This window comes from Acomys russatus, chromosome 13 (genome assembly GCF_903995435.1).
Source record: "Acomys russatus chromosome 13, mAcoRus1.1, whole genome shotgun sequence".
Lineage (NCBI taxonomy): Eukaryota > Metazoa > Chordata > Mammalia > Rodentia > Muridae > Acomys > Acomys russatus.
Genome location: NC_067149.1, coordinates 16,098,322 through 16,237,688, shown reverse-complemented (window position 1 = coordinate 16,237,688; position 139,367 = coordinate 16,098,322). Strand labels below are relative to the sequence as shown.

The 139,367-nt window shown below is 47.8% G+C and overlaps 2 protein-coding genes across 2 annotated transcripts; one reads left to right on the top strand and one right to left on the bottom strand.

The window, feature by feature from the left end:
- The first annotated feature begins 18,945 nt into the window (after positions 1-18,945).
- Positions 18,946-95,381, top strand: Arhgap25 (Rho GTPase activating protein 25). Its single transcript, XM_051154669.1, is given in 12 exon segments — positions 18,946-19,381; positions 49,688-49,887; positions 58,249-58,336; positions 61,606-61,722; positions 78,387-78,594; positions 83,966-84,098; positions 86,216-86,289; positions 87,658-87,779; positions 88,768-88,964; positions 92,091-92,629; positions 95,166-95,280; positions 95,283-95,381. Coding segments are annotated over 12 exon segments (2,220 nt in total). The 5' UTR covers positions 18,946-19,053.
- Positions 95,382-120,088: 24,707 nt separating this feature from the next.
- Positions 120,089-126,187, bottom strand: Bmp10 (bone morphogenetic protein 10). Its single transcript, XM_051154581.1, has 2 exons — positions 125,785-126,187; positions 120,089-121,397 (listed from the first exon to the last, which is right to left on the bottom strand). Exons 1-2 carry the CDS (start codon positions 126,116-126,118, stop codon positions 120,466-120,468), a joined length of 1,266 nt encoding a protein of 421 aa, XP_051010538.1. The 5' UTR covers positions 126,119-126,187; the 3' UTR covers positions 120,089-120,465.
- Between the last annotated feature and the right edge of the window lie 13,180 nt (positions 126,188-139,367).

Below are 139,367 nucleotides of genomic sequence, written 5' to 3'. Positions count from 1 at the left end.
AAATTCAGACAGGAAACGAGGTCACCGTCCATGGCTCACCCGTTCCTCTCCGCATGGCTCTTCCCGAGGTCTTTCCTTGAACACTCCTTCCACTCCGAGTGCTGTAGCCGGCCTTCATGTAAACATGGCGATCTTTCATCATGAAGAATCCATTCCAGCCAGATGAGAACGAAACCTGTGTTACTTTGTGTGTGTGTGTGTGTGGTTTTTTTTTTTCCTGAATCTCCAGTTCCAGCCTGGAACTCCAGTCTCAGTACTGAGTCAGGCGAATGCTGACTGAGCTACATGTGGAATACTGTGCTAAGTGTGTGACACAAGCAAGGCTTGTTGGCTAGCTCCCAGGACTGTGACACCATTCTTAGGAAGCAAAATATAACACACCCACTGTGAAAACATCACACACACACACACACACACACACACACACACACACACACACACACACACTTCTGTTTCTTTCCACAACATCGGTGGCTAACAATAAATCCACAAGCTACATTGGCTTTGTTGGTTGCAATTTTCTAAGTAGTCATGACTTCCCTTGATGCGTGGCTGTCGGCAAATACAGGTCTGTCATTCCATTCTTAAATACTAATATTAACTCTGAGGTGAAGTATTACACTCCACACAGTAGTTATAGCTCTCTCTGTGTGTGTATGTGTGTGTAGGTCACAGAATGGCTACAAAAGGGTTAAACAGGTGGAGATGATTCACTGGGAGCTGAGGATGGGAGAGACATTGTTCCCAGAAAATAATTTCCAACTACATGGAAGATACTGAGGGGATGCGTTAGGTATTTCGTGGTGGGTTAAGGGGGAAGATCCTTAAAAGATGAACCTTGTATTGCCTTGAACTGCTTCTAGCGAATTATGCGGCATTGTCTAGGGTGTGGGGGGTGGGGTAGAAGCAGTTACTTCTTCCTGTGTCCCCTTAGCTGTGGAAGCCTGGCCTTCCAGGCCTTGCAACAGAAGCAATACTTCCTCCAGCCACCTGTAGTCTCTGCGGCAGAGCGCTGACCTGACCTGTCTCAGTAGGAACACCTGTCTACTTTGTTTATACATTGTTTTTTATTTTATGTGTGTGGGTGTTTGGGGTGGATGTATGTCTGTGCCCATAAAAGCAGTGCGCGTGGAGGTCAGAAGAGGGTGTTAGACCCCCTGGAACAGGATGTACAGGTTGTTGTGAGCTGCTATGTGGGTGCTGGGAATTAAACCTGGGTCCTCTAGAACAGCAGTCAGCACTTGTAGCTCCTGAGCCATCTCTCCAGGCCTGAATGGATAATTTTCTCACTTCTCTCTGCTGCAAAAACTTCATCCTTAATTGCTTCCGGAGCACTTGGCTGAGTGTGTAGAGAAGGCCATCCCTCTTGGTTGTGTTCCAACAGCCACACAAACTCCTACTCAGAGAGAGGGGGGAAGTGGGAGGGCGCGCGGGAGGGGGCGGAGCTGCTGTGGAATGAACCGCCACACAGATCTTAACTAAACTCAGGAAACAGTGCCGAGTCTGAACTCACATCGATACAGGCACCTGCGCACGCCAAGAGAACGGTAGAGATCACAGAAATCATACGGAGGTGATTTGGATTTTGCCTGTATCCTGCCCCCACCCTCACTGGGTTGGGTTTCCATTTAAAGGAAGCTTTTTAATACGCAGTCGGACATAGAATTCAAGCAACCGGAAGGAGATGACTCAAGTGCGCAGGTGTACACCGAGGGAGAAGGAACTGATGCCATCAGAAAGGTTTGTCTTGAGGACCCATGGAGTGCGGGAGGAATCTGAAGCAGGCAAGGAGAGGATGGTGTGCCAGGCTAAAAGTGTGGCAGCCCTGGCACATCGAACACAAGTAGGCGATGACCTCTCCATAGCTATGAAGTCACAGATTAGAAAAAAATGAGTCTCAGACTCCATTCCCAAATCCCAGTGACATGAATAAATATGCACACTCCTTTAAAAAAAAAAAAAAAAGCTGAAAAAGACTGGAGAACTGGCTTGGCAGTTGAGAGCACTGACTGTTTTCCCAAAGGACAGGTTCAGTTCCCAGAGCCCACCTGGTGGCTCACACCTGTCTGGGACTCCATTTCTGGGGGGGGGGGGGATCCAATGCCATCTTCTGGCTCCCACAGGCACCAGGCATATATACATGTTGGGCAGACACACCAGTGGGCAGAACACTCATACGCATAAAATAAAATGAATACAAATATATTTAAAACCTAGAAATGAGAAATTAAGATTTTGTGATTGATTACAATACGCACATCCTAAGTTAATTCTTACTTTCACTTTCTTATTTTTAACTTTATCATCCCTTAAAAATGAAAATATTGTTCTTGTAAAATTTTCAATTGTTTCCCCTAAATTACTTCTAAAGACAATTTCCTGGCTAAATCATTTGGTCTTCCCTGTTCTTGATATTGGACACGTGTGCCTCTAGCGTCTCATAACTCTCATGAGGGCGCCCTATAAAACTAATTTAAATGTAGTGATTTCAATTGCACTTTAAGTATCTGAAGCTGCCTGACATTTTCTAAGATCCTTTGAGGAACCGCATTGCGAGGAAGCGGACCTTTATCAGAATGGGGAGGGCAGAGGGAGGTGCTGAGCAGCCCCGACAGAAGTGAGGAAAGGGGTCTTCCTATTGGTGCTGGGTGTCACTGCGGTGGGGGGCGGGGCGGGTTGAAGGTGGGGTGTTCAAAGAGAGGAGCTTGATGTGGAAAGTGGTGCCTGAGGGAAGGAGTCGCTGGAGGACTCCGCCTGCAAAGCAGACTGTTTCCCCAGGAAAACTGAAAGGGCTCAACAGCTGTTCAGGAGTTCGCGCATAGCTTGGATGCCCACGTGAGTGCTAAAGAGCAGAGCTGAAGGAACCATTCCTCTTCTCGGTTCTCTAGAACACTGGCAGGCTCCCTTGTGCGTTGGAAGACCCAGCATGTGATCCACACTCACCTTTGGGAAACACATCGCCTCCCCCTCTCCTCGCCCCATTTCATCACCTGGCACGCTGGGATCCCTCAGAAATGAAGGCGGTTTGCTGTGGGCCTGATTCCTGGAACCTCGCAGAGAGGAAAAAAAAAAGTCAAGTAGTTGAACGTCCAGCAGAGGGAGCTAAGGAACAAGCGTCCTCCTTAGGCCAAATAATCTCAGCAGTTGTGGATACAAAACAACAGAGAACTTTTCTCTGCCTGTTTATAATCTGAAACAGATTTAAGTCGTCTCAGAAGTCCCGTCACTTGGTCAGTGTTCCCATTGCACTCCCGTCCTGCCTTTTCCAGGTCCTCTTCCCTGAGGGTCAGGAAGACAAATGCAACATGGGCTAGCAGATGTGGACGTGGGCCTCACCTCATGAGCCTCCCTGGAGACGAAGAAAATAGAATTCAATTGAGCTTTGGGTTATGAGACTAAATGGCCAATGCATTTCGGTCGTGCTCTCCCCCTGGTAAGCTAAACAATGGCTTTCTTAAAGGTAACAGTATTATGCTTTCTGAGAGATGCTTCACTGGAAGTCTTGTGACAAGGCCAGCCATCAGAGCTGTAAAGGAGGCAGCTGCTTACCCAGAATGCACTCTGTGAGCTTGCTTTTATGTTCGGTCGCAAACAGTCCAACCAGTAATTGAGAAATGAAAAAGGAGAATCGGCCACAGAAAAGATGGAAATATAACAATGTAACCAAGCATTATGGCCGTAAAGAGAAAGGGAAGTACTCTTAAAAAAAAAAAAAAAAAAAAAGACAGGGGTTTGAATTATAAAGGAGTGCCACAAGACATTGAACAGAATACATTAAAATCCTGAGCAAATGGAATAAAAATGATAGTTGTGTACTAATAGAGGGTCTGCAGACTCATTCCTGGATATATATTTTTTTTCATTCCTGGATATTAAGAGGATGATAACCAGAGCCTAATGGACCCTAAATAGCATCTGAGTCGGTCTCTGTTCCTCTGATTGTAAGAAAAGAACGGCTCTGGCGCAAATATGCCTCAAAGCAACTATAGTTTTTACTTACTTATTGAGAACTCACCCGATAGGTCACGCTTAGCTTTTCTGGCTAGTTCTACGGGTGAATGTCAGCCCAGGAGCTCTCAGAGTTGTTTCCTCTGAGTACACAGTGAACTGTTGGCCATCAGGGACTTCTAGCCGGGGTGGTTTTGGACACAGTGGATGCCCCTGTGTCCTTGCAGACCTCCAGCCAAGTGTCTCTGCAGCAAGTAGATGACAGAGCCTGTCAGGTCAAACTCCTCGGGTCAACCTGTGACCTCACCGGGTTGCAGCATGTTCTCCCCAATACAGACTTGTTATATAAGTGAGAGCCAGCTGGCAAAGAACTGCCTCAAGGTGCAGGTGGGAATGTCTTCAAGTCTCTACTAACTGGCATTTGGTGGATAAAAACGCAGACCATGGCTGTGTGCCCCCACAGCACAGGGCCAGCCAAGTGTGGTAAGTCAGGGTCCCCTCCGCCATAGTCAGGGTCTCCACCACCTCCTTGGTCTTCTGTTTCCTCTTGAGCTCACCTCATGTCACACTTGACACTTGGCTTCTTACTTTCCACCAGGACAGAACGACCTACACAGACTCTCAAAGACACCCATGTCTCTCTCCATCCCTTTCCTGCTCTTGGTGTCATGGGGAGTCCAATGCTGCTCCCCGCTGGCAGGTTCTCCAGCTCCTTCCCAAGGCTTGGTACTGGCCTATCACGGTGACTGGGGTCCCTTCGGGAGGGGGTAGAGGTGAACTTTCCCCCTAGACTTTCTCAAAATATTTTTCTACCGTGGATACATGCCTCCCTAAGATAAATTTTGGTGCAAGTCTTAAGTCATATTTTCTTGATTTCATTCTGACGGAGTTTAACTATTACTGGTGTCTTTGTAAGAATACTTGCTCTGGCCTATAAAAGCTCCACTCATATCTTTGGTCTTGATATAAAGAAAAAACAAACAAACAAACAAAGAAAAGAAGAAAGTAGAGCAAATTCCTTAATAGGAAAACATGCACTACAAAAGCATTTCTAACCAAACAGATTAAAACAACCCCCCCCAAAACAAAACAAACAGACAGACAGACAAACAAAAAACCCTCATCTGCTCTGTTGGACATAAAATGGTAGCACAGTGTCTTTCTGCTTTCCTCTCTTTCCCACAGAGAGCCATTTGCGAGGACTTCAGCATTCAGCTGTTGTGATGGTTAAACAGTTTCCCTGACCAAGAGCGATGACTAAGCTCTGGGCACGAGAGCCGGAAGTGTGCACACAGAGCACAACCTAAGGCTCCTGGCAGGAAATCCGTACTTTGAAATCTAGGGAAGAGGGTGGGGCCCTTTTGGGGCTGGTCCCCTCCTCAGAGAGTTCTCAAACCGGCACCCTCAGTGCAGCCTAAACTCTCTGGGGGCTTGCCGACCCACAGGCTGGCTCCAGACTTAACAGAACTGCTGGCATGACAGCCTCAACCCAAGCTTTTCGTTTGGAGTCTAAGGATTAAGCCAAGGGCCTCAGGTGTGCTAGATGGGAGTAGAGCAACAGTCCCGTAATCCTGAAGGCTTCTCCTGTTTGGGAAGTGCTGCTGAAAGGCAGTTCCCTGCATCCTGCCAACAGCTCAGTTCTCCTGCCCACAGTTGGGTTCTAGGTGGGCATGTGACCTTAGTCTGTCTCTGAGGCCCTGTAGAAGGATTGCTATGGGGGGCTTCTGGGCTCTTGTTCCTGCTTTTGGAAGGGCTGGCTGGGGGAATGAAGCAAGGACTGCTCTGCCCCAATCTAGCTGGTTTCCTGTCTGGGTGAGGAAAGACGTCTTGCCGTCCTGCATCATGGGGAGAGAGCAAGCATACTGAACTAGTTGAGCTAAAAACGGTACCTGGGAGCTCCTAAAATTGGTGATGCCGTAGCCACCCCCACTGGGGTTGTTTCCTCTTGGATCCAGCTAAACCTCTATGATAAAGTTCTGTTGCCTCTGGGTATATGAGTATAAACTTACTCATCTTACTGTTTCTACACCCCAGGGCTCCCACAGAGAAGGACTGCGCCCCCTAAAGCCACGCCATGTATCTCTACACAGACTGTGGCCGATTTAGGTGTGTAGCATGGCTTTTGAGGTGGGGCAGACATCCTTGCCCCAGTCTAGATCGGTTTCACAGTAAATATATGTACATACGCATATGAATGAGTCGGGAGAGGCAGCTAGGAGAAAGAACACCTTCAGGCGCATTCATTCAGACCTCCCGTTCCTGAGGTCAGAGCCACTTGTGACTTGTGTCCACGTTACAGCCTTCCCTGAGCCACACTCTGAGCCGTTCGCTTTCTACTGGGATTTATCCCGCAGTGCAATCCCATCCCCGCACCACATACCTCGTTCTTTAAAGTCCTTGTTTTTCTTTGTTCTCGTTTGGGTGGGAATTGGGGAAGTTAGATAGAGGAGAACGGTTTGCTAGCCAACTTGGCCCAGTTTGCTGTTTGCTTGTGTTGAGATACGGCATTGGCCGTCCCTGGTAACTCGTTTCAGAGGAAGGAAAGATGACATCATGAAGGAAAAACAGAGCCTCCAGTGAGCATGCACGTGTGGTGTACTGATGCTACAATAATCATTCTTACCTTTTACATACCATAAAGGCACTTCAAGGTGCCAGAACACTGCAGCACGTCACCTGGATGGGGGTGGCGCCTGGACTCCCCTGTCCGTATCCAGTGGAGCATTCAGGGACAACTCTTTACTTTCACAATTCCATCTTAAATGTGAAATTTCAGTTGTCTGGCACAGGTTGAGGAGGAACATGTATGCAAGACACGTGAGTGGAGCATGGTACACTCCCTCACCACGGGACAGCATCTTTAAGTGGCACTTGCACTGATGAAATTGCCACGGCCTCTAGGGCCGTGTCAGATAAGCACACACATACTGTTTTAGAGTCTTGTACCCAGACTTCCTTCGACCCGGTAAGACTTTGCTCCAGCCTGCTTTCTTCTTTTCTCTTTGATCATAGCTAAACAGCACACGCATGTCCCGCCCCCTCCCAATCTATGGCAGTCTGTGTGTCCAGCAGTGTTTCTTTGTGTATATCTCTCAGTGTTTCTCTTACAGTTCCCATGCTGTGTGTAACCAAGGCCACCCATGTCAAGGACAGGGACTTATGATCCGGCCCAGGGCCGAGGCTCGGAGGCTTTTGTTACTTCTACAACTGAGCTGTTCCATCGCTTTCTTTTTCGTGCCTCAGTCTCTTGCCCTGCAGAGGGCCAGAGATGAATCACAGCCTGACAGATTTTGCATGAGCACAGCTCACATCACTGCCCTAGGCCGACGACAGCAATCACTCAGCCTTTCACAGCTTAACTTGCAAAGCGGAAACGCTTTTTAAGCGTCTTACCATTTCCCACGTACAGACTGCATCCAGCAGGAAAGTTTGGGTTTCTTTAAAGTGCGAGTGAAAATTGAGATGCCTTTTTAAGGACTTGTATGTGTGGAGGTTTTCTTTTCTTACCTGTGTGTGGACTAACCTACTTTTATAGTGATCTGCATTTCTTCTCCCTGTCTAAAATAATTTCATTAGACTTCGTTGGAAGAGCCCCATTTTCTTCTTTGCACTCTTGCTCACTGACTTGAATGACTAATTCAATCATAGAGTTAGAATGGCGAGCAGTTTATTTTACCCAGGGAGGCATTAGCTGGACATCAGATACAACCAAGTTCAGTCAGGCAATCCATCCATGCACTGGCTCGTTTGCTGGGAATGGAAGCAAATGGCGAGTCCCCTGATGTGAGTACTACTTGACATCTTTGTAAAAGCTTTACCAAGGAGAGTTGGGGACTCTCGGGGAAGATTCCATAGATGGAATCTCTTCAGTGCAGTTGGGAGTGTTCCTCTGGAGCCTGGTTAGTAACGCGTGATCTGGGCACCAGTGGCACCATGTCACTTGGGACATAATGAATCAAGGCCTGTATTCAGCCTTCTTGAAACAGAATCTTTTTTTTTTTTTTTTTTTTTTTTTAAATAAGAAGAAGCCCAGTGGTTCAAATGCACAGAGAAGCATGGGTGTAGATCTGGGTAGCTCTTACTTTCCTGACGCTGTGATAAAATGCCATGACCAAACACAACTTAAGGAGGAAGGCTTAGAGTGCACAATAGCAGGCAGGCATGGCAGCAAGAAGGAGTGGGAGACTACTTACAGTTCGCCTCTACACAGGAAACAGAGAACAAACTAGAAATGGGCGGGGTGGAGCTATAAATTCTCAAAGCACCCCCAGTGATGGACTTCCTCTAGCAAAACATGAAGTCCTAATAATTCCACAGCCACAGAAAACAGCACCAAGAACTGGGGCCCAGTGAACGGCTGCGGGGACCGTTTCTCATTCATGGATTGCCTTAGACCCTCAGTTCTCTCTCACTCTCTGCGTCTTCCTCCTTAACAGACTCACAAGCTTTTGAATTCGGCACAGAGTAAATATATCACAACCATAGCATAGTCTTAATCTGGAAAGAATTGGAAAAGGTTTTGTTGGAGGCTGCCATTGGGACCCTCAAAGCAAGTCAGTTTTATAATATTGTATGAGCTTCTTTCTGCTGCTGAAACAAAAACCACAGACTGGGCTTCTTGAGCCACAGATTTTTTTCTCTGGTAGGTCTGTAAGTTGGATGTTTGAAGCTGGTCTTGTGGGCTAACGTGAGCTGTCGCTGGGGCTGATCGCTTCTGGAGAACATACAGGGAGAATGACTTCCTTGCGTTTTCAGCATCTAGAGTCTGCCACGTTCCTTGCCTTGGGTCTCCTTTCTGGCGTCCCTGGGACCTCTGTTCCGTCTCACACTTCCTACTTCCGTAGTCAGATATCCTGTTCCCCTTCATAAGGACCCTTTACTGTTACAGGGCCTGGAGGACATTCCAGAGGCGTGCTGCTGTCACAGGAACCCTGGTTCACTCATTTCTGCAAGCCTCTCACCATGCTGTGAAATCATCATGTGTGTTTGTGTGTGTGTGTGTGTGTGTGTGTGCTCGTGTGCATATGTGTACGTCTTTTCTTGGTTCCTGGGAAACTCCTAAAATCCTCTGTGAAGGCTGTGGAGGGACTATCTTGGTTAGGTTATGTGAGATGGAATTGACCTCCCCTTTGTGGACCTCACTGTTTCCTGGGCTGGGAACCTGAACTATGTAAAAACTAAGAGGACATCTCTGTGTGTGTGTGTTGTTCCTTCGGAGCTGTTGTCTTGGATCTTGAGCTAGTGTCTTTCACTAGGTTGCATCTCTCCAGGCTAGGCTGGCCAGCCACTGAGCCCCGGGGAGCTCCCTGCCTCTGCCTCCCAGCGCTGGGACCGTGAGTGCACGTGGTTTCTCCCAGCTTCTGCACATGGCTTTGGGGATTGCACTCATGTGCGCATGCCTGGGTAGCAAGCCCTTTATCAAATGACCTATTCCTGCAGTGCCTTCAGATGCTTTTGCGGATAAACAGACTATTTCCCCCTTTTCCTCACGCATATCTTTCTAGACCCACTCATGAAACTTCCTGGGGAGCAATTTTAGCTGATACAACGTAGGGATCACAGGGGAAATAGTGATGTTTCAAATGAAGAAAAATGCGAGTTTCAATTTTAGGGCCACTTCAAACTTCATAAACAAAGCCTCTTTTGCAGAATGAGATTCCTTTATCAGAATGACCAAAGAGCACTTGCTCTTTCTACCATCAGAACGAACAATCACAAATTAATTCCGCTCAGAGTATATTGCACAGTGGATGTTTTAGGGATCATATTGACTATTTTTAAGGCCCCAACAATTTTTCCAACAAAATGCATATTTCTGACCTGACCTATAAATGAGTCGCTCCTCTGGCCCCTCCCTGCATCCACAGGCTGTGATGAGAGGGGAAAGGTGTTGAGTGTCTGTGAAGCCAATGCACTGTCCCAGGAAGCATGTGAATTCCCGGCTCCCGCTCTCCCATCCCACCCCCCTCCTGTCAGCATGTCTGTCCTGTGTGCAGTTACTTAACTGGAACCTCAGTGTTTCATATCAGCTCTGGAATCAGCTGTTGTTGCTTCCTGTTCTGGCAGAGCTCGGCTGTGACTCTCATGACCTCAGGACAGTGAGGTTCGTGCTGAGCCGTCCAGATTTGACTTTATAATGTAATTCCTGGGGTTGGAGACATGGCTGAGAGCACCTGCTGTTCTTGCAGAGGACTTGGGTGCAGGTCCCAGAACCCACATGGTGATACTCTCTTCTGGCCTCCAAAGACACCAGGCATGCATGTGACAATGTGATGTCTGTCTGTCTGTCTGTCTGTCTGTCTGTCTGTCTATCTATCTATCTATCTATCTTCTATCTTCTATCTATGTGTGTGTATCCAGAAAAAACACTCATCTACTTTTTTTGTTTTGTCTTGTTTTGTTTTTGGAGACAGGGTTTCTCTGAGTATCCTTGGCCATCCTGGACTCACTTTGTAGACCAGGGCTGGCCTTGAACTCACAGAGATCCACCTGCCTCTGCCTCCCAGAGTGCTGGGATTACATGTGTGCGCCACTGCACCTGGCCCACTCTTATACATTAACAAAATCTCAAACCAAAACCAAAACCCACAAACATAGCTCTCTGGAGACTGGGGATGCAGCTCAGTTGGCACAGTGCTCACTTAGCATCACGAGGCTCTGGGTTCAAGACTCAGACCCACCCAAACTGAATCGGGCGCTGCACACCTGCAGTCCCAGCACTTGGGAGGACGAGGCAGGAGGATCGGAATTTCAAGATCATCCTCAACTACGTAGGAAGTTCAAAGCCAACCTAGGCTATAGGAGACTCTTTGTCAAAACAGACGTCTCACTGGATTTCCTCACTGAGGGAGACAGGCTCCCCAGCTTGCATTTCTGCTGCTCTCTGACACGGTTTGACTCTCTCCCTCTTGACATCCCACATCCTCTCACCCAATATGACCAAGTAAATCAAGGTGGGTGTGTCATTGTCGGCACATGTGCTAGGCCACTGGGTAGGCAAGGAGGGGCGCCTTTAACCACACCAGTGGTTTGTGGTCTAGAAGTAGCCACCACCTCAACGCTTCAGCACTTGACAGTGCTTTGTGAACAGAAAGCGCCCTTCCTCTTTCCCATATATGGCCTTCTGCAGCTGCCTCAGAGCGGCTTTGGTGGGAAAAAGGAAGGGCAGACTGTATTCCTCCAGTTAGCGCAGAGATGGCACACTGTAGCTTGCTAAAGAGGAAGTCACACACAACGGAGCTCAAAGGGATTTTATTGATTCATAATTTTACCAGTAAGTGTTATTTTCTTCTCTAATGAGCATTAAGAGCCTGCTAATATGCCGCATACTGTACTTAATGCATTTTTAAAAAGATTTATTTATTTATTTATTATGCATATAGTGTTCTGCCTGCATGTACACCTGTAAGCCAGAAGAGGGCATCAGATCACATGACATGTGGTTGCTGGGACTTGAACTCAGGACTTTTGGAAGAGCAGGCGGCGCTCTTAACTGCTGAGCCATCTCTCCAGCCCTACTTAGTGCATTTTATGGACTATTTCACAGTCCTAGTAGCTCTATGACAGTGGTTCTAAACCTTCCTAATGCTGTGACCCTTTAATACAGTTCCTTATGTCGTGGTGACCCCCAACCATAAAATTATTTTTGTTGCTACTTCATAACTGTAATTTTGCTACTGTTATGAACCGTAGTGTAGCTATCTGAGTTTTCCGATGGTCTTAGGCGACCCCTATGAAAGGGTCATTAGATCCTCAAAGGGTTGGGACCCACAGGTTGAGAACCACTTCTCTAAGCGTTAACCAACCCACTGGAGCACAAAGCGACAGCCAAGCTTAGAAAGGTTAATCCACATCTCTGTGTTACGCAGGGGATAAGCTGAGGAAATGAGGTTTGAGTCCCAGAAGTCTGCTCTCAGGCTCCCGGTCTCTGATTTCTCATCCTACCTCAGGTTTCTGACCTCCCAGCCTTTCCAGATCACCCAAGGGCTCAGTGGTGCTCAAGCACAAGTTCGCAAAGCACCTTGTAAGCATACGCAAGGGCAAGTGTAACTTGGTGCAGACACTCACAAGAAGGCTAGCCGACCCAGACTCCTTACTCTGCAATGCATTCTTAGTCTGGGCTTCTCCAGAACGACTCTTGAATCACCGTCTCTCTCTCTCTCTCTGCTACGTTCAAAGGCGATGGCAGTTGTGCTTTCCTCTTTGGGCTGGCAATTCCAATGCTTATTACACACATCTTTGATGGCCCAGAAGCAATGACGAATAAGTAGAAGACCCCTTGTGGAACTGATCACAAACTACTCCCGGCTAGCAAGCAGTACATCTCCATCAGTTAGAGTCCTTGGGGGACTCCCAGCCATCAGAGTGCGGTGGTCTCTGGAGGATTCTGCAGGTCTCTGCAGTCTGTGACTGGGCATATTTGATGCCCGATGCATCCGAAGCCTCCTTAGGCTTCTGTTATTCCAAATGCTTTTCTAATCCCTCGCCCCCCCCTCCCGTGGAGCATAGACCCACAATCATAGCTGAGAGGCTAGAGTCCACGGATGTGTAAGGATCGGTGCTGCTCATTGTCCCAAGGTGTGCCAATGTGGAATGGATGTCGCCCAAACAAGCACACAGAGGGCGATGGTAGACCCACCAGAAATAACGATGGCTAGTAACAGGTGTTCCCCTTTCTCCATTCCAGAAACATGGCTAGCTTCCCCATTGCCCCTGGAATACTCCAGCTGGTACCCGCCCCTTCAGAATGCCCATCCTTGCTCTGCCAGAAGGCTCCACCATCCGTATTTACCTCATTCTCGCTTTCTTCAGGTCGTCTCTCAAATGCCATGTAGTCACTGAAGACTTCGCCAGCCAGCTACTTAAAAGTGCCATCTCGGTCCCTCTCCCGTCAACCTGACAAGCCTCCCTCTTCAGACAGCGCTTCTTTTTCCTTGCAGCAGTCCTCGCTGGCTAAGACATTATACTCAGTTATATGACTTATTTCCTGTCTCCTCTCACTCCAACAAGCATCCCGGAAGCGGGAAACTTTGCCGTCTTCTGTTGGCTGCATTCTCGGCACCTGGGCAGCGCCTCTGGCACCACAAGGGAGAGATGCATTTAGTAGGTGTTGTAGGAGTGAATCACAGCAGCCCAATCCAATCGAACCATTGCAAATTTTGGGGAAAAAAAATTGCAGGTCAAAAACACTGGGGGCTTTGTGTGGCTCAACCTAATATAATTGCAACCCATAAAAGGTGGTTCAAGAGGGCCATGCAGCAGGGGCATTTTCATTATTTCAAAACATTAAGATCTTGTTTTTTTTTTAGTTAATTAATTATTTATTATTTATTTATATTTTTAAGATCCGTTTTTAACTGACAAATTATTCACTTAGGAACGTGATTCACAGTATTCTTCCAGAAGGCTGTCATATCAGTGGAAGAAACGCCAGTCTTGCCTTTCAGACTCCATATACAGTTTTTCTTGGGCATGGATTAGCTAGACAAACTAGAGTTTAACTGGCCATAAAACCGACCTGCCATTCGGTGCAAGGTTAGGGGAATAGTGGAGGTCAGTGGTGTGCTCCACGGGCAGGGGGCACTGCTGGACATTGGTCTGATGTATTTTGATGCTAATTACTGCTTGCTGTCTCTGACCCACCTTGCCTAAGAGCCTGTATGGCCAATAAAAGGCCACCATACCTGGGCAGGGAAAATGGGATAGGCCTGGCTAGGGTTCCAGGGCTTGGGGAGACAGAGAGAATCTTGGGAAGAGGCGAGACCAGAGGAGAAGGGAGAAGAAGGAGAGTTATGTGGAGGAGAGGCACATGGCTGGCATGGATGGAGGATTTGGCCCGGATGAAGAATATTAGCAATTATTTGGGATTATGGATGGGAGGTAACTTGATAGAAATTATTAGAAACAGATGGCATAGGATTGCAGCAGGTATCCCATACTTGCCCCACTTTGGGAAGTAGTTTAGGGGATTAATATCTGTCCTGCCCCAGGTTAACTAAGGCTAGTTTATAATATAGCAAGGATCTGTGTCTTGATTGATTGCTAGTGGGTTAGAAAATACTGCCATAATAATAATAATTACAGGCCTGATAATAAACATTATTAGGCAATACTGGTAAATTAACCACAACAGGACACGGCTCTGTGGCAGAGTAGAGGACGCTATTTCCTGTGGCCACACGGTGTGCAGAGGGCAAAACTCTTCATCGACGTCAATGTGGGTTTTATTCTTGTTTCCTGTTTTTTCCATATAGCCAGAACTTCCTACCTTAGAATCCCACCCTTCTCAAAGCTAATCTGCTAAAATCCAAGTGGAAAAAGGCTTTTTGTCTGTGGTGTCAGCAACACAGTTCAGAAGACAAACGCTGGGCAGGCTGTAATTCAAGGTGACCAGATGCAGCTGTTAGCCCCTAACACAGAGCATCAGCTCTGAAGCTGTGTCCTCCACTGTTCCAAGGTCCCCATGACACAGGGCCACATTTAATGCCTGCAGGAGATAGGAGTGAAATGTAAACAAGCTGGGGCGAAGGGTTGACTCACATCCACGAAGACCCGTGTTTGGTCCTACTAAGTTCCACACCAGGCTGCATTTACTCACTTTGGAGTGAGGTGTGGGCACAGAGCTTTCACCTTCCTCACATATACCTCAAAGAAAACGACAACACAGCATGATGTCCCCAGGGACCCTTGGCCCCACCTACCAGGAGTGTGAGGGTTTGGCCAAGTTAGCTGTGGCGCTCCGAGCTGTGTCCAAGTAGCTGTCAATCATGAGTAATGCTCCTGCACGTAGGAGTGGTGACGCTTTTGTCACCATTGTCCCATCCTATTGCTAGGGATGATTGGTAACTCTCTTTGTGCCTCATTCATAAGCTGGACCTTATGGTAAGCATGCGCATAGAAAGTGAAAACACACTGTAGGAGTGGTTAGCCCTGCCTGGCGTGGCAGGGACGCTGAAGGGTATTGTGTTATATCAAGAGGGCTACTATACACGTGAAGTGGAAACCGTTATTTTTGTTTATATTTCTTTAAACTGCCCGCAAACATCACTCATGGGATTCTGCCATCACAGATTTGAAAATCACAGTGAAAGGCATGTTTAAGAGTTTTGTCACCCTGTTGGGCGTGGGTAGCACAATGCCTTTAATCCTGTCACTTGGGAGGCAGAGGCAGGTGGATCTCTGTGCATCGGAGGCCAGCCTGGTCTACATAGTGAGTGCCAGGCTAGCCAGGGCTACACAGTGAGACATTGTAACCTTCCCTTTCTTCTCCCTAAAAAGGCCAGTTCCTCAGCAGGTGCCTGAGGTCTCGCTGTGAGCTCTGGTCACCTCCTATCTTTCATCATTCTCGATGCTTCCCTGATTGTGCACTGTGTGTGTGTGTGTGTGTGTGTGAGACGTTTTAATGGCTACCACTCTTTCTTTTCTGGATAGTGTCTTCCTCCCTGCCTTCCCTCATGCTTCCAGCCCACCGGTCTCATTTCCAGGGTTGCTGCTCTGGCCTCCAAGCGGATCTGGCCACCCCTGTCCCCACCATACCCTCTGAGAGTTTCATGTCTATGTCATGCACCAAGTCCACAGCTCCTAACCCTCAAGCCTGAGTCAAGCTTCAGTCTTCTTATTCTCATTCCCACTCCGTGGAGGGACCTGGGGTTAGGCTCATGGCCCCTCTGTATCTTGCATAGGAAACCCTGTGGCTCTCATTTCCACCATAGACTCCCCTGCGCTTTCCCTTCCTCCCTTGTGCGGCCCTCTCTCCCTCACTCTCCCTCGCTTGAGATGTTAGCAGCAGCCTCCTCACTCTGCCAAGCTGAAGACTCCTTGGTGATCCCCGTTTCCCTGGGAGGAGTCAGAATGCCATCAGTGCTCCCCTGAGAATGGCACCATCTGGTCCAGCGTGTCTTTTCTCTACCTCGCTTTTTTCTCCAGCCCAGAGCATTTGCTGTTCTAGATGCCATTTCATAACCCTCCCTAACCCTTTCCCCACACCTCTCGCCCTCTTCTTCTTCCTACTCCCTGCCCCTTCTTTCTCCACCCCACCCCCACCCCCGCCATGGGTTCTGCAGGCTGCTCTTAAACTCCAGGGGCCATCTGCCTACCCCAGCCGCAGTGCTCAGATTACAGGTGTGAACCCCACCACAGCTGGTCCTTCACAGAAACCTTCTCATCTCCCCAACACATCTGTCAGGTCAGAGCGTGGAAGAGGGTGCTTCAGGAAGCCTTCCCTCTTTCTGCCAGTCCCACTTCGGCCCCTCCCACATGAACTTTCACAGCCCACTGTACTTCTCCATCGACCTCTTCTTGTATTATATTTAGCTGTTCACTTAATTAGGCTTCTCCTATTAGTTGCATCTGGGAGGTGAACGGTGGGAGGTGGGAGGAGAGAGATGAAAGAGAGGCGGGAACCAAGTTGCTTGCTCATGGGCTTTTCACCAGCAAAAATGTTTAAGTTCTTGATAAGTGGTTAAGAGCGATGGCAAATACATGAATGTTTGCTTTCGTTGTTGCTGATGTTAACTCAGACTTTACTATTAGACAAGACATCTGCGCCTTCATCTCCTACAGGGCAGCAAGGTGCTGCAGAAACCACCCCGACTTTCTCCTCCCACTCAGGAATTCTGACGCCCAGTGCGGCTGGCCTCTTTGGGCTGCTGTGAACAGCCTTTCTGCCGCTGCTGCTCTTGCTGACTGACTTTCTGAGTGTGCACGGCAACTTCCCCATGGGTCATATGTTTTTCCAAGACTCACAGGAACTCACCCCAGAGAGGCCAGGAAGTTCCTCATGTGTCTCTAAAGGCTTCCTTCAGAGTGTTGTCAGACTCCCTAAGTTAAAGGTTGGGGACTGAAACGTTGGATGGCAAGTTCCGGTGGAGCGGTACAAGTTTGCTGCTCAGGAGGCTTGTCAGATAAGGAACCTGGGTCAGGCAGGAAGTAGTGTAGAGCACAGATTCCAGGGTCCCCAAGAGCCAGGGGCAAGGCTAAGGCACCCAGCACTCCTGTGGTACCATGTGGCAGCCAGGTAAGCTGTAGAGTCCCTTTCCTCCTGGGCTGGGTGTACTTCCTGTCTCAGTGCTTGCTCATGTGACTCCCGTTGGCCAATGGAAACGTCGACAGACCAGATGTGCATAGAGGTTTGAAATGCATTGACTGCAATACATTTACTGGTTCCTACCATCCTTTAGTTCCCAGTGAGAAGGGCATGCCCTGGTCACCAAGTTCGGTCCTTGGATACTCACTTTGCATTAGTCTGCAATGCTTCTTGGAGATGTAATCAAAGATGTACATGGCTTGGAATTCAAAAGCGGTCTATGCTGGAAACACCGATGGGTGGGTAACAGAAGTCATAGGGCAGCCAAGCCCGTCCAGGGGATGAGAAGGAGTTCGCTGGTGGAATTGTGACTTGCAGAGAACTGAGAAAGAGAGGGACCAGAGCAGAGCCCCGGGACAAGAGGCAAAACACCAGGCCAGGCTAGACCCTGAAGCCCAGCTGGAGAGAATGCTCAGGGTTGTGCACAGAGGCAGTGGCCACTTATGTACAGCACTGTTGCTGGGCCAGCCAGGTGAGGGTGGAGACCTGGTCGGCCGGCTTAGTGACAGAAAAGCAATTGGTGCTCGTGAGAAGCCATTCTATAGAGTCCTCGGGGCAAGAACTTCAACAGGAGAAATTTAGAAAAAAAGAGGAGAGATAACAGCAAGCTCAACAGTTCTTATTTAAAAAAAAAAAAAACAAAAATCTCAGAATCAGCCTATAGCGAAAGGAGGAAGTACATCAAGAGTTTTTTTGTTTTGTTTTGTTTTTTTAAGATGTGAAAAAAAAAAAAAAAACCCAGCACTATAATGCTAATATTGTTGGGAAAGATCCAAGAGAAAGAAGAGGTAATGATGTTGAGCTGAGCTGCAGGAGAGAGGACAGGGGCGGGCAGCTCATACAACAGGGAGCAGGGAGCTGGGTCATCTACAGACAGCATGTGGGAGCTGAGGGAAAGCACGCAGTTATCCAGGGGAACTGACGTGAATGGGGGTGATGGGGGGGCAGATGTGTGGCCTGTATGTGGTGATTATGGGGAGCCCTTGGAGCCTGCTGTTTGCAGAAACCTCACAGCAGCCCTGTGGAGTTGCCCTGTTCATCGCTGCATTTACAGGGAAGTGAAACAGAAAGCACTCAAGGGACGTATCCAAAGTCACACAACAAGAAAGTGGTAAAGCTGGGATTTGAACCCAGGCAGTCTGGTTTGGGGGCCTAGAAGCTTAACTGCTGGCTTAAGCTGACCTAATTAAAGACGTAAAAGCCCAACACAAACTGAACTAGATAAGAGTGAAGGTCAAATTAGTGTTTGTGGGGTAACCACTGTCTGCCCAAGCCTGCACCATAGGCCTCTGCAGCAACTCTTTGCCCCACGGATGTTAAGGATCCCGTTTCTCTGAAAATATGAAGGCCCAGGAAGAGTCCATTAAAAGGGAAGGAAAACTGAGTGAGCTTTTTTTTTTTTTTTTTTTTTTAACACATGTTGGGTAACACACCGGGTACACAAAATGGCAGAAGCACTGACCTTTGAGCGGTTCTACCTAGCCAGAATCAACTTATCTGCTGAATGCATCCAAACCCAGCTTGCATCAGGCTGGGGGCCACTTGGACCCTCTCACCCAGGCAGGCCTGGGCGCTGTGGTCCTTATACGGCAGGAAATTTAAAGAAGGTAACTTAGGCAGAAAGTTCGCTGCCTGTCTGACCACTTTTGAACACCAAAAAGCTTGAGGCGAGGAGGAGGAGGAGGAGGAAAGCACAGAAGGCAAGGCACCCGGAGAAAGCTGTGCGGATTCTCTTTTTATTTAATTAAAACCACAGCCTTATATCACAGACCCGTGCTAGCTTCACAAAAAATTTCTTAACAAACGCCTTCTGAAGAAAGTGTGATCATAACGCCACAACGTGAACAGCCACCCACTTCCTCAAAATGCAAGGAAGCAGACAGTTAAAAAAAAAAAAAAAAAAAAAAAAAAAAGCAGAGGCTGTTGTTTATCACAACTTCGCTTCAGTAAGGCCTGAGATTCTTCCGAGCTCTGCTTCCCATGAGGCAACGTGTCAACTGAGATATTTCTGGTAAAAGTGAATGCGAAGCAGGGTGCCAGCCCCTGTGGGACTGTGGGTGGGATTAGGGGAGCTCGGGTGCCAACCCCAAGTGACAGATGGATGGACCTTTCATCTGAGAGAAAGAAGGAGACACGTGGGCAGATCATTCTGGAACGTAAGAGTGCCCGCGAAGCAATCACCAGGCAGAGAAGACAGACAAACCAAAGGGAAGATCAGAAAAGCAAAAAGGGCACAGACTGTGACACACTGGCCACTTGACCGGCTACTCACCCAAATCGGAAGCAAAATGTCCCTGAAGCTGCCAAGGAACTGGGATTTCAACTTGAAAGCGGAGGCCGCGAAAATAGGTACCGTCAGGGTCCAGGTCTTTCCCTGGGGGCTCGTCCGTGTGAGCACCCGCTTTGCATGCTGGGCGGTGGGAGCTCTGTCAAAGCAAACCTTGAGGCTACACGGAGTTTGTCGGAAATTTGCATCCAGGTCGATGTGTTGTCTGAAGTTCTAACATGCTGAGAGGGGGTTCTCTTCTGTCCGGGGGTGGGGTGCGTGGGTCAAGGGGTCTTTGGATGGTCTCAGGCTGTGCATCGTACACAGAGCTGAGCTTTTTGTTCATGGCGCCAGAGAGCCGGTTCTGTGAAGCTTGGAAAGCCGGCTATCTGTTTGAACGGCTTTCAGTAAGAGCACAGAGAAGGAGGTATTTTGAAGGGATTCACTTGTGGACGGAGTGAAGCCAGTGTTACATTTCTGTGAGGCCAGCCCAGCAGCCAGTGAGGGGCTACCTACAGTAAAACAGCAGACAAGGGCAAGGAGGTGTCAGCATAGAGACTTTTGAAGTATAGGACAGTGTTCAAGAGGAACAGAATGTGAGCGAACCAGGAAGAGTTGAAAAAGATAGACCTTAGTTGTCCAGGATAATTCTGAGGTGTTCTGGCCCTCAGTTCATACCCTTTCCCTCTAACGACCACAGTGATACACTGCTTCAAAGCTATTGTTTGTTATTATATAGATGTCTTTCTTTTTCTGTCTTTTTTTGGTTTTGTTTTGTTTTGAGACAGGGTCTTGCTGTGTAGTTCTAGTTGGCCTGAAACTTGCTATGGAAGCTCAGATTCACAGAGACACCTCCCCTCCTCCCTCCCCTCCCTTCCCCTCCCCTCCCCTCCCCCTCCCACCTCAGCCCTGCTTTACTTTAGTGCTGGGATTATTGGCATGGCCTGAATACCTGATATTTCTTCTACTATAAATTGTATTTTTAAATTGATCACAGTCAGATGAAGCAGTTGGGCTGAAAGCAGTCAAGTATGTTACACATGCGCGTGCGCACACACACACACACACACACACGGACATACACACACACACAGACATATATATACACAAACAGATGTACACATGCACATGGACACACACAACATGCACACACAGACATACACATGTACACGGACATACACATGTACAACGGGCACACACACGGACATACATCTGCACGCACAGATATACAAAAACACACACTTGGACATACACACACACACACACATGGACATACACATGCACAATGGACATCTCTCTCTCTCTCTCTCACACACACACACACACACACACACACACACACACACACACACACGGACATACCTCTCTGCCTCCTCTCCACAGTGAGGTAACTTCTTGATTTTAGACATTGGCGTTGAAGTGCTTGCAACAGGTTGGAAGGATTTTGCTTGGAAGAGGGTTTAGGCCGGATGTGGTGGTTGGTGTAGCCCAGTGAAAACGCACAGTGAGAAGGAAGCAGGGCAGAAAGGGGGGCTTTGACCGTCAACTGAAAGTAACCACCTTCCCAAACAAAGCTGGAGCTGTGTGTTTGTGTGCTGAGGTTAGTTCAGAGATGAGAAGCCGGCCAAAGCTTTCTCTCCTGCCCATACGAACACGTACACTCTGACGCCACCCTAGTTCAATTGTAAACTAAAGTGTCTGTGACTCTGTTTGTTGGTAAATTCCCTGCCTCTCTGGCATAAAGGCAACCTGCTCTCTCACCATCTGTGTTTCAGCTAAAAATCGGGAACTTGAGAAAATAAACGTTAGACTTTTTTTTTTCTCCCAGAGATATAGAAAATCGCCACATTAGTCTGAAGCCTCGGTTAGACTGAGCAGGTTTTATGCTTTCTACGAGCGGTTCTTACAGGTGGTCCCCTGGATTGCTTACTGTTGAGCAACCTCTACTGCAGGCTAAAAACACAGACTCTCAGGGTCCACACGGACTGTCTCAGGAGGGGACCCCCGGATCCTGTATTTTAATGAGCATCCTTCTTTGAGCTGTCAGTTTCCTGAGCTAAGGGCAGCAGCCTCAGAGTCACTGTGCACAGTGCTGAGCGCCTGAACCAGCGGAGCGAACGACCAGTGTTGACCGAGTGAAGTCTCGCTGAATGACATATAATAACAAGTACATAATGTTGAGAAGAGTCTTTGTCGTTATCCATGCCATCCATCTACATGTTAGTCACCATGTGGCAGAGTGTCACGTGGGCTGGGATCCTGATCAGAAGCACAGCCCTCTGAGGAGAAAGTGCCTGATTCAGTCACAAGATCTTCAGCCCCTTCTCCCACACCCCATGCCCAGACACAGCTGTAGGATGCTGTTTATCAGGGTGTCAGAGAAGCCGCCTCCAGAGGAAGGGCCGTGTAGTCGGGAGCCCCCACAGGGAAGCCACGGGCTGGTTTTCTAAGCCTGGGTGGTAGGCGTAGAAGGATCACACTACTGTGCCTGGTCACCGCTGACATTTGTGGCTGGGTGACTCTTGATTTCAGGGGCTTTCCTGCACATTGTAAGGCACTTAGCATCCCTGGCCTCTACCCCCTATAGGATGGTGACACCCAGTCTACCACCACCCACTGTAGCATCTGCAGACATTGCCAAGTGTCCCCTGGGGAGAGGTGACAGTAATATTTTTCATAGACCCACTGTACAAAGGTATTTCAGTTATAAGGTCATGGGAGGATAGTTCACCTTTTAGGAGGCTTTTTTTTTTTTTTTTTTTTAAATCAAGATGTGACTTGTAGGGGATGGGAGGGATGTTTAAGCTCTCCAAGAAAGGCTCTTGAGTGGGGAAATACAGAGACCTGACCACTGTAGAGCACAGCAGGGGGACCTGCCTCTCTTTTCAGTTCCTCTCATCTTGAGTGCTAACCAGGGCTGGAGGGAAAGCCAACACCCCTGAGACTTGGGAGAGCACTGCAGCTATGCTGTTTTGTAGAGCATGGCAGGTACCCTCGGAGTAGCAGAACTGCCAGGAGACCACCTGCATGGCCTGGGTGCTCCTGGTGCCAGGGTGAGAGAAGATGAGGCCACCTAGCTTCTGACCTATCCGTCCTCATGGGGAACAGGAGCTAGAGATAGAAGGTAAAGGCTCCAATCTGGCCTTGAGGTGGGACCAGGAACATATCTTTCTTCCTTGGATGTGTAGCATCACCTCCTAATTTAGTTCAGCAGTTTGAATTACAACAGCCTGTTACTGTGTTCATGGTCACACTCCCCCAACCTCCCACCTAATATTTACACTACTTCCTTTCTCTCTCCCTGTGCATGTGTGCACACGGGTGTACACATGTGTGTATGTGCATGTAGAGGTAAGAGGACAGCCTCAGTCATCGTTCCTGACATAGGAGCACTCTCCGGCCTGGGGTTAGATGGCTAGGCTAACCGGTTAATGAACCCGGAGATGAGCCTGCCTCTGCCTCTCTAGTGCTGGGATTACAAGCCCCAGGCACAGATGGAGACACAGACACACAGAAGTGGAAGGGAACGTATAAAGACACCCACGAGTGAGTGGAAAGTAGGTAGAAACCACAAATAGTAATACTTGACCGAGAACCACATGAAAATACATAGTTTTATTAGTTAACGAGTGCAGGTGAGAAGCATCGTGGTGCATTTGTTCTCATTCAAACAATCAAACGAACCGAGGAAATCTGGTCACTGCCAGCGGGTCCATGATGTGGTCCAGGGAGGTCTCTCGAGCCGAGCATCCTGTGATTGTGGAGAGCAGCCTGATTTAGCTGTCCTGAGCGGATGGCCCACATCCCAGAGAAGCGCGGTGCTTGCCAGTCGGCTAAATGTGCAGGAGAGATGTGCACTAATCAGCCAGGGAATGTGATTTGGTGCTCGGTAGCATCTTCACGCGGTGGAACACTGCACAAGAGCACGGTTATAGTTAATTGCAGTAATACCCAAGTGAAGCTGAACAGCAACACTTTCATATTGGAATTCTCAGAGGGATAGAGTGAAATTCATTCACTTTGTGTTTTAAAAGAGTACATATGTTTGTATATAGCAAAACTATAAAGGAAAACAAAGAGTTGACTCATATAAAAGTCAGGGTTATAGCTCTTTTGGAAGAGAAAGGAGGCAAAATGCATTTGTGTGGCATTCAGGGTCCTATGTCAGTAATCTCTGTGCCTACCAAAGGGACAACAAGAAGTCTAGATACACAGTAACGCATCAAACACAGGCAAACTTTGCTAGCATGCTTAACTGTGGGGAAAAGGCTTTGTCACTTTGTCACACGAACGCGTTATTATTCTAATCGCTCTGAATTAGGAGCAAGTGTTCTTACTGCGTTGTTAATAATGCCCAGCGCTAGCCCCCACTCCCAAGTGCTTGATCAAGCGAATTGGCCAAGGTCTTCCCACAATGTGCGCTCCTTTAGCAACTCAGCAGCTGGCTCCAGCAGCCCGCGTTAGCTCAAGAGGCTCCTCCAAGGCAGGAGCTGCACTTGTCCCAGGTTGTGCAGATGCCTGGCCACACACCCCTCAGATGCCCAAGGTCATGCAGATGCCTGGCCACACACCCCTCAGATGTCCCAGATCATGCAGATGCTTGGCCACACACCCCACAGATGCCCAAGGTCATGCAGATGCCTGGCCACACACCCACACATGTCCCAGGTCCTGCAGATGCCTGGCCACACACCCCACACATGTCCCAGGTCCTGCAGATGCCTGGCCACACACCCCACACCTGTCCCAGGTCCTGCAGATGCCTGGCCACACACCCACAGATGTCCCAGGTCATTCAGATGCCTGGCCACACACCCCACACCTGTCCCAGGTCCTGCAGATGCCTGGCCACACACCCCACACATGTCCCAGGGTAGAGGGACTTCTTAAACAAGCTCTATCATTTCACAGCTGCCATAGCAAGAAGAGATAATGCCTTTCCCTCCTTTGCTCATCACCGCTTTTCTTTGAAAGAGAACTTCATAGGCTTCGCAGCCTGATATTAAGGCAGCTGGTCTATGCCTCTAGAACCCATGCATAAGTAGAGACAGGCGGGGTAACAACTACAAGGCTGTGCTGAGACTTGCTACAGAGGTCTCAGGGACACCACTGAGCCAGAAGTCGGCGGGCACCCTCTTCCCATCCAACCACATTCCTCCATAAGGACGCTGACTACTGTTTCTTAAACTTTCTTTAATTAAGACCTTATTTAGCCCAGGGACATTTTACACAACTCCAAGTATTTAGGTATTTTAAGTTGGTATACAAACCAGTATTTATTGGTAATAATTCATAAGAAAAATTTAAAAATAACGCCATGGCATGCGTATCATTTTAATACTTGTTAAACATGAGAGCAGATTTACACACCAGTGAGGAAGATGCACTTGCTTGGTTTTTTGCACAGAGGATTCAATCTTGGCTGAATAGTTGGTGCTGCAGAGCACAGGATCTTTAAGGATTTTCAGAACTGATTAATATTTTGATTTTATAACTGCCAGTGCTGAGAACACTACTTTGCATAAATATATAATATAAAATGGCGTGTGACAGGGAAGGTGGTTAAGTGGTTAACCAAACTGTCTGTTCTTGCAGAGGAGCCAGGTTCTGCTCCCAGCACCTCAGTGGCAATTCCCAGCCACCTGTAACTTTAGTTCCAGGGGACCAAGCACCCTCTTCTGGCCTCTGTAGGCACCGCCCTCGTAAGTGGTACACACGCATTCATGTAGGCAAACACTGATCCACACAAAATAAAAACGAACGAATCCTTATAAAAATAAAAGCGGATGGCAAAAGTATGTTGAGGGCCATTTTAGAAATCGCTAGAAATTCTGCCCTGACTGTAAGCCAAAATTCATGAGATGGTTTCTTTTTAGATGAAACTCAAGCCAGCAACTCAAACAAAAATATAAAACCAAAGATTCTAATGCAAGTCGGCCCCGAGAAATATACTAATTTGATATTTACATGCCAAGAGTGACAGTAGGAAAAATATTTTTTAATCCAACCATTTTGCACTACAGAGGTGGATATTTTTGTACGTAAAACCCCTGCAGCTGGGACCTGAGATAGTCCCCTCTATGAGCTGGTGTATCCGAGGCGCATATTGGTGCCGCGTGATGGCAGGCACAGGTGCCAAGTGCGCACGTTATACGCGTGGAGCCAAAACTGCAGTAAAATCCCGTGACACAACGTGGGCGAGTGACGTCACATGCGCCCCCCACCCATTTGCCACGCATTTGAGTTTGAGTTAACCTTTGGTCACTGCGGGTTCAGAAACCGTTCACTCTTGCCGTATCTTCCACAGCGCCCACCTCAGTCACGTGAAGCTCCGTGGGGCTGTAGGCCACAGTTTAAGACGCTCCGGCTGAGGAGTATGTAGTCTTCAGCAAGTCTCAGACTTCCCCTCCGTCCTGTGTTATTTTTACTGTGTGGCGTCCCGTGCCTGTTTTATATCGTTCCTCTTCAAGAAAGGAACCAGGCTAGAAGGGCTTGCGATGGAACCCCAGCAGCCGCTGCCCCTTCCTCTTGCATTTCCCAAGTCAGTCACGCTCACTGTGGACTTCAGCTGACTTCTCTGGCTCTCTCCCCACCTGGGCTTCATCACCATCCTGCTATGGTCACAGCAGGCACCGGGTTCACCGGGAGTCAGCTAATCTCCGGAAAGATGGTGTAAGCGGTCCTTTATGACTCCTCTGAGGTGATGCCTGTGGATGCTTCTGAACTTGTGTGATGTGACTCAGCCCTGACAACTCTCGGGTCACCTTTATCAAAACAGTTCGTTCTTCCCTCTGTGGACCTATGAGTGAGGGTGACCCCCAGTCGTCTGGAAGGATTGGCATGGCATGGGATTTTGGCATAGGCCTGGGCCGTCTGTTGGTGACTGACAGGCCTGGAGGAGGCCAGCCAGATGTTAGGTGTGGAAAGAACATGGCCTGGGGTGATGCTGACAGCTGATGGCACACCTAGGGCACATAGCTGAAGTTCTGCAAATACGATTCGTAACAGCTATGTGCCGTGAGGGAGGAATACAGTCTTCGCTACACATCATGTATGTGAGGTGCTCAGCAAACATCTGTGTCCTTTGTCTACAGACAATCTCATCTTTAGCTCAGATCAGAGCAGCAACTGTGCTTGGGTTCCCCACAGAAGAAAGGCCACCGAGCATGCCTCTTAGTGGTGTACCTTTGGGCTTTATTTTTACTACTTGATGAAAGTTTCCTGGTTTGGAAGCAAGGACTGGCATGTGACAGCAGACGCGCGCACGCGCGCACACACACACACACACACACACACACACACACACACACACACACACACACACGAAAACTTTCTGAGATTCCAAAGCTCAGATATTGCCCTACGCACTTGGTCCTGATAAGGCAGCGGGGCCTACTGTGTTTCCCCCATCGACCTGGCTTCCGGGAAGCCAAGACTCAACACCAACTTCTTCTACCATGGATCAGCAAACTTGCCTTGTTGCTGCTTAGTAAGAATTTATGTGCTCTTTGAAGACACCATATAAAAACATGCAACGCATCAGTACCCCTTGCTCGTATATCCTGTGGGCAGATTTCATATTTCTCAGAAGCAGCTGATCACTTAGGCTCTGCCTAAGAAGGGTTTTGAGGGCAGGATAGTGTTGAGGAGCGTTTCTTCCGGTTTTGAGTGAAAAGGCAGCCGCACACATGCCCTTTCTATCTCTGGACTTCCATGGAGCTGCGCCCTCCTTGGCACACTTGTTTCTTCATTCGCTCACACCTGTCCGCTCTCTCCTAGTTGACAGGTGCTTTTCAAAGAGTGTCCCTGGCTCTCTGCCATGTCTCTCATGTGAAAAGCACTCCCCACCTTTCTGAAGAACATCTTCCTTATCCAGCACAGTCTCCATAGGCAGAGCCGATTGTGTCCCCAGCACTGCCTGGCTTTGACGAACCCTGCCCTCCTCAGTCGTCCCAAATGCGCCATGGCAGATCTCATTTCTAAGTGCCTTTTAGTGTTGTATTTTCAGGCCTTATTTTTACTACAAAACCAGGCTCCTCACGGCTGGATGCTGGCCTCTGGCAGCCAGTCACTTCCGCCTGTCCTTACACCGCTAACGCAAGTCACTGAGATAACAGACATTCACCTGTCACCTCCGGTCTGTCTCAGCCTGAGTGCCCTGGGCCCCTCCTGAAATTCACATTTCATCTTTATTTTGGTGCTGAACCCACTCTGAGCATTTCAAATTCTCTCTGCCATCAGCTGGACTGGGGGAGGTGGGGTGCTTCAAGGTGTTTTGTGTGTTTATTGAATTGAATTTTTCACAGCATTTGGGGGAGAAAACGGAGCTGGGGGAAACCTTCGTTAAGCCAGGAATCTTTACTTTTCCCAGGAGCTGTTCTTAGCCTATTTGAAACTGGTACTGTAGCTTCGTCCAACGACTTTAAGGAATCTTTCCTTCTGCTCACACGCTGGAGGCCACATCTGTCGCTGTGTTGCAAGGCTCTTCCCAGAATCACACAAAACCCCACCTTTATGTATCTATCCAACATCTGGCTTCCAGCTCTGCCCTCTTCATCCATGCCATGGCCACCACCCTTTCCCTGGAGGGACGTCTAATCGAACTGCCCAGGAAGTTGTTTTGTTTTGATCATTTTTCTTTATTCTGGCTGATATGTGTTACTGGGTGCTTATCGTGTACTGGGAACTCCACTCAGCTCAGGGCTCTTAAAGATAAAGAGATTAAAATTCTGACAGTTTCTGGAGGACAGATAATGTGAGCGGTTTTGGGTCACGACAGGGATACAGGACACATGAGCTTACAGCAGGCATGGCAAGGTCAGCTCAGGCACAGTGTCAGCCTGGATCTGGGAAGGACTCATCAAGACCCACCCTTACCAAAGGAGCTGTCGACGGCTGATGGCTGCTGAGGGAAAGAGAGCCAGTTCACTTCATACGCCCACGTGCCTGTAGACGGTCGGACCCCTGTGCATGTTCTGGCAACACTAAGTGGACTCAGTGGGTTTAGAAAAGAAAACATGGATTTGGGAAATCAAAGTGGTTGCACGGTGTATGGGAGGGGACAGGGGTGGACTTGATCAAAACGTGCGGAATTTCTCAAAGAATACATTTTGTTTAAAATATCACAACAACAACAACAAAAATATCACAACAGTGACTTTTATTTGATGAATAAGTCTTAACACTCCCCCCCCACTAAAAAAAAAAAAAAAAAAAGAAGAAGAAGAAGAAGAAGAAGAAGAAATAGAAGTGTGATTGTCATTACAAGGTTTAAAGAACCAGCAGAGGGTTTGTTCCTTAGGTAAGGCCTAAGAAACCTTCCACTCTCGGGCTGCATTCTCACTGATAGCCAGCAGAGGGCGCCCACAGACCATGCTCTGTGGTTCCACACTCCAGAGAAACTTTGTTTTCCATGTACTTCTCCAGAAAGCCTTGGGTTTAACCAGTTCTCCCAACAGCATAACGCTCTCCCAAGGTTCATCCTTCTGTGGCCTGAAATGGGCGGCATTGTGTGATTACTGTAAAATGTAACTGCCTGTTTGTCTTTTCAAGTAAAAAGTAAGCTTCCAGGCTAAAACGTTTTTTGAATGAAAAGAAAAAGAGCTTGACTTGGGAAGCCATTCCTAGCATAAAGATGGAGTCGGGACGAGATTTGAGAATAGAGCCCTTAAAGACCTACACACATGGGTTGGATTACAAGCTCAGCCCTTTGCCACCCGTGATTTGGGCATTACACATCAGCCTCCCCTAGCCAGCACAGGCCACCCACTGCACACTGTGCCATCTCTGACCTCCTCCCATGACCTCCACATCCTGTGTGCTCAGTTACCTCTTCTATCCATATCCTGGAGAAAATCTAACCACTGGGCTGTCTGGTTCTACTTCAGGCTTACGCCCATAACCCTAGGTGGTCACTCCCTCACAGGGGTGCTGAGACCCTGACTGAATTTTCTATGCTACAGTTGCCAAGTGCCTGTGACTAGTAAAGGTAAAGAGTAGAGATTCCCATCTCCCAGTGCTGGAGGCCAGGAAATCCAATGTCAAGGTTTTAACATTGTTGGGAGTGGTGAAAACCTAGTGCATATACATAGCACTCCTGCGGGCATGATGGGTAAAGAGAGGGCACACACTGTGACTTCAGAGGGTGGAGGCGTGGAAGAGGGCAAATCCACTTCCTCATAACACTGTATAAGAGGCCTGGGTCAGTCAGCTGTTTACTGCAGAGACAAAATACCCAATAAGGTACTTGAAGGAAAAAAAAAATAACCTTATACTTATTTTGAACATTTCAGTCCAATGTCATTTAGTTCTCTCTCTCTCTCTCTCTCTCTCTCTCTCTCTCTCTCTCTCTCTCTCTCTCTCTCTCTCTGTCTTTCATTTGTTTGGCTCTTTGTTTTAAAGGATTCCTCTGTGTAACAGACCCAGCTGTCCTAGAACTTGCTCTGTAGACCAGGTTGGCCTCGAACTCACAGAGATTCATTCTGCGGCTGGAGTGCTGGGATTAAAGGTGTGCACCACCATGCCTGGCTAGTGTTATCTCTTTTGGTATGAAGTGAGACCAAATATCAAGGAAGACAGCTTGTAGCTGAGCAAAGATGGTCACGTCTTGGTGGGCAGGAGGCAGCAGAGAGGGGGAGTGGAGTAGAGACCAGAGACAAAAATGTGTCCCCCGCAGAAGCACACTCTACATCCTCCACTGGGACCCAGCTTTCCAGAGTCCCCCCTACCACCCACCCCAGCTGTGAGGTCAGGATCCTTAAGACCCAGAACCTCTCGATAGCACCAGGCGCTAGAGACCAAGCCTTCAACACGGTGACCTCAGTGCATACCATGAGCGTGTTGCCCTGCTGCTCCGTGTCCCTTCCCATGGTGGATTAGAACCCTGAAACTGAGAGCCCCAGCAAGTCCTCCGGGTGTCTTTCTACGAATGTACCATGTTTTTCCTCCTCAAGGCCTTAACCATTGCTCGTGCTCTTGCTCAGACTTTCATGTTTCTTTTTCTTTTCGAGACAGGGTTTCTCTGTGTAGCCTTGACTGTCCTGGACTCACTTTGTAGACCAGGCTGGCCTCGAACTCACAGCGATCCGCCTGCCTCTGCCTCCCGAGTGCTGAGATTAAAGGTGCGTGCCACCACTCCCAGTGTCAGACTTTCATATTTCAAAACGAAAACTATGGCAGTGCAATGAGAATTGCTCATGGGGAGATTCCATCCACTCCCCCATTCCCCTCTCGTTCCATCTTCAGGCATGAACAACAGGCGAGGGGGGTTGCCCATCTGGAGACCTGCACAGTAGGGGGCCTTCTGTAGTCTCCTCAGGTTGAGGTATGAAGGCAAGAAAGCTCCGTGTCCCGCCCACCTCTGGGCCTTGGGGGGGGGGTGAAGGAGGGGGGAGACTGCGTTCACCACATGTTGGCCAGGAACAAGGGAATGGTTTCCTGGCTCTTGCAGGGGCTGCTCTGTGTTTGTCAGGTGGTGGGGAACTCACATCCAGGAAAGTCCGCGCCAAAGAATCCATGCAGGAGTGTGATCTCACTGTGAGAAATGGAGCTGCGGTCAGAAGGGGGGGGCACAGGCTTTGACACAGGAACCCCCATTTGCATTCTTGTACCCATGGGCTCTTGAATGTCAGTCACGGGAATGTTCACTTCTCAAGAATTCTAATTAAACGTCGGCCCCGCCCCGCCCCGCCCTCAGAAGCGTCTCACTCGGCCTCTCTCAAGCCACAACTTGGCTAGCCAAGTCCTCCATCCTCATCTTACCCCACTGATGCCACCCGACATCTTCGCCTTGACACAGGCTTCTCGAGGCCCGCTTGACCCCACACCTTCTGGCTTTCCGTTATCTCAAAGGCCACGCGTTCTGAGACCCTTCTCTGTCACACTTCACAACACTCAGGCGTTTCTGGCAGCACTGGCCGTGCCATTCATGGGGACACCGCAGGGCTCTTGTTCAGAAAGGTTTGTTCAGAATGACGGTGGCAGCCGAGCATCAAGCTAGGTGATGTGACTTCGTCAGGGCGGGACCGCGTGTGACCACGTGGGCTGCGTGTCTATGAAGCTGGCCTTGATAGGGCTCAGTGTATCAGTCTGCTATTGGCCAGGTGGTCTCAGGCCTTCCTGTGGCTTGAACCTGCAGCTGCCACCCTGCTGATATCTGTGGTCATTCTTGAGGACTCTGTGCAGCTCAGACAGTCGTGCTTGGTTCTCCTCAGCGGCCTCTTCCCCCCTGCTGTGGATAACACCGGGTTCTGAATTCTCTTCCCAGTCACTTTACTTGGCTTATTCAGCGACTCCACTCTTCACAGGGGTGTTGCAGTAGACACCTAGAGTCCGCTGAATTCTCCCTTTTCTCTCTCATCTCACATGGAACGCATCCGACGAAGCTCTGGGCTCACCAGCCCGTGTCTCTGGTCTGACTCTTTCTACCATCCCTGACACTGGAACCCTCAGAACTCCTCAGCCCTTCAGCCTCAGCAGTTCCCCCATCTTCTCCCCGCGCCAACCCTGTTCCACACAACACGTTCTCCACATCAGGCCTGACTCAGCCGCTCTTCAAGAGAATCAAATCATGCCATTTGTCCCTCCAAGCTATGGCAATGTACTTAGAATTAAATAAAAAATCAGGTTTTCCGTCTGTAGGGTAGGCATACCCCTTCCAACCCAGCAGGGAAGGCCCCGCCACTGGTGTCTGTGTCCAGGCACACTGACTTCTGGCTCTGGAAGTGCTCAGCTTGGAGTTTCTCAAGGCTAGGCCTCTGTTCTCCTTAAATGTCCTTTCTTTTGTCTTTCTTTTAAAAAACATTTTATTTAATTTTGATTTATGTGTGTTGGTGCAAGAGTGTCAGATCTTGGAGTTACAGACAGTTGTGAGCTGCGATATGGGTGCTTAGAATTGAACCCGGGTCCTTTGGAAGAGCAGGCAGTGCTCTTAACCACTGAGCCATCTCTCCAGCCCCTAAACGCCCTTTCTGAGATGTTACCACTCCCTACCTGCCACCTGTTTGGCTTTAGCATAAACATGATCTCTCCAAAGAGCTTTTGCTTGGGCACAGCGTCTGATACGCTCCAGTGTCTTTGCGTCCCACTACCTTAGTCTCTTCCTGACAGTGTGATTTAGAATCTGAAATTATCTCATTTGTTTGTACCATTGTACTGTAGGCTCCCTAAAGTCAAGGCTTTGCCCAGAGAAACCAGAGGCTTTGCTCACACACTGGGTGGTCAGGGCTGTTGGCTTTTATCTAAATTCATTTGGTTTCCTCACTCCCAACACAAACTTCACGGCTAAAGACTTTGGATGAAAACTGGGAGCGGGTGGGAGAGCCTCGCAAACTCCAGTGTGAAAAGCTGGAAACTGGTGCTAAGAGCCAAACTGGAGTGCTTCATCGTAGGCCATTAAGGCAAGTTCTGCCCCAATGGGCAACAGCTTTCCCCTTCCTTTTCATATGCATGACCTACTAGCCCCCTTTCTGCTCCAAATGAAGTCTGGCCCCTAGATAGCACTGTTATCAGGCCTACACTGAGGATTTTCCCTTTGTGGTCATGGGCTGGTTTCAGTGAGTACACGCCCTCTAGAGGATGTATGAAGAAGTGCATATAAACACTGATTCCCGCTGAGGTCTGTAACCTCCCGAAGTATGTTTCTTAGTGCTAGGAAAGCCCTTCCCTTTTAAGAAATCTAGTGATGGCTGGTCTGGACATTATGAGATGGATGAGCGGCCCCCACCTCTCTGATCTAGGTTGTTTCCTGGATATTATATGTAAAGGCACGCAGAAGAAAAGACCGTGCTGGTGGAAAAGCATGGCATGGATTTTCTAGTTTGGTCTTGTTTTCCTAGCCCAAGCTCCATGGGCTGGACCAATGCAAGTGACAGCTGATGGAGGTTCCTAGGAGTGCTTTTAGCTGCTTGAGTATGGGTTCCAGATGCCACTGCTGTCAGCCTTAATGAACTGATGCAGACAGGAGCCACTAGGTGGCGGCAAGTCCAGCCAGAGTGTGCAGGTGGCCGCTCCTTAGTTAGAGGTCGCTGTGGCGGTGTAGGCTGAATTCTGAGATTCATTTGTTGTTGTTTTTCTCTTCCTTACTGTTGAGGGGAGGGCGTGTACTGCCCTTGCGGTCACATACTTGGTCCCTATGAAGAGCTGGCAGAAAAATCACCCTCCGAGAGAAAGATCCCGGGGTTGTTTCTAACTGATAGAGATGCTCATGACCATTGGCTATAAATATCGACCTAGAGATTTTTCTGTGACTATACTGCATCACCCCTCACAGGTAAACACTGAGGAGTGGCACTACTGATGACTCTGAGTCTGCCTCCAGAAGATACCTGTCAGCTGTTTGCCAAGTGGCTGTGCCATTGGCTGCTTCCCGTGAAAGCGCCCACTTCTTCTTGCCCTCCAGGCTTTGCTGTCAGTTTGCCTTTACATTTTACCGTATTCATTCTAATATGTTTGTGTGAGCATTCTGCTGTGGTTTTACTTTACATTTCCCTAGTGACTAATGGCAAATAACATCTTTTCATCTGTCAAAATGTCAGTGCAAATATTTGGGCCATTTAAAAAATTGCCCTGTTTTCTCAGTGGTGAGTCTGAGAACTCCTCCTCTTCCTCCTCCTCTTCTTCTCTCTGTGTCTCTGTCTCTGTCTCTCTCTCTCAAAGAACATTTTATTGAGTATGTTGTAAGAAGGCAGCAGGCTGGGAAGTAAGTGGATCGCCACCTCCAGTCAAGACTGAAGTATATTCTGAAATCAGGTCTTCAGCCGGCTGTGTGAGTGGAGGTGCTTTCTCTGACTCTGTGACTGTCTTTCGATCTCTTACGTAGATCAAAGAGTGAAAAGGGTTCAGCCTGGTGAAATCTAGTATCAGGTTTGTTTTTTTTTTTCTGTGTGGATTATGGTTTTAGTGTCGGAAGTTCATCTTGATTATCTTAGCCCAGGATACTCTTCGAATAACAAATACTCTCCATAAACGTTAGGGACTCTGAGTCCTCCCCTCCCCTCCTTCCTTCAGTGGCTTATGAACACTTTCTTTCACTTTTCCCTCCCTAATACCACCCACAGTTAGGTGTGGCAAACACGGATTTCCCACCTGAGCTCTTAGCTCTCCTTCCCCAGGCAGCCCAAAGACCACAAAAGGAGCATTTCCTAAAGTATCTTTTATCGCTCAGACAAAGTTCTGGAAGCCTGGGGAGCTGGTGCACATTTTATGGCAGAACTCTCCGGAACATCACTTTGCATGCTTGGGAAGCTGCTGCCCCAAACCCTTCTACACACCAAGTAACGAAACCCAGTCACTGATCAGCCATGGAACATCTTCCCACACACCGAAGGAGCAGACGCTCTCGGAGGCTTGTCTTGCCTCTCAGTGCCGCTCTCTTCTACTTCTCTGGGATCTGAGTTTAAGGCAGCCCTTCTCACAGCTGGTGTGAGAAGGAAATGCCTGGGAACAGAAGATAGAAGGGGGCGTGTGACGGGGGGGGGGGGGGGGGGAGACAATGTCCGAGCTAAGAATGTCAAAGGAGGAAAAGAGTGACTCACCCGGAAGCACACGAAATGGTTGCTTTTAGTCATAGTAAGATACTTAACTCTTGAGCTGGGTGTGGTGGTGCACGCCTTTAATCCCAGCACTTGGGAGGCAGAGGCAGGCGGATCGCTGTGAGTTCGAGGCCAGCCTGGTCTACAAAGTGAGTCTAGGACAGCCAAGGCTACACAGAGAAACCCTGTCTCGAAAAACCAAAGCCAAAACAAACAAACAAAAAAGATACTTAACTCTTGCAGTCAAGTTGTCCTCTGACCTCCACTTATATACATATACACTGTGAAATGTGCGCAGATGCTCACACGTATGCATGGCATGAGTACACACACATACCACATACATACAAAATTACATTAAAAAGTAAATAAAAGAATTAAACGTTTGCTGTTTTTCTAAATGTAGTAGCCCAATTCAGTTTATTATGAACTATATACACTGTTTTAATTTTTGACAAATATCTATTTTTGGCAGGATTTAGTTGAAGGGAATTATTCTCTAGAACGTAGCCCATGGGGGAACTGGGGCAATGACAGAAACACCAGAAAGCTACAAATCTACCCAGGCATCAGCCTGGCAGAGGCCACCACCTAGTGCAGCTATTTTGGAACTCTGGTGTCTCCTGGAGGCTCAAGTTTTCCAGGAGAAGCCTCGGGTGGTAAACTGTGTTTAATTTTGGTAAATTCAAGGGTTTGAAACAAGAGTGCTGTATCAGTCAGGGTTTTCTAGAGTCACAGACCACAAATATTAGGGACTCTGAGTCTTTCCTTCACCTTCAGTAAAAGGGAACATTTTTTTGGAATGACCTACAGGCTGAAGATTGGCTGGCTGGGAACGGAAAGTCTAAGAATCTAGTAGTTGCTCAGTCCCACAGGGTTGGATGTCTCAGCTGGTCACTCTGCAGATGCTGGAATCCTATAGAAGTAGTCTCCAATGCCAGTGAAGGGATGGGTGAGCTAGCAAGGCGAGGACAAGCAGGCAAGGAGAGAAAACTGCTTCTATGTCCTTATATCGACACCGAGCGAGCAGAAGGTGTTGGACTAGATTAAAGATGTGACTTCCTACCTCAAGATCCGAATCAAAGGTCCTAACTAGAAATGGATTCACCCACTTCCAGCCAATCAGAATAGCTCTCACAGGTGTGCCGTCCATTCTGGATTGTAGTTCACTCCAGATACAGCCAGGGTACCAACTGAGAACAAGCCATGACAAGTACGTACTGTCTCTTGTCACCAGTGTGTGCTGGCAGCTGTGAACACATTTCCTGAGCAGCTTGTGCTGCTTGCTGGAGCCAGGGTGGACAGAGAAACTGGGTCACCAAATGACAGGCGTCTGTGCTCCAGGCAAACTAGGGGCAATCATTCCTGTTTATTCTATTTCATCCCAGCTTTGTGGGATCCCTCCCTCTTTGATTATTGACTTTCAGAATATTTAAAAGACCCATGTCTTTTATTCCACCTTTCAAATTTCACTTTTTTTTCTGCAAAAGAAATAACCTATGATATTCACAACACCTAAATTTTAAAAAACCAGTAACCCCCGAAGAAGGGGAAAAATCTAATTTCCAGAGTCATGTTATCAAGTTCAAAAGCTGAGTGCTCTCTCTCTCTCTCTCTCTCTCTCTCTCTCTCTCTCTCTCTCTCTTTCTCTCTCTCTTTCTCTCTCTTTCTTTCTCCAAACTAAATCACACAGTATATAAAGAAACAAGAAAGTATGTCCCACTCAAAGGGGGGAAAGTAGATCAGCATAAACTATTTGTGAAAACAAGATAGAAAACATAAAAGAAAATCAGAAGAAATGCTGAATCTAAAAATTATTACAAATGAAAGTTTTACTAGAGGGTTTCAAAACCACATAGGAAGAGGAAGCAAGAAGAATCTGACAACTCAAGGGTAAGATGGTGGAAATAGTCAAGTCTGAGGAACATAAATCCTATTAAAGAAAAGTGCTCAGAGCCTTATGGATATGAGTCAAGAGAGATACGCTCATCGCGACAGTCTCAGAGGAAGAGAGGAAGGGGAAGAGAGGGTTCTGAAGAAGTAATAACTGAGCGCTTCCCACACTTGATGAAAGACATGAATATAAAGATCCAAGATGCTGAGTTAATCACAAGTGTGATGAGCTCAGCGCCCACCGCGATACATCAAAACCAGAAAAGTGTTGATAAAGAGAAGCATAAAAGCAGGTGAAGAGCAGGGACTGATCACCCACAGAAGGTTCTCAGTAAGATTATGAGAACATTTCTCATCAGACGCTTTGCAATCCAGAATCCTGATGAATTCAAGCCTCTATAAGAAGAGGAACTGTTGACCAAGAATCTTATACCCAGCAAAACTACCCTTCAATAGCACTAACTCAGCTCAGATAAAGGTGCCTGCCAACAGCCCAAATGACCTGAGATCAATCCTTGGGACCCACATGATGGAAGGCCTGACCCCTGAAAGCTGTCCTCTGACATTCACATGTGCTCTGCACACATACACACACACACACACACACACACACACACACACACACACACACACACAAATAAATAAAAAGTATTTTTAAAAGTGACAGAGAAGATAATACACTCCCAGAGAAACAAAAGCTACTGGCTGGAATTTGTTAGTCTTTCCAGGCCAGAAGTCCTAACTGAGGCCTTAAGGGTCAAAATGGGAGGTTACTAACTGTAACTCAAAGACAACCAAGACATAAAGACATTAGGAAATGTGTGTGAGAGCTACAATTATCAAAGCAAGTTATAACAGTGCTGTGAATCTCTACCCTTATTTCTGCATGACTTAGATGCTTAAATATTACTCTAGATGCTAACTGACATCATTGTAATTTTGGTTTATAAACTATACACTTTTCTTAATAATTTAAGGCACTTAAAACTTTTATGATAAAAAATTGGTAATTTTCTTGCAATTATAAGATATTAAAATGTAATTTGATAACATTAAGAACTGAAGACATAGGAACACATACATTAAAAAATGGTATCGGTATATAATTAAAGTTAAATTGGGATAAATTTAAATTAGATCGTAATACCTTTAGACTACTAAATGTAATTCCAATTGTAATCAACATGAATTAGCTATATAACATATGCAAGAGAAAAATAAGAAAATTAAACCCTTTGCTGTAAAAGTTTATCGAATAAAATAGTCAAGTGGAAAACGAAGGACCAAATGCTATCAGAAATGTGAGAAAGAATAGCAAATGCACAGAATTAAGTTCCTCATCATCAATAATTATTTTTTAATGTAAATGACAAAATAGCCATCTTCAAAATGGAGAAAAAAGCATGATGTGCTGTTTACGGGAGGCTCACTGTATACACACAAACACAGCAGATTAAAACGGAAGGCTTTGAGATGGCCTCCCTGCAAACACTAACTGAAGGAGAGTAAAGACACATGTGCTCTCAGCAGTCCACAGCTGTAGAAGGGGCTGAAGACTCAAATCACCAAAATAAAAAATGGAACCAGAGAAAGCGCAGCCTGTTTCACGGACACCCAAATAATCCAAGTTAGTACACTGGACAGTTATATACCAACAACCTTGATAGTGAGAGCAGAAGGAAGAACATGGCAGGCATTGCCACACTACAGGGCTCAATCAGGAAGAACTAAGAAATTGGAATAAACCTACAGCTATGGTCGAGACTGAATCAAGAACCACACACCTGACACTTCACCAGTGAACTCCATCAAAGTTTTATGGTTTTAAAGGTATTTTTATTTTATTTTATGGGAGTTGAGGGTTTTGGCGGCATGCATGACTGTGCGTGTGGTACCCTTGGAAACCGGAAGAGGATCTCAGATCCCCTAGAACTGGAGTTACACATGGTAGTGAGCCACCAGGTGGGTGCTGTTAATCCAATCCGGCCCTCTGGAAGAGCAGCCGGTACTCTTAACTGCAGTGCCATTTTTCAGCCCCATCATCAAAAATTTTAAAAATGACTGACATGAATTGTTCTTTTTTCCAAAAAAGAATTAAGAGGAGGGAAAAACTTCTCAGCTTGGTTCACAAGCTAGCATTACTCTGAAATCAAAGCTAGCCAAAAATGCTACAAGAAAACAAGCCATTATCTTTCATAACCTTGTTGTAAACATTCCCAACAGAATGTTGGGATTCCACATTATCAAATGCCATGCATTGTCATCATGGGACTCAGTACTGGAACTTAGGATGACTCGGCCTTAAAATGTCAATCAATACAATACGACAAGCCACATAACAGGAAGAAGGGGAAAAAACACGATTAAAAATGCCACAATTGTAGCAGGGCTCTGCCACACCAGAACACCCAAGATTGTCATCTTCCACTCTTGATTACTGACTCTCAGTAAGACTGACGTTGAATGTATTGAGTTCACAATCTCCTGAGAACACTGAGCTTTAAAAAACTTGTCTCAACTATAGATTATACAGACCAGTTATTTAACTATACTTGTGTTCATAGAATATTCTAGACATTTGGCACAGATAAGTGACAGAACAGGCAAAATTGTTTAACTTTGTCTATAAAGTATTTGACTTTATAAACCACTGGAAATCATTCTCTTTACCATGTGGAGATTACTTTTATTCTTCACTGTTTACATTGTATGTGTGCAGTAATATCTCCCCTGCCCCCCATCCTCCCCAACCCCCCACCCCTCCATCCCTGCCCCCAACTACATCTTCAGATTTCATATTACTCTTTTCAGAGTTCCTTCTTATTGTTGCTGAGATAACCTTGGCCATTTCTAAAGGAGAGCTGTCACTGGAGGTCAGAGATTGCACAATACCAGGCATGGGGTGGGGGTAGGGTGGGGAGGGGGCAAGGGGGCGGGAAAGTATAGTAGAGTTTCCCTCTTGAGTTCCCCCTGGGACCTCTGTCTGTCCTTGAGCAGAGTGACTGTGCAGGAAGCACTCCTCACAGCAGGAGCTCCAGGAGCTCAGTGCTCCCCCATTTGTTATCTGATTAAAGGATGGAGGTGGGGGAGGGAGCACATCCATCTGAGGGAAGGGTGACCTGTTTAGTGTGACATCTGGGTGAATAGTGTAACCAGCAGGTCTGGAAAGGCCGACTTGAGGAAATAAGCCAAGGTAAAACCCAGGGCAATGGCTGATTGCTATGGGATGGTGTGTGTGTGTGTGTGTGTGTGTGTGTGTGTGTTTGTGTGTGTGTGTCTCCTTTGAATCTATCCCTTTATGTCTTCTTTGCTGACATATATGATAAAGCTAGTTCCACATTCAATGTAAGCCTTTGCTTCATGCTTAAGGAAGCGTCTTTAAAAATATGGATATTGTATTTCCCAACCACATTGCTTTGATCATGCTTGACAACACTAATCCATATTTTATGTCATCAACCTTCTGATCATGTGTAAATTATTTCCATTTCTAGCGGGATATGGGATCCTTTTGTCAGGCTGTATCATTGGCCATCAGACCCCAAGTACTAGTCACACATTGGGTAGAGTTCAAGGCAGAAATTATTCTTCCCAGAGACCGGCGGTGGCCCCAGGAGCTGACTAGAACAATGTCTGAGGAAGGACAGAGGTCTGTGGTCCCCAGGACTCAGGGCTCGATGGGTCAGAAATGTTGCTTCCCTGGAGGGACTCAGCCTGTGGAAGGTAGGGTCCTCACACATAAAAGCATCCCGGATGGGCTAGTTCTTTATGAATGTTAGTGGATAATAAAGCGAAAACCCTTAACTACAGCGCCTAGTCTTGATGCTGGGGGAAGGGCATCCCTATATTAATGTAACGCTTTCCCTGGGCAGCTCATGACTCTTAATATCCCACAGTCCCACAGATGGCCCCAGTTCCTCCTCACATTCACGTGGGAGAGGCAGGCAGCTTCTAGATAGCCAGAGCCATGGCTGCCTTGTCTCCTGGGGCTCATTTGCCACCCCCTCACCTCCGCCAAGTCTCTACTTGTCTGCAGCTAGGAAGAGGTACTGCTCAGTAGGAAGTGCTCACGACTCTGCAGAGCTTCTTGTTATTACACTTGGTTTCCTGTTATGTAGAGATGGGCAGAGAGCGAGAGAGGCAGAGAGAGAGAGAGAGAGAGAGAGAGAGAGAGAGAGAGAGAGAGCTGTAGCAACTGATGGAGACCCGTGCAGACACAGGAGAGGCAACAACACTCTACAGTTCTAAGAAAGCCGCAAAACATGAAGCGCACATGAGTGTCTCGAGGGGTACCCTAGACTCGGAGCGTTTTCCTGAATGCAGGAAAACTTTCGAGACCAAGGCTTGTTCCTAGTCTGGGTTTCTAGGGCTGAATGGATAAAAGAAGCAGAAAGCCACGCTCTGCCAAGCCCCACTCCTCTCCCCCATGCCCAGCCCCACCACTGGCCCTCTATCTATCACTACCCACCCCCCCATGTTACTGCTGAGACAGCATCCCTGCCTGCCTTTTCTGTCAGAAGTCATCACTATCTATTGGTCAACACGGTCACCTGACTGGCAATGGAAGATATTTCCGTCGATGAAGTGAAGCGCACCCTAGTCCTGGGCAGCAAAGACAGGGGTGTAGAGAACACTTCTAGGTGTTATACAAATCTGTTCTCCGGCAGCGGGGGGGTTGGCGAGTGTCCGGGGAAGGCTCCTGTGTGAGCTCAGAGCACACAGCAGAAGGCGCTCTGTGGCCTCCTGTCAGTCTCACAGCTCCTCTAGGCGGCAATGCTCTTCATACCGCAGTGAAAATGGAATTGTGGTTCCTTCCTTGGTTGCTTGCAGCAGGAGTTAGCAATGGATTTGCTGCCCAAAGGGTACCCCAGAAGCTTCCCCTCAGCCTGGAGATGGCCCTGGGTTACCTCATCATTCCTGCTTCCCACTCCCAGCTGCAGTAGGGCTGGTTAGATGCAGCAGGATTACCTAATATGTCCATCTTCCTGTTAGTGGCAACAGAGCCTGGGTGGTAGGTTTGAGGTTTCAACACTGTTTCTCTGCCATTGTTTTTTTTTTTTTTTTCAAGGCCTGATGAGTGTCACATATGACACACTGGGCGGAAGTAGAAGCATGAGGTTGTTTATACATAACGCTTGAGGCAAACTTGGGTGGGGGCCATGTGGGTGTCCTATGGTTTCAGTCTGTTCCCCCAAAGCTCACATATTGGGAATTATTCTGCCGTGTCTGAAGGCGGGGCCTCTCAAAAGATAATCATGTTACAAGCACTCTCCTCACGGCCGGAGTGATGTCTTTATCTGAGGAACAGGTTGTTGCAGAAGTGATTCCAACCCTCTCTTATTTGCCTGCTCCTTCCGGCTCAGAGGCTGGTACCATCTGCAGCCTTCAGAACTGTAAACCAAGCGTCCTGTGTTCTGGGTACATGACTCAGCTCCCAGGGTTCTGTTAAGCAGCAGTGACTCCGGAAGACCAGGAGCTTCCTGTGGTTGGTCCTCACGGCTTTGCTCCTACCCAGATGAAAAATGGGCTGCCTCTGTCTCCTGCACGCTTTCTTACCCTAGAAGTACTCTGCTTTGTAATGTGGGCAGCCGTCCTCACCACAGGATACCATTCTTTCCTGGGTCTTGTGGCCTGAGTATGGATCGCTGGCTTTCAAATCAGATTTTCAGTAGCTTGAGGTAATCACTTTAGCTCGCTGCTCTTCAGACCCAGGTCTTTAAGATGGAGGTCGAAGAATTCAGGTAACTACCTAACGGAGAGCCGGTGTGGGGAGGGCAGTAATGGAGGCGTGTGAGGCACTGACCATAGCAGGTGCTTGTAAGTACTTGCTAGACATTAAGTAACTGGCTGCTGTTACTGGAGTAGGCGCCATTCCTTCTACTGGGCGCTGCCGCACTGAACTAGTGAACACACCACACACCAAGAAGGCCCAGAAATAGGAAAATTTGCCTTTTTTTTTTTTTTTTTAAACAAAATAAAGCCCCTTGATGGTAATTGTCAAGACATCCCAAAATGGTTACTTCATTTCTCTGCTGGCCAGACCTCTTCTAGGCTATGTGACATTCTCAGTGTGTGACACTCTCACTGTGTGGCCCTCTCAGTGTGTGGCACTCTCAGTGTGTGGCACTCTCACGGTGTGGCACTCTTTACTGTGTGGCACTCTTTACTGTGTGGCACTCGTTACTGTGTGGCACTCTCACTGTGTGGCACTCTCACTGTGTGACACTTTCAGTGTATGGCACTCTCACTGGCTTCCCTCTGTGCCAGCTGCTGCTGTGTGCAGCCCCACTGACTTCTGAAAATCTGTCACTCACTTACTTTTTACTTACTGAATGGATGGATGGATGGATGGACGGATGGATGGATGGATGGGAGATTTTCATGCCAGGTAAAATTTTCCTCCTAGGCTTTCTTGCCCCAGATTCCTTTTTTTTTTTTTTTTTATGTGGAGATTTCTTCTTCTTTTTTTTTTTTTTAATTTTTTATTATTAATTTATTCTTGTTACATCTAAATGGTTATCCCATCCTTTGTGTCCTCCCATTCTTCCCTCCCTTCCCTTTTCCCCTTATTCCCCTCGACTATGACTGATACTGAGGGGCATTACTTCCCCCTGTATATGCTCATAGGGTATCAAGTCTCTTCTCGGTAACCTGCTGTCCTTCCTCTGAGTGCCACCAGGTCTCTTCCTCCAGGGGACATGGTCAAATGTGAGGCACCAGAGTACGTGAGAAAGTCATAGCCCACTCTTCACTCAAGTGTGGAGACTGTTCTGACCATTGGCTAGATCTGGGTAGGGATTTAAAGTTTACTGCCTGCATTGTCCTTGGCTGGTGCCTTAGTTTGAGCGGGACCCCTGGGCCCAAATCTGCCTATCATAATGTTCTACTTGTAGGTTTCTAGGACCCTCTGGATCCTTCTACTTTGCCATTCTCCCATGCTTCTCTCATCTAGAGTCCCAATAGGATGTCCTCCCCTCTGTCCCAGTTTCCTGGTAAGTGAAGGCTTTCGTGGGACATGCCCCTTGGGCTAGTATGCAGATATAAGTGAGTATATACCATTTAAGTCTTTCTGCTTCTGGGTTAACTCACTCATTATGATAATTTCTAGCTCAATCCATTTATCCACAAATTTCGGGAATTCCTTGTTTTTAATAGCTGAGTAGTATTTCATAGTGTATATGTACCACAGTTTCTTTATCCATTCTTCTACTGATGGACACTTAGGCTGTTTCCATTTCTGGCTATTATGAATAAGGCTGCTATGAACATGGTTGAGCAAATTTTCTTGTTGTGTGCTGGAGCATCTTCTGGGTATATTCCAAGGAGTGGAATAGCTGGGTCTTGAGGAAGCCCTATTTCCATTTTTCTGAGATAGCACCAGATAGATTTCCAAAGTGGCTTTCCTGTGAAAACCAGAACTGTAGGGTGGCTGAAAGCTAAGCATTCTTGCTCTCTAACTCTACCCTGACCTCTTCCTGCAAATGGTGAGTCTTGCTGGTCTGTGAGTTTCTCCAGACTGGGAGGTATGTGGCCTTGGATCTGACACTGTCCTGCTGCTTGTCAAGGGTTCGGCAGTGTGGGCAGTGTGAGCAGCGGAGAGGCTCGCTTATCTGAGGTCCGCAGACTCCAAACATCACGGAGACCCCTGGCTCCTCCTTGCTCCTCCTGTCCTTAGCCTGTGCATCCACCCTCAGATGCATCTCACAGTGTGTCCTTTCCTGTCAGCACCTTCCTAATCCAGGCCTGTGTCACACCTGGGCTACAGAAGAAATCAATGTAAGGAGCACACTGTCCTGCAGCTTGGAGGCGGAGGGGCGTGTGTGGAGGGGGGAAGAACAGAAAATGTGAGAAAACCACAAAGACTCCAGGTCTATTGCCAGAGTGTTTACATTTGATCTTCTAGGAGAGGGGCGTCGAGGCTCATGGGAGATTTGTAATTAGGAGACAAACCTAAGTCTGTTCTGCTAGTCTTTTGTTTCCATCTCTCTTCTTCCTTTTATCTTTTATCCTTTTCAGCCTCTAATCTCATTAAAAAAAAACATTGAATCAACGACATATGGGCAATACTAATGTTTACAGCACTAGCTTCTTTTCAGTTCTGTGTCTGAAAGGTTGGCACGAGCTGAGACCTGTGCATTGTCATTGTTAACTCTCCCGGCTCAACACCCACAATGTGCTCCTGTTGCTCACAGTCTCACAGAGGAAGAAACAAGCCATAGAGCAGACTGACACTCAACCATGGCCACTGTTTCAGAAGCCTGTGTAGCCTTCTACCTCATCCTGCTAGCTCTTGCTGGGGGCTGCACTGAGGGCCAGGACACAGGATGAGCGAGGACACACACAACGGCAGCACCCTTGTCCTCTTACACTGTAAGCTGAAAGTGAGACAGGGCAAGAAAGCTGCCAGGTGTGGTAACAAGTGCTGCCCTACGTATGTGTCCCTGCTGAAGAGGGCTAGAGAACTGCCAAGTTCAGCTGCTGGGTCTTTTTATGGAGGCGTGGCCTGATATGAGTCTCAAAGGGTAGACAAGACCTTTTTCAGAGGAAATTGCTTCAAGGAGCACGCTCCACACAGGCTGGAGGCAGGGGGTGGGTGGGGGGAGAACAGAAAATGTGAGAAAGCCACAAAGACTCCAAGTCAATGGGCAGAGTGTTTACACTTGACCTTCCAGGAGAGGGGTGTTGAGGCTCATGGGAGATTTGTAGTTAGGAGACAAACATAAGTCTGTGCCTAAGAAGGGTCACAGCATCCCCTTTGCTGACTGTAGGTGCCACAGCTTATTGGGGGCAGTCATTGAGACAGTCACAGGATGCCAGTTCTAGAGACCAGAGAAAGGCAGGCAGGCAGGCAGGCGGGGGTAGGTCTGTGAGTACAAGGCGAGGATGACAGATGCTAAGGAGGAGGAAGGTAGTGAATTTGACAAGCAGTGTGGTAAACTTGAGAATTTCCCTTTGGTGCCTGTAAGCGGTCAGGCGAGTGGTTCTGCAGCGTATTAGAAAGGTCTGGGGGGGGGGGAAGCCATAGGAATTCCCCTCCCCTTCCTAATTCATTCGGACAGGTTTCCACAGTGATGCTCAGCTCAGAGTGAGAAGACACCAGCAGAGCCCCACTCACCCCCCCAGCTTTAAATCCCAATGAACATCCTCCCCACATCCACAGCCACTGACCAGGGCCTTGCCCAGGACAGCAAAAGGTTGAGATATTTCAGAGGTGGACCCTAGGAAAGTTTGTGGTTGTTTTTCAGGTCAGTGGGTCAGCAGATGGGACGAGGAAGAGGAAGTGACAGTGTTTCCAAGGCGACTTCTCTGCTCTAACTTCCTTCTTTAATTTTCTCTTGTTCCAACTTGGGGCAGAAAAATAAGCTAACTTCTGCTACAGAAGTAAAACCCTGAGTGTGTGGTACATCTTCTCTTCGTCTCCTCTCCCTGCGGACTAAAATTCAGCAGGGACACTCTACTTGCACAGGATGTTTTCATGGTCCTCCCTTGCTCAGCAACACGAAATGTGCCCCCCACCCCCCACCCCGCCTCATTCTATCTCAAAAGAAGGTTGGAGCCTCACTCTACACCTAAGTCCACTTCTCTGAGCCCATTAGTCCATTGGCTACTGAGTGCTTGAAATACGGCTGATATAAATGTAGTTTTTACCTAATTCCATTTACCTTGGTCCATTTAACTGTCCAAAGCCACTTACATGAGTGCTGTGTTGTCTAGCACAGTGCTAGCCAGGGGCTTGGTCTTTTTCCCTTTGCTAGTGTAAGGGTGGGTTTCTGGTTCTACTGAAAGCCCCACCCTGCTCTTGTTCCAAGGAATTCTGCAAACACTGAGTAGCTGTGGTCTCACTCCCCTCCCTAGTCCCCCTGTAGTAGGCTCTTTATCCCACGCCTAGTGCACACCTCCTCCCTGAGGGAACACTTGCCATGGGTGTGAAGATCCGCTTGTCGCCATGATCATTTTCATTATGAGGAATTAACCATCGACAGAGGCAGATCACCTACAAAGAGGGGCTATTCAAAGAAGCAACAAAAGACATTAATCAAAGCCAAGACCCACGAGTCTGTTTCTCTCACACTTGGATTTTCCATAAGAGGCCTATCTGATGGCCAGAACTTGGGGGCTAAGACGGAGCAGGAAGCTCCTCTGTTCAGTAGCTGGCTCACTGTGCCCCAGCTGTCAATCTCCCCCAGCACTGGGGTCAAGTTCCAGCCGCATAGAATGTGTATAGACCCCTCTCTACACGCTCTAACTTTAGAATGGGTGACCCTGGACATATCAAGGATGGTAGGATGGCAACAGGTGCCCAAGGAACACTGGCTATATGGGAAATACAGGGAAAGTGGTATCACTTTAGGCCAGGTCTTGGTGCTGAGATGCCTTCCCATCTCATGGCTGTCACATCTTCTTTGGGCCGTATTTAAAAATACCAGGCACTCACACATCCTCCTGACTTTCCCAGGCCGTTCTTCATGGCATAGGCTTTCTTAGGGGTGATCGTTGTTGGCTTGACTATTGTCTTTCATCATAAAGAACCATTTCCCCTAGGCACTGGGTTCCATGTTAATCAGATTCCGTCCAATCTATAGTGCCTTTCTGGTCTCTGCTAATCACTGTCCCATTTCTAGATGCTTCTAGTGATGATCCTAATAAGGTCTGTGGGATTCTGGGAGTGGCTCAAGAGGCCTATGTCCTTCCAGACACCGTGTGGCTTTTGGCTAACTTCGTCCCTTTCCATGTTGGTTCCATTTGGTTGTATGGAGGCTCCACATTACTCTGCTGCAGGAAAGGAGTCTTCTTCCCATATATGATGTCGCTGCGGATGAGCAGCCATAAGGGCTGCACTGGGATGGGCTTACACAGAGGCCCTTGCAGCAGAATGCCCACTGCCTCAGTCTTCCATTCTCTTCAAAAGTTTTGTGTGTAAACAGCGTGGTTGTTCTTGTCCTGGTACATATCAGTCTCTTCAGGATACACTCTGACCCAGAAATATACCACGCTGCACAGTCTTTAGTCCTTTGCTCAGGTCCACCCCTCCTCCTTGCTCCATGGCCAATCCCTACTCACCATCTCACCACCTGGATGGTTCCTTTAAATGATCAGCTCCAGCGGGAGACTCTGCAAATACTATATAGCTGAGAAGAAAGATGGGAAATCAAGGGTTTTTTGTTTGTTTGTTTGTTTGTTAAGGTGTCAAGACACACTGATACAAAATGATCTCTTTACAAACTAAACGGCAAGTTATCACCCACAACCGCTCACTACCTGCTCTCCCGTGTTGATGGCCGTCCAGCTGAAGGCTCAATCAAAGCATGTGTGGCAACTCCTTTAGCTCCCTAGCAGGAGTTAAGGAATGAAAGCGCACCTGTCTCATAGGTTCGCAGAGTAATTACAGGGTTGAAGGGCCCAGCTGAGCAGAGTCCCGTGCACACAGCACTGTAGCTCTCCGCATTATACAGACGACAGCTTTGACACAGCAGGAGTCAGGGGAGAAAAGATACTGTTCTGGGTAAAGTTTTGGTACTTGGAAGGATGCCATGGGAATGAATAAAGGCTGAGGACCACAGGCCTAGAAGGAGACAGGTAAGCAGGAATCCAAAGCAACAGGGAGAAGTTGTCAATCAAATGCACTAAAGATGGGAATAAGCGGAGAGAGGTTTGAAGCCGGAAGAGAGGGAGGAATCGAGGACACTTTAAAAAAATGATCTCCATTCTTATGTTGGAAGTAGTCATCTGTTGACAAAAAAAAAAAAAAAAAAAAAAAAAGAGTGACCATATGCTTAACGGAAAGTGTGATAAGTGGCTTCAATAGTTGTTTGTTTAGTCTTCACAACTCTGCCTTGAAAGGACTATCATCAAATCAACCCAGTTTAACTAGTAGGGAAGCTAAGGCTTAGAAAAGTCTCAGTCAGAAACAAGGAGAGAAGGCACAGGTCTCTAGTCAGGAAAGACAAAAGGGATGAGACTAGGCTTGATAGCTTAGCCATGCTATTAGTGTCTCAGTGTCAACCAAAGCCAACTAAAGGAGGCAGAGGCTTCCATCAACAGCAGAGTCGAGCACGGACACTGGGCATCGGAGTACAGAGCATCAGCACACAGTCAAGGCTCCAAGGAGAGATAACTGACTGTAAGGCCACTGTTGAGCTGGCTGGAGAAGAATGAAGTCAGGTGTTAGAAGAAAGTGCTGGCTGGAAACCAGGGTGCTGAATGGGTCACTTTGGAAGTACAGGAAGGAAGGAGACAGCTATTCTGGGTGCGAGTCACCATGGAGGCACAGGTCAGGACCCAGTCAAATGACAGGCAGAACTCTGTAGGAAAGCTACAAGCCAATTATAGCACGCAGTGGGTGGAGGGGGTCTGCCTTCAAGCTCTGCTTCTGCTAGTGGTGACAGTCTGATGAGAAACATTAGACAACTGCACCATCCAAAGCCCTTGGCCCAGCAAAGTGATGTAAACACAGTGGGCAGGGGACTGGAAGGCACATGATAACCCTTGGCCAGAAACCTCAGGAGATGCCAAGTCCTTGTGAGCTGGCATGTGGGTATGGTCTGCTGGAGAGACTGTGTTGGACAGTGAGGTCCAAGTTACAGGCTGGCTCCCCAGAAAGGCCACGGAAGAAAACGAGGCACCTTGCAGTGGTCTCTGCAGCTGTGTGGGCCTTGTTCTGAACACAGAGAGGAGAATTATTTTGTCCCCTGTCAGATACTCCCACGCAGGAAAAGGAAGTACCTTCCGTCAGATGCTGTGGCCACTTCCTCTTCAGAGGCTCCAGCCAATCTCCGCTTTGCAGCTCACAGGGCCGGAGGCAGCTGGACTGCAGGCGCTGGTTGGTTTGGGCTCCTTTTAGAAGCAGGACCCTGGCTCCTCTCTGAGGTGTGGGGGACAACAGGGCTTCCTCGCTACTCCCTCCCCTGGTCTTGACTCTGTGCTGCATGTCTCTCGGTCAGCCTGCCTGTCTGTTCCTCTCTATAGCTCGGTCAAGGAGTGTGATGACTGGGGAGCAGATGGCGGCCTTTTACCCACCAGCAACCCCCAACCCTCTGGAAAGGCCAATTAAGATGGGCTGGCTGAAGAAGCAGAGGTCCATCGTGAAAAACTGGCAGCAGCGGTACTTTGTGCTGAGAGCCCAACAGCTCTACTACTACAAGGACGAAGAGGAGTCAAAGCCACAGGTACCTGCTGGGTGTGTGTCCCTGCTTCGGGCCCAGAGGACCTGGGCTTGCTTCAGGCAGGGTTGCTTTCACTCTTTCACTCCTAGAGGCCCTTGGGGGTCAGACACCTCTGCCTTGGACAGTGCTGTTGCCTTGGCATGATTCTCTTTATGTACCCCGAGTGTGAAGATGGCAGAAAGGTTCCCACTAACACAGTACGGCTCCTGGGGCACCCCAAGCCCAGTCTTACACCCTAAGGATGACACTGAGATGGTAGCTCAGGAGAACTGGTTTGGACAGTCTTCTTTTGCTGTTGTTGTTCAGTAGATATGTATCGAAAAACTATTATATTTAATTCCTAGTGTGTTCATTCACGCTTGTTCTCCTACTAGTTACCATTCTGGACACTTAAAGTAAATCAGCAAATAAGCAGCGAAAACATCTGCTCAACGGAGCAGAAAAATAATCACAATAAGTAAGGGAAGTGTGTCGCTGTTAGGAAAAGGTGAGTTATGCGAGGAAAGAGGGAAATGGGGTGAGAGAGGAGTTTGAGAGACGTAAAGTGGGGACTGTAGACTGACTTCATGCAGGTGGTGGCAATGCGACAGAGGGAGGGGGTGTTGCTAGGCAGATCTCTGGGATAAGAGCCTCCTGGGCAGAGGGAACAACGGCCATACACAGACTAGCAGGGGTGGGGTGGAGGCATATGTGGCCTGTGTGGGAAGCACCAGGGGGTCTGGGTGGCAGGAACAGAACCAGTGCTGAGAAGCAGCGGGGAAGAGGTCAGAGGTATGGGGCCAGGGGTCTAGGTTCAGGAGGCAGGTTGCCAATGTTGCTGAAAATACCTGGGGATTTACGCTGAGTGTCACGGAAGCCACTGTGGGATTCTGGAGAGGGGAGAGACAGTCTTTAGCTTGCGGCAAACAGATGGTTCTGTGTGTCCTAAAACAAACTGATATTTGAGCATAGAGCATACGTAATCCAGATAAGTGGTAATGGTGCTAGGGATGTCAGAGGGAGCTGTGGACTGAAAGCCAGTGCTCAAAATCAGGATATACCTTGAGAGTAGAGGAGTGGAGGTCACACAGGAGGGCAAGCAGAAGTGTGCAAGACAGCTTTGATCCTCAGTCTCAGGCCTGGGGCTCTTCTCCCTCAATGCTGATGTTCACAGTGAGGCGTGTGTGTGTGTGTGTGTGTGTGTGTGTGTGTGAGAGAGAGAGAGAGAGAGAGAGAGAGAGAGAGAGAGAGAGAGAGAGAGAGAGAGAGAGAGAGAGAGAGACTATCATTAGCCATGCCTATGGGATCCTGAGTATAAACTGAGGTCTCTAACACCCGAGATGGATGCACACATCCACCCAGAGTTCCTATCTATGATGATGGAAGCAGGAAGGAAGGGCTTTTGAGAACTTATTAGAGAAAACAGACCCCAGCAATTAGGAAGGTGCAGCTAAGCAGGTGAATGGGCAAGCAGATGGGTGGAACCAAAATGAACCGGTCACGGAGACTCCACCATGCCAGGCTTTTCGCAGACATCTGTGTGTAGCGAGCGACTGGACTTCCTGTTCTTCATGAGCAACTCAGACCCTATCAAGTCTAGCAAACACAGGACAAGATCACGGTGGCTGGTGCCTCAGTGTGGTCGATGTCAGGATCCCGTGGGAGGCAGTGCTGCTTCAGCCACCCCGAGCCCACAGAAAGGGCCGCTGGGTAGTGGTTGTCTCCGTGAAACGTGGAAAGCGAATGGTGTTTCCCACGGAGCACTGCATTCTTTTTGTGGCGGTGGCAATTACCGATCCTGGATCCTCCTTTTCTGTTTAAAACGAGTCACTGCTGCCTAACCTGTTGTCACATGATCTAATAGTATGAATCACACATGAACACCTGCTGTGTAAAAGTGAACCAGTACCAGGGAGTAGGTTGGTTTCTTCCCCTTGTGAGAAACTCATTGCTTCTCGCGGCTAACTTGACGGGACATGTAGGCAGTGCTGTCCTAAGTCCGCCAGGACGGCTTGTTTTTATGAGCTCTAGGAATACAATTATCAGATCAGGAGGCCAAATGAGGAACCCGCACATCCCCCTACCAGGTGGCTAAAAAAAGCGGCTGATGAAACAACATGCTTATTTCAGATCTAAGAATAAAAACCGTCAGGATAGAACGGTTATTCTGTACAAAGGATGTGTTTTTACGGTGTGCTGCCATTCAGATTTGATTGTAAAAGCGGCAGGTGTGCACTGTAGGGAATGCAGATGTCAGAAAAACACAAATAAAAAGGTTATTCCCAATCCCATGAAGAAATAGCTGCCTAGGGCGAGCATCCCCTGTGCACAGACACCTAGGGCCAGCATCCCCTGTGCACAGACACCTAGGGCCAGCATCCCCTGTGCACAGACACCTAGGGCCAGCATCCCCTGTGCACAGACACCTAGGGCCAGCATCCCCTGTGCACAGACACCTAGGGCCAGCATCCCCTGTGCACAGACACTTAGGGCCAGCATCCCCTGTGCACAGACACCTAGGGCCAGCATCCCTTGTACACAGACACCTAGGGCCAGCATCCTCTGTGCACAGACACCTAGGGCCAGCATCCCCTGTGCACAGACACTTAGGGCCAGCATCCCCTGTGCACAGACACCTAGGGCCAGCATCCCTTGTGCACAGACACCTAGGGCCAGCATCCCCTGTGCACAGACACCTAGGGCCAGCATCCTCTGTGCACAGACACCTAGGGCCAGCATCCTCTGTGCACAGACACCTAGGGCCAGCATCCCCTGTGCACAGACACTTAGGGCCAGCATCCCCTGTGCACAGACACTTAGGGCCAGCATCCTCTGTGCACAGACACCTAGGGCCAGCATCCCCTGTGCACAGACACTTAGGGCCAGCATCCCCTGTGCACAGACACCTAGGGCCAGCATCTCTTGTGCATAGACACCTAGGGCCAGCATCCCCTGTGCACAGACACCTAGGGCCAGCATCTCTTGTGCACAGACACCTAGGATCAGCATCCCCTGTGCACAGACACTTAGGGCCAGCATCCCCTGTGCATAGACACCTAGGGCCAGCATCCCCTGTGCATAAACACCTGGAGCCAGCATCCTCTGTGCACAGACACCTAGGGCCAGCATTCCCTGTGCATAGACACTTAGGGCCAGCATCCCCTGTGCACAGACACCTAGGGTCAGCATCCCCTGTGCACAGACACCTAGGGTCAGCATCCCCTGTGCACAGACACTTAGGGCCACCATCTCTTGTACACAGACACCTAGGGCCAGCATCCCCTGTGTACAGACACCTAGGGTCAGCATCCCCTGTGCACAGATACCTAGGGTCAGCATCTCCTGTGCACAGACACCTAGGACCAGCATCCCCTGTGCACAGACACTTAGGGCCAGCATCCCCTGTGCACACACCTAGGGCCAGCATCCTCTGTGCACAGACACCTAAGACCAGTATCCCCTGTGCACAGACACTTAGGGCCAGCATCCCCTGTGCGCACACCTAGGGCCAGGATCCCCTGTGCACAGACACCTAGGGCCAGCATCCCCTGTGCACAGACACCTAGGGCCAGTATCTCTTGTGCACAGACACCTAGGGTCAGCATCCCCTGTGCACAGACACTTAGGGCCAGCATCCTCTGTGCACAGAAACATAGGGCCAGCATCCCCTGTGCACAAACACCTAGGGCCAGCATCCCCTGTGCACAGACACTTAGGGCCAGCATCCCCTGTGCACACACCTAGGGCCAGCATCCTCTGTGCACAGAGACCTAGGGTCAGCATCTCTTGTGCACAGACACCTAGGGTCAGCATCCCCTGTGCATAGACACCTAGGGCCACTATCTCTTGTGCACAGACACCTAGGGCCAGCATCCCCTGTGCACACACCTAGGGCCAGCATCCCCTGTGCACAGAGACCTAGGGCCAGCATCTCTTGTGCACAGACACCTAGGGTCAGCATCCCCTGTGCATAGACACCTAGGGCCGGCATCCCCTGTGCATAGAGACCTAGGGCCAGCATCTCTTGTGCACAGACACCTAGGGCCAGCATCCCCTGTGCACACACCTAGGGCCAGCATCCCCTGTGCATAGACACCTAGGGCCAGCATCTCTTGTGCACAGACACCTAGGGTCAGCATCCCCTGTGCATAGACACCTAGGGCCGGCATCCCCTGTGCATAGACACCTAGGGCCAGCATCCTCTGTGCATAGACACCTAGGGCCAGCATCCTCTGTGCACAGACACTTAGGGCCAGCATCCCCTGTGCACAGACACTTAGGGCCAGCATCCCCTGTGCACAGACACCTAGGGCCAGCATCCCTTGTGCATAGACACCTAGGGCCAGCATCCCCTGTGCACAGACACTTAGGGCCAGCATCCACTGTGCACAGACACTTAGGGCCACCATCTCTTGTGCACAGACACCTAGGGCCAGCATCTCCTGTGCACAGACACCTAGGGCCAGCATCCCCTGTGCACAGACACCTAGGGCCAGCATCCCCTGTGCACAGACACCTAGGGCCAGCATCCCCTGTGCACAGACACCTAGGGCCAGCATCCCCTGTGCACAGACACCTAGGGCCAGCATCCCCTGTGCATAGGCACTTAGGGCCACCATCTCTTGTGCACAGACACCTAGGGCCAGCGTCCCCTGTGCACAGATACTTAGGGCCACCATCTCTTGTGCACAGACACCTAGGGCCAGCATCCCCTGTGTACAGACACCTAGGGTCAGCATCCCCTGTGCACAGATACCTAGGGCCAGTATCCCCTGTGCACAGACACCTAGGGCCAGCATCCTCTGTGCACAGACACCTAGGACCAGCATCCACTGTGCACAGACACTTAGGGCCAGCATCCCCTGTGCACACACCTAGGGCCAGCATCCCCTGTGTACAGACACCTAGGGTCAGCATCCCCTGTGCACAGATACCTAGGGCGAGCATCCCCTGTGCACAAACACCTAGGGCCAGCATCCCCTGTGCACAGACACCTAGGGCCAAGATCCCCTGTGCACAGACACCTAGGGCCAACATCCCCTGTGCACAGACAGCTAGGGCCAGCATCCCCTGTGCACAGACACCTAGGGCCAGCATCCCCTGTGCACAGACACCTAGGGCCAGCATCCTCTGTTCACAGACACCTAGGGCTAGCATCCCCTTTGCACAGACACTTAGGAAGCTGTCCTGTGAGATTCAAATGAGGACATCGTTTAATAAAAATGGCAACATGTCACAAACACTGTTCCCTAGTGTTGAATGCTACTTTATAATATAACCAATAATCCCAGCAAATAATACGTTGTGTAAATGTTCTGAAATTAAAAAAAAAAAAAAACCTAAATTTCTACTGTTGGAAATTAGGGTTGATGGTCACATTTTATCATCACAAACTACAGTTGGTGGCCATCTTTCAATCTTCATATAATCTCCGTTATCTCTCTAAAATGACGTACTTAATATTCTATTAACTACAGTATTATTTGTTACCACTTTGGGGATTCCTGAAAGTATCTAGAATTGAGCTGGAAGTTATAGTTACAGGTTAGATTCTTGAAAACAAATAATACTCTATTTTCACATTCCCAAAAGTGGGTAAAGGCTTAAATGGGAAACACATATTTGCAAAAGAAAAGACTGGCTTATTTTATAATTAAAAATCAATGTAAGAAAATAAAACTTCAAATAATAAATGGATAATAAATGGTAAACACATATTCTTAATATTTAAAGTATTATAAAACTGTAAGAAAAATTCAAGCAAATCAGTAGAAAAATGGCCAAATTTACAAAAACAAAAAACAAAAAACAAAAAAACAAAAAAAACAAAAAAACCCAAAAAAACCACTGTGGCCAATAGAAATGTATTAAAACTCTGATTTCACTAATAATCAGTGTTATACAGTGTACATTAAGAGCCACCGTGTCCTCTTGCCAAAGTGGGAAAGGCATTTTAAATGTTATGGATGAATCTTGGGAGCAGGAATGCCGTATATAGCCCGAAGTGTACGCTGTCTGTACATTACAAAAAACCTTCCTTCCCTATTCCAACGTGCAGGAATTTAACTTAACTGGCCTGTCAGCGGTAAGCTAGCAAATGTTTAACAACAGGCTCTTCGATGGCAAGTTTTTTATGCAGAGTTTTCCAATTTCTGTGGTGTAAATATTCATTTCCTGGTTGAGTCAAAATACCACCTGAGGAATGGAGAGGTGGCTCAGCTGAGGAGAGGCTACTGTTCCAGAGGCCCCGAGTTCGATTCTCAGAACCCACAGTATCTGTGACTCCAAACCCTCTTAACGCTTCCACAGGCACCAGGCATGCATGTGGTACACAGCTATACATACATGCATACAAAACACTCATACACATAAATAAAAACCAACTAAATAAAATCAAAGTACCACAGGATGTCACTGCACTCAGAGTTGAGAGGATATACAACAGAGCACTTACAGCATTTCTCCACACAGATAAATCACACCACAGGCATAATGGAAAGATGTGACAAGGAGCAGGAAATGACAAGTTTGGGTTAATGTTATCGTTTTATTTTCTTACTTTTAAAATGATGTCGGGGTGGGGGATTTGTGCACCTGAGTGCAGGTATCCAGGGAGGCCAGAGGTGTCAGATTCCCTGGAGCTGAAGTTATGGGTCATTGTGCTGGAAACCAAAATTGGGTCCCCGGAGAGAAGGAAGTAGTCTTAACTGCTGAGCCCTCTCTCCAGCCTCACATCATCCTTTCCAATATGAAGTCATTTACCGTGCGCTCACACAGTGTACATTATAGCAATGGCTGTGCTTAGCAGCTGGCCCACAGAGCTTTCAATGTGCCTCAGTCTACCTTCAGGAGCCAGCGAGCTCTGCCTGTGTCCCATCTCCACTCCAAGCCCACCCAGGCCAGCAGACGTTGGGACCACTTGGGAGCCTTCTCCCTCTTTCCTGCCCACCCCCACTCCCACAACGCCTTCCTATAGTCATCCTCCTGTTTGTTTATGATGTCCTGTCGGAGGGTCTCCTGCACAGCAGGCTGATGGGGGATCTGCACGTCGATGCTCAGCGGGAGTGACTTGAAATCCTGTTGCTTTTTTGTGCTAAGCCTGGTTGGGAAATTCTGGTCAGGAAATCTGGATTCTCACTGTCTGGTGTCCAGCCCGTTCTTTTTCCATTTAGTTACTTGTGCTTAACTAACTTGAGAGCTAGTTAACCCCTCTAAGCCTTGTTTCCTCACCCTCCGGTCAGGGCAAACAGTCTTTCCTGGATTTCTCACGAGGATCAGCTCCACTCACCTGTTTGGAGGGTGAGCGGAGTCTGATACTCCTGGCAGTTGCTCAATACAGTATACACACGTGTAATACTAGCAGCACTTCAGTTTTTACAATTTTGTGATACAGTGATTTGGAGTATCAAATGACAGTTTAGAGAGGTACCTCAGACACTGACTTTCCTTCCTGGTGGCACTCCTTCCTGACTAAAAAGGACATGACTTTTTCCGCTGGAGCCACACTAACTCTAACTGGCACAGCAACCATGTGACATAAAGATCGTGTTGTGAGACATGGTCTCCAGACGGTGAGGGATTGCCATGCTCTGCGTTCCAGACAGGAAACCTTTTTCCCTTTTTCTTTTCTATGCTTCCCTGTCGCCTTCCTTTTCTCTTTTCCCTCCGTCCATCCCTCCCTCCCTCTCTCCCTCCCTCCCTCCTTCCTTCTCCTCCTTCTTCTTATTCTTTCTTTTTCTCTCTCAGACATCTTTACTCCTAGACCTTAGGAAGCTTTCTTCTTCCAGGCTTCTGGTGTTATTCTGGAAAATTCTTAATCTTCCATTGCTTTGCAGCATCCTCTATTGCCAATTTTTGCTTCGATTGTTTGGAATGAGGACAAGTTAGGATCAAATTACCAGTAGCCAAGTCTAGAAAAATTGGCTATGTCACTTTGTACAGTCATTTGGCGTCCGATCTAAATCTCATCTGAACTGTGGAAGTGGCAGTCCTTGCAGCTTGGGTGCTGTGAGGAGCGAGTGACCTGCCTTGTGGGAAAGCCCAGCACAGGTGCGGAAAGCATTGTGTGCACCTTGTGGGAAAGCCCAGCACAGGTGCGGAAAGCATTGTGTGCACCGGGAGGTCGAAGTGACCTGGCTCTCTGACAAGGCCTCTCCGGTCAGGACCTTGCCCTGTCTTTCCTAGGCACCGGCAGCTGCCACTCCCTCTGGCCAAGGCCCGAGTCAGAGGGCTGCCTTCAAAGGAAGCAGCTTTCACGATCCTCTGCTCACCCTCCTCTTCGCCTCACCCGTTAGCATGTCATTTGTTCCCCCAAATTAATTGCTTCCTAGGTTAGAAAAACGAAATTACTGATTACATAAAAAAGAATAACCTTTGATCTTTCAGGGCTGCATGTATCTGCCAGGCAGCACAGTCAAAGAAATCGCCACAAACCCCGAAGAAGCTGGGAAATTTGTCTTTGAAGTGATTCCAGGTAGGTAGCCAGCATTTCCACCGGAAGTCAAGGTGATGCTCCATCTTCCAATTAGGTTATGAGCTCACGTGGCTCTTCATAGAGTTAGTGAACTTATCCCAGGTGATTGTCTAGCCTCAAGGGCCTAAGGCACCTCCAGGACAAGTGGGTGCCCATTTGGCACGATCCCACGAGCGTGCCTGGAGCCAGGAGTGTAGCGTGGGGCTCTGGGATCGCTGTGAATAGTCATCATGCACGCTCAGCCATGATGAGGAATCCTGCCAGCTGAAACATGCCCCGAGCCGAGTGACCCTGGCACTTGAGTGGGTTGCAGTGGTAGGACGTCAGTGGTCCTATATGTCCCAACAGGACCTGATGAGGGATGGAAGCTTCAGCTTTTGAGAATTGAGAACTTAAAACATGCCATGTGCTGCATGTCACCCGTGTGCCGGACGGTGCCTGTTCCCCATGAAGAACGTGTTAGGAGCAAAGGGAACCTGGCACATACCCCTGCACCTGCCACCTTGGGGCTGATTTGCCCTTCTCCCTGCCTCTCTCTCCGAGGCAGCTCGACCCTTCAGGAATGCACAGTATTCCTATGCAGCCCGCTTGCCGCAGCCCTGATCCCACCAGGGAAGGTCACGAGCTCCTTTCTCTTAGACCTCTCCTTCCTGCTCACACAGGCAGCCATGTACAAAGGGACAGGGTGGAGAAGGTAGCATGGTGGAGGACAAAAGTGCCCCATCTGGAGCCAAGGCACCCACACCCAAAGCCTGGCCGTGCCTCTTGCTGTACAGCAGCCCCTCTGGTTTCTCCCCGACTCTTCTGGTATATCTGAAACGAGGACAGTGATGACACTGAGACTTAAATAGAGATGTCGGAATAAAATACTTGGTTTGGTGCTAGGATATAGTATATGCCATGCAAATGTATGGACATCTAGAAGGAATTATGGTGCATAAAAATCCTAATGTTGGCTGACAATTTATACAAAAAAAAAAAAAAAAAAAAAAAAGGAAAAATGAAGTCCAGTCGGTTTCTATGGAAGTGGGTGGCAAGACCCCAGGAACTCTTTTTCTTTCTCTCTGATCCCTCTCTTGTCTATTTTTTTCAGTCTCTCTGTCTTTTCTTCTGTCTCTTTCTCTCTGTCACATTGTTTGCCTCTTCCTGTTATAGTATCTTCTTTTAGCTGCACCTCTCATATGGACCACTGAGCATGTAGCATCCTGAACTCGGAACCTATGTTCCCGTAGCACTGCTGTTTCCAAGGCTCTACCCAGCCTGGGCTGAGATGTGTAACATTCTCACTTCCTTTCTTTGTTCCTCTTGGAGATGGTCATGCTGCCCTAAGAAACAAGGTTCCTGGTCAAGGCTCTCTCTGTGGTCCCCAATGTCAGTAGTGTGTACTTGTAGTTAGTATGCCTTGGATTTTGACTTACAGCAACTGTTGAGGGTGTGTCCCTCTCCCCCCCACCCCCACCCCCCGTAGTTGCTTTGTCATTGAGAGTGGAACGGGCAGAGGACTGTGCCACTGAGAACGTGGGATGGGCTAAACTTATGAAGGTGCTAACACAGAAAGCTAAGTATTCAGCGTGAAGGAAGCCTTTCCCAGGACAGGGATGGCTGGTGCAATGTCCCCGTGCCTCCACGTGTCAGAGAATTCCAAGTGGACAATGTGGTCTGGGTGACGTGACTTCAGGAGTGAGGAGATTTGATTGGCACTTCCTGGAAATGATAAGAAATTGAACTTCTGTGCTAAAAGGATGGAAAGACACTGGGAAGTTTCTGACTATGGCAGCACGATATGGCACATGTTTAAAATCTGCTTGAATTGAGAATAAAATGTCATAGAGGTCCGGACAGGGCAGAGATAAAGGCGAGGAGGCGCATGCCATGAGACGTAAGCCGTAGTGACTGAAGGAAGTGGGGTTTCTGAAGGCAGAACCGGACAACCTCCTGCAACCAGGAAACCAAGAAGATGTATCGGGGCAGTGCCGCAGACTGAAGTGTGTGCGTGTGGCAAAGAAGGACAGCAGATAGATCCTGCCCAGCAGGACCCCCACAGGGAGGAGGACACCAACAGTCTTGCATGATTTGTCTGGGCTCCAGTGTGCAGAGACCTGGTGCCTCTGGGCCTCAAACCCTAATAACTCTCAGTTGGGATCAGGGCAACTCCCCAATTCATTTCATAGGGAGCCTGTGCTTCCTCAGGTAGTTTTCAGCTCTCTCCTGAGCACTTTTTGCTTCCAGCTTTACTCCTGGAGATGCTCACAGGAGATGCGTTTGTGGAGAAGGGACAATGACAGGCACCAGCTCATACCAAACGGTGAAAGAAGGGCCTGGCGTGGTGACACCGAGCTAAGTGCAGAAGGCCAGAACCAAAGGGATTGGGAAGCTGGTTGCTGCAGGAAAATCCAGGGCTGGGCCCCTAGGATGTTTGGAATCTCAGAGAGATCTGAGATGGCCTAACAATGCAGGAAGAGTGGGTGTCACCCACATGCTGTAATTAGAAGGGGTCACTATTGGTTTTTGTCCCTTCTAACACCTTTACCAACTTTTACCAACTAAAGAAAATTCTAAGTCTGCAGATTTTTTTTCCCTGCAGGTGTAGGAAGATGTTTGGTTCTTTTCTCTCCCTCATTTCTTTTGTTACTTTTCCTTTTTTAAATCCCTTCCTGTGCCACTGCTGTCCACTTTGTCTTTTCCATCATCTTTTTTTTTTTTTTTTTTTTTTTTTTTTTTTTTTTTTTTTTGCTTATTTAAGCTTTATTCAAGTTTAAAGTGAGGTCCTGACAATCTCCATGTGCCCCTTAACTAAGTATTGGAGATCCACCTTCTGCGAGGCTCTGTGCAGCCTAAACATCCGGTGATGGGAGACACCAGTTCTACAAGAAAGGCACTCCAGTGCCCTTTGTCCCTCTCGCCTGGGGTCTTTATTCTTTCCCAGAACTCCACAGCGGAGGTCAGTTGGGCTGTCTTGGGAAGCATCCACTGTAGGCATGGAGACCAGACGTCTCCTTGAATGCTGAGCCGCGTGCTGCAGTTGCTCTTCCAGTCAGTAGCAAATGGCTTCTGACCTCTGTGGAAGCAGCGCTCTGCCAAAGCCAGGGCGACCGTGAGCCCTCTGTTCAGTGACTTGTCAATAGAGATACGCCATTGGCTAAAGCCGTGTGGACCAGGGGTCCAGGGTCGCTGAGCAAGGTCAGACAGCACTGTTGCTTGACTGTCGTCACCCCTGGCTCTGGCTCCCCTACTCTACAATCTCCCCATGTGCTTGCTCTTTCCTCCAGCTGCCTGTGACCAGAACCGCATGGGACAAGACTCTTATGTCCTCATGGCCAGCTCCCAGGTAGAGATGGAGGAGTGGGTTAAGTTCCTCAGGAGAGTTGCTGGCAAGCCCTCTGGAGGTAAGGACTCGCACAACTCTTTCTGAGCAGGCTTTGGAGGAGGAGGAGGAGGAAGGCTGCAGTTACCACCTCTGCCCAGTGTGCAAGGGAGAGATCAGAGACCCCTGAGGTCATTGGCTGGGCCCTCTGCTGAATACGGGGTGGGGGTGGGGCTGGGGGGGGGGGTGGGGGAAGGAAGAGGCTTCTACGCATCTAGCTACCCTTCTAGCTCGCATCAAAGAGCCAACTCGAGATCCAAAGAGCCAACTCGAGATCAAACAGAATAATAATGAGTCCTTTGTGTTGGCCAGCAAAGGAGCGCAAGAGCCCAAAGTGGGGCTTTCTCTACTTTGCCTATGGTGCTCTCTCTGAGATAAAGAAGAGTTTGGAATAGTGATCTGGGTTCCTGGTCGCTTTAGCTCTTACTGTACCATGGGTGTGTCCTTTATGGACCTGAGATGGCTAATGACAAGATGTGCAAGCAAGACTGGTCAGTACAGAAAGACAGCCGCCTTCCAGAGCTTGGGAATCAGTGCTGGTCTTACAGATATGTGGTAGATTCTACATTTAACCCTTCCTAGGGTATACAAGATGGGCAGTGGCTGGTCTACATATTAAAAAAAAAAAGCAAGCAAGACAAACAACAAAAACCCGATGAAGAACACATATGAAATCAACTAATGTGAGTTTAGTGTGTTTTCTTCATTTTATAAAGACAAAATAACTCAAATGGGTAAGTTTTAAAAAAATCATTTTTCCAACATTTTAGGAAAACGAACTACTTGTGTTGGCTCCAGGAAAACTCTAAATACATAATTAATTATTGATGCCATCTCTTATTTTAGAACTCATTTGTGGGGGCATTCATGGTTAAATATTGATTTTATTTCCCAACAGTTTCTTTCAGAAATGATAAGAACACCAAAGTAATTTTATGTAAAATTGAAAACAAAAAGTCATTGAGTTATTTTAATGCTTCTTTGTTCCACCCAGGATTGTATGCACATATTTTTTTTTCAGAAAGATAAATGTAAAATGTATGACATTTTATATGACTTACAATTTAGTTATCCCATGCTACTGTAAAAGCTTTTAAAGGTTTGTTTTTATTATGTGTGTGTGTGTGAGTGTGTGTACATGTGCACATGCGCATACATGTGGTGCTTGTGGAGGCTAGAAAAGAGTGTCAGATCTCCTGGAGTCATAGCTACAGGCGGTGGGCTCCCTAAGGATGCTGGAGCCATCCGCCCATCCTCTGCGAGAGAGCAATTGTCCTCTTAGCTGCTGGACCACCCCTCTGCTCCTGAGGATATAGCATCTTATCAGGTCATTCCAAGGATTGTTTTGATGCAGAGTAGACGTCACATCCAATGATGTTAAGTAGCAGAAAGGGCTGCTGAATAGAGGCACAGAGGAGAGGCACTGCCATGAGCCTTAGAGGCACAGGAACCAAGAAATGGAATTCTGTCCGTTTCTCCTGGGCCCATGACTTTTCTTTGCACATCTGCCTGTTTCCAGCCAGCCAGCAGCCCCTCATGCCCACACTTGTTCTACATAGATTGCTAGGCCGGCCCACTTCTCTGTGTCTCTCCTAGTAGCACTAGCTCAGCCTCTGCAGCCCCATTGTTACCTCCTGAGAAGGAAACTCCACCTGGCTCAGGTAAGGTTAAGATTCCATGTGGAGACCTGTGGCCTGTAGCCAAATCAGGAGAGGCTTGGAGAAAGAAGCCATCCAAATAGGAGTGCATCTGCCGAGGCCACCATCCGCACTGGTGCACAGACAGCTCCACGGTTTTGTTGGCCACTTCCCAAGTCCTAAACGCAAGCCCTCATTATGGTAACTGTGCCAAGAAGAAGGGTTTTTTTTTTTTTTTTTTCTTTTTTCCTCTTCTTTTTTTTTAACATGTGAAAACTTGATCTTGCTGCTGTTTCCCTCTGGTATGGCTTCACCATGACCTTCTTTCAGCCCTGGAGCCCTGGACTATAAGATCAAGAGCCTGCTGACATGTCCTTCTCCCACTGAATGCTTTTGTTGTTGGCAGGGGTCATGGGTGTTGTTTAAGTTTGTATCCACTCTGTCTCAAAATTATCTCTGTGCTCTCACTGGGACCTGTGCCTTCTACCAGCCTGGATGAGACTTGCCACACTGACCTGCTGCAGCACTCTGTCCCCATACTCAAAGGGCTCCTCTCATCAAACCTTCAGCTGCCACCCTCAGAAAGAAACCGAGTTGGAAGTCCTTGGTGTGTGTGTGGGGGGGGGCAGCCAATAGACTGCCCTATGGGCTTGTTCAGGGAACAGTGTTAGCTGGGATGCAACGACTACTCATTGGTCCCACATGGCAGTGTCACGGAGTAAAATAAGGGAAACTGACCCTTGGTGTCATTTACTGGAGACTGAAGGATTCTGATCTATCCTCCCAAACAATGGCTGCCCTCTCTGTTTATGCAACACCATAGTGAAAATGGCATCGTAGAGAAATGAAGCACTTCCGGCTTGATCAACCTTTTACAAGGGTTTCAAAGGGAGGACTAGTCACCACATCTGACATGCACATCTGTTGTTCTGAGTCATGGTGTTAATGAGCCTTGAAGGAGAAAGAGGTAGCATGGTAGCCCAGGAGTCCAAAGCGTAGTAAAGTGGACTAGGTTGTTTTTCCTAAGTCAGTGCATTCTAAGCGGACTGGGCACGCAGTGTGTAAGCAGAAAGGATACTTATTTCTAAGCTACCTCAAAGTGCGTTGCTAACTTGGTGACAGGGGAGGTGGAAGTTTGATTTGTAAGTGCAAGCATCGTTCACCACTCCTTAGAAGTAGTCATTCCTTCACGTTGACCAAAGAGCTTCGTGGCAGTCCATGGCGTTGCCCATTGGTTCTTGTCGTGCTAAGAGGGACCTTCAGTTCTGAAGGAATAGATGGCCTCTCCCAGAAGACTCTCTGGATAGAGGCAGGGCTGGGGCTCTTTGTACAGTGCCATCTGTAAACCGCAACCGGGTGACAAGATGTTCTCCTAGGAACTGTGACGTCACCAAGACACATTGCCACCTTGTTCCTACCCTAGGTCAACTCTGCATTTTCCACGCGTAGCTTGGCCACTTCTCACTACCTTCACTCCTCCACCTGGCCAAGAGAGACTCTTTCCTGCTCAAACCCAGGGCCAAGCTTTCTTGTCTGCCCTCTGACACGCTGGCGTCAGTTCGTCAGCCTGACAACTCAACTGTCCTAGCAAGGCCTTAATGCTCAGCCCTTTCCTGCCCTTCCCTTCTCAGAATGAAAGCTAAACACTTTGAACTGTTTTACGATGCACGGCATTCACTTATTTCCTCATTGTCCTTGTTTTCTAGAACTTTCTTCCACATCCATTTCACTCCAGCATCACCAGCCTCCTCAGACACCACAGGCATGCCCCTGCCTTAGGGCCCTTGTACTGCTCTGTCCTCTCTGTTTAGAATCCTCAGCATGGCTTGGCTGCTATTGTTTGTTTTTCTTCAGGTTTTTTGCTTAAGGATCACCTCAGTACTCCCCCTCCTGGTCACTCTGTATAACATTTAATAGCTTCTCTTCACCTTCTGCCCTCCCTAGTCCTCTGTTCTTCATTGGTCTTTCCAGCACACAAACACTTTCATATATATATATACACACGTATATGTATATATGTATATATATACATATGTTTTTCATAGTTTCCTGTTACCGGTGTAAAATTTTATCTGAAATGGTGTCTGGCTTGTGTTAAATGACCTGCTTAAGGAAAAGCCCCTCCACAGCGGTCACTTGGGTCACTCTCCCAGGCTATTCTTGCCATTGGCTGATGCCCAGCCAAAAAAAGGACTCAGCAATGTGCATCTTTCCTTCTAGAATTATTTCCCACCGAGCATATCAACCATCAGCCTTGCTGAAGTTCTTGCTGATCTAAAGACACCCTTAGAAAAATCCAACGAAAGGGTGGAAACCAGCCAGATCACTAGCTGGACATGAAAAGTTTGCTCCTCTGCAGCAGCGTGTGCTCAGACACCTGTAGGCCGCCCAAGTGCCGGTGTTAAGCGAGAGAAGCCACTCCAGGCAGAACTGACAAGTTTTTCTGCTCCTGTCGCTGAAGAGGTCTCCTGGTTTCTCTGATGTCCCTTCTTTCCAGCAGGCTCTGCCTGGTCCTCGCATCTTCTCAGGGAGCTGTTACTTGGTGTCTCCTTATCTGGCTAGCTATTTACTGAGGACCAGTTGGATGGACAGCCCAGAGCAGCCATGCCCTGGAAGTTGGGATCGTAATCCCAAAGTCCTGCCAAGTTAAGCAGGGAAAGAGAACAGAGGCATTCAGCTTCTGACAGCTCATCCCAGGCCTCAGTTCTGTTGCGTGCCTATGTGTGTGCACGCGTGTGTGCGTGCGTGCATGCGTGCGTGCACGCGTGTAGGTCCCTGCCCCCTCCACCTCCTCCCCTCTCAGCACGGAGGTCACATCCTCAGGTCCTCATGGTGGAAATGTAGTGTTTGTCTCCTGGCAACAGGCAGTCCAGGCTGCAGGTGGGGTCTCTGTTGACAGCTTTTCTGCCTTCTGGGCACAGGAACTGAGTGCTCAGTCTCACCCTGCTCTCTCTTGGCTGCAGTTTGGAGACAGGATTCAGTTTCTTTGTTTAAGTCTTTGTGGATTTGGCAAACCTAGGGCTGATGCCCCATTATAAGCCTCAAGGGATTCTTCTTCCTTTAGTCTTTCATTTCTTCACACCCTTCAGGACGCGATTTCACAATCTACACCCCAGTGCAGCCTGTGGGACGTGCGGCCCCTGGAAAAACTTGCACGCTGTGTGACCTAGTCTGTCTCTCTAGCTAAGCCAGATCATTTTGTATTTCTACCAACTCTCTTGTCTCCCCTCCCCCCAGCTTCTAGATACTAGAAAGACACATATTTATTTGTATGCTCTAAAACCCTTTACTGATCACATCGCCATACTAGGAGAAAGACCCAGCCTCTTCCCTAGGCGGAGGAGTCTAAAACCCCCTCTCTCAAGAAACAAAATCCCACTAAATTTCATTTTTCAAATCCAAGGGATAATATAACATTGTAACTTTGAAAAAACACTAGGTAGGCTGGGTGTGAGTGCTCACACCTGTAACTCCCGCACTTGGGACCTGAGGTAGTAGGATCTCTGTGAGTTCGAAGCCAACCTGGGCTACTGAGTGAGTTCCAGGTCAGGCTGGGCTACATGGAATGAGAAGCTGCCTCATAAAGTAGAAGTAAAAATATATCACTGGAGAAAAATGCATGAAACAACGTAAATGTTTGTTCAGAAGGCTGAAGGAAGCTTCTCTGAACTCGAAATGACCCACAGAGCTCCAAATAGCCAGGAGAGGTGAATCAGAGAGAGAGAGCTAGGAAGAGGAATGGTGTCTATAGCAGGAGGGAACAGCAGTGGCAAACGTCTTGAGACAGGAAGGTGAGTGTGGGGTGGGGCGGGGTGGGGTGAGGTGAGAGTAGGCGGAAGCAAAAGAGACAGCTGGTGATGGTGCTGGTTGGCAGGAGCAGCGGGCAGCCATTTGGGGGAAAGGTTCAAACAAGAAGGTGGTAGAGTCAGAATATATCTGAAAGACTATTCTAGTTGCCATGTGGTGTGCATCATATCCTGGGCTGGAGGCAGCCAGTCACAGAGAAGGCAGTAGACCAGAAATGAAACTGGAGCTGCCATCCAGGCAAGAGTGGATGGGTGGCAGCTTGTACGGGAAGGTGGCAGTGGGGCTGGGAGAAGCAAACAGGTTTGCACAGCATTTTAGAGGTGGCACTGCCAGGACGTGGGTGTGAATTCCATGTAGAGGGAAAAGAAGGTGTCAAAGATGAGTCCCAATTCCTAGCTGGGGAATGACAGAGGGATGAATGCTTGGTGGCCAGTGTGAGGTGGCCCCAGGCGCTTCCTGGTAATTTTTTCCCTCCCTGTACCCTCTGTGAAGGTCTCTGTGGTGCATCGGGTCAGGTGGAGCAGGTGTGTTCTGTCTTCCCAACAGGAGGGGGGAAGCTGGGTCACTTCACCAACAGCCTACCTCTGAGATCACTGTCTCAGAAGACCCTGACTGACTGAGCCATGCGTATCTCTGAAAGCCTTTCCAGGAGAGGGTGGGCTGGCTTCATAAAGGCTAAGTGGCATTCTGTGTTCGTGCCAGACAGCTTGATATATGGTGCAATGCTGGTAAACGCTTGCGTGTGGGATTTTCTCTCTTTCTTTTAACCCACCTCAGAGCTGTCCCCTGAATGGCGGCTGACAATTAGCAGCTAAGTAAAAGGAGGCACTTACCTTGATTGTGTTCTGACAGCTTTATGTTTACTCTCTGAAAGCCAGGGGAGCCTCTTGTGTGCAAAGGTGAGTAGGGAGAAGTGTTGGGACAGGGCCGGGCAGGTGCCGACACATCTAGGATTCCGCCCAGGAACCAGAACCCCAGCAGCCTTTGCAAGCTATGTGCTGATCTGGAAGCCAGGGAGGACAGTTAGCTCTAGCAGTGCAGGAGGAGAGGCCAGACTGGCTCCACACTCGGCAGGCAGGCAGCCATGCCTCACGTCCCCAGGATGCCGCACTGGGAGCTGGGTTGTGGCTTTTCCACTGTGGCGCTGCTCTTTTGCTGGGACTTCAGGAAGAGAGCCCCCAAGCTCCGAAAGAAAGGTATCTCTTTCCTGTTTTGTCACTCTTCCACGGTGGGACAATTCTCTCAGCTGCTCTTTGCTCTTGGGTCAGGATAGGGTGTGCACCTGAGACTGCACCCTGGGAAATTGGGAAGCTGGCTCAGGGGGCTGTGCTGGGGTCTGGCTCGGGGGAGAGATTCAGAGAAGTTGAATGATAACACAGGAGGAACAAGATAAAGGAGGAAGTCACAGCCGATTTAGCCATTTTCACTTCCCTAAACCACTCAGTGCCCTGGGGGGGGATTGTAGCCACTCTGGGGAGGGATCTTGGGGGGCATTGAGAGTGGAAGACAGGCAGGGAACAGATGGAACCGTTGCGTTATCTGTGGAAATGTGAGATGCTACTGTCCTGGGGCTATTCAGGACAAGGCATCTTCTGTTCAAAGCCTTAGGTCTGGGGGCTGGAGAAAACGCGGGGGGGGGGGGGGGGGAGCTGGTATGAGAAAAGGTAGGAAGGCATAGTTGGCGCTGGAGTGACTGTGAGGGAAGCTCCAGGAGTTTCTGCCCCTCCCTAGACATGGGTGATGCTTCAGATATTATTACAGTGATGTGGGGACAGGATGTGGGGGGGTACTGTGGTATAAAACCCAGGACTTTATGCATGATAGGCCAATGCTTTGAGCTATACGCCCATCCCTTCTTAAAAACTCGTATGTGTGTAAGAGGGTGTGCATGTGCGTGCATTCACGCATGTGTGTGTGTGTGTGTGTGTGTGTGTCTGTGTGTTCTCGACTTCACAGTCTTTGAGTGTGTGCACATGGAGGCCAGAGGTCAACCTTGGGTTGATCTCTCTGGAGCCGTCCTCCACCTAGTGTTTTGGGACGTGGTTTCTCACACACCTGGGACTTAAGTAGGTTGGGCTGACTGCCCAGTGAGCTCCTGGGCCTGGCAGTCTTCACCTCACTGGGACTAAGGTTCTGGCGCCCGCATAGCAAATGCTTTTGCCCACTGACCTGTCTCCTCAGCCCGGTTTTGTTTCTTAAAAAAGACAGTGGCCTGACTTCCCATTGACTTTAATAAAAGCAGATTAAAACTGCTGCACAGAGGGTCCCAGAGGGGGGAAAAAAAAAACAGTGTTAAGCAAATTCCAAACCTGAGTTCAGCTTCTCAATTTTCAGCTTCAGATTAGTCCAATTAAAGCAGTCAATTGTTACTCTCAAGAATTAGCCAGAGCCAGGTGCGCTGGCACACACTGTAATCCCAGCACTTGGGAGGCAGAGGCAGGTGGTCTACAAAGTGAGTCCAGGCCAGCCAAGGCTATGCAGAGAAAAACCAAAAATAAATAAATAAATAAATATAAAAATAAAAATTAACCAGACCCAAAGCCTGTGCAGCTTAGTGAACTGATATTCAGTTAGAATTGGCATTGACCGAATATGGTCGAGACAGGGTTTCTCTGTGTTCTCCTGGCTGTCCTGAAACTCTCACTGTAGCCCAGGTTGGCCTCAAACTCAGAAATTCACTTGCCTCTGCCTCCAATTGCTAGGATTAAAGGTGTGCACCATCACCACCACCCAGCTGGGATGTGATATTTTTATTTGCAAGTTTTTAATAATACAGTTAAAAAAATAAGCCAGTCAGCTGCTGTGTAGAGTATATTACATTTAGCAATCATAAAATTTAGGTTGAATTTTATAGCTGTTAAAATGAAAGTGATTCTTCTAACTCATTGGTCCAGAGCGACGACGAGTTCTGCTGAATGAATCGATTGACCCTCACACTGCTGCCAAGAGCAGAACTGTGGGGTCTAGATTCCCTGAAGGAGGGGGTACAACCTAGGCAGGCCAGAGTGTTGTTTTTTAGCATCACTTGCCCACCTGTCCTCTTCCTTCTCTGGCCCCTCTAGATTTTGGCCTTTAGGATGTCTCTGTTTCTGTCCTCATATCTGGGCTTTCCCATGTATACCTGGAAGCAAAAGTAAAGACAAGGACCCAGAGAATGAGACCAGTACAGTTGGTGCAGTTCAGTGTGTGGTGGGGGTGAGGGTGGGGGCGGGGATGGGGCAGGTGTTAGACACTAGGCGCTGCTTTGGATGCCACACTCTTATGTGGTCTGTGATGAGAAATGACACAACCTGACCAACTCAAGCATAGGGTGCTATCTTTCGTGGAAGAAGGGATGTGGCCGCCCTCCTGTCTCTAGGGCATGTGGTGAGCTCTCCCTAGACAGCATGGCTTTGGCTGAGTTCTGAGCTAGAGATATGAAGTTTGGAGACTTTGTCCTTTTTTTTTTTTTTTTTTTTTTTTTTTTTTTTTTTTAAAGACCTGAGTTTATAAGGAATTGAATGAAGACAGGGAATTAAGTGCCTGGAACAAACCAATGCTTGGAGGTCAAGGAGAAAGGAAGCCGCCTTGAAGGAGGTTGAGAACAGACAGTGACTTGAATGGGGAACCAGAGAGGGTAGTTCCAGGAGTCACTGGAAAGTATTGCAAGAGAGGAGTGTGACCTACTGCGCCCCAAGCTGCTGACTGAGCAGCTGAGACGAGCACCAGAAACTTAACTCCTCAGTTAAAAAAAAATGTAAAGGTCCTTGCTTGGAGAAACGCAGTGGGGAGGGCTGATGTGAGGGCAGTGTGGAGAGTGGGGAGGGCTGATGTGAGGGCAGTGTGGAGAGTGGGGAGGGCTGATGTGAGGGCAGTGTGGAGAGTGGGGAGGGCTGATCTGAGGGCAGTGTAGAGAGTGGGGAGGGCTGATGTGAGGGCAGTGTGGAGAGTGGGGAGGGCTGATGTGAGGGCAGTGTGGAGAGTGGGGAGGGCTGATGTGAGGGCAGTGTGGAGAGTGGGGAGGGCTGATCTGAGGGCAGTGTGGAGAGTGGGGAGCACTGATCTGAGGGCAGTGTGGAGAGAGGGGAGGGCTGATCTGAGGGCAGTGTGGAAAGTGGGGAAGCATAGAGACAGCAGGTGGAAGGTGCCTGAAGACTGAGGCTGCCTCTGTGCCAGAAGATAAAAATAGAAGGTGAACCAGACGGGCTGTCTGTCTCTGAGGCGCTCACAGGCCGGTGGAAGAGTGCTGTTTAAATAAGTCATCTCAAAGCTGCATAAGAGGTGGTAAAAGGGGGTGTGCATGGAGAGATCTGTGGGTTCAGAGCAGGTTCCTTCCACACTCTCTCTGAAGACATCCAAACTCAGGACAGCAGGGGGACCAGAAGCAGAACAGGAAGGCCACCAGCCCATTTTTTAAAAAAATTCTAATATGGCTGCAAGCCACAGATCTGCCGAATGATTTTTGTGAATTCTGTGGAAGAAATTTGCAAAGAAACTCAGTTGTCCCTCCCTCTAGGCTGACATAGACAGACAGCAAGGATAGAGCAGATTAAAGTGTTTCAGGCAGGCGGGTCTGTGGGGAGGGAGAGCCTGTTTAGGGATAACTGCCCTGGGATGCTAATTGGTCCAGCTGAGTTAGGTACCTGCCCTGTCATCAGAGGTACTTGTCATTCATGGACTCTAAATGCTGTGGGTTGTGAGGAATGCTATAGGGGAGGCAGGGACTACAGGGAAAGCGGGAGGATAGTGCCACTGAAGACACTGGGAGAGAGTCACTGTTCCCTGTGGACTTAGGGGAATGGAGGAGGGAGGGAGAGTAGGGCCAGGTGCAATAGTTACTAGTTTTGAGGTGGTACCCAAATTCATGGAGACATGTGGGGGGGGTGTGGGGAGCCATTGGGATGAGGATGAGAGTTTTGTAGGCATTAAAAGAAGGGCAGCACAACATTTTTAGTATTTGGAGAAGACCAGCAGATACGGAACCACCCAAGGCATGATTTTGTCACGGGGAGGGCATCAGACATCACTGAGAAGTTCTAAAGCAAAGAGAAGAGCTACGCAAACTAAACTGTGATGGGTTGAGAGGCTGGTAGCTGAGTAAACTCAATGGTCTGTGAGGGGAGGAAGTGCCCTCCGGAAGTAGACATATACTTTGTGAGTACAGTGGCAAACAAACAAACAAATAAATAAAATTAAAACGCAAGAATGGCTGGTTTGCAGAACTGAGGTAAAGGATTATTTTTTTTAAAGATTTATTTTATTTATTATTATGTATATAGTGCACACCAGATCACATTATAGATGGTTGTGAGCCATCATGTGGTTGCTGGGAATTGAACTCATGACCTCTAGAAGAGCATTCAGTGCTCTTAACCACTGAGCCATCTCTCCAGCCCCAAGGATTATTTTTTTTTAATAAATTGGCAAAGACGTACTAGATTCTCTGGACTCTTCATAGCCAAAGAGAATATTTTATCACACAAACAGTAAGTCTTGGAAGAGATGGTAAGGATGGAGCTGCCGGGTTTGGGATGCAGTAAGTAGAGGAAGAACAGAAAAGACCCTGTAGAGGAGGAGGATGGAGAGGCAGGATCTGGGGAGCCAGGTAGGGTGGGGGTGCAGGAGGAGGCATGGGAAAGTAAGCACAAAGAGAGTCAAGCTCAGAAGTGAGGGTTCAGAACCAAGGTCTCACGAAGGCGGGAATAGCACAGTTCTAGGACATGGCACCGTCCCCGAAGGGTATGATGCCCTCACAGTTCCCAGTAGATGGACCAAGTTGGACATTTGGGTAGCAGGACCTGACAGGGTGGATATGTTGGGAGGAAAAGCAATATTGAGAAATGAACATCCTGGTGAGAGCACCATGAGGCTGGCAAGGCGGCTGCAAACTAAAGGGAAGGCTGGTGGGCTTGGAGAAGGAGGGAGGCACACTTCTCTCTTCTTCCACTGTATCTGGGCTACTTGTCCCCACTGAGAGCTAGTGACCACCTGTGTCCACAATCCGTGCTGCAGAAGGCATCTGCCTTTCCCTCTGACAGCACCTCTCTGTACCTTTCAAAGGGAATTCCCCAGGGTGGCATGAAGGTTTATGTGGTAAGTCAGATCATTTCAACCATGACCTTCTGGTGTGGTGGAGATATCTACCTGGCTCCTTTCAAACCAGACAGAAGCCCAGTTCTGTGTGGCCTTGGATATTCTGTGTGTGTATGAGTGTGCGTGTGCCTGTGTATGTATGCATGTGTGTATGCATGTGTGTATGTGTGTGTGTGTGTGTGTGTGTGTGTGTGTGTTCCTTTCATTTTCATAATAGGAAGTTGGCTAATTGGAGGAAGTGACAAGGTCTTTGTGCTCCTTGTCATCCCACAAGGCTGCTGCCAGCCCTTGCAGGGCACTTGGTGACAGTTACGGGGAGCTGGATGACATTACATGAGAGAGATGACTCTTAGTGCTTCAACCAAAGACATGCTGAAATAACCATGAGCTATGGAAAATATTCATTTAAAGCTATTAGCCCACCAAGTAATTCAGCAAACTCTGTTGGCTATCCTCTCTGCGCCAGACTCACTGGGGGAAGAAAAGAGACCTTTCCCATGTTTGCAACCATAGGAACTTATGGTCACATGCCCAGACACAGACACACATGTCATAATAGCCCAGTGTAAGGAGGTGTAATGGGCAGAGAGGAAGATGGACACGTGGGATGGGGACATAGTCTCTCTACCTGAGAACAAGATGACCTGGCAGGGATGGTGGCATTGGGGAAGGCCAGGAAAGACAAATAGAACCCAGGAGGCAGGGAGTGGGCAGACATGGAGAGGAAGGGTCTTTGAGGACATAGGAACTGGAGAGCCCCGTGTCTTGGGAACATCAAGGCAAGGTGCCATACTAGTGGGTCATACAAAATGGCAGGCGGGTGTCTGACCAGCACTGAGGTGCATGAAAGCCAAGCAGGCAACATCTGGGCAGATTTGGGATTGGAGACAACACACTCAACCAGATACCACAAGGGAGGAGCCGTCAGGCACTCGGGCTCAGCTGAGGGACACCGCTGTGGCAACTGGGGAAGAGGTGTATGACCTTGAAATCAGGGCTCTGGTGCTCAGACAGACCAGTGGGCTAGAAAAGTAAGCAGCAGAGGGTTTTGGAAATGCCCGATAGTAGAGCAGGGGCCAGGAGGCCAAGAGGCCAAGAGGATTCAGAAACCAATACAGTTCTTCACAGATGGAATCCACATTAGCTAGTGTCTGGATAGAGGGGAGCAGCCAGAGTCAGGGGCGACTTTACAGAAGGCCAGCTTCTAGGACGGAGCTCGGGTTCTGAAAGAGCTGGCGCCATCGCCCTCTGAACCTGAAGGGCAGAGAGGAGCCTGGGAGTCTGCGGCAGGAGCAGGTGGGCAGTGGCTGCCTTTATTTAGTTTTAATCTTGTCAGGCAGCGGGGTGGGGAATTTACAGAGCCCCAGTGCTGACAGGGCTGAGGTGGAGGAGCTGGCCCACGCTTGCTTCGCTGGAGGCTGTGTAATTTGGAAAAATATTTTTGCAAAGCAATTTGCATACCACTGGGTCAAGCCACTTGACCCTGTTATAGTTCGACATGCAGAAAGTTACCCCAAGGAAAATAGTTCGACAGCATGAAATATCCGTGCGCATCTATTTAAACACTAATTAATTAATTCAGCAATAACCGAATACTATGTAAGCCTCTGTGTGTGTACATTCCAGCGACCGTGTACACTGTAGCTGTGCTTTTCATAGTAGAGTGAACAATTTGAGTTCTATGAAATGCCGTAATGGCTTAATTTGATGTGAGGTAACCAAGCGATGGGCTCTTGTGCTTTGATGCTCCATGATGCCAGCAGAATTCAGTTCTTGATTTTTTTCCTGTGTCACCTTTAAAGGGTTTAGAACAGTGACATTAAACAAGACCCAGAAGACGACTCCTTTGCATTTCCTGAGGCTGTACGTTTGAGACTGTATTGGACCGTGTCCCTTTTACATATTTAAGATAAGACCCAGCTCCTACTGAGCATCATGTGTCATGAGGCTTGTCGAGTTCTCTGCTCACCTTTGCTCATTCATCTCATCTTGACAGAGGCCCCGAGGTGACAACACTGTCACAGTCACTTCACTGTCGACCACACTGAGCCTCAGAGGCATTGGTACACTCGCTAGATCAGTAGCTAGGGCAGGACATATTCAGAAGCTCGGCCCAGCCAGTGAGGCCTTGAGATGCACCAGGCTGCCTGTCATAACGTAATGGATGTAATATGCTATCTCAGGGAGAAATCATCCCACACACTTAGAGATGAAGGAATCATCTCTTTAATAGCGCTTGGCTGGCTGGAGCTAGTGGCCAACTATGAGTCGGCCCCCCTCAAGATTTTACTAGCTTATATACACTTAGGCTTATGCATTTTACATAGGCTGCCATCCTTAAATCTCTTTCAGGTCCCGGCTCCATGTTATGCTTCAAATCGTTTAACGAGAGACAGGAGACTGGGAGTCTGGCTGCTTAGGGAGATAGGAGATTGGCACAGCAAAGATATTATTCCGTATTGCCAGGATTGTTCCAAGCACACACTACTGTTGTTGTTTTTCAAATAGTTGTTACCCAGGGCCATCTTGCACACCTGGCAGAGTTATGTTTTTCCTGATAAAAGCACAGGGCACTTAGTGGTAGGCCAGGATTAATGGTGTGTCACAACACCCCCCATCAGCCCTTTGGAGGTACGTCTTTATTATAGGAAGGGAGTCTGTCTGAGTTACTGTTGCATTGCTGTGAAGAGACGCCATGGCCACTACAAAATTTTTTTTATATATAAAAGAAAGCACTTAATGAGGGTTTGTTTGCAGTTTCAGAAATTCAGTCCATTATCATCCAGGTGGGGAGCATGGCAGCATGCAGGCAGACATGGTGCTGGAGAAGCAGCTGAGAGCTCTACATTGGCACCAGCAGGCAGCAGGAAGAACAAGCCGCTGGGCCTGGCATGGGCATTTGAAACCCCAAAGCCCACCTCCAGTGACACACTTCCTCCAATAAGGCCACATTCCCTAGTCCTTTCAAATGGTGCCACTCCCTGGTGACCAAATATTCAAATCTATGAGCCTATGAGGGGGGTGATGGGGGTGGGGAGGTGGGGGGGGTGGGGAGTGGTGGCGAGGCAGGGGACGGGGGACAGGCATTCTCTTTCAAACTACCATCAAGCCTAATGGCTGGTCAGTCCCAGTGAATAAGCATTTACCTCCCAGCAACCTGCATTTCACTTATCTCTAACAGGCCTGGTTAGCATATTACGTATTTTTGTGGTCTTTTGAAGACAGTGTTCCCATCTCTAATTTTGCTTGTGTGACTTCATATCTCGTAAGCAAGTCTATTAGTAAGTCCTTTATAATACCAATTCTAGCACTCTCAGTTTCTTCTGCATCAATAATCCTCCTTCCAAGAGCTGTAGACTATCTAACAAAATCCCCGGTGCCAGGCAGAGAAACCCCGCTTTGAGCTTGTTGGTCAGTACGGTGGAAGAGACTCCCCAAAACATGGGCTACCGCAGCTGTCCTTGCTTTCCTCCCGGGAGTCAAAGGTAGAACCCTACCTACTGCCGAAGACACCACACATGCTAAATACAAGATGTAGAAGAACTGAGCTGGAGCTAACTTGGAAGCTCCTTCTTGAGGACCAGCTTTCTGAGTCTCAAAAGGTGTTATGTAACCTGCCAAAGGGGGAGAGTGATCAATTGTCCTGCCCAACTGTAAAGCCACTACAACGAGCAGGATGGCGAGATGTCCCCAAGGGTGCAATAATGGAGCTTACAGTTCGGGGGCAACCAACAGCTGTCAACAATTGAAGAGCTGCTCAATAGGAGGAGAGATTCATGCCTGATACTGCAAAGCCAGCCAACACTACTGATGGCCAGCGAGGTACTGGACGCCAGAGGAATACCTGCTACAGCCACTTTCCTAAACCAGCATAATTTCTAACTGGATTCTAAATGCTTACTTCCACAAGCCCCCAGATGGGTGTAGTATCTCTCACCCCTCATCAGAGAAGCTTCTTTTTAGTAACAGCTGGAGATCATGAAAGAAATCCACATCTGGTCCAAAAGTGAAAGACTGTGTGGTGCCCAGCCCCCAAATCAATACAGCTAGACCACAACTCTAACGCTCAGGGAATGTCGTGAAAGAGGGGGCCAAAAAGATGGTAAGGGCCGGGAGACCAGGACCTCTGCTGTAAGATATAGTGTCTGCTGTGTATAACGGAGTATGTGCCATGAAAGCTCAAAAAAGAGGGTCAAACGCACATGGCCTGAACACTGACAATACCAGCTGACCCGCCAATGTTGATGGAGGAGACTTCACAAGACCCCACCCCTTGATGAAGAGCTACAAGGCAATCAATGGCTGCTGACAGAGGGAGCAGTCTTCCCAGGGACGAGCCCCCTGACAGGCTATGCAATCCCAAGCAGTCAGCCCAGAACACATACATACATAGAGCAACACGAAATGGAATTTAGGCAGATGTATTTGTGTGCGTGTGTGTGTTTGTGTGTGTATGCGTGTGCATGTGCATACATGTGTGTGCACACGTGTGTGCATGTGCACATGATGCAGTGATTAGAGAGAAAACAGTCATGAGTTAGAAGGAGTGACAGGGCACATGAAAAGAAGTGGGGGCAGAAGAGTGAGGGTGGAAAATGAAGTAAATACAGTATTCATGTATGAAACTATCAAAGATTCAAATTAAAAATAAATTGTAATTTTGAAGAAAAAAAAAAGGAGTCTGGAAGGATGCCTTAGTGATGAAGAACTCTGAGCACTCTTCCGGAGGAATTCATTGTGGTTTGATTCCCAGCACCCACATATCGGCTCACAAGCCTCTGTAGCTCAGGTCCCAGGGAAATTCCTTGCTTTCATCTGACCCCTATGGATACTCATTTGAGTGGTGCACAGACATTCATGCAGGAAAACACCATTACCAGTAAAATAATGACAACGATGATGATGATGATTTAATATTTGGTTTTTGAGACAGGGTTTCTCTGTGTAGCCTTGGTTGTCCTGGACTTGCTTTGTAGAACAGCCTGGCCTCGAACTCACAGAGATGCCCCTGCCCCTGCCTCCCGAGTGCTGGGATTAAAGGCGTGCACCACCAGGCTGAGTGTTGATGATGATTTTTTTTTAAAGAGAAGAAATGTGCAAACCACCCCCGCCCCCGCCCCCCCGACCGATTCAAAGAATAACTCAGAGGTCCCGTATTTCTCCTTCCCAGCGGTGTTCGGCCAGCGCCTGGATGAGACCGTGGCCTACGAACAGAAGTTTGGCTGTCACCTGGTGCCCATCTTGGTGGAGAAGTGTGCGGAGTTCATCCTGGAGCACGGCGTGAGTGAAGAGGGCATCTTCCGCCTGCCTGGGCAAGACAACCTGGTGAAACAGCTGAGAGATGCTTTCGACGCAGGGGAGCGGCCTTCTTTTGACAGGTATGCTGTCCGTACAGTCAGTGTCCCATCTGCCCCTGCCCACCTGCCTGGGGAGAGAGGACCTAGTGGAGCCAGGGAGCCTCCACAGAGGCTTCAAAGCCCAAGGTCACAATAGAAGGAGGAGTGTGTGGATGGTTTATATGAGAGCATGTTCTGGGCAGATTCAAGTGGTTGTGAGGGAAGGGGATGTGCAGAGCTTGGGGGGAAAGCTGGGGTTTAGCCTGAGAGCTCCCTCCGCCTGTAGGCAAGAAGCGTGAAAAGCAGAGCTCGCCTCACAACCATGTGGTGAGGGAGGATCCCCACACCTGTGTCCACGGGCAGCAGCAGCCTTCTCCAGCATTCTGGAAGTTGCGAGAACTAATAATTCTCACAAGTGTCTAAGACCACAGCACTGTGTGATTCTGAACTCAGTTCCGCTGCATGGCAGCCTGCTATCCGCTCTCATCCCCACTGAAGGTTTCCAGGCCTGTTGGGGATGTGTCCAGTGTGGTGACACTGGCCACACTTCCTCTCACTCTCCATGCACCCATCAAGGATGTCGTTCTGCCATGCTCAGCTGGTACAGCCCTACCGCACACTGCATGCTCTGTTGACTGTGCAATACCTAGTTGCCTGCACGCACTTGTCCTGCTGGCTTAAGACCAACCACTCTTTCCAAATCAGCAGGTCACCAAACAAGATTTGGTACAATGGGCCTGAACGCTAGCCAGCTTGCAAATGTTGAAATCCCCTAGAGTTCTTTGGTACAGAGGGGAAAGTTATGAAGGCTGAGACGTTCTTGTGCAGGAGTCTCATTGCTCGTCCGTTTGCCCCACTCTGTTCACCAACGCAGCCTGGTTTCTTTACTGATGCATCTCGGGGGCCATCCATTTCTCTTTATTCCTACTCTGTCACGGTCTTAGTTTGGTCCACCATATGACTATCTTTCCTGCCCTTAGTATACACCACAGGTTAATTTACCCAGGTAGTCAATGCAAGCAGCCGTATATTTACCATTGGAGCCATAGAAAGTTATGGGCCCTTTAAACAGTGCAGTCAGTTATTTTTCATAAGCAGGTGCCTATTCCAGTATGTTCACTGTCACTGTATTCAGTTTTCTTCTGAACTTTTAAGTTATGTTTCAGTTGGTCAAAGATGCATGTAGATTATTGCTTGGAGAGTAAAGTCAGTCTGCCAAAAGGAAAGAGGCTCTGTTGCGATTTTCCAAACAACTGCTTTGATGCCAGCTTGAATTCTGCCAGCTTGGTGTGTGTAGTGGCCCTGTAGCCTCTAATTTCCTTAAAATTCAGGAGCTTAGAAGGAGGAAGAAAGCTGACACACACACACACACACACACACACACACAATGCACGCATGCGCACACACACACTATACACGCACACATACACTATACACGCACACACACATGCACAGAGGGGGAAGACAGAGACAGAGACAGACAGACAGACAGACAGACAGAGAGGGAGGGAGACTTCGAGGGCCAACTTCTGAGTCCATATGCCCCTTCAGTGGACAAACCTTATCTAAAGAAGAACGTAGGATTCTTTTTGTTCTTGTCATTTAACTAACTTCTGATGTATACAGAGCCAAGGCTTTCTCTCAGAATATGTCCCAGCACCTATAGATGGCCATGGCTTAGCACCTTACCGGTGTCGGCCACAGGCATATCTGTGGAATAAACTAAACCTTTCCTATACTTATAGCTCCTCTGAACCCTAAACATATTTTTTAAAGCAATAAATGTGTTACAGAGGTAGTTCTAAAGCCAGGAATGTCCTGCCTGGCATCCCTAACATGGGGCCAGTGGGTGCCCCCTAGATCTTCCACAAGGCCGTACACTTGGTTCCATCCAATAATCTGCTGTTTTATTTATTTTTTTACCTGAACAGAAGAAACATGGAAGCCGTGTGCAGGGCCACACATCTGTAATCCCAGCACCCAGGGAGGCAGAGGCAGGTGCATTGCTATGAGCTTGTAGTCAGCCTGGTCTACAAAACAAGTCCAGGACAGTCAAGGCTTCCCATGGGGCTCTTGCTTGGTAGAATGTAGCACAGGTATACACAGTTCTCACCAAAATCGAGCGATGCACATGTAAAAGCCTCCTTACAGGCCTAGGGGTATGGCTCAGTTGCTCAAGAGCTTCCCACACAAGAAAAGATGAGGGTGAGAGTTTAGATCCCTAGGAATAAACATCAGGTGGGCATGGTGCCCTGTCTGTAACCCCAATCCTTCAGAGGCAGGGACAGGAGACCCCAGAGGAAGCTGGATAGCTAGACTGGACAAATCTCTGAGCTTTTGGGGTTCAAGTAAAGGACTGTACCTCCATACATAAGGTGAGAAGAAATCAAGGGGGGCACCCACGTCAACTTCTGGCCTCCACATGAACATTCACACACATGCACACCTACCCACATGCATGTGAACATGCATAAATTCATCACACGCATACACATGAAAAACCAGCTTGGCTGTCTCCTGGTCACAGCACCCATGTGCTTTCCACCCCTGTGCCTCAGTGAGAACAGACAGGCATGCACATGGCACCAACGAGGGCTCAAGGGAACCTGGCAGGGCCACCTAATATGGATCAGGACTTGAAACTAGGTTGATGGTTTGATTTGAGGGACAGTCAACTCAAAGAAATGATCCTGGAGACTCAGACCCTAAGGGTGACCGTGGAATCAGCACTAGCCCCGTGGGGTGACTTTGTGCCCCTAGTACACAGAAATCAGCACAATGTCTGGGGAGTTAGTGCTAAAAATGACAACAAGCGATAACCATGGAATTTAGAGGAGGGGAGCTTGGCACGCTCTGGTGGAATCAGAGAAGTCCCCAAGAAAAATGACACTGATGATGAGACCCAATAAACCAGAATGAGAAGTTAGCCAGGCTAAACTCACGCACTGCCAGACTGCCAGCATCATCTTTGTTAAAATTAATTGGGCTTTCTAAGAATACAATATAATATGATATATAATCTTTGAACTACCCCTATTGCGTCTGTGACCACAATCCTTTCTTTTCTTTTCTCCCCCCCTCCCTCTTTCTTGTTTTTTTGAGACAGAGTTTTTCTGTGTAACCCTGGCTGTCCTGGAATTAGCTCTATAGATCAGGCTGGCACTGAACTCAGAGTTCTGCCACATCTGCCTCCCGAGTGCTGGGGTTAAAGGCGTGTGCCATCACTCCCCCCCCCCTTTTCTATTTCTAATGTTGGATATCTTTGGCATCTTTAGTTTCTTGTGACAAAGCTATCTTTCAAAGCTGAAGTTTCTCTTTAAGGGTCTGTTTCCCTCTTATCATTAATACTATTTTTCTCATGGAGCATTTTTTTCGTCTTCATTCATCCTATGGGTGTGTTCTGTATGTTGGAGCAGTGCTGGTAGTGGATAGGCTGGGAAGGACAGGGCTGGGGATGGGCAGGAGAGGAAGGAGGGGCCTGTGAGGGATTCATCTGAGATGATGGATCAGGATGCTGGAGCTTCAGTGCATTTGCGGTGGATGAGAGGCTTCAAACAAGCTGGATATGATAAAGATAGTGGGTAGACTGTGACACAGGGACATTTCAGAGAATTCTTGTCCTGCACATTTGCCAGATCATGGGTCTTCTGCCACCTTCTCGAGCTCCTCTCATCATTTTTCAGCCAAAGTTTTCCCCCTTAGCTGGGTTTTTCTCAGGGGTGTTTAAGACAGTGACTCAACAGAGCAGGGCATTTTTGAATATTTGTGTTAAGGGAACATGACCAGCCCAAATGTCCTGCCTTGGAGCGTAGACGGTGTTCTGTGCAGCTCTGTGTTCTCCCTCAGAGGCAGTAAGTTCAAGGGCTGCAGAGGCAGGGGTGAGGTGGCAGGAATGGATTGGAGGAGGTGGGAAGGGGGTGTGGTGGGGTTGGGGTGGTGCAGAAGTCAAAGCCAGAAATCAGCAACCAAAACACACACACATGCACGCACGCACACATGCATGCAGGCACGCATGCCCAAGAACAGAAACACACACGCATACATGCACACGCACGCATGCACACATGCATGCACGCACACATGCACATACGCACAAGTCCTGGTGTTCTTGTTTGCATTGCCTCAAATGCCTCAATGACAGATCATGACAGCCCATCTGGGTTTGTAGATGTCACGCCATGACCGTCATACAGTGACTAAGTTCCCTAATGGCACACTTCTCAAAACACACCCCCTTGATAATGCTGATGCGTGGTGGATTCAGGGTTAGTTTCTCTTTTAGTGGAATAAATGCAGACACTCTGCAATGTAGGAGTCTGCTGAATCTCCAGGGGTGGCCATGGATTACACGTGCAGGCTGTCCAGGTTGGGTGACATTTGTCACGGTTACTGTTCTCTCACAGAAATGGCAGTGTGTAAGGGAGCAAGCGGGCTGTGGCCATCCACACTTATCGATGCTGTGGCTGAAAATGCGTATACATTTCACGTAGCATGACACAGATAGCTTTTGACTGTTTTTCCCCCCTTCAAGCATTTAAAAAAGTAGTAATAATTTTCAGCTAACAGTCTACAAAAATGCAGGCTCCAGGCCTGGTCTGCTTCCTGAATTGAGGCAGCATTTGCTAGCAGAACCACAGGGCCTTGCCTTGTCAATCAGTAGGCACTCTCGGACCCTTCATGGGGGGTCCACCGTTCCTCACTCCAGGCGAACACGCCTGCAAGTTTTCAGAATTTCCCCCAACAGACAATGCCATCTGAAGAGCCACCTGTGTCTCCCAAGCTGTCCCTTTCTTCACTCTGACCTACTGAGTCTGGGGTTTCTCACATCCCAGCACCCACCACGGTGTTTGGTAACTTGTGTGTGTTCCAAGTGCTGTGGCCCTGATGGAACTAGGTATATCCCTCAGGTTTACCATGAAAAGAATGAAAACGCGAGATAAGAGTAAACTTCCTCATTGGTTATGATTGAATAAGCTACTGAGGCAATATATAACTGGGCTGCAGAGCTGCTTTGAGTATGCTGGGTAGTAAAAGAGGACCACGGGCCAAGGATATCACACACACACACACACACACACACACACACACACACACACACACACACACACCAGACATCGCTAATTGTAAGGTACTAAGTGGCCTAAAGAAATAAGAAAGAAGAAAAGATTAAAATAGTTAAACAGAACTGAATGAAGAAAGGGACCCTTAACATGACCTTTGAGGCAGCTATGTGGAAGCAGAGGGAAATGCCATGGAGTTGTTCTGGAAGCCGGTGTCTGGGTCTGACGTAGCTTGACCAGCCTCTGGCTATTGTAACATGGCCCTCTGTAGTCGATGCTCTGAGCCGGCAGTCCCTTGGGGAGGTGGGAGGCCCCCGCGTCCTGCTCTTTAAGTGAAGCTTACCTTCTTCCAGGGACACAGATGTGCACACGGTGGCCTCCCTGCTAAAGCTCTACCTCCGAGACCTCCCGGAGCCTGTGGTCCCTTGGAGCCAGTACGAAGGGTTCCTGCTCTGTGGGCAGCTCATGAATGCGGACGAGGCCAAGGTTGGTGTCTCTCTAGCTGACTGTCCCCCTTAGAAGAACACAATTAACTTTCGGAATGGAGTTCTAGCGGCTGAGCGTGAGTCACGGGGGCCGGACCCCTTGGTAGGATACTTTGTTGGACTGGGGCTTCCGCAGCAGTGCCAGGCCAATGGTGCTGTTCTCACCGGCAAAACGGTGCATGAGACCTGGGTTTGACTGTCATTCTTCCACGGTATTAGTTACTGCCTCATTGCAGTGGCAAAATATCAGAAGGAGCAACACAAGGAAGGATGGAAGGAAGGAAGGAAGGGAGGGAGGGAGGGAGGGGAGGAAGGAGGGAGGGAGGAAGGGATGAAGGGCTTATTTGGCTTCATTTCAGGATAGAGTTTGCGGTGAAGGCATGGCAGCGGGGGTGGGGGGAGTGGCAGGGGGGGCCCATGGGTCACACCATATTTGCATTCAGGAAGCGGAGAGAGGTGAATGCTAGTGCTCCACTTGCTTTCTTCTCTTTATCAAAACCCCAGACTGGGGATGCTTCTGTTGGCCGTCAGGGTGGGTCTTCCCACCTCAGCTAAACCTTCTGGAAACACCCTTGTGGATGTATCTATTGGTCCATCTAAATCTAGTCAGGCTGGTAGCTAAGAATTGCCATCTCGTGTGCACTCTCTGAGACTCAGTATATTTATTTACTTAACCCTATAGGATTGCTATAGTGATGTAATATTATCACGGTTCCATTGCTAACCTGTAGCCACAAGCGATATCATGCCCACAAAATATGGCTAGTATACCAGAAGAGCCAAATTCTCGATTTTATTTACACTTAAATAGCTACATGTGGCAATTAGCTACTGTGTGGAGCAGCACAAATTTTGACAGTGTTCTTGCCTGCATTGCCTAGGACTGTTAGGAGGACCACGGCACATGCATCTAATTAGTAACTTAAATTTTTTTTGGGGGGGGAAGGGGGATAGTGAGCAGCTTTTTCTCTGTTCTTTGGGAGGTGTGAGTGAGTGTGTGTGTGTGTGTGTGTGTGTGTGTGTGTGATATAACCTGAGTCACAGACACCTGAGTCAGGGAGAAAGCTGCCATCCCAGTATCCGGGGCTGAGGGCTGGTGGAGAGACACGATAATGGAGAGCCTGTCACAAAAGCCTGTTTCAAAGCTAGGAAGGGAAGAGAGTGGTGATGATGCAGCCAACATGTAGGCTGCACAGTCTGCTGTGGGGTATTTGTACCTGAGGTGTGGGTGTTGTGGGGTAGAGAGGAGATATGAAAACTCTTGACTTCAGGGGCATTGGAAGATCTTCATGCTAGATGCCATCCTATGTGCCATCAGACAGGGGTCATGCCATCCCACATGTCATAAGAGGCAGATCACAGGCTCTGTAGGCAGCTGTGGTTGGCAAGAGCAAAAAGCCCTGTCCTTCCTCTCCCTGGAACATGTGATCTTTGGCCACATCTGAAATCTACAGCCACCATGGAAATTAAGCTGCCCACTCCAGTGCGGCCAGTCTGACCTTTGCCCCAGAAGTTCCCAGCCAGACCACAGGGCTTTGAAGCCCTCACAAAAAACAATTTTTGTCACTACTTTTAAGGGATTTGATGGCTTATTGGATCATCATAGCTCATTCATTGAAAAAAAAATCACAGGTGTGAGTTAGCGAGTAGTGCACACTTACAGGAGCTCGAGGTCAGGAGTGAGTGGGAGACACTAGTCCAGACTTTTAAAATGCACAATACAAAAAAAATATATATATATATATATATTGCAGCTGGCACTGTATCTCCATCGGTAGAGCGCTTGCCTAGAATGTACAGAGCCCTGAGATTGATTCTCAGCCTGGTACAGACTGGCTGTGGTGGCACACACCTCTAATCTCAGCACTCCAGAGGTGGAGACAGGGGGATTGGAAGTCGAAGGTCATCCTTTGTTACTTAGGAAGTTCAAGACGAGGTCAGCCTTCAGCTTTCTGAGAATTCATAGTTACTTTTTAAAAGTAACTTATTTTAAGTCACAAAACTGTAGGAACAGGAGAGACAAGCCAAGTGCTCTTCCTACACAGACGTGGCCCCTACATTCGTTGCTGAGAGATGGGCAGCAGGCTCGCTTAAATGCCAACAATCTCTCTCTTGCAGGCTCAGCAGGAGTTGGTGAAGCAGCTTTCCATCCTTCCCCGGGACAACTATAGCCTCCTGAGCTACATCTGCAGGTGAGTCTCCTGATGGGGGGGGGGGGGGGACTCCAGCTCCCAGCCACACCGGAAAGCAGTCCTGGTTAGAGGCGGAAGCTTTTCTCTAAGGTCACGGACTCTGGTCTAGAACGGTAGAGAACTCTAATCTGTCCACGTAGCATGGAGATTGTTCTGTTTGCACAAAAGCATCAGGGACCCCTTAGAAGCTGCACACAGAACCAACGTGCTCTCTCCTTCAGACCTGTCCCAGGGCATGTAAGAGAACCTGGAATCCCTGTCACCCCTAAAGCCAACACCCTGGAGACATTCATTCTAGGCCAGCATTTATAGTTCCCTGCAGCCCTTTCTGAGGACCTACTGTGTGAGGAGGTCCTTGTGGCAACACCTGGCAGGTGGACCAGTCCAGATCTGTTGTGGTGGGAACCTTCACCCCATACACATCTCAATGCTGTCTTTGTTTAAAAACAAAACACAGTGATTTAACTTCCAGGTTATAAAGATGATGCTGGCTTAATCTGGAAACCACAAAGATACAAGAACTGTAAATAAGAACCAAAAGTAGACGCAACCCCATGTCCAGCGATGTCTCCTCTTGGTGTTTTGTCTTCCGATAGATACACACACACATCAGTGTAACTGCAGAAGAATGTTTTTATACCCACAAGAAGCGTGTCTTTTGTCACAAGAGAAATTATCCCATAATATCTCAGAATTTTTTTTTAATCATTTGAACATATATATATTTTAAATTCTCCAAATGTGGAGTTTTATGGTATTTCAGTCTACCCACTTTTAAATGTTTTTTAAAAAGATATTTAGAATTCCTTTACTCATCATCTGTTTAGTCTTTTTCGTTTTTCCGACCAATCTTAGGGTCTCGGGCTTCCTGTGGGTAGGAATATAGTGGGCCCGAGCTGCTGCTGAGAGGGGGAGATGCCCCATTCTCCAGCCGGATGCTGGGAATGAGGAGGCGCCACGGGGTCGCCTGCCACGTCTAAGACCCTCTCGCTGACACGTTGCTCCTCTCTGGAGACAACAGTAGAATGGGGAAGCCAGAAGTGAGAGGCAAAGGCAAGACACCGAAGCTGCTGGACACCCTCCGGGGTCTTTCTAGTCACTGCTTCCTCCTGAGCCACCCCTGCTGTGAGAGTCTCACCTCCAGCCCCCGCCCCCCACCCCCGCAACTGAACATCCTGGCTCCTCATCTGTCCTTCGCTCGTGAACTTCCAGACTCAAGCTAAACCTTTGCAGGCCGAGCCTGTTCTCTCCATTCCTGAAACAGGGGAAAGAGCTAGAATTCAACAAGTGTATGTGCTGGGTCCAGGGAATATGCTCTCCTGGCCACTTCCCGCTGTTCATACCGGAGTTTCCTATTGTTGCCCACAGATTTCTGCATGAGATCCAGATGAACTGTGCTGTCAACAAGATGAGCGTGGACAACCTGGCCACTGTCATCGGAGTGAACCTCATCAGGTCGAAGGTTGAAGACCCAGCTGTGATCATGCGAGGTATGCAGGCTGAGCCTGCAATGGAGAGGTACATTGGAAGTGACGGAGAGAACGCTGCCCCTAGTGGCCGTGTCCTGCTCTACAGCTCACTGAGCTTGCCACCTTGTCTTCTGTTTTGGTTTTTTATTTGTTTGTTTGTTTTGGTTTTGGTTTTCTTGTTTTTGATTTTTCAAGACAGGGTTTCTCTATGTTATCTTGGCTGTCCTGGACTCTCTTTGGAGACCAGGCTGGCCTTGAACTCACAGCAATCCACCTGCCTCTGCCTCCCGAGTGCTGGAATTAAAGGCGTGTGCCACCACGCCCGGCTCACCATGTCTTCTGATTGGTGCCAACAGCAGGAAATAATGTCCTCTGCTCACCGGTCACAGAGGAGAGCAGTCTAACCTCAAACCAACTAACTAGTGTTTCCCAGGCTTTTTAGGACTTTAAAAACACCCTTAGGCAAGAAGAGCAGGCAGGGTTTGGTTTTTATAAGCCGGTTTCACAAAAAGGTGGCTGTAAGGCTAGGCTGAAAGGCTTTCTAAGGTTTTGTCTTGGCTCAATACGCAGAGGATTCGCGTCTGTCATGCATGTGGGAGGAAGTGTTCCTGAAACCCGTTTGCTTGTGGAGTAATAAGAAGACAGCACCACATTGAGGACCACAGCGAGAGATAAAGATTCCTGGTTTTGGGGGGTTTTTTTTTTTTGACTGTTATTATTCCCTGTTGCCTGACTCAAACCTGACCCAGAGAAATATAGGTAGAAAATGTCCTCCGTGGCTCATTTGCATTGTCCCCCTTATATAGCTTTGTCTTAGTACATCCTGTCACAAAAAAAAAAAAAAAAAAAAAGATTCTATTCCAAACAATTAAAAGGGGTTCCACTAGAGCAAACAAAGTCTGTAGTTTCCAGGGCAGTGTGGAAGCATCCTATGGGTAGTTGGCGACCCCTGAGTGCTCCCAGGCTCCGGTTCCACGGACCGGCACTGCAGAGGTGTTCTCTTTTCCAGGAACTCCTCAGATCCAAAGACTGATGGCCATGATGATCAGAGACCATGAAGTCCTCTTTCCCAAGTCGAAGGATGCGCCACTGTCACCCGCTGCCCAGAAAAACGATGCCAAGAAGGCCCCAGTGCCCCGAAGCTCTGTGGGATGGGATGCCACGGAAGACCCGCCACTTTCCAGAGCAGACAGCTTCAGCAGCACGGTAAGATGCCTGCCGCCGTCATCCGTTGGTCTGGGCATTCTGAGGCTGGGGCTTGAGGAGTGATGCTGGGGCCATGGGTGGACCTGTCAGAATACAGTGGGCAAGGCCGGGGCTAGCAACATGTGTGAGAGTCCCCCACAGGCTGGGCTTTTGGGGAAGTTCAGCAGAAAGAAAAAAAGTCAGTACAGCATTGCGCATGTTTTGGTAAGAGATGCTGAGCAGACTAAGGAAATGTCCAGAAGGGACGGGTGTTCTGCTTACAGTGAACGTGATTCCTTCCTCAGAGCAGGGGATGTGTTCGTGTGCTCACCCTCGCTCCCTGATAAGCTGCCTCGGCAGTGTCAGGCCCTCGCTTGGACAGAGGCCTTAGCGCTCATGTTCTCAGTGTTGCCAGACTTTGCGCTCTCCAGCATGTAGGCTATTAAAGGGTGACAACTCCCAAAGGTCAAATATTTTCATGTATTTCTAGGAACAAAATTTTTTTAAAGGAATGCATAGACTTTTTATGACAGCTTGATTTAAAAAAATATGTGGCTAAGTAATAAAATTTAAATTTCTAGTTGACCAAGACAACTATGATGCTTCTAAAGATGGGGGGGGGGGGCGGAGCGGTGGGCAGGATGAGTTGTGGTGAGTGTAGTTTTATTTTGGAGGGGTTTTGTATGGCTACAGGCATCTTACAAACACTCTAAACTAAGTTACATTTAAAGTCTCTTAGGCTCTGTTAGCCAGTCTCCCACAGTCCTTCACAGGGATGGTTCTGCTCTTTGACAGGGCCCTGTAATGACAGGGCAACCGCCGTGCTGAGAAAGTAAATGGATCAGCGTTGGAGTCCATCCACACCACAACATTGGGGGCAGGGAGCGATTTGTCACACACATTTATATTTGCTGAGGATCTGAGGCAGGAGAGAGTGACCACGGTGGCATCATGTCAGAGGTCCTAGTCCCACTTCAAGGCCACATGCTCCTACCAAAGTAGGGGACTGGCTAGAAGGAACCCTAGCCCCTGACTTTCCCATCTTAAATGGGACTCTTTTTTTTTTTTTTCTCTTTTTCAATTTGATTTTATATGTAGCCACATGGCTCTAAAACCCAATCATAGAAAGACATCAGCTGAGAAGTGCGGTGCCACATCTGAGTTAGTTCTTACACTATTGCAGCAACAAAGTACCTGACAGGAGCTGGGCGGTGGTGGCACACACCTTTAATCCCAGCACTCGGGAGGCAGAGGCAAGTGGATCGCTGTGAGTTCGAGGCCAGCCTGGTCTACAAAGTGAGTCCAGGACAGCCAAGGCTACACAGAGAAACCTTGTCTCAAAAAAAGAAAAACAAAAAACAAAAAACAAAAAACAAAACAAAACAAAAACTTAGGAAGGGAAAGGCTCACGGCAGCTTGTAGTTGGAGGAGCGATCGATGATGCTATACCCGAAGGATCCACGGTGGCAGAGACGCCGTGACATCAAAGGCATGAAGCAGCTGATCACAGTGGACCCACAGTCAGGGAGCAGAGAGAGGAAGGCTGGTGGCCAGCTCCTGTTCTCCCTTTACTTCAGTGCAGGAAGCAAGCCCCTGTGGTGGTCTGCCCACACTTGAGGTGGTTCTTCCTCACTGCATGCCCAGAGGACCGTTTCTATAGTGAATCTAGACCGTGACAAGTTAGCAGTGTTGGCCGCCATGCCTCCCTTCTCACACACCCTGCCTTTCCTGCTGTGTTAGCTTTTTCCTTACCCTTCAGTTCTTCCTTTATGCAAATATAAGATGTAAAGAGAAACTGTTTTCTTATTTCTCCCTATAATACAAAATTTATATTTTCCCCTGTTCTGTGTCTCACATTTGAAAAGTTACCGGTATTGTGTTAGAAACCATAGTACATATCAGTGCACACATACCTGCCCACATGGCCTCGTTTTTGGCAGTTGTACGGTGTTCCATGCACTGCCGCACTGTGATCCCCTCCACAGTCCCTGGGACCAACAGGTCAGCTTTGCACCCCAAACAGGGCTGCCGTGACTCACCTTGTCCATACTACAGTTCGTATTCAGGAAGAGATGGTTCTGGGATAGTCTCAGAAATAGACTGAGAGGCCAAGAAAGGTCCGTGGACTTAACTATGCCATGTTAATAACTAGTGTTAGCATCCGTGCCATTTTATACTTTCACGGCAAAGCATGAAAAGACTTATTTTTCATGGTGTATGCTGTCAGGTTTCAGGGTGTCCCCATCTCACAAAAGGACAGATAATTTAGTAATTTTAACTTGAGTCTCTCCTATTTCTTATGAAAAGAGTCTTAAATTTTTTTTTTTAAAGTGCAAGGGTCAGTTCAGTTTTTCCTCTGTGAATATTTGGGAGTTTGCTTTTTGAAACATTTATTATTTATTACTTATTTGATGTGTATATATGTGAGCCTGCTTGAGTATATTGCACCATACGCAGGCAGAAGCCTACAGAGGCCAGAACGGAGCATCAGATCCCTGGGAGATTGATTATGGTGGTTGGGACCTGGGTCCTCTGCAGCCCTAAGTGCTCTCACCGCTGAGCCATCTCTCCAGCACAAACTATCTCTTCTTGAAGTTCTTTGCCCATTTCTTCTTGGTTGTTGATTTACGCTCCTTTTCAACATATATAAGATCACTACAACAGGGGAGTCGCCAGCAGGAGACCTTCACTGTCAGTGGGATGCATCATAAAGCGTTTGCCAGCTTGCTGTTTGGCTTTTTACTTATTGCAGAGGCTTGTTTGCCTTGTCTTGCTCTTAATTTTTGGAGGTCAAGGAAATACATTCAATGGGGTTGATTGAACTTTTCTTTACGGGTTTTGGGCTTTGAGTTCCAAATGATAACACTGCATGATAGGATCCTAGCTTAGGGTTTTTCATACTAGTGGAGCAAATGTTTTAGGTCTGTGCCTCCTCTCTAGAGCTTGAATAAGAACCTTAACTCTAACATGCTCATGGCAAACTATCATGCAGAAAATTAACTGAGGTGACCCACTGAGGGCGGGTGTCACAGGTATGTGACTAAGAGACATTTCCTTTCCGGTCTCTAATACTTATCTTGGGGGCATGGCACACAGAAAGGGAAAAAAACCCCAACTTATATTAACATCCATGGTTATTTTTTCCAGGCAAGTAGTCCTGATGCCACTAGCCCCACTGGACCACAGCCGGGTGACCAACATCAGGAAGACAGTGGAAAAGCCGCCACTGAAAACCCAGGTGACTGGAAGGTGCAATCCCGTAAAAGGACTCAAACTCTCCCCAACCGGAAGTGTTTCCTGACATCCGCTTTCCAAGCCACGACGAGCAGCAAACTGGAAATCTTTAAAAATGAGTTCTGGTCTCCGTCTTCAGAGGCTAAGGCAAGGGAAGGGCACAGGAGAACTATGTCCCAAGACTTGCGCCACCTTTCCGACGACCAGCGGACTTCTACCTATGATAATGTCCCTGGCCCCCCGCCGCTGGGGTCCCAAGGGACCCCAACAGGTGCACTCTCCCCTCCTGCCTGTGACTCCAAGAGAAACGCTGTTGTCCGCACAGACTCTGACAGGGAGTCCGGAAGCAAGAACTCTGCAGAGGACGACCTTGATTCTTTGCAGAGGGTGGTCCAGCACCTACAAAAGGAAATAGAAACTCAGAGGCAGACGTATGAGGAACAGATTAAAAAGTAAGTCGGGTGCAGAGGGCCACTGAGTACACTAAGGTATCGTCCCTACCTTCCAAAATGTCACAGTATAAAAATATTTCAGGCGACTGAGTAATCTTCAGCAGCCAACCCTAGTAAAGGAAAGGACAAAGGGAGCGACATGGGATGGATAAGTTAGTGAAAATCTTATGCTTCCGATGGGATCCATGGAAACTTAGGTGTGAAGCCCACATAGCCTTTTGAGGGTGAACATGCCTAACTGGGCTGAGGAAACTTTCATAGTGCTCCCTATTAATGTATGTTTTCGGGGCTGATCATCTGGTATTGGGTAACAGTTGTTATCGAGTTGAGGCCTTGTGGTTTTCCCCGCCCCCCCCCAACCCATTCACTTTGGCATGCCAGTGCTTAGGGAGCCATGTTGGTGAAAACTTGCAGATTTAGCCCTTGAGTAGCAGGAGGCACAATCTCTCAGCAAAGTCCCTGACCAATCGTCTGGCTCTTAACAATCTTTCTGCCCCTTCTTCCACAATGTTCCTAGAGCCTTCATTTGTGGGAGCGTTTCGTAGATGTGTCCACTGGGAGTGGGATCCATTAATCTGCGTTTTGGTTGCCTGTGGTTTTCTGCAGTGGTCTTGGTCTGTCTCAAAAAGAGAAGTTTCGTTGACGAGGGGTGAAGACTACACTTATGTTTACAAATTAGAGTGTTGTTAGGGAGCATGCTGGTTTGACAAAAGGTTGGTTGTAGATTTTCCTCTAAGACCCATGGATTCACCACCCCTGAGTAGTTAGCCAGGTGTCTGTACCAAGCATGGTTTCCTGCTTGTTGAGTACACACTTAAGGCTAATTAGCTGATGGTTACTGCCAAGCTGTGTGGGCCACTACAGCACTCTTAGGGTTGTCACACCATGTTCAATCATTGCTGTGGCTCCTTCCCCAGGCAAATTCTCTCTCAGAGAGGTAATCCTAGTCCAAACTGACCCACAGGAAAACTTGTCATAATGAGCATAATGGGCTTTTATATTTATGGATACTTCTGTTAAGATTTAGGTACCAGAAAGAAACACTATTGTGAGTCCCCATTCATTGGTCCATACCTAAGCAAAACACACAGCCTAAAACCAACCATTTGTAAAACTACAAGATTCTGTGACATCAGGTAGCAAATCAGTCCCAGAAAAAGGCTCTCATTGTGCCCTAGGCTGAATGCCAGTGACAAGCAGAAGGAGGAATGGCCACCATAGAGAAGGTCTGCTCCTCCCGAACACAGCAGAGTCTGAGACACCCGTTAGCCCACCCGTGGCCGCGGGAGGAGAATTATCAGCTTGGCAGTGCCTTCTGATTGAACCCATATAGGAAGCACCCCATTTATCAGAAGCATCAGGGGCTCCAGGAGCATCAAAGCACTCTTGAGGGTCACACAGACGATTGGCGTGGGCCTGGGATTTGAACCTTGAACCCAGGCCACTGTAGCTCTCAAGTTCCTGTAGACTGTCCTCTCTGCTGCAGCCAGTAGTCAGGGTCCAGAGTGGCGTCTCCCATTCTCCAAGGCAGAAGGAGGATCAGAAGCTGGAGGGAAAAGACGGACTCTATAGTGCAAGGCTCTAAAGGAAGGAGAAAACCGACTGCAGGATAGCAAGGCAGACAGGGGGCAGGCACGACTCTGAGAGGGGTGCCACACAGCACCAGCCACGAACACAGAACCTGAGGCATGGGCTCAGATGGGAACTTATGTGTGCAGATGAGCATTGGCAGGCTGCTTGGGGAGGAGGGGGGACAGCACTGACTGAATGAGGGTGGGGAAGGGGGGGCAGCACCCAGAGGATGAAATGCTGAAGCAGATTTCCAATCACACAATTTGATTTTCACCTACTGACCAGAAACTTCCTTCCTAGGCTTAAATAACAGATTATGTCTGTTCATGCCTGGGGCTTAGTTCTGCATGCCTAGGGATGGGCACCTGGGGCTGTACTGGGATTTTAGCTATGAATGTCACAGCAGTTCAGGAAACCTATAGTTCACCAACCTGGGGCAGGATTTGGAGTTGCAGTGGGACCCAGGACCCATGGTCCCCAAAGTATGTGTCCCTTTGCTTTTTTCAAGTCTTCATCCCAGGAGGCTCTTAGCTAGGAAGGGCTCTGGCCCTGGCTGTCCACTGGGACACGGTAAAGATGCGCCATGTGCTCAGAGATGGTAAAGGTCTAGAATGTGGAGCATCCACAGCTTTAGCTGAATTAGACAAAACGCAAGGTGCTACAAGGTGGAAACAGAGACCTATTAAAGATGGCTCTCTTTCTTTCAAATATTTTGTCTAGGCAAAGATACATATGCAATACATAAAGTGACTTGAAACACAGTGACACTAGGGGTGTCAGCAGGGTGTTAGGTGGGGCTCTGGGTGCTTTGGGACCTGAGGTTTTCTGTAAAGTCTTCTCCTGGAGGGAGATTGGCTTCTTGCGTCTCAGGCAAACGGACAAGAGGTTGTGAACATAGCAAGGGGCCATGAAGGATGGCTTTAGATTGAACGCTCTGGTGTTACTTTGGTCTCTTTCCTTGCAGTCTGGAGAAGGAAAATTACGATGTCTGGGCTAAGGTGGTGAGGCTCAGCGAAGAGCTGGAGAGGGAGAAGAAGAAGTTTGCGGCTCTGGAAATTAGCCTTCGAAATGTCGAGCGCTCTCGCGGGAGGACGTGGAGAGGAGGAACAAGGTCTTGGAGGAGGAAGTCAAGGAGTTTGTGAAATCAATGAAGGAGCCCAAGACAAAGACGGATGCTTGAGGGTCTGAGGTGTGTGGCAGGGACGGTCAACCCCACCCCATCTCTCCGTGCTCGTGATGAGTAGGAAGCAGGATCACCTCCTAGGGTGTGGACAGGAGGGAAGTGCCACGACCCTCAGCAAATAGCAGAAGATGAGCATGAGCAGGAACACACCAGGACACTTGCAACCGTGTGCTGTGCTCAAAGGGTTGTGTTAGTCTACTGTGGGAAGAGTGAACTGGAATCTTCTACTGCATGACAAGGTCCAAAGGAGACATTTAAGGTGTGGGACGACGTCTCAGGACCCCAGGCCAGAGCTAGGCCAAGACCTCAGTTCTTTGTTTTCTATGTGGCTGACTTGCTTCGTCAGATGGCTGCGGTCAGCTCTGAGACATGCGCAGGACGTCACACTCAGCTCTCACGTGCTAACCACAGAGGATTGCTTGGAGAGGCTGGGCTGTTGGAACCAGAGTCAAAACAATAAAAGTGTATTTATGACAGCAAAATTGGTGAGAAATTTATATTCAGATAAACAAAAAGGAGAGCAAAAATGAGCAAGGATATTGACAATCTATGAGACGCGTTTACAAGAATTGGTAAAATGGGAGCTGGAGAGATGGCTCAGTGGCTGAGAGCTCTGGCTGCTCTTCCAGTGGAGCCAGTATCCATATGGTGGCTTAACTATAACTCCAGTTCCAGGAGACCTGACACCCTCCAAGGGCACCAGCTATACCTGTGGTGTACATATACATACATGCAAGCAAAACATCCATACACACGAAATAAACAACAACATCAAAGAAAAAAGAATCAGTGAAAGACACCTCTTGCGTGAAGCAGGTGACTCTTTCTCATGGCACATGGCTGTGTGACCAAGGCTTGTGTTAGGTTCCATTTTGAGTTACTCTCCAGTGGCCCAAACTGTGTCTGGAAAGCCTAAGAGAAAGGTTTCCATTATGGGGTGACTTTACAAGTGTGGATTTGTATAGCAAATATCAAGATTATTTCCTATTGTTGTTTTATGTCACCAAAATGAGGGCACCAGGCACTGTTATCTGCTCGTTTTCTAAACCATGGTTAATGCTGCTTTGGCCATGGCTTACTGGTCAAAGTGTGAAAGGTCCAGATAGGAGGGTTCCGCTCTACCACCCTCAATGCCCTGACGATGGTACTGATGGGGGAGGGAAGGTGTATAGAACATCATCACAGCACAGAGCATCGTCTTCCATCGTCTTCGAGACCTGCTCGAACAAGACGGGGAAGAGGGCCTTAGGGCATTACTAAGAAGAGCAGCGTGGGCTGGGGAGGTGCCTCAGTGATCAAAAGCACCTGCTCACCACCCCCTATCCAACTTGTGAGTGATCCCTAGGATCTGTGTGTCCAATTCCCTTAAGTTGTCCTCTTCTCTCTCTCTCTCTCTCTCTCTCTCTCTCTCTCTCTCTCTCTCTCTCTCTCTCTCTCTCCTCTCCCTCTCTCTCTCTCTCTCTCCTCTCTCTCCTCTTCTCGCTTCTCTCTCTCGCTTTTCTTCTCCTCTCTCCTCTCTCTCTCTCTCTCTCTCTCTCTCTCTCTTTCTCTCTCTCTCTCTCACACACACACACACACACACACACACACACACAGAGTAAGAAGAGGAATAAGATTTTGGTTTCCCTTTACTTACACATCTGTGAATTGTAGAGTCACAGGGACTGATGCCGCGTACAGGACATCTAATTTGAATGAATGAGTGCCTGAAGTTGCTTCTGCCAGCACACGTCTTCTCACGTTGCCTCTCACTGCTTCCTTGGGTCTGCTAGAGTGGAGTGTGAACGTGAGCAGTGTCACAGCACCACAGGGGATATTCTTTTTCTGAAACTACGAGGGGTCCCCAGAGTCTGTTTTAAGGTCTGAAATATAGAACCTTGGGTTTGGCAGCCTGCAGCCACGCTCAGCAGAGCTGCTGTGTTTGAACCCCATCTCTCTTCTGGTCTCTCGGTGCCTCTCTCCGTCTTTTCCCTTTAGTGCTGAGACGGTGGAGCAGCAATTCCAGGTTCAGAAGAACCGGGCAACTGTGAGAAAGAACAAGGCATTTTGTCAGGCCTAACTACAGCACAGGGTTATCAAAAATCTGACTCCTCTCCAGCCATACCCTCCACTTTCCCTTGTTCCCTCTTTGTGTCACATGCTAAAAGCACCCTTGCCCTGCCGTCTACTCACCAGGCTTCCTGCCCCTCACAGTATTGGGATTGGTATGCATCGCTGCATACTTGTCTTAAGCATAAGGCAGATGTGAGTTTGTGTTTTTGTTTTTGTGTTTTAAGTATACAGACTGGATGGGACAATTTGTGCTAGGCTTTGGGCAGGCCGAGGGCCTGAAGAGACCAAGTGTGGCATTCCTAGATCAGAGCCTGCAACATGGGACGTAAAGAATGAACTCATTTTGTTGTCTGACGAACTTCCTAAAGCTCCCGTTCAGGGAAACAAGATGCAGGAGACAGCTGATAAGGGAGGAGGACAAAGGGCACAGTGCCTCCTGCCACTGCTGGCTGGCCTGCTTCCACAGGCTCATGGGAAGATGTCTGAGTCCTCACATTGGGTAAACGTCCGCATTCCATCGCTTCCTGTGAGCATCCCAGCAAGGACCAGGCCACGTGCTCACCAGGGACCTAGGGAACACTTGGAGGCAGACACTGCAGCTCAAGTGGATGGCCTTTAAACACATCATATGGGGAGAAGGGGCTGCCCAGGATGAAGCCCCAGCTATGCCCATCCTAGGCTGGCATCTATCTGCAGCAGAGAGGCAGGTTATGGCTTAGATTCCCAGGACAACATCCACAAAGTAGCGTGGGAAAACTCAGGATCACAGGTTAACTCAGCCTGTTTATTATTCAGTTGACAGGGGAACTGAGGGAAGGAGACATAAGCTGACAGACCAGTGTTTCCAAAGTAATGATCAAGAAATTTAGAAGGCAGGAAACCTACAACCCACAGTTCAGAGATTCTGGGCATTTTCCCAGGAGTTCTTTTTCTCTAAACCTTAGTTGTGGACTGAAAGCCACTGACAACAGCTTCTGAGGACTTCCAGAATACAAAGCTGGCCTCAGCTCATGGTCACAGCTAAGACCCATGGAATATAGAGCTATTTTTCTCTCTTTCTTTGTGTCACCAATGCTGTTCTGTGACAGTGGGTTTTAGCATCCGCCACACGCTAGAATCATTTATGGTCTTTGACAACCATTCTGATTCTGTGAGCAGTGGGTAAAGGCCAGTACTTTCAGTGAAAGAACTGAAAGTAAAGACCTTCCAGGGCTACTGATGAGTTCAAGTCCAGCATGGACAATTTACTCTAAGCCTGTCTTAAATGCAAAAGTATGAAAAGAGGAATGGAGATAGGCCTGGGTAGCTATTACTTTCCATGTTAGCCAGGGTTCTTTAGAGTAACAGAACTTACAGAATGAATCTCTCTCTATATATATAGACAGGGGATGTTTTAGAGTGGCTTGCAGGCTGTGGTCCAGCTAACCCAACAATGGGCGGCTATCAGTGAAAAGTCCAAGAATCCAGTAGTGGCTCAGTCCACGAGGCTAGATGTCTCAGCTGGTCTTCAGTATACACTGGAATCCCGAAGAAGTAAGCTCCAATGTCAGTGAAGGAGCAGACTTACAAGGAGAGAGCAAGCAGGCACAGAGGAAAAGCTTTCTTCTTCCATGTCCTCATCTAGGCTTCCAGCAGAAAGCACGGCCCAGGATAGAGGTGGGTTTTCCCCATCTCAAGAGGTCTGCATTAAAGGTGTGTCTTTCCGCCTCAAGTTTTGAGTTAAAGGTGTATCTTCCCAGCTCAAGATCTGGATTAAGCGTGTGTCTTCCTACCTCATAGAGTAGAAGTGGACCTTCCTACTTCAAATGAGGCAAGCTCCCTCACAGGTGTGCCCTCCATTTTGGGGTTTTAGTTAACTCTAGACGTAGTCAAGTTGACAACCAAGACTAGCCAGTACTGGTTTTCCTATCATTTGGATTGCCCTGGGTTCAATCTTGCACACTGCAAAACAAAACAAAACAGAACAAAGCAAAACTACAGTTCTCAGCCTTTGCTCCATCTCCAAAGGGTCAGAATCTTTGGAAGGTTGGGCCTAAAGGACTGGTTACTTTAAATTCCCCATTGATTCTAATTTGTATTGGTAACCAGGATTGTTAACCACACTTCTGAGCTGCTAAGCGTGGTTTGAACCATGACTACTAATATTAAATCAACACTCTCTTCTCTCCTGTCTCCAATCCACACAGATCTGTTCTCTCATCTTCCCTTTGTGCTAGGTTTTTGAACACTTTTTGTAAGAGTAAGAGATACCAAGTGGGGACTTATTATATGTGCATTTCGCAGATGGAAAAATCTGACCCCAAAGACACTACAAAAAAAAGTCAACAGTTATTTAGTCAGGGACAAATTTGGGGATTCTGAGACTGCCTTGACAACGGGGTTGTTCAACTTGCTTTGATGTTTGAATCAGCCCCTGAGGCTGGACTCAGAGTCCTGAGAGTGGCTTGATAGTGACCATCTCTCTTTAAGAACCATGTTAGAGCAAGAATGCCTAGGAGTAGTCTTGGGATACCCACCATCAGTTCCATGGTACTGGAAGACAGCCCGTAGTCATCACCACATTTATATTAGCATCTCATTCTAAGCACAGAGTTGTGTAAGGCAAGAGTGGTCCTGGCTGGACAAGGCAAGAGAGGTGGAGGGACAGATCAACAATACAGATATGACCAGGGAATGGTTGTGGCCCTGGCCAATTAAGATGGACTAAGAGTAGATAGAGCCTTAAAATGGGAATGAAAGTGTGATGATTGATATTGTCAGCTTGGTAAGATCTAGATTTATCCAGGAAAGGGATTATCAGGGAGGATTTTCTAGATTAGAGTGAGGTGGGGAGAGCTGCCCTAAATGTGGGTGGCATCATGCCATTGGCTGGAGGCCTGGACTGAATTCTAAGGAGAGAGTGGGCTGAGGACCAGGGCTGATCTCTTGCTGTTTCCTAACTGTAATTGCAATGTGACCAGCTGCCTCACATCCCTGCCACCACAACTTCCCCATCGCGGTAAGGGACACCCTCAAACTGTCACCCAAAATAGTCAAAACAAAGAGAAAAACCACTCAATATCGAAAGATCAAACTGTAGGATGGAAGGGCTCCGTTTGCCTCAAGCACATCTAAGAATTGGTTGAAGCTGTGACCCTGGTGTCCCTTTCTGCCTTCTGTTGCCCCACTGTTGCCATCCTCTCTGTCCTGCAGAGGATCGCCATGTTAGACCTCTCCACTGTCTTAACAACGGCTCCCGTTAACAAGCAGCAGATACCGTGCTCCCCACCAGACTCTGTGCAGAACATTTTATACAGTTGTTATCTTCACTTCCCACCACTCTCAAATCAATATAGGAAGAAAGCCTGCCTAATTTATCCAGAGACATAATGGCCACGCCCTTTTACGGGCATCTCTGTCTCCTGGAAGTTAGAGCGATGGCTCGGTAGGCAAAGTGCTTGCTGTGCCAGCATAAGGACCAAGTCTGACTCCTTCAAATCCAGGTTTTAAAAAGCTCAGCATGATGACACATGCTGGGGGGAGGCAGAGGCAAGGAGGACCCCTGGAACTTCCCAGACAACCCGGCTAGCTAAATCGGTGTATTTCAAGTTGAGTGAAAAGACTATTAATAAGTAAGGTGGAGCACCACGGAGGAAGATGCCTGACATTGACATGTGGTCTGACATTGACACGTGGCACGTGAAGGACTCTGCAAATGTTGTGTTGGGAGGAAACAGGGCCATGCACTCTTCATCTCCTCCTTCTCTTTAGATGTCTCTGAGTTAAGATACAGGATCTGTGAGGGTCACAGCCAACAGCTCACCCTGACTTGGGACACTCTAGGGTGTCCTTAGCATGTTCCATGTGGCCTGGCTGCTTGCTAAAACACTCCTGAGCAGAAGCAGCCATGACACGTGACCACTTTGAACAAGGCTGTGCTGCACTGATATAGACTCGACCTCTGTTTCTTGTGTTTAAATCACTGCTGATTTTTCTTTTTTCTTTTTTTTGCAAGGACACAGAGCCCTTGCTTCCCTTAAAAGCTGTTTCTTCCCCAGGCTGTGAAGGAGGGTCGTTGTTTGTGCTCTTACAGAGAAAAAGCCAGGGGACAGGGTTGTCCTGAAAAGCCCCACTCCTTTGGAAGGATGGCCACAGTTGGGAAGTCGGGCCTTTATTATACTGTGTGAGTTGAGCTTTGAGCATGACAGCCGCGATATGTTGCATTCCAAGCCCCTGGAACGAGGAATTGTCCTTACAGTAGGCTGTAGGCTACCGTCCCTGCTTGCCCAGGGCTGTTATAATAGTCTTCCAGCGGGGCAGTAGAAATCCTCCCCAGTTCCTTGGGACTTGCAGGGTGGGTCCTTGCTGGAGTGACCATGTCTGGGTTCTTTCACAGCCTCTTTAAAAGCCGTTGGTTCAAAACACCAATTGAACCAACTGGTGGACAGTTGCTTCAGGTGAGGGTCCCCTCTGAACTCTGTGTGGCCATCATTAAGACTGCCAGAAAGACTCAAACCACCGGGTGGCTATTTCCCAGGAGCCGTAACAAACACCCAGGGCTGGGCGGCTTGAACAGTAGGGATTTCTTTAGTTACTGTGGTGTGGGTGAGAGTACTGGTGAGTAAAAGGTACGGCTGCGGATGGTTTCTTCTGAGCCTCCTTCCATGACTGAGGGGCAACTTCTCCTTATGTGTCACCCCTCTGAGTGTCCATCTGTCTGTCCTGATCCCACCCTGTAAGGCCACCAGTCATAGACCCGTGACTTCTAAAGTCTCCAATTCCAAATGTGGCCATATTCTGAATTGTCAGAAGGTGGGGGCTCCTGATATAGGTTTTATGGGAGCACTGGGCCCCCTGGAGCAGTGGTTCTCAACCTGTGGGTCACGACCCCCCTGTATAGGTGAGTGACCTTTTTTACAGGAGTCACATATCAGGAGATACCCTGTATATCGGACATTTGCGTTACGATCTACAACAGCAGCAAAGTCACAGTTATGAAGTAGCAATGAAATAATTTTTATGGTTGGGGGGTCACCTCAACATGAGGGGCTGTATTAACAGGTTGCAGCGTTGGGAAGGTTGAGAACCACTGCCTTAGTGTTTAGCACCCTTGTTTGTGTTGCCACTTAGCTCACCCAGTGCTCACGGTCTCCACACGTGTCAGCAAATGCCTTAATTCCTGAATGTCTGGACACAATAGGATTTGTTTGTTTGTTTGTTTTCTTGTTTTTCACTTTTTACCACAGGAGGCCAGAACTTTCAGGCCTTGCTAACACATGGACACAATAAGAAGGGCCCTGGATTATGGTCAGAAAAGTTGGCTTTTTACTATGAAATTCATAGTATTTTACCATGCAATTATTTTAAGTCGCATTTAATAACATTTTATTTGTTTTGTGTGATAATATAACTCAGGAATCCTGAAGGCCCGATATTGGCCCGTGGTTACCATGACAGGTTTATGGGGGAGGCTTTGCTCCAATCTATAGCTTTGTCCCCAAAGAGTCTGTCCTGGGCCTCAGCCAGCACAGGGGTGCCCTGCACTTGTCTCCAACCTGGATCCACTCCAAGGAAGGCCTAGCAGCTTCCTCTGCCCCTTCATGTGCCAAAGAGAAAAGCAGAGCAAAGAAACCATCATCCTGAAAGGAGGCCAGAACGTGTTCTATGTGGTCCCTTCACATCACACTTTGCAGCCACCCTCACATCTCCTGGCTGGCAGAAGAGTGGGAGAAACATAAACAGGGGTAGCGGTGGGTTTGGGGCCAAGAGGGGTTAGGTAGATCGGTGGGTACCCGTGCATGTGTGTATGTGTAAAGGTAGTACAGTAAGAATCAACTTACCTTAAATCTCTGTCCTAAAATCTTTGGCGGCCAACGATGAAGAGATTTTCATAAAGACCTACCTAAGGGTTGCCAGTGTCCCGTGAAAATCTACAGAAACGACCAGTATGTATAGCTATCTCATATAGCCAATTAAGGTAGGAACCAGGGCTGCCACTAGAGGGAGCCCTTGGCCCAAGCTGCACACTCAGGCCACAGACTGGAATCCAGAGCCAAGGTACCCTGTCAGCCTAGAAAAGAGGACAAGAGGCCAGTGGCAACTCCCCTACAGTGTGAGTTCTGGGAGTCCTGTGACCTGACAGCCAGTTAGGCAGGAGGCGCCTGAAGCCACGGCTCAACTTTCCTTCCATAAACACCACAGGTTTGAAGAACAGGGGCGCACACGTATTTATTAGTAAGACCATATTATTAATATTGGTCTGAGCTACTCACCTATGAGGCACAGAAAGTGTTTGTCCATGCCGTTGCATTAGACCCAATACTTTGGAGAGATCAAGGCACATGGAAATTAATAGTGCTGGGAATTCCCAAACTGTGTACCGGGGGAAACTTACAGGGCACAGTGCTATTTTACATTGCATTTTTAAAGTTTTACTTTATCGTTATTATTATGTGTTTCTGTGCCTGCATGTGAATGTGTCCATAAGTGTCCCAAAGCATGTGTAGAGACCAAAAGACAGCTTTTGGTGGTCAGTTTTCTCACAGGGGTGAATGCAGGTCAGCACGCATGCATGGCAAGACTTAACCCACTGAGCCATCTCACCAGCTCTAGATTTCATCCTTCTGAGGGAAACACAGTGGCCCTCGGCACCCACAGAAGCCCAGGATAGCCCACCAGCTGGAGGCTCTTGTGACTTTGGTATTACGTTGTCTGCCTTCTTTCTGTCACAGCCAGAGCCAAACACAAAGCAAGATGGACCAAAAACAAGAGTGGCCATGAACCGGGTGGTGGTGGTGGTGCACACCTTTAATCTCAGCACTCGGGAGGCAGAGGCAGGCGGATGGCTGTGAGTTGTAGACCAGCCTGGTCTACAAAGTGAATCCAGGACAGCCAAGGCTACACAGAGAAACTCTGCCCCTGGGGGGGGGCGGGGGGAGCGCAGGTTCACAGTTTCTTAGTAACTGTGGGATTCTAAGAGCACTGTTTTTCTTTCAAGTTACATGTATCCTTTCAAGCAGCTACAAAGTTACTGAGGCCTAAGTCATTAAAGCACAGATGCTTCCAGATCAGGCATATAAGACCTGTACAGTGGCTGGTGCTAAAGACATGAAAAAGAGCCTGTGGTGCTGATGTGGGGGCTGCTGGGAAGTGACAATGGGGGAGAGCTAGTACTGTGGGTAGAAAGTGATGGAATCTCACAGAGGAAACAGGTTCAGAGCAGAGAAAGATGGACTGCACCATGTGGATCCATCAGTCAGTTCTGTAGACACCATTGGTCCCGGGAGTTAGAACCAGGTTAGAGGAGGGTAAAAGAAAACTGACTTGAAATCCAGGTCGGGGAAGCAGATGCTAACTGTCCTGAGTTCAATACCCTTGAACAGGTGTATGCCCTTAGGTCTAGCTCGAATGGTTACCATTTTCCCCCTTGGATGGATTGGTGCATCTTTGTATTTTAAGAAAAAAAAATTAAGAAATCTTGTACATGTCACCTGGTGCCATCCATTTCTTACCTGCTTCTTTCTTTGACTCCGCTGTTCCATGGCTTGATTCCACTCCACACTGAGGCGGGTAGAAGAGTTACAGAGTAGGACCGAGGATTCCAGAGAACAAATGATTACTCTGGAAGGCGTATCTGTCAACCAGAAGCTCCCAGTCTTTCTTACGTAACTTACTCTGCCCTGGACTAAGCTGCTCATCACCTGTAGTCTGTGTAGTAGTGGAGACACTGTGAAAAGACAGAGCCATTTCTGTAAAACAGAAATCCCTGTCTTGCTTCCATATTTAGGGACTGTCCCCCAGAAATAGCTTGTTTAAGGGACACTATCCATGGCTGACCTGGAACTCACTAGGTAACTGAAGATGACCTTGAACTCCTGACTCACCTGCCTCTACCCCCAGAGTGCTGGCATTACAGGTGTGCACCGCCACACCTGATTTCAGGTGGTGCTGTGGACTGAACTCAGGGATTCCTGTGTGCTGCATGAGTACCCGACACCCCCCCCCCACACACAGCCTTTCTTATCCTTAGTCTTCCACAGTCTCACTCATTGGTCTCAAAAATCCCTTTCTGAGCATCCTTCTCAGAGTCAGGAGGTTTGCGTGTTTCATCTTGGCTCCTTTGCTTTGCCATGGGGATGAACTAAATTGAGATCTCTCGGCAAAGAAGTGCCAATAAACAGGGACTCTGTTTTACCCACTTCATAGCGCTGTCGTGATGACTGACCAAGGTGTCACCCTTGGAACTCTGCCTGGCTCTTACTAAGAGCTTGAGTAAGTGTTAGATACTATTTTTTATTTTTATCTTAATCATTTTTCAGTCCATCTCATCGCCCCTTGCTGTGGCCAGCGGGGCGTACTGCGTAATGCTTTGTGTTCTCTCAGGGTACGCTTCTCACACTCAACACAACCAAAAGGCAGGGTCGGGTGAGGAGCCTTATTTTTTTTTCCAGAGAAACTGCAGGGCCAGACGAGTACCACAAAGGGACAAGGGCACAAAAACATAAACGATTTGGCAATGCTCTTTGACACAATGGGCCACACAGATGGCAGGCAAGGCAATGGAGGGACTGTGGCCGCTCAGAGGGTCTGTAGACTTTGAACTACAGAGAGTCTGCTCCACTTACTCCACAGTAGCTGTGGAAGAGTAAAGAAGACAGGAAGTGGTGGAAATTCTGCCAAGAGAATGCCACCAACTGTGGGCCAAGTGTTTAAAACATGAGCCTGTAAGGGACAATTCAGAGGTCACACCCTGTCAGTGTGTCATGGTTCATCAGTCTTGGTCAATTGAATTGCCATTCAGAATCCCCCACACCTGCCCTCCCTTTCCCACAAAATCTGTTTCTTCGTGAGGCAGTCAGTTTTGTTTCGAGATAGCTTCTTGAATCCACTCTTTCCCAATTGCGGGCACCTCTGCTTTGGACATGGATCTTTATTTCACTTCCTGCCTTTTTTCTTCCTCCTACTTTCCTTCTCTCTCACCAAGGAAATGTGGAAATTCTAGGAAACAGATGGACGAAGAACCCGAGGCCACAGCAGGCAGCTCCTGGGTCTGAAGACTCCCTGACCTACAACTGCTTGGGCTCTAGGAAGTCAGGGAGGCAATGGAAAATGTTGCCAAGTGTTTGCTCTGAAGAGAACAGGCTGCTCCTCTGGTAGGCTGAGTGGCTTGTGTAATGAGGGCATCTCCAGCAACTCAGACTAGCGGGGGATTTAGGCGTGCTTCAGGCAAATGGTATTTTTAAGAACCCAGCAAGGCAATAAGAACATTAGGCAGTAATAGAAACTCATTGTGTACTTGAGAAGACGCACATCCATCTGGTGTGTGGCGTGTTACACTGTGTAAGCGCAGAGGGGTGGATACAGGAAGATCTGACCTGGTCTGGGGGTTCGGAGACTCTGTTCCTGTGGAAATAGAAAAGACTGTATGGGTCTGAAATTCCTACAACAGGGAGGGGAAAGAAACACGCCTCAGAGAGAGGACGAGGTGCCTCAAATTCCTCACTCACCCAATTTCAAAATACACTGGGACTGGAAATACACAGAAGGATTTCCCAATGAGGTACTGACACATTCTCTGAGGCCACTCATTACTTTTAGCATCAGCACAATTATCCTAGATAGTTTCACTGCTATAATTCTAGTAGTAGCAGTCCTTTTCAGGATAACTTTTGAGGAAACATTATATTGTATTCTTTAATATTCATTAATTTATCCATTGAGCAAATATTTATTGGCTCCTACTCCACCAGGCACTATGCTGGGCATGTAGTGGTGTCAAGATGAAAACTGTCTTTAGTATTGGCCTTAGGGCAAAGCTGAAGGTTCAAGGGAATGCTCCAAGTTGAATCCTGTAACTTGTTTCCCAGAAACCATGTGGCCTCAGATTTCAAAAGTCATCAATAGTCAGCTCGTCAATAGTCATCAGTAGTCAGCTCATCAATAGTCAGTTCATCAATAGTCATTGATAGTCATCAGTAGTCAGCTTGTCAATAGTCATCAGTAGTCAGCTCATCAATAGTCATCAATAGTCAGCTCATTAATAGTCATCAGTAATCATCAGTAGTCAGGTCATCAATAGCCATCAGTAATCAGCTCATCAATAGTCATCAGTAGTCAGCTCATCAATAGTCAGCTCATCAATAGTCATCAGTAGTCAGCTCATCAATAGTCAGTTCATCAATAGTCATTGATAGTCATCAGTAGTCAGCTCGTCAATAGTCATCAGTAGTCAGCTCATCAATAGTCATCAATAGTCAGCTCATTAATAGTCATCAATAATCATCAGTAGTCAGGTCATCAATAGCCATCAGTAATCAGCTCATCAATAGTCATCAGTAGTCAGCTCATCAATAGTCAGCTCATCAATAGTCATCAGTAGTCAGCTCATCAATAGTCAGCTCATCAATAGTCATCAGTAGTCAGCTCGGGGATGTCACTAGTTCACTTGGGTAGAATAGAATACTGCTTCACATGCTGAAGCCCTGGGCTCCATCCTCAACACTGTGTGAAACACATGTGTGCCACACCTGTGTCATCTCAGCACTTGGAAGATGGAGGCAAGAGTTCAGAGGTTCAAGGTCATCTTCAACTATGGCGAGTTTGAGGTCAGCCTGCTCTAAATGAGATCTCATCAAAAGCAAATAAATGAATGGATGTTAAAGTCGGCTTCGAACTAAGTCCTTTCCTGTGGGCAGATACTAAACACATGTCACAGGGAAGCGTAGCCATAAATGAGAGTTAGTCAGAGTCCCCAGAGGAGGGAATGGGCGTCCACTAGCGACACTGTGAGGCATGACTGGCACACGCTTCCATCAAGGATTAGCACCACTAATCCTCACAATTACCCCATGGCCGACACTTGTGCCCTTTTGACAAGGTGATGCCACTGTGAAGAGGCAAGCTGGGGTTCAAGTGTAACAGAAAGGCTCCTCTGCTCAGCCTTTTTCCTCCGAACAGGAGGCAGGGCAGAATGAGCCACGGCAGCCATCTGAATGCCTCTAGAAGGTGGGAGATCGGTGGGGAAATCTCACTTTTCCTCTCCACCCTCTGGCAAGATGAACTTCATAAGGCTTTGGGCAAAATTACTAAAAATTTCAAGACTCCTTGTAAAACTGTGGCATAAGAGATCTCAGGTTTTCTCCTCTCACTTCCCCTCCTTAATCCCACCTCTAGCTCTCCTAATTTTGTTACTTTCTACGAGGTCACAAATTTTTGTCCACATCTCATGCATTTAGGAATACCAACAACACCTAAACAGATATACACGCAGAGAGAACAGAAGAAACTCAAAATAGATTCAACAGCGGGAGAAATAGTCATTTCCCACCTTTTAATGCATTAGCTTCAGCAGTATAAAGAAATATAAACTTGTATCTGTTAAGTCACAATGAAAGACGACATGAACTCCCGAGGTTTCCCTCAAGGGTGCTGGGTTTGTCTGATGCAGGCGTCAGGTGAGTGTTACTTGCTAAAAAAGACTAAAAAACAAACAAACAAACAAACAAACAAACAAACAAACAGATAACCTGAGGGACAGTTCCTCCTGGCACCTTTTTCTGTCTCAAATGCCAATCTTGTTCCTGTAAGTAAACACGGACTCGAATTTAAAACTTCCACTTAAGCATTGGAAAGCAAACTACAAGAAAACAAAGACTCTTTGCAGGGCCACTTACCTATCAGTGTGCAGCCTGCTGTATTTTGCACAGGGACCGAGCCCTTAAGAAGCAAGGGCTCTTTTGTTGTAAGGGAGGGCCCTTAGGTTCACAGTTAGCTTCGTTTTGGCCCTTCACTTTCTCACAGACGTGGCAGTGCAAGGGTCCAGATGTCATGCGACATGTGGTGATGACATAATGAAGTGTGTCAACATTTAGACTGCCAGTAACCAAGCCAATTAGCAAGTGTCAAACATTTGACGTTGTGGGATCATGACTGAGTCAAATAAGGCAAGAGGATGGCAGCGTCTCATTATAACCGAATGCCGAGGGGTCACTCGCGTGGGTTAAGATTCCACCTTGCGCTAGCCTTTGAGGAGCTGTCCTTCTCTAAGTTCCAGTTTATCCCTGAAGAAGAATAAACACACTTAACGAAGCAGGTCACTAAAATAGCTGCCTTTGTCAATGGCAACTCTGTATGAAGCCTGGTTTTCTTCGTATACTGAATTCAAGATAACTGCAATGTGTTGGGTGCTGCAACAGGCAAAGCCTAGCTGCCTCCCAGCCATTTCGAGGCATGCATAATTGTGAAGCAATGCCAATCTTGTCTTTCTATCAACTATTTGTTTATTTATTTATTATTGTTGTTGTTGTTTTTGAGACAGGGTTTCTCTGAGCTCTGGCTGTCCTGGAACTCTCTCTGTAGTCCAGGCTGGCCTCAAACTCACGGAGATCCACCTGCCTCTAGCCTCCCAAGCGCTGGGATTAAAGGTGTGCGCCACCACGGCCCAGCCTTGTTTTTCATATTTAATGTCAGCAGCCTGAATTGCTTATATGTATGTGCAATGAATTTGTTAACATGGATTAACAGGTACATTAAAAAAATTTTCAGCTCTTACTATAATAAATATCAAATGAAATAGTCCTCATAAATGCAAACTCTTTAAAGGTGAGTAATTGAATTTTTACAGGGACAAGAGAACCCTGAGAGAAAGCACTTAAGAACTTCCTGCCCTATATCATGTGTGCATGAGCAAGAGTGATTTTTCCTTGTGCGAGCAGGAAGCTACTTTGAAAATTCTCCCTCAGGGTGAAGTGAGGGAGGGTAGAAGGTGAGCGGAAGGAGGGATGGGGGAAACGGTGTGATCGTATTTTAATTTTGAAAGAAAAAATTTAAAAAGATAAGAAAATTCTGCCTCAGATAATTCCAATTCACAAACTAGCTTAAAGTAAAAACAAAACAAAACAAAACAAAAAAAACCCACTGACGTGGTGTGCCTGGTTAAAGGGAGCCCCACTCGTGGTAGTGGTCGGAGCAGTGCAAGGATCAAGGCTCTCAGCAGGCTTTCTGGGGCTTCAGGCATGCTGTTGGTAGGACATCCGTGTGAAGCACAGACGATCTGCCTAGAATGGGGCTGGGGAGTCAGGAAACATCCATCCAATGCCTAATTGTCTGCTAAGAATCAGAGGACCAAACACAACAGTGGGAGGGATATGTGTTCCCCAGAGCCGTAGCAAATCACCCATCAGTAAATCAGCCAATGGATGTGTTTCCTCAGTGTTCTGGCACACGCTAGAGTTGTCTGAAAGGAAGGAACCTCGGTTGAGAAAGATGCAACTGTACGGCAGTTCCTTAATTAATGGCGGATTGGGGGAGGTGAAGTCATCCCTGGGCTGCTGGTCCTGGGTTCTATAGGAAAGCAGGCTGAGCAAGCCATGGGGAGCAAGCCCATAAGCAGCACCCCTCCACGGCCCCTGCATCAGCTCCTGCCTCCAGGTTCCTGTCCTGCTTGAGTTCCTGCCTTGACTTCCCTCGGCAATGGACTGCCACCTGGAAGTGTAAACTGAAATAAACCCTTTCCTTCCCCGGCTGTCTTGGTCATGGTGTCATCACAACAACAGTAACAATAGTAAAGACAGCCTCAGAGGAGAAGGAAATTACACTGCTTGCAAGAAAGCGAAGGAAACTCGAAGAAACACATAGCAAAGCAGTAAGATTTTACCCCTAAGGATCCAGGGACTTTTATGGGCTGTCAGAATAGGGAGCCTCAGGAGGCAGGCAAATAGTAGAAGTGAGGTAGGGAACCCACGGCTGCGGGCCACTGGGGAGCGTGGCCGTATGGACTACAGGAAGTCAGCTGGGCAGCCTCGGAGAGCACCAGAGGAGAGCTCCGCCTGGCATGAGGACCTCAGGTAGGACTGAAACGCAGGGGACAGGAGTTAGCTAGTGGCATGTAGTTCCACCAATTTTAGGATTTTGTGTAATAACCAAAGCGAGAACTTCAATGCATTTGAGTCGGCTGTAGGTCGCTGATTAGCTACAGCTGTAGGTGACTGATTAATCACATCTAATTGGTAATATTGGTGCCAATCAGAGTTCCATTCGTGCCCTATTTTGGTATCACTTGCATGACAATGGGAATGTCGCTCACAATGCACCCATAATATCTGCCCCACAGAAATCTGTTTCTCCGTTGCTGGCTTTTCACACCCAGTCGCCATTCGTCAAGCCGGTTAAGTAGAGCCACTTCCTCAAGTGTCAGCTCTGGATCCAAAAACATCTCTCAGCGATAAGAAGTTGTCATGGCGAACCACAACAAACCAAAGGTGACAGATCATGGGACTTGGTTACTGTACGTCCTGGAGGATACAAAGCCTTCAGCCTTTGCTTTCTCCACACACGGCTTTTCAACACCACATCCTGGGCTGTCTCAAAAGCACTTTGGGTCTTGCTTTGCAAGCCCTCAAGCAGGTGGCGTTCACCCACACTGTGGGGCTCCTCCTTAAAACAGGACTTTATTTGCCCGGATTTATTTGATAATACCTGACGTTTGTTCAAGAGTATTCACAAAAGTTTGGGAAAATGAGAAATGTAGTACATAGAATATGGAGTTCGTTTTTTGTTTTATGTCATGCAAAAAAAATTAAAAATAAATAAAGTATCAGGCAGATAGATGCCAGGGCAAAACTTCACTGAAACTCCCTGTTGACTCAAAGCTGAGTCCTTGTGTTAGATGGTGAGAAATCGAGTGTTAGGATTGATTCTTCTCCTACTGATCGGTAAGGGGATGTCAATTCCTTGCTCCTTCTTCGTTACTCTTTTGTAGTTCCAAAAGGGAAGAAGGATAGCTATGGACTTAAAATATACCAAAAATAAATAAATAAATAAATAAATAAATAAATAAATAAATAAAGCTAAGACAGGTCTATACCCTGGCTTGAATGTATTTTTAAAGATATTTTCTGTCACCAAGTACTTAAAAACTAAAAATGACTTGACCTAGGGAGAACTGTTATGCTATTAGAAATTATTTTCCATGGCTACAAATCTACAGATATTCTATACAAGTTGATTTTTGTGACCGTTAACTGAGGTCGGAGGTATCTCGCTTCACTTAGCCGACTGTTAAAATGAAAGGGCGAAAGAGCAGCTGCCCATCAGTTCAAGTGGCGGGAGAGTCGTTTTCAGAGGAAAGGACCAGGGGTGGGTCCTTGTGCTTGGAAACAGCAGAGACATAAAGGATTTAAGTCTAAGCCCCAGCCAGGAAGTCTGGGGTCAGAAGAGGCTGGTGACCTGGACTGGTGGGAAAATGGAGGGACCTTAGGGCCCTCTTTAAGCTCAATCATAGCAAGGAGCCCCCACACACGACCAATGTATCTGAAGTCTTCTTTTAGAGCTCCCTTAATTCCTGGCTGGCAGAGTTTTAGAGTCAGCTGAGAATTTATCAACTCGTCGCCAGCAGGAGGCAGAGCTACACTCTCTCCCTTTGAGACTGAATTGGCTTAGTGACTCACACTTGCCCAAAGGTATGTTGAAAGGGAGATGCCGCCTGGCATGGGAGCTTTTTGGCTGCCCCAAGGTGGCCTTGGGATGAGACATGGTGAGAAAAAAACCCGAAGACGCACAAGGCTCTATTGCAGGTGCCTTTGCCTTACTGGTGTCCCTGCCACCAGCTGACCACGAGCATCTCAGAGAAATTCTCCCACAACTGGATCAGCCCAAAGCTTATGAGCACAAAAAAATGGCTGTCGTCATCCATAGAGCCACCTGGGTGTGGTTTGTCACGCTGTGATGGGTAGCAATAATAAGACAGAGCTACAGGCAAGATTGGGACATCAGTACACCAAAAATCTCAGCTGGACATTGCAAGGGTCAACAACCAGCCTTCAGGTCACGGGCCTGCAAGTTTCCAAAGAATTTGCTAAGGAGACAGAGTCTTGCGATGATAATTTGAGATGACCCGGAAAAGGTGTTAGGAATTCCTGTGGTTTTGTAGAGTTGTGGTCAAGTAGGACTCAACCTCAAATCCCAAAGGTGCTCTTCAACCAGGAGCCCTGCCTGGGGGTCCTCTGAACAGCCTGCTCAGGAATGCCCAGGCAAACCTCTTCCCACCCCTATAACCTTCTGAGCCATCATGCACAGGCCGCCAGATTCCTCAAATAAAAACGTGCAATTAAATCTGAACTTGAGGAAAATACAGAAGACGTTTAGAATAAGTACGCTCTGTACAACACTTGAGAAGTGTTTATAGTTAAAAAAAAAAAAATGTATCGTTTATCTTAGGTTGAAGTTTCACTAACCAGCCTGTAGGACTGATGTCTGACCTCACCCTACATCAAGAAGGGGGCCTGGGAGCTAGAACGTTATGCTTTGAGCCCACCTCACGGGCTTTTGCTGTTGTATTTCTTGCAGAAACTTCAAAAAAGAAAGAAGGAAAGAATAAGAAATGTGGCAGTTGCAGGGGGGAAAAAAAACCATAACAGATGCCAGTCTCATGTAAATATTATGTTAATTAAAACAGATGGCCCATAAACAAAATAACTTTGGGGGGCTGGTTTCTGTTCTGCCTGGGTTTCTTAATATAGCAACTCGGTTCCCATCCTGTTAACGCCCTGTCCTTATCAAACGTTGAACCGGGTGTGAGGAAGTTTAAATTCCCAGTGATCGGAGAGTGTTCTCTAAACACTCAGGACAGATGGTCTCTTGCCTGAAAAGCATGCTTCCTTTCGGGGAACATGAGGCTTGAACTTGGCTATTTCAGGAAAATATGTGATTCATTTTTAGACGTCAAGGTTTTTCGGCTCTGAAGAACACTCCCCCATCCCATCTTCCCTCTGGAGTTTGCCCGCGGGGCAGAGATTCCATCTGTACACACCTTAGGCATCACAGGGGAGGAAGGAAGCCTCCTGTACAGCTTCTATCACTTCAGAGATGGATTTGTAGAGATAAGTGTCACTTGAGAGGGTGTGGCTGATAAAGTCAGACTACCACGGAGTAGCAGAGAATGCGACAGCAGCAGCAACAACAACAGCAATATGTCCTTTCTGACCCCTTCAAAGGTTCTCGGTTTCCACTCCAGCAGAACGCAGAGGGCTGGCGTGTCAGAGCTGTTTAATCTCTTTTAACCTCTAACGGTCCCTCAGCCCTGTGTTGCCTTTTTTTCTTCTCCTTTTATCTTTAAGCAGAACTCTGCTTTGCAGAAAGTTCTTCAAGTGGGTCCTCTGATGTTTCCTCGTAATTAATCAGGCTCTTATGCATGTAAGCAACAACTCTAATTAGAAGCTGGGCTTTCTAAAACAAAACAAAACCCCCCAAAACAACAGCAACAAAAAAACCACTCTGGGGCCATTCAAGGAAATCAGCCAGTATACAGCATATGAAACTACCCTGATGTGACAGGCTTGTTCAGTGCTTCTTAGCAGAAAAACTTAACTTGGGCTAAGTGGTCAAAACTGTTGTCAGACTCTTAGCATCTTATTTTTAAAGTACAAATGGACTGCGTGTGTGTCCGTGTATTTCCCCCACTTTCTTGGGTGGATGAGACACTTGGAATCCGCGAGGATAGACCCAGGAAGGGACAGAGAGGGCAGGAACCATTTCTGCAAGCTGGTGGTTGAGGAGAGTGAGTCGGAGGTAATCACACAATCCATTTATAACCGCCAAGTTAACAAGCTCTCACCTCCAAATATACCCCTTATTTACAAAGAGCCACTTCTGTGCAAAAGTAGGCTCTTGTCCACGTGACTAGAGTCACATGCCCGGGTCCCACATCTTGTTCCTTACAACACCAGAAAGATCAGTTCATACAAGGCTCATCCTCAGAATTTTAACATTGTGTGTATGAACTTGGAACATAATTTTCTCACTTTGTTATAAGCTCCCTTCTAAATTAACTTGCCCCTCCACTTCTGCCCAGTGCATCCCAATTGTCTCAGTTTATGGGGGGAAATAAAAGACATTCAGAATGAAGTGGCCAATCAGAGTTGCCCAGGTCAGACCACATGTGGAGAAAAGCCCCAGGCGCCACATCATGAGAGGCATCTATAAGTGGAATTATTTACAGAAGAATGCATAGGCTGCCAAAGAATGCAAAGCCAAGTCATAAGAATGGCTTCCCTACCCCTTTTCGTCCAGGCCTGATCCACGGCCTTGAGGAAGTACTCTACTCCCTCCCCTCCAGGACTGACCTCTGCCTCACCTTGTCAGTGCTCATCCAAGGACAGGGGCCGGTGCTCCCTGTCAAACACGCCAGATGGACCCCTGCTGGCCAGGATGTTGGAGTCCACTCAAGAGAGGCACAAAAAGGTCTTATGGGAGGAACTGTATTCTTTCGTAGGCTGTCTCACTGCCCTTCAAGCCCCACGTTGCCATGGGAATGAACTTCCTTCAGGGACCACCACTGTCCTCCATGTGCTCCCGGCATAGGAGGAAGCCACGTGTCTGAGATGCTCAGATACTGTGCTTCCTGAGGCTCTACAGAAGATCCTCTGTGTTTCCCCAGTGACTTTATCACGCATTATGACCCAAACTATTTGTTAAACGGAGCACAGAAGAGCAATGGAGCCCCCTAACAAGCCAGGTCCCTCCCGCCTTATATTTGCAGAGAAGTCAGGTGTATCTTGATGCCTATCAAGAAAGGAGAACAGACCAGCCAGCTTTAAGGATCCCCTCCTTTAAATTGGAGAGCATATGAACCTCAGCAATGAAAGATCAATCAAATTTAACCTGAATATTTTCCAGATTAATTGCTCTTTAATATAATATAGTCAGGATTCCAAGAAGTACTTTTTCCAGTTATTAACAAAAAAGGTGCCAATTCAGTTTCCTTCGCTATTGCTAGTATTCCTGGAGGGTGCACAGGGTCATATAGAACAAGAAGATTATACAAAAGTAGAAGCAGCTCAGGGCAGCTGGCTGTCTCTTCAAAGCGTTTTCTCCTAAGTAAGCAGGAAGTTGTATCCCGTCCAGATAGACTGATATGGAACTATAAAAAGGAGGTAGAATACAGGGAAGGGGGGGCTGCATCTAAAAAATAAACTGCTGAAGATTATTGTCAAAATAAGTTTTTCCATTTTATTTAACAAGCTGACTCTACTGTACATATTTGCTTAATGAACAGAGTGTAGCATATTTGTGTCCGTCTTCATTTTAGTCTAACTGCTGGTAGGTCTGGGCACGGATGGTCAACTTGCTTTCCCGAAGAATGTGACTGCTTAACTGATCAGCGTGTTCGGATATCAACTAATTTCCTTGACGCCTCCGAGCCCTGCTGGTGAGAGCTGGCATTAATCTCCCCACCGCAGTCAGGCCAGGAGCTCACAAACACCAGTGCGCATGTGCAATAGGAGCAAACGGATGGTCCGTGAATGGTCATTCTCCAAGGGGGGTTCGCGTGTAGATGTGCTTCCACATGTGTTGGTATCATGCAGTGTTAGCTCCCCTCATTTTCACTAAATGTGTACAATCAAATATCTTTGTCTGGGAACAAGAGAACACACACAGAAAAACAATGTCTCTTTTCTACCACACATGAGCTTTCAGAGGTTGAGTGGGATGGAGCGGAGCTCAGTGACAGAAGGGGATCTGCATTGCACACTGCAAATAAATGTCAAGAGAGTTTGCCTAAACACGGCAGCACTTTTATGAATTTGATAAAAACTGAGATATAAGTTCCCTCATATGAACATTCTTTCACTGGAAGAATATCAATTATTATTAAAATGATAAAACTCTACTAACCATTTTAAAAAGTATTTCATCATTAAATTCCCAGACTAAAATTACACTGGAAAGGGGTAGGGTGCTGGGAGGACAACTCTGAGGAATCACTACATTAATACCCGTGACTTCTTTTGGTACAATTGTTTGTCTGAATTGGCGCATCAGGGAGGTGATGGGTATTTTCAAAGAAGAGGCCTCTACTTTGGGGGTGTCCAGTTAAATGCCACTTTCGCTAATGGAGCATCAATTGTAGTCACTTATGGCTGACAATGGTTTGCTCTCATGACAAAGTGACCATGCTGACTTAGGGGATGGCATGCCATTTATTGGCAAGATACATTGGAAACATGAGTACTTGAGTTAAACTTGGCTATTTACAAGTCAGCAGATATAGGGAGGGGCTCACAGTTTGCCCACAAGACACAAAGACACAAAACTATGGCCGGATCCCTTAAAATAAGAGGACAGTTTGATGCAAAAAGCAGAGGTGGACACACAGGTGTAAATTCCAACTGAACTACACTCCTGGAAAGGGTATTCTATGAACTGCAGCAAAGGCTATTCTAGCCACACACATAAAAATAAAATATTTAATATTCTACACTATATTACAAAAATAAATATATTAAGTCAATAAATAGTAAGAAGCCTAGAAACTTATACACGACCATGCTGGTGGTGGGCTGCCCGAGTGCCCTGTGAGAGTTTCCCTCAAGAGTCATTAGGTTTATCAGCTTTTGTTTTCAGAGCATAAGAAATAAAAAGAGCACAAGATTGATATCAGCAAGCCATAGTGGAAGACCTGTCATTGAAGAAATGTATCGCTAAGTTTCCATTTCCCGAGAACCTGCACATTCCCCGGCTCAGGCTAAGGCAGTGGGAGAGCTGCGGGCAGATGCTCGGAGAAGGAAGAAGCATGCTTCTATTTACGGCTTCTGTCACCCCTCTTTCTGATAAGGAAGCAAGAGTCACAACAATGATGAAAACAGCAACACTTGAATATCCAATGCATGGCTATCTGCACACCTTTCCCCAGGAGAACCGTCATGAAAACACGAAGTATATTTGCCCGGTAGTAAGTGGAGCAGCACATGGGGTATGCAGACAGCTTCAGCTGTCACCTCTCTTCAATAGCTCAACAAAGTCTCTCCAGGAGCTGGCTGTGCGAGCAGGGATGGGCATGGCAGGATACAAGAGCCGACACCTCTAGTATCAGAGTGTTAATGTCAGTGGTGCTCTGCATCCAGAAAGCACGCGGCTCCAAGGACCTGGCTGTCATGTTTTCCTGGGGGTTGCAAGCCATTTGGCATCACGTGACGTATCTAAACTATTGAAGTTACAAACCTGAGCTTCTTCTTTTCCCTGGCCTTGTGGTAGAGCCATGACTAAAGCTTACAACAAACTATTGCTGCTAAGCTGAAAATGTTATTATTATGCCTATGACAGTGTCCTTGAGAAAGCATCAGCAGTACCGTGGAATATGAGTATTGTGTCGTGTACCATAAAGTATGAAGGCGGCACCGTTTCCTCGGGGATGCTGGCATGGCTGTCCAGTGCCAGCTATACGTGTACAGATTCATGCATGCACTCAAACACACGATGTTAGGAAGAGGCTAATACCGATGCTCCTTAGTCAAATAGCCATTTCAGCCCACACCACGTCCCTCACCGTGTTCCCATGGATGATCAAAATATTCTTCTTCCAGGGCAAAAGCTTCTCCGAGATTTGCATCTTGACTGCTAGATATATAAAATTGAGGTACAAATTCAGAAAATACCATTCCTAGACAGAACAATCTGAACACATAGCCCTAAGAGGTTTATGGAAAGGAAGCGGATAGCCAGCCCAGAATTATATATAATATCTTAATTTTTAATATGTCCAATAGGGCAGGGTTGGGCAATGTACTGGAGGCCATACGCCTGCTTCTCATGTGAACCACTGTGTCACCTGTCTGCTGATGCCTGCCTTAGCTTCTCCTACACAGAGTCTAGGATCCTAAGAGAGCCAGGGTCTCAGTGTCCTTACAACCCACCTGACGATGGGCAGTACTTTCAAACTGGAAAGACGGCAGCGTGGCAAAAACAGGAACACCACAGAGTTTCTCCCAAGACCAAGGCTGATCTCAAAGTTTAAGCTCAGCATTTGAGTCATCGACTTACATTTCTATTAATTCATGGGCTTGGATATATTCGCTTGGACTCTAGCCTTCTTCTATTTTGTATTTGTCATGGAATTTGTGACATAAAGGATCAAACCAAGTCAAGGGAAATGTCCGGAACAAGCCTAGAAGTCAGATCACTACTAACTGATGTCACACTGGGTGAAAAAGCTTTCAGGTGCCCTAGGCTGGCCCATGTCATGGGTAATGAAAGGAGAGAAAGACAGAAAAACAAGAGGTGTGACGGGCAAAGAAAGGGAGAAACAGACAGTCATAACGTGAAGAACATTTCAATGGAATTCATCAAACAGCTTCTTTCTCATCGCCCTCTTAGTCTTCCATCATTGTCCAAAAAGACTTAATTATCCCATTGGAATTGGGATGATTTTATCATCACACCGGAGGACATCTGTGCCCCTCCCCCCTCTCCCTCCACCACCTCCATGGCCCTCTACAGCAGGAAGGGCCAGCACACGTGGCCTCGCCTCCTGTTGACTGAGGGAGTGCCAGCCCTGAAAGCCACCACCACCACCACCCCATCTTTCTTGACCAAGCACTGTCCTCTGGAGCACATGCCCAGGGGCCCATTCTTTGCAAGGGCGTCTCTGGGACCATTGCCTGTCAAGGCCTTTTGTTCTGTGTACCTGACAACCCCGCCCACCTCTTGAGTCTGCAGCTGGCTCACCAAGGCTGCTGCTCTGAGCCATGGCAGACACAACCAATGGAAAAGAACTACATTTACATTCCCAGAACACGTGGAAGATACACTTCTCTAGACTGATAAACTCCCAAAATGAATTCTCTTAGCCCAAGTCCCATAGCCTATAATACATAGATCCTGGAGGAAGCCACCCCATGTAGGAGTACGGTCTGCCTCTGTTGAGCCAAAAGGTTTTCGTAAGCCCGTGTGCACCTGCGTGAATATACACAGATACCTGTGTGTGGGCACTGTTTCCTGTAGGGCGTTGCTCCTCCCAAACTGACATAGAGGGTAAGTGGTACGGGCCTGTGTTTTGTTGTTAGAGATGGCATCACTGGGAAATAACAGTCCAAAGCAGATGAATGGAAGGGACTGGATTGTATAGCAAAATACACATTTTCTGCAGCACACTGACCTGTCCGCTTCCCTAAAGGGGCAACCTCTATTATCTGTACACCTTCATTAAATAGAATCCTTAAATAGAACACAAAATATACACATCTGCAGTTATTAAATAAGCCGCGGGACTTCTCTCCTATCTGCAGCCACATTCAGACACGGCCATTCCCTCGTATTTAAACTTGTAGGTGACCACGCCTTTATCTAAATAGAGGATAGAGATGGGATCCAGCTTTGTGGGGACACAGCAGGCTTTGGAAGCTTTCTGGGAGTTCTTGAGGTGCACCAAGGCCTGGATGATCGCATGTTTTGTGGGTGTGAGGTGCTCTGCCAGCGGGTAGTTACAGACGCCCCGGCATTCGTAGGCTTCGTAGCCAGGCGGGGCGATGATCCAGGAGTCCCAGCCGATCTCCTTGAAGTCGATGTAGAGCGGGGTCTTCTTGCAGTAGTTTCCCTTGGCGTTCCTCCGGATTCGAGCCGTGGAGTCATCGATCATGTTAGACCTCATCTGCAGCAGGGCCTCCTCGCCAGGCCCGCTGGGAAAATCATCCAAGCCCAGGCCTGGGTCCTGTTCATGGGTGATCATTTCACTCAGTTCCTCCTGCTGCTGTTTGTCGTTGCTTTGGTCATCAGAAAAGACGACAAGCAAGGGGTCATGCTTGTTCTGGGCGCCGAGCTCTATTTCCAGCTGTCCCCTCCTGCTATCCTCGGCTTGGTTTTGTCTGCTTTCGATGTGGATCTCCAGCTGATGAGTCGACGGGCCTGACTTTTGCCAACGTCTGGCGGCGTCCGTGACGTCGAACGTCTCCCACTCACTGTCAATGCCATAGATCTCTGTCGAGACCAAGACCAGCATGCTCCTCTCGTCCTCGTGACCCTCGACACTCTCGAGCACTTCAAAAACGGTAACTTTACGGTCCACGCCATCATACACCAGACGATCTCTCTGCACCAGTGTGTATAGCCGGAGTTCAGCCATGATGACCTCTTCATGGTGAGGGATAGACACATTGAAGAGGAGAGGGTATTTCCGGAGCCCGTTAAAACTCACTGGTTGAGAAAACAGATCTAAAAAGAGAAAGATATTTATGAGAAATCAGACTTTGTGGCGTGCTTCATGATAAAGCAGTTTAAAGCAGGTGCTTATTTACATAGTAAAAGGAATGAAACTTTCCAAGCCTGAGCTGCCTCACAGGGGAAGAGCTGGAAAGCATCTTGGAGCTATTGACAAGCCCTTCGGCTTTCCAGCAGTAACGAGCCATGAAACGGATGGTGGAGGTTGCTCTCTCAAACTACGTCGCAGTTTGTTTGTAACGGATGTTGATCCCCGTGAAGTCAGCTGGGCCTTGGGCTTCACAGAAGACCAGGGGTTGTTAAACTATGACCCCCCCTCAGGCCGAGCTGGGGCTGTCACACGCTTTGACAAGAGAAGCTTCGTCAGCGCACGGCCCTGCTCGCGTATTGATGTACTGTCTCTGTCTCACTTTGCCCCGCAGAGACAGTTAGATATTGGCCATCTGGCCTTGACAGAGGAAGTGTCCTGACCCTGAGCCTACATAACAAAGCTTAGCGAGGTCAACAGAACAACCTTAAAAGAAAGAGTTACAGCAGCTGCTTCTGGAGGACTGTGGTTTTCTTTGTGAGTAAGAAGGTGACTCCTGAAGTACACAGGTTGCCTTTGTGACAGTCGCTAACAACCGGTGTGCAGCCAGGCACACACAGACCACCCGAGATCTATACAAAATAGCTTGTTAAAGAGCCTTTGTACCAAAAGCAGGTCTCCAAACGCTTTCAGATTGATTTTTTCTTTTTAAAAACAAGGTCTTACTGTGTGGCCCTGGCTGGTCTGCAATTCATTATGTTGAGCAGGCTGGCCTCGAACTTGCAGAAGTCTTTGTGTGTGTGTGTGTGTGTGTGTGTGTGTGTGTGTGTGTGTGTGTGTGTGTGTGTGTGTGTCCCCTGAGATACAAAACAGGCATGGGTCACCATGTCTGACCTGATAGTAACCTTTGACATGAGAATCTTACAGTGACCTCAGAGCTCCTGGGTGCTTACCTCAAGTAGTGTGTCTCTAAGAAGACTGAGATATGTGACATCAGAGTATCCAAGAATTGTGACACCCATGACGTCAGGGTCCTCAATTGTTCTTGGCAACCTTTCCCTATTGTATACCTGACTTGTGACCTCAGTGGACTCTCTGATCCACACCATGCTCAACGTCTTTCTTTAGCTGATTGCTTTCATCATATACTCTCAAGAGAGCGGAAAGGTTCATCCATAAGCTTAAGAAAGGGTGTATGGGCTTTTAAAATTTACATAAATAAAACATGCAGTTACTTTGCATGTTTCACAGCTTCCTCTGGGCACTAATTAGTCTTTTTCACAGTGGTGGTGGGGGGGGGCGGATACTGAATTAGGGGATGGCTCTGACATCACTGATGTGGCCAGAGCAACTGTAGGCAAGGTTTAACACCCTGATCCAGCCTTGGCTCTGGTCTATTCTTCTTCACAGTATTCAGCCTGCCACAGCTGCTCAGTAGACATAGTTGTTGACCAACTGAATGAATATTTTACCCCATTTTATTAATAGCTTTCCTACTTGGAAAAGCCGCACCCTCCTTCTCTGGACTGTGTACCTCTGAGGGTGTCCTTCTGATTTGAGGAAGGAAAGTTCTCTTGCCTCACCTTCCCTGTCTCCATCTTTGGCCCTCCCCCCCTTGAGATCTTGATGCCCTCAAGTCTTCCTATGAAAGTTCGTCCCACTAGGAGCCACCTATGCCCTTGCTGTCATGGAAGAGCATCAGTGGGAGAGCAGGCTTGTTGGTCCTGCATGAGAGAAGCACAAAGTAAGTGCTTTCTGGAATGGAGGAAGTTTGGGGGCACATGGGTATGCTTGCTGTCTTGACTGAAGCAGGGGCTTCAGTGGATATTTACATGTGTTAGCTCTCCTATCATGCATGTTAAATATATATATATATATATATATATATTTATACCTATAGTTGATATACTTCTATGTATCAATTATGCTTCATGAAGATGTGCTTTAAAAAGTAAGCGCACATCAAGGAGGCTGAGACAGGAGGATTATGAATTTGAGCCCAACCTGAGCTACACAATAAAATATTGTCTCAAGTAAAATTAATAGTTCATATTTTTTTAAAGATTTATTTATTATTTATACAGTATTCTGCCTGCATGTGTGTCTACCTGCACAAGAAGGCACCAGATCTCATTACAGATGGGCTGTGAGTCATCATGTGGTTGCTGGGACTTGAACTCAGGACCTTTGGAAGCTTAACCTCCGAGCCATCTCTCCAGCCCTAATAGTTTTTAGTTTTTAAAAATTTAAATACAAGTATTTCAAGGCCAGCCAGGGCTAAATGGTGAGTTCAAGGCCAGGTTAAACAACACACCACACCCCCACACCCCCACACCCACACCCCCACGCTTCCCACAGAGACACAAGCCAGCCTTAACTAACTAAAACTACCCACAATTCTTTTCATATGTGACAAGAGACTGATGAAGAGTCACAGGGCAAGAGAAACAGTGTCCTTCAAATTTCACGTGCTAGCTGCTCTGCAAACGGTGTGCCTGAGGTGTTACAATGGCCCCCCACAACGCACACATGGATCCTATGCTAGTTTTGCACCAGAAGAAATCAAACCACCAAGTGTATATCCGACGTCGTAAAAAAAAATATGGAGGATGGAGCCAAGGTAAGAATGGAAACCACATTTTCCACCTTGCGTGTGACACTGGTTCAAAGATGAATTAAGTCTGGAGTCTTCTTGGTCTTTACCTACCAGGGCGTGTCATTGAGAAAAGACAAAAGGTGTGTGGATGAATGAGAGCAGCGAGCAGGGAGAGCCTGGTGAGGGGATGCCCGGCCTCTGCTGTGCAAGTCCTCCTCCGCTAAGTTGGCAGAAGTACAAGGGGTGAATCACTTGGTGTCTTCAAGGCTGACCCTTCCCCGATGGGTCTCCAGTGATGGTAAGCTTGGTCACACCCTCACCTTTTTGTCACTTGCTCTTCCATGGGAGAAGCAAGAAACAGAAACGGAATAAAGCGTTCCACCATGCCTGAGCTGAGCCACATTGCCACCCTGACTGAGTCAGGCTGCCTCCCCGACGCCTGAGCTAGACCATGGCTCAGAGCGGGAAGCTGAGGCACCCTCCTTCAGGAGGCTGTGTTTTCCCTCCCAGGCTTGCCTCCAAAGGAATCTGAAATCTGTTTTTCCATCCCCACCAGAAATATGCTAGTAACTAGAAGTGGTGGTTTTAGCAGCAACCACTATCTTGCTGTCTGAGGATTACCCACTCGACGTTCACGCCAGCACCTAGAATATTAAGTAATTAATTAGAAGTCATCACATTTCGTCCAGTGTTTCCTACCATGAGCCTCCTCTTGCCTGTGGCTGCATGTGATTCCCTCATTTGTGTCCTGCAGCTTCTATCTCCCAGGAGGAAGTTATTAGACTGGTTATTCACAGCCGCCCAAGGCAGATAGCTCTCAGCGGTCCTGAGCTGTTTCGTGCCACTGACTTCTGCTTTCAAAAGCATCTGGCAAAATTTGGTCAAATCTGATTTTTTTTCCCTCGCCCAGTGACTACAAAAGCACAATTAGTAAACAATCAGGAGCCATTGTTTCTGTATCTGCAGCCTCTACCATCTATGCTATATATATTTTTTCTACTTATGCCACCTAAGCATAGGGTTAGCTTTCTGACTCATCTTCAGAGCCAAGGGGAAGAAAGAAGAGTCCGAAATGTGTATATCACTTTTCCTGAAGATACAGTCACAGTAGGCTGGGCCGTCGGCTGAGTGCTGCACACTTCCTGGAGGCATCTTACTAGTAATGTTCTGCATGGACACATGTCCCATCAAACGCAGCACGGCATTAGAAAAGTCTCCCAAATAACAGTTCCGTTCTATCAGGACATTCATTGCCCAGCAAAGTCACAAATGGAAACTCACCCAGGGTTTAAACAAACTACAAAGCCCAGATGTCAAACAAACAAACAAACAAACAAACAAGCAAAAACCCTTTTATATTGTTTTCATCACTTTTGATCTAAGGAAAAGTTGACAAATTTTTAACAACCTCAGATGGAACCTGAGTCCTGTTTAGAAAGTAGCAGATAAGATGGAACAATGGTCAACATTTATGGTTTTTTTAAAAAATATATATATTTGGTATCCAGATTAAAATGTTATCAAGAAACCTGTTGTGATGTCAGAATGATTGGCATTTTGTGAGGTTTCGTTAATAGATATTCTACAGCATTTTTTGGAGTTCTAGGAGGAGCGTGTACAGTGGGTACACTGTGTCTGAGCCATGTGTTCCCACGAATGCGACCTCCCCCACATCATCCCCACATGGATGTTTACTTCTTCCTTCCTGGGAAAAAGCACAGCCAAAGCCTCAGAGGTGAAGAGGCAAGGCAGCCTACCTTCATTCTTGAAGCTCCGGATGATGTTAGCAGATGGCATGGAGGTCCGGTCGGTGGCGAATTTGTTGTAAAGCTCCAGCATGTACTCCGGCGGGTCCACTTTGCCAGCGTCCTGTGGCGGGATGTCCGACAGGTTCAGTGTCTTGAGAAACTCGTCTTTCATGCTCTGCAGCAGCGTGTTGAAGTCAATACCATCTTGCTCTGCGAAGAGATCATCAAAGAAGGGCATGTCTTCTTCCAGGGGTGACTGCTCAAGGCCCATGATGGGGCTTCCAGAAGCCCAGGGAGCCGCCAAGCAGAAGACAGCACTCAGCTGCAGGACCAGAGAACCCATGACTGCTTAGCTTCCCAGGCCAACCTAGGAAGGCTTAACTCCCGCGGGGCTCTAAGTGGCAGTTTTATCTTGCGGAGTGTAAATGTCTTGTGTCACTAGACACGACACAAGCATGGAAAACTCTTCCCCTGTCTTCCCCTCCCCCACTATTCCCCCCCCCCCCCCCCCCCCCCCCCAAAAGTCAGGTTGCAGTAATTGGATAGAAAAAATCCCCTATGGGGCCTAGCCCTCCTTATCTTTCCAGTGTAAACTTGTACACCAGATTGTGCTTTTTTTTTTTTTTTTAATCTCACAATCCCTTTTTCTTTTTAATGAGCATTTTGTAAACATTTCCAAATTCTGACACTGGTGAGAGACAGGACAATTTTCTCTTTGCAAAGGCTCTGCCGCTCTTCCTCTCTTTGACTTCCTTTTGTAGGAATGAACGGCTGGATTCTGCGCTTACGAGACTCGGTTTTGCATGTGTGTGTGATAGGTACTAAAACCCACAGAGTGCACGTTATTAGTGGTGCGGACCGACTCGGGTGCTGGGGCTTACTTGTCCAAAGACGGACTAGATGTGTGACAACTTCAAGTCAAGTAGACACAAATGACTCATAAGTGAATTTTGCAGCATTCGTTTTTTAGAAACAGGGAAGAATGAATGTCCTGGTCCTTTTCTCACAGACTCAGTCAGGCGGAAGTAAAGCCAGTGTCTGGGTGTAGTGGGGTTTTGCAGGGGCAGCACTGTGAAGAGCTTTTCAGAAACCATCTAATGTGTTTCGCCAAACGGCAGTATTTTCATCCTTGTCGTGTGTGGAGACACCTAAGGCCCTGTAGCAATGGCGTGGCGCTGTGTAATCATGAAGCCTCAGGCAGTCTAAGCAGAAACTTCGTAACCAGCATTCCATTAGACCTGGAACGCCTGGGGACAGCAACTAGACTCCAGTCCACCTGTACCAGGAAGTCGGTGAGGAGGCAGGTAGTGTAGAGTCAGAGCCCAGTTACTTACCAGGCCAACCTCTCTGCCAAGTTCACCTGCAAGTCTAAGTCCAAAGCTCCACCGACCTAGCGCACAGCATTACTAAACAGATAAAAAATGCCAAGCATGCTGGGAAGGGGTGGGGCGGGGCCCAGTAGCATTGGTTTGTGTGTCCAGTTTTGGAATAACAAACCAGGCCGACCATTCGGACCATGCTAATTGGTGGCAGCGGGAGGCATGGTGCTGTCGTGGTGGCTCTGTGGACAGCTCCGAGGGGTGATTTCCTGCAGGGACAATTATAAAGGAATCTCTTCTGCTTGCTCAGAGTGTTCCCTGGGTAAGTCTTTGGTGTATTCTGAGGACAGTCCTTAAACCTTTGGTATACCAGAATACTGTCTTAGTTTCTTGGTCAAGGCTTTCTACTCTCTTACTAATAGGCTGGCTAGTGTCCTCATGTACCGTCCTCAACACTTCCCAAGTTTCTAGCAAACTTTTCGTTCACTCTCCTCTTTCCTAGATTTTTTACAGTAATTTTTTTCTTGAGACAGGGTTTCTCTGTGTAGCCCTGGTTGTCCTAGAACTCACTCTGTAGACCAGGAAGGTCTGCCTGCCTCTACCTCCTACATGTCAAGATTAAAAGTATACACCACCGCCACCTGACTCTTACAGAAATTTTTTTTCTGAGCTGTCTTAGGAGAAAATCATATCTTCGGTAGGCACTCATCGTCCGCTTGTCTGGCAGTTGATTCAAATCCATTGTTTTGATGGCCGTTTCTGCTCACGTAGCAAAATGGCAATTGCAGATTGGAAAGAGATGGCACCCGAGGAGGCGCCCAAGCAAGTGAGTCGCAAAGCTGCAGCCCCTACCACAGATGCATTTTAACATGAGATTCCTGAAAAGCAAGATAGCAAGGCTCCTGTGGCATGTGCTGACCAGAACAAGCACCTGCCTGTCTCTGCACACACGCACCCATGTCAACGGACACTCCCGCAATTCTGAATGACAGGCATGTACACGCACCTGCCACAGGACATCCGAACCAAGGGGCCAAACTCCAGTTCCCGGGGTGCACTGGTTCCGAACGTCAGAGGACAGACACATACCCCACGATACTGAGCTCATCGTACTTCAGGCAGAAAATCGTGCGGTAGAGATTTCACTGGCGTCCCTGTCCTTGGTGATGGAGAAGCTAAGGAGCTGAAGATTTAGACTTTTCCTCCACTGACGTGCTCACGGCGTCAGCTGGTTAATAAATATACTAGGGGAAAGAGCACAGCTCCATCCCACTACCTACACCATCTTGAAATGCAAGCTAATTAAAGGTGCTTACACACTCTACCCTAGCTTCCTGGAGGAGGAGGAGGAGGAGGAGGAGGAGGAGGAGGAGGAGGAGGAGGAGGAGGAGCAGGAAGAAGAGGAGGCAGGGCTTCATGCCAATGGGAAGGAAACACTAATTCCTCCTTTTCCTGCACCTGCCTTGCATTAGCCCTCCATCACAGCATCTCTTTTCTCTTCCCAGCGACTCTCATCTCACTCCAAAGGAGCCAAATGTCCCCACCTGCCCTTTACTATCTTGAGTGTGTTTTTCTTGATACCGTCTATTATTTTTGCACTGATCTTCTTATTTCAGGTCCCACTCATTTGAACTGTGTTGTACAGCACTCATCATGAGCTGGACATCACACTCCTGCGGAGCCAGGTATAGAAAAACTATAGTATTTTAGGGAAGCGAAGTACCAATTATACGTCATGCAAAAAATCCTGCATTGGGCTCCGCAACACTACACGCCTGAAGGATCTAATGTTGAACTTCTTTGTTGTCTCAATCCACGGTCATTCACAATGGACAACAGCCTTCTGACTTCTGCTGTTCCTGTGAACTGTCAGACTCCAAGCAGCTCAGTCTGCGGGTACCCGCTGACTGACGTGAGGCCAGTGGGAGTAAGGAGCCCCTAGAAGGTGGTTCCAGTTCCTTGGAGCCCATTCCTCCTCGATCACACCTTAAGATGGTGACGTTGCTCTTGCTATCTACTGGGATATGGTCAAGACTTTGGGATACAGCTCAAACATCATGTGGTAATAAAAACATCCAACAAGCTGCCTCAGCATACAGCAGTTGAGATATCTCAGGGTTTATGCCTTTTGCTTTTGCCTCCAGCAGACGTTTCTCTCTCACATATATGTTGGATGTCCACATATGGCTGTTATTCACTGATTTTTCCACTATGAAATTGTTGTTAGTTTTATACATATGAGGTTTTGCTTGTTCACTATTAATAGGACTCTCTTTCTCATGTTCCACTCAGCTCTACTTTTCTTCCCAAGAGACTCTCCAGGAATGCTATTTGCTAGAACTTTCTATCCATCACCACAGTCCCTGAGATGCAGGGATACTGGATTCTGGACCATGTCTAGAGGGCCAGATTGTTTTAAAATCTAATTTTATTTCATTTTAAGTGTTGGCATTTCAATGTCTACTCTTAGCTAGTAACTGTCATGTTGGGCAGTGTGGGCCTGGATTACATTCCATAAAATGAAATGTAGGACTAGAGTTATTGGCTAGTAGGTAAGACTCCCAATGGTATATAATGTCAAGTTGTTTTCCTGAATAGATTTCCTATGTTTGTTCCTCCTAGCCAAGGTTTTATTGATCAATGTCCTTGCCAGCAAGTGTTAGTTGACTTGGGCGACTGTGGGTGACTCTCTGCTCCCAGCCCCACCCTCACCCCACCCCCAGACTCCTTAGAGAGGAAAACTTGCAGACCAGGATTAAGAGCAGCTGTGTAGATGTGGGATGATTAGGTAGGAGACCCCTGACAAACACTAAGATCTATCAACACTCAGTGACATTCATAACAGCACCGGGTTGCTGGAGACAGAAAGAGCCTGGGGAAAGATTCACAAGCAAGAAAAAAAAAGGGGGGGGTTAAGAAATAGCTGCTATCACAACTCAATAGGGAAACAACAAACATTTAATGAACAATAAGGGATCATTTATTGGGAATATCTTGACACAAAATATTAAACTCAGGTGGATGGAGGGTTTTTATGAAGGAGAAATTTTGAATGCTAGGGAGAAGTCCCGTGAGAAGGCCCCCTTTGCCCTCACATCTGATGTTGGCCAGCCCTAGAGAATAGCAAAGACAGGAGTGATTTTCCTAGCTGGTGTTCTCAAACGAAAAAGGACAAAAGAAAGATCATGTTTGGGGGTGGGGGGGGAAGGCATGTATGAATTCCAAACATCTGACAACGCAGATGTCCCTTGGAATAGTGAGTGGGACACACTTTAAATCAAGTTAATCACCCTTGCCACCCTTTCAGAAGCGCATGCGCAGCCAGGAGTGGGCCAACGTTCACAGGTGGCAAGAGGTTCTGCTACCTGTAGTTAAAGAAACATCGTTGTTCTTGGAGTAGATGCTCTTTTTCCAGACACGCTTCTTAAGTTAAAAAAAAAAAAAAAAAAAAAAAAGCTAAAACTGAAAATGTCCACTCACCTAGGATATCCTGGGAGTGGAGTAGACAGTCTGTCAGTGTGCTCTTAGCACACTAGAGGTGTTTGACAGCTGCGCTAAGCAACGGCACAGTGAACAGTGACAAGGATGCAAACGCAGCCAGGGCGCTCTGCCACCACACTGAGATAAGTCAAGCCCTTTAACACCAGGGCCTGCTAAGGGCTTATTCCACACTCTGAGCGAGATAAGCTGCCATTCATGCCCTGCAGCACACCCAGATCCGGAAAGCAGCTGAGAGAGAGAGAGAGAGAGAGAGAGAGAGAGAGAGAGAGAGAGAGAGAGAGAGAGAGAGAGAGAGAGAGGGAGAGTCTAAGAGATGCAACTAGGCACAGGCACTCGTTTTAGGCAGGAAATTGAGCAAACTTCTAGTTGTTTTGATATCGGTTACTCTCGGTCTGTCAAGAGCCTGCACATTAGAGTGACGTTCTTTTCCAAGCATGCCGTCACCACAGGGCCTACACAGAGCCTGCCTGCCAGGCATTTTGCATTCACAATCCAAGCCCCGATGTCTAAGGTGCCATTTGCTTTCTCATTTTTGCAGAAACCCCTGAGGTCCAAATGGTTGGATGAAGTGCCTGGGTTACACGTGGCTGGAGACAGCTGGGGTCCTGTCCTGGTCACTAATTCTCTAAACCACTCTTGTTAGGCGGGGCTCTGAGGGACTCAAACTGTTATGGTTTCACGTCTGAGTCAGATACATTAGAGGGCTCTCCGTACTGTCTGCTAAGGTAATCTTCCCAAGGCGGAATGAACCCTCTAGTGGTTTTTTTTTTTAAAGATTTATTTATTTATTATTATGTATACAGTGTTCTGCCTACATATACATCTGCAGGCCAGAAGAGGGCATCAGATCACATTATAGATGGTCGTGAGCCACCATGTGGTTGCTGGGAATTGAACTCAGGACCTCTGGACGAGCAATCAGTGCTCTTATCCACTGAGCCATCTCTCCAGCCCCCCCACCGCCCCAGTGTTTTTATAGTCCTTTATTCAGATTCAATTTCACACGAGTCTTCTTCCTGTCCTCCCCTTCCTTCTCTTTTCTTTTTTTCTTACAAAATTACAGCCTCGCTTTTCTGCAAGATTCAGTGTATATAGGTTTTAGGACCCTGTCCACAGAGCTACAAGGTCGAGTCGGCACGCTATATTTATTATTACAGAAGGGTGGGCCCCCCCCCCCCCCGTAAGCAGAGACCAGCTGCTTGGTAAAAAGATTTCCCTTCAAGTCGACCAGTGCCACAGCCCTAGGCTGTATCATCATAGCCGACTGCACAAATTAACTTCTGGTTCCTGTTTCCTACAAGCCATTGGGGCGACCACGTAAGTAAAAAGCATGAGGCTCTGAAAGCTGAAAGGAAGACTTGAGGTCAGGCTGGCTGGCCTCTAACACTGCACAGGAAGAGAGGGGCTAGAGGAGAAATAACTGGGACCTGTTTTATCAGTGGGCAGCTGAGCTTTTGATGTCGTTCACTGGACAAGTTAAAAAAGAAAGGATTCTCACGGAAGGTCTTCATCAAGCAATGGGCCAAAGTGTGCTGTGCGTCATCAAATCTGAGTTAGGTGTGACTCATTGTCACTGAATGCTGTGCATAAAGGTGAACACTATAGGCTATTTAGTTAGTTTTTTTTTTTTTTTTTTTTAACTCTCATTTAAAGTAACATTACGATGGCAAATTCTTGGTGGAAACAGCCTCAGGGACTCACAAAAAAGAGGTCATCAATGCCTTCCAGTCAATATATACCCCCTCCCCAAAAGCCTTCCAAAGAGTTTATCCTCCCTTCTCAGCAAAGGTGGGCTTGCAAGGGTCAGATTCCACACTGTGCTTTACAAGGCAATAGCTCTGATTACGCAACAGTGCGAATGCAGACCTGGAAGCCGCAAGGCAGATTTCAGACAAGGGTCTTCTGGTTTTCATCCAATTTATATTGTATGTGTCCAGAGGAAATCATGTATTTGATCTCCTACAATTGCCTCCAAATTATTAGCAAATGGACTCTCATGGCCATGTTTAAGACGCATCATTAATTATTCCTGAGTGCTTGGAAGGGTCGGCATTGATAACAGCACCTAAGAGGAATTCTTCTGCATGATAACAGCAGAATTCCTTAAATAGGCAGCCAGACAGCTAACCCGTGCACGCATCACTTAATCATGCGTGTGTGGGAGGGGCCTGCTTTATTCGTGAAGATTTCAGCAGTCGCTTTGATTCTTCTATTGGTCATTGGCTTAGTGAGATCAAACCTCCCAGCACAGTGTGTGATAGAGTCAAGGCCCAATCTCCGATAAAAAGGCTTCCAAAATTTGCTCCCCATCTATTATGCCGGATGCAAGAGTGACCTTCTCTGTTGCATGGTTGACATAGCTCTGAGTTGCATCAGCTTCCACTCGATAAGGTTAGAATGTCCGTCTTCTCAAATAACACAGACAACTTGAGGGCAGGAGTGTGTTCCATTCCTGTATCCTTGGTACCCAGAAAGGAGGCTGGCACACAGAGGATGCTTCATGGTCAATAAACGCAGGGGCTGTGACGCGGCGCTCTCACTTGCTGCTCTGCTATTTGTTCCGGGAAAGTGCTTTTGGAGCCATCAGTGTTTCATTTCCAACTGTGCCTCTTTAGATGGTGTTTTAGGAATACTGGCTGAGGTTGTCTTAGGAGAACCCTGCCCATTCAAGTTATTGATGTGACAAGAAGGGTAGACCTTCCTCCAGTTAGAAGGGCACACACACACACCCTTATCCAAAGACAGTCTCTTCGAACTTTTTAGTTTTCTTTCTGTGCTTACTTTAAACTCTCTCTTTAAATCCTGAGCTTCAGTCAGAGACAACCTCATTCCTTATCGCAATCAACGGTTTGCCATTCACTGCCACCGCGAGAACAAATGTTCATTAAGCGTCTGCACTATGTAGTGCACAGTGGCACAGGGCTGCCAGGAAAGATGCTCCAGTGCCAGCCGGTGTAACAATCGAAGGCATCCATCCATTCAGCTCCTGTCCAGTGCCAGGCACCAGTGCCTTGGCTTTGCGTTTGCTGTCTCATCCAGTTCTCTTCTACGCCTAGGATCTTGGGACTGTCATTATCTCCACTAAACAGAAGGAGCTGCCATGGAAAAGTCAGGGAGAGGAAGATAAAAGATTGACTCTAGCTCAACAACCTCCCAAAGCCCAGACACTTGGCTACACATGCTCTGTACCCCCCCCCCCCAAGAAGGCTGACTCAGTGGAGGGGGGAGTGAATATAGGAGGGGGCTCTCTGTTGCACCTCTGAAGTAATAAAAGAAGATGATAGACTTCATTTTCGGTGTCCCGAGCTCTGTGTGGGAAGTACAACTATTGAGAACAATAGTGCAAAAGTGTGAAGGAGCGACCGAGAAGACTACAACAAACGCCTACGCTTGGATGTGCACGCGTGGCCTCTTAAGCCTCATGGTTTCTTGAGGTCAGTGCTATTCTGAAGCCAGGGAAACTGAGGCTCAGTGAAGAGCCAGAAGATACACACTGGGGAGTACACGATATGACTAGGGTTCCGACTCAGAGATGCAGGGCTTGCCAGAGGCAGAGAAGGTTGTGGAAACATGGCTCCCAACCGACTTTTTAACTTACCAGATAAAAACTGGAAAAACCTGTGGTCTAAAGAGTGGTTGGTGGGGAAATTTTTGAGTGGAAATGAGACAGCGAGACCAACAAGTCAAGAGAAAGCCAGCCCAAGAAACTGGGTGCAGAGCTTTAGCAGGAAGAGTAATTACCAACATAATGAGAAACAACTCAAGGTATGCAGAAATCCCAACACTTATGGATAGTCCTAAAACATTACTTCCCCCGAGTAAATTTAGTAAAAATTTAAATTTAGTAAAATTTAGTAAATTTAGGAAAAAAAAGAGGTGGGGGGAGGGCTTTCAAAACCTTCACTGTTCTATCTACAGATAATGTAGGCCCATTCCTACAGTCACTGAAGTCAATTCTAATGTTGAATTTCAGCAACTGGAAGCATAGTCATCAGTGTCAGGAGCAGAGGTCGGCGCCCTACGGAACCACAGGAATGGCGGCACGTGCACTGCAATCCGAGCACTCCAGAAAAGGAGCACACGCAGACTCTGAGGCCGCCGGGAAGCAGTGACTGGCCACGGTGAGATCCTCCCTGGGACGTGGAGAAGGACAGAAGAGGAGGCGTTGGCGAAGCAGCATGTCTTTTCAAATAGCGGGTGTCTGCTCGCCTCAGAGCTACCGACCTCTCTTTCCTTGCCTTCGTCTTACTGCTGAATCGTTGCTAATGACAACAGGAACCACAGGAATGGTGCACATTTGGTGACTACCGCACGATCCCTGGTCAAAGTTTTAGCACGGACTTCTCTGTCCTTTAGGTAGCATTCCACAGACTCCTACCTGTTCCTCTCCAGGGTCCCAGTCGAGTCCTATTCTCTCCCCAGCGGCAGGCTGGGGCTGTACACTCTCAAGACACCCAATCACGTTCCATAGGAGGACGTATCTACAAGGACTGGACTCCAGGGCTCTCAATGAGAGATCCACCCTGGGGCGAGGGACTCCTTTAAACTATCCGCAGTGCTCACTGCTCAGGGGGCAAAGTGGTGACCCCTACTTCAGCTGGGAATGGAATCTCGAGATACATTTCTATTCATTTGCCCCCAGGAAATGAACATAAAACAAATAAGTAGGGAAACCAGCGTGGCAGTATCATATAAAAAAATCTATTGCCAGAATCTGACACCCCAATTTAGGACTCCTCACTTGTCAGGTTGTGAACCTATGGTCAGAATGCCGAATCCATGCTCCAATTAAATGATTACTCATAGCTTTCAAATCCTTCATTTTTGTCACCTATAAAGAGAGATAGCATTGCTTATCATAATAAGGCTTAATTCTGAACACTTACGGTGGAAGCAGAGAGCTATCAACATTGAGGGTTGAAACCATTTTCCCTTCAAGAGAAGTATTGTTTTAAATTTAATGTCTTCTATACCTTTGTCATGTACCTAACCTGTGATTCAAGTGCACTTGAAAACTGCTTAGAACTTTGGGAGGAAAAAAACTATAATTGGATAACTACACAGTACAATCTCACTTATTGAGAGGGCCTCGCTCCTTGGCCCGGTCCATTCACTTAGACTGACTGAGTAGTTGTGAGAGAAAGGTCAAGCCATAGTCCATCCAGTCCTCATTGACTGTGTCCTCGAGGGGGAGGTCATGAAAAGCAAAGTCTCAACACTTGGAGAAACGTAACACCCACCTGCCTGTCTTTCCAAGGATGTGATGACGTGAGTGAAACAGCCAATGTAGAGAGAGGAAAGCAGGAAAGGGCCCGGGAAATTCACACCACCAGTCACAGGGAGCTACAAATGGCCGAATCCCCAAATCCCATAAGGTAACATAATTGTGCCCAGAGAAGGTTTGCCGGGGCTCCTCACAGTGGTTGGAGAAACTGGCTGAAGCCTAACAGTTAAGCCAAGGAGTGAGGAATCCATGCAAGTGGGAAATGTCTGGACAGCACCATAATGATGAATCCAGTAGCTGAGTAATGGTTTTAAATAATTTTTGATACCTGGAGCTGGAAAGATGGCTCAGCAATTTAAGAACATCGTCTGCTCTTGTAGAGGACCCAGGTTCAGCTCCCGGCACCCACACTCTCAGAGAACCTGCTGCCTTCTTCTGGCCTCTGAGGGCCCTGCACATATGTGGTGCACTTCAGCAAAACTCACATTTTTATTAAAAATAATAAACAAAATCTTAAAGAAAACAACTTCAGATGTTCAATATTGACTCGAACACAGAGCGTTTGCTGATAGTTTGAGAAGTTGAAATCAACAGCTCCAGTGAAGCGAGGTATGTTGTTTCGTGCCTGTAAATCCCAGTGTCTAAGAGACAGAAGCTGCAGGAGGATTGCCATGAGTTCAAAGCTAACCCAGGCTACGTAGTGAGCCCCCTTTTTTTAGAAAGGAAAAAAAAAAGAGGAAATAAAAACAACAGCAACAAATTGGGTGGAAGTGTTATACACACTTGTAACCTCTGCATTAACTCACCCATAATAAGTCCCGTGCATGACCAAATGGACTTGTGGTCCACCTAAGGTAATTACCTAATTCACTGAGTTTTGAAGCTATCCTTGGAAGGCTTTTGGAAGGAGAGGGGCAACACTGAACCATTGGGAGAGGGAGGTAACACTGTCAGAAATTGTTGTAAAATATGGTCTTGCTTTGTATCTGCTTTTTCCTTCTTATAAAAATAGTTGACCATCAATAAACATTCATTGAGGTTATTGACACTGAAAGAGGAAGGCTGTCAGAACAGTGGCAGGGCAGGACCTTGTCAAGCCTCAGCCATGGAGTTCTTACAAAGTACGGGGACCCTGCCTTCACGTGGGCCTCTGAGCAGTGGCTGAGGGAGAGTTTTAAATTTTGCTTTTACCCCTAAACTCCAATCTCCGAGGAAATGGGGCTGCTGACCTGTGATGCTAGGAAGAATGGAAGACTCCAAGTTGGCATGGGAGCCAGCTTGCAGGGCATGCCTGTGTGTTTGCGACATCGCTTTACAAGGCCAGACAGCAGGCTGTTCTTCAATATAATGCCGTGGTTCTTCCTGGCTTCTTCCTGGTAGTGATGACAAGATTCCACAGTGTCTGTTTGGAAAGTTACACAATCATTCACCATCAGAAATTCAGGGCAGCTGACACTTAGACCCCTGGTTGAGGATTCTTTCAGAATGGACCATGTATGGGAAAAACTGTGTATGGTTCCAAAGAAGGCAGAAATGAGGTCTCAGATTGGAAACTAATTTTAGTCGCGCTATGCGCATGCCGGTCCCTGTCACACTCCCTCTATCTCTTCCTCACGGGGCACACGGTGTCTGATAGCAGGGATGGGTGGCTTCGTGATGGCTCTTCCAGAACGCGTTAGAAGGACTTAGCATCACCCTTCAGTACCCATGACTTACAAGAACGACTCGTATCGTTCCGTTGCCCAAAGGGCAATGACAGATTCCGGATTCCAAGATAGCTTCAGAAGCAGTTGCCAGCACACATTTCCCATTCAAAACTTATAGCCCGATGAGTTATAATGTCAGGACTGCTGGGAAAGGGTACTCATCACGCCATGTGGTCAAGTAGTCACATGCTGGCATGTTATCATGTGCTGACTGCTGTTGGTAAGTCAAAGCATCCTACCAGAGGCAACTCCATACAAAGGCTGGCTGGACGGATATGCCATGAGAACTTTAAGAGGAATGAATTAGGGCGGAGCCCATACAGATTTCACGTCTCCTCTACCAATGCTTCTTACCAATTCTTTCCTTTTTTTTTTTTTTCCACGTTCCCACTTTCAGGGGCTGATGGTTGGATAAGGCACTATGAGGGCCTGTGAGAGAGAAGGGAATACCATGGGGGAACTGAACGATTTGTTCACCAAGATAAAGGTTCCGGGTAGAAATGAGGCTGAAGGGGAGCTAAGTGGGGGCAACATCTTCCTAGAACTTCTAAAAATAGACAGAGCGCTGTGTCCCAGTGAGAGACGTTACAACATAAGGGCTATGGGTGGGCCCTGCCTCTGCTGCATATAAAAGGAAGACACAAAAATGGCATGTGCCACCATGTCTGCCTTAAAGACATACCTCTGATTAAATGCCTCAAAATAAAAAAATAAATAAATAAATAAATAAATAAAAGAAAGAAAAAGAAAAAGAAAAAAGAAAAAGGAAGATACAAAAAGGATTTCATGCTGGTGTGCTCTCATTGTCAGTCACCACATTTTCTACATTCAAAACTCATTTACAGAGGCGATCAACTTTGCAGCGGAACACAAAGATGTTTTGGTGTCTCGTTTCCTGTGGGATTTTTTTTTTCTGGGACCGTACAGAGACTCCTTTAATAAACTGTCATTGTGCCTCATGGTGTTAAGAAAGGAAACGAGATTAAAGAGAAGCAACGAGCAGAAGGAAGCGCGGGGGGTGTGCAAGGAAGAAGGCGTTTGTAGGAAAGGCCTCTGTGTGGAGGGACTTTGCCCTAGGATGGCTGCGTATTTTTCCAGGGTGGGAAGGAGATCCGCAAATCCTGAACAAGCAATGCAAGGGAGCCTTCCTAAGGTCATAATTCAACTCAGCATCGATGCGAACTGAGTTATCGTAAGTTTTTGATCAACACTTGGTGGCACTTGCAAGAACAGAATCGTGGTTCTCACCAGGATTTATTCAAAAATGTTTTCCTTCTGTCCAAGCTTTATCTAGGTATTACCCAGGCCTTCAAATTACCAGGCTGGTGCAGCTGACGTCATGGGTGTTTAATCACCACGCTTAGAGGCCTGTACTGATGTGGAGAGAGGGGTTAAATGTTTTGCCCTTTGCCCTTCAAGGTTAACAAATTCCCCAGGGTCTGTGGGGCTTAGGTATGGTGAGTCACTTGTCCTCTGTTCAAAGAGGCCATGAAGACCCCACTGGTAGATGGTAATCAGTGTCCGTTTTGCAAACATGAGTGTCCACATAAAGGAAACTTTCTTCCATTCTTTCAAGAGAAGCCACAGTCAAACAAAATTTTTGGCTTGCCCTTATAAGATGAAACTACTGCAAAACAAAACAAAAAACCAAAACCAACCAAACAAAAATGGCTAAAGGGTCCAGGGGGCCTTTCCTGAATACCAGAGCTCTATTTGGCCTTAATTGTGTGTTTTTTTAAGTGATTAATTTAGCTAAGCATGGTTGCACACACACATAATCCCAGCACTTGGGGAGGTAGAGGCAGGCAGATCATTGTGAGTTCAAGCCAGCCTGGTCTGCAA

Bases quoted from the DNA above. Each gene is read 5' to 3' on its own strand.
- Bmp10 (XM_051154581.1), bottom strand. From the start codon at position 126,118: ATGGGTTCTCTGGTCCTGCAGCTGAGTGCTGTCTTCTGCTTGGCGGCT. The intron at 121,398-125,784 runs GTAGGCTGCCTT...TTCTCTTTTTAG, and splicing joins CCGGAGCTTCAAGAATGAAG to ATCTGTTTTCTCAACCAGTG.